The sequence below is a fragment of the Chiloscyllium punctatum genome, chromosome 13 (assembly GCF_047496795.1).
Source record: "Chiloscyllium punctatum isolate Juve2018m chromosome 13, sChiPun1.3, whole genome shotgun sequence".
NCBI classification, from domain to species: domain Eukaryota; kingdom Metazoa; phylum Chordata; class Chondrichthyes; order Orectolobiformes; family Hemiscylliidae; genus Chiloscyllium; species Chiloscyllium punctatum.
In genome coordinates, this window is record NC_092751.1 from 62501515 (window position 1) to 62640820 (window position 139306).

Below are 139306 nucleotides of genomic sequence, written 5' to 3' on the forward strand. Positions count from 1 at the left end.
GTTACTGTCCATCAGAGTCAGGAGTGGACCTTGTACTTGATGACACTGCTGGAGTATTGATGTTGTTGTTATCCACATTAACTGGGCTGGACGTGACTGAACTTACGTTGCCACTTTCTAAACCTCAGGATGTCTCTCTGGGCAGTAAGTCTCCACAAACAGCACTGTGACAATGAGCAGGGATCATCAGTTTTGAGTTAAATTGTGACTGTAGCACGGCTGCTTCACAGCATCAGGTACAAGTTTGGAGTCCAGCCTTGTCCAACGGCCTGTGTGGAGTTCCCACATTCTCTCCATGATAGTGTGGGTCCCCTCCAGGTGCTCTGGTTTCCTCCCATAGTCCAAAGATGTGCAGGTCAGGTGGATCAGTCATGCTAAAATGTCCACAGGATCCAGGATTGTGCAGACTAGGTGGATCAGCCATGGGAAATGCAGTGTTACAGTGATAGAGTGCTCTGGGCGTGATGTTCTTCGGATGGTTGGTGGCGTTTGATGGGCCAATGCTCTCCTCCCACACTGTAGGGATTTTATTCACTGACTGAGGATAAATGCAACAGAGCAGGGTGCCTGAGAGAAGGAGCATGTGGTGTGCATCAATGCTGTCTATGCCTTTAGATAGAGGTGGGCACCGCAGGCGATATAGTGCTTTATCTCCACCGCTGCCCTCTCCGCACAACTCTACTTAGATTTGGTCCCTTCTCACTCTGTCACTTGTAATGGTTTGCTTGACCCGTAATGGGCTTTGTTTGGAAATATTCTATTAGTCACACGAATGGTTTACTGCTGGTGATGATATGAGTAGATTAGAGTGGTGCTGGAAAAGCACAGCAGGTTAAGCAGGATCCGAGGAGCTGGAAAATGAATGTTTTGGCAAAAGTCCTTTTCCAGCACCCCTCTAATCTAGGCTCTGGTTTCCAGCACCTGCGGTCCTCACTTTTGCACTGCTGGTGATTATATGGTAACCAAAAGCAAAATGGCATAATGATGGTTTTGATGGTGGGAAGTTTGCTGTGATAATATTTCTGGGTCAGAGAAAAGGGGAAAAAGAACACTTCACAGCTCACAGAACGAAAACTGAAAAGCAGTTAAATCAAACCAACGGTTCAGACAAGGAGGGAATATTTCCCTGGAGTTTGAGTAGCTGGAAAGTCATGGTGTCTGGGACAGGAATTTGCTTTACAGAGGTTGAAAGCTTTAAAACTGTTATATTCAAACAGTTCAATTTATTTTCTTTAATTTTACTTGCGGTGCAAAAAGTTCTTACAACATTTTAAAACCAACATTTACAAACCTTGTGTTAAAGATAAATGTTAAATAAAATCCATCAAACCATCGCTCACTGAAAACTGTTGTGGAAGTGCAATCTCCTGGAGAATCCCTGTCCCCTTCTTCCTACCCGGGCTCCATGACTATATACATACCTGGGAGATAGCAGCAGGAGGAGACCATTCAGCCTTTCAATCCTGCTCCACCATTCAATGGGAAACAGCTGATCATCCAGCTCAGTCTCCTGTTCCTGCTGTGTTCCAATCCCCTTTCATGACTTTACCTTGAAGAACTATATTTCAGTCCTCCTTTGGCTTCACTGCCTTTTGTTCCAGTGGCGTTGCTGTGTGGATGTAGGCAGGGGTAATGTGATGGTGCTGCCTCCTGGAGGATACACTCAGCATCCCTCATCATCCTGCAGTAACATCAACTGGGTTTCAGGAACTAGAGATAGAAACGGTTTCCAGGATATGGGCATCACTGGCTCAGCCAGCATTTATTCCCCATCTCTCGTTACCCTTGAGAAGATGGTAGTGAGCTGCTGTCTTGTACCATTCACAGTCCATTTGGCGCAGAGAGACCGACAACGCTGGGAGAGAGAGTGTTGCAGGATTTTGGCCCAGTGATTCTCCATCTTTGGTTCATCAAATGTTGTGTAACTTAATCACGATCTGCACGTGATTTTGAGATTTCAGTCTGCAAATCTTCACCATCTAGCACCCTGTATAAAAGGAATATGTACAGATTAGAAATTCAGAAAAGACAATTCTAGTTTCTCTGGAATATCTTTCTCCCCTTTCTTCTCCCAAAGCTGTAACCCTCCAGCCCTCTTACTCTCTCCCACCATTCTGGCTCTGCTCCCCCCTAATGTACACCCTCTACATTCTCATGGTGTTACTGATAAACAGATCCATGCCACCACTTTTCGTCCCTGGTTAGACTCTGCACCCTTTCTGGGTTCACTTCTTTTCCCTTCAGTTGCTGCAAGTCAATATTGAAACAGCAGACTGAAACAAAAGGAAACAGAAAGGGAGGTGGCAGATCCTGGACAGAAGAGGAACCTTCAGACTGGGAGAATGGGTCAGATTCTTCCTTGTTTCCCATTGGTCAATTCCCAGTGTTATTACAAGTTGCGAATGGAACTTGGTCCCATCTAGGCGTAGTGATACTTTGCCCCACCCCCCAACTGATCAATACTATAGGCAGATGCGTCCCTTCTCCAGCCACAGTGTGAAATGCTTTCCGCTAGTTACTCCAAAGAACATGCTCCAAAACCCGCCCACATTCTGTACATGTACAGTGGTGGGTTTCCTCACACACGTGTGGTCCCTGCCTCAGGGCTTGTGGGATTTGTAGTCCCCATGAAGCCTCTGGAGACCTGTCCCTGGAAAGTGAGAGAAAGTGTGGGCTGGAGGGTGTTGTCTATAGGATATCCATTCAGACACACAGGACATGTGGGCTGCCACTGGGATTTACCGAGACATCCGCTTAGACACCCGGACTTCTGACGTAAGGAATATACATTCAGCCAATTGCGGGGTGGGGAGGTTAATAATGGGCAGCAGATTTTAAGCAGAGGTGGCTCAGTGGCTAACACTGCTGCCTCATAGCGTCAGCGACCCGGGTTTGATTCCAGCGTTAGGCAACTGTGTGGAGTTTACACATTCTCCCCACGTCTGTATGGTTTTGTTCGGTGCTCCAGTTTCCTCCCACAGTCCAAAGATGTGCAGGTTAGGTGGATTGGTCATGCCAAACTGCTCACAGGGTCCATGCATGTACTGGTTAGGCAATTAGCCACGGGAAATGCAGGGTTACAGGGAATGGGTGGGTCTGAATGGGATGCTCATCATAGGGTTGGTGTGGACTCGATGGATGAATACCCTGTTTCTGCACTATAGGGACTCTATTCTATTCTCATGAAGAAGAATGTACCTATCTCAATGTGTTGTGAATCTGTGGAATTTCCTATTCAAAATGCGGTGGATGCCAAGACAATGAGCCAATTTAATGAAGAGATACAGATGTTGAATTTGCAATGAGTTGAAGCGTGAGAGAGAGCAGGCAGGAAAATTCAGCTGTGACCGAGGTGAGCTCAATCATCACCGTATTAAATGGTAGAGCTGATTCAAAGGGCTTCATTGCCTTCCCTGTGCCCAGTGCTTTTCTTACAGTAATAACTGGAAAGGTGAATCCAAAACTCACCACCTTCACCAAAGGAGATTTTCAGAAACAGCAGGATAGTCAGGTGGGTTAGCACTCCAAACTTAGGTAGTGAGGAAGTGTGTAGGAGATAATGATTTTGCAATTTTAAATTGAGGGGAGACAGTGATTTATGGTTTTAGACTGTGTAGTACATTCACACCGTCCAGAGTACTCTGTGTGAATATCTATCCTGTACTTTATTACAAAGCCACGGTCACTGACAATGAAACCAAAACACCCAGGAAACATCGCCTCCCCTCGTAATCTGATAAAAGACTTGTGATAAGACTGGTTGAATTTAGAACACAGATGGAAAGCGGGAAGATTAAATCCAATCCCAAGATCCTGTGCTTAAACAAAAGAGACTACAATAGGAGGAGGTAGGAGTTGGCGAATGTAGAATGGAAACAAAGACTTTACTGTGGGACAGTTCTCAGACAGTGGAGGAATATCAAAGAAATTTTTCAAATTTCTCAGCAAAAGTATATATCAGTGAAAAGGAAGGACTGTAGGAAAAGGAGTAATCTGCCATGTCTAAGGCAATAATGGAGTCTATGAAATTGAAGTAGAAGGCATACAAGTTGGCAAAGACCAAGGATAAATTCGGAGATTGGAAAAACTTCAAAGATCAACAGAAAGCATGATGGAATTGGGGATAAAAAGTGATGAGTAGCTCTCCCCAGGGACAGAATAGCAGTTTACCCTGCTCGAGGGGAACCTATTGTGTGGGGAACATATGGCCTCTGTAATTGTTGAAGCACTTAACTGTTACCAGAGAGATAATCCTGATCAAGTTAAAAATCACAGCACACCCCAAAAGCTTGTACTTCCAAATAAACCTGTCGGACTATAACCTGGTGATGTGTGGTTTTTAACTCTGTCCACCCCCAGCTCCACCACATCAGAATCCTGATAGAGACCCCACTGAAACTGAAGCGCCTGTCAGATACTTGAGGGAGCCACGGGGGTTTGCGGGGGAGGGGGGGAAGAAAGGGGGTGTGTGTGGTTTAATCACAAAGTGATGAACTGAACTAGACTTTTGAACTGCCGTTGCCATGGAGATAATATTGAGAGACAGTCTGTATTCAAAGTCACAAACCACAAAAGGTATAAGAAGGGGAGCCATACATCGGACAGGCGGGGAGTTACCTGATGCTGCCTGAAGGCATTTTGTATGTACACTATCCAGGGAGCTGCCGTGTCTCATCAATAAAGACTCAAAGAAGATCTCTCAGAGTTCTGTGCCCAGTTATTCCTATCCAGCAGGGTTCAGGAATATGAGCACACAGCAGTCAGACTTCACAGTGGAGGATACGAAGAACATACCAGTAATTGATAAGGAGACTGAGGAAGGTGAGGACCAAGAAACAACCATTATCACGAAAGAGTTAGAGCTGGGCAAGCTAATGGAGCTAAAGGTAGACAAGTCTCATTGCCCTGATGGAATACATCCCAGGATACCAACAGAGTTAGGGGGAGAAAGAGCAAATGCACTTAGAGTCATAGAATCCTACAGCAGAGACAGGCCCTTTGGCCCAAACTGGCCCATACCAATCAGAATGTCCATCCACACTAACCCCATTTCCCTGCACTTGTCCCATCTGCTTCTGAAACTTGGTAAAAACAATGATTGCAGATGCTGGAAAGCAAATACTGGATTAGTGGTCCTGGAAGAGCACAGCATTTCAGGCAGCATTCAACGAGCAGCGAAATCGATGTTTCGGGCAAAAGCCTTCTGAAACTTTCCTATCCATGTATTTGTCCAAATGTCTTTTGCTTGTTGTTAATATACCCACCTCAACCACTTCCACTGGCAGCTCATTCCATATACATACCACCTTTGTGTAGAACAGTTGCCCCTCAGTTTCCCATGTATTCTTTCTCCTCTAACTTTCACCTGATGCCCTCCAATCCTCGAGACCCTGCGAAAAAGACCGAGTGCATTCACCTTACCCACGCCTCTCATGGTCTTAGACACTTCTATAAAATATTCCCCCGCAGTTTCCTCTGCTCTGAATAAAAAAGTCCTCACTTGTCCAACCTCTCCCTGTAACTCAGACCCCTGAGACCTGGCATCATCCTTGTAAATGTCTTCTTCACCTTTCCAGTTGAATAACTGAAACCTACACTGCACTCATCACATTTCCTGTGTTTCCCCACGGCGCTGGAACCGATGTGACAACGCCAATGTATTACAATCAATGATCGATAATTCACTCCATTACAACAATCCCATTTTCATAGCTTTTTCCATGATGCAGGAATCCATTTGTCTTTCTGGTTTCATGGTTAATTGTCCTCATACAAAACCAGTCTGTGGCTTACCTGTTCCTGGGAAATGTGCCATGATTGTTTAGACTTTCAAAAACCAATGAAATCTCTCTCCACAGTCCCCATGCTAACATGGACTTCGCTGTCTCAGTACTTTTTTCCAGTCACACGGACATTTGAAATATTCGTCCACGGACAGAATGCACACCTTTCTATCCAGATGAAAAGGTCAATGATATTCAGATCGGCACGGATCCAGTAACATGAAGTTCAATTTGAATTTCTCAACTGCAAATCCCCCCTTTCAATACTCTATAACAGAGAAAACAGAAAGTGCTGGAGATCCTCAGCAGGTCTGGCCCCATCTGAAATGGGGACAGATGCAGGAAACATTGCAGCCTTGAAGAAGTGTTGAGATGATCACACCAGGCATGTGTGCTTGATGACCATTATGGATAAGATGGGGACAGGGATCCCTTTCTGGAAGGGCCTTGGTGAGACCACACCTGGAGTATTGTTTACACCTTTGTTCCCCTTTTCCAAGGAAGGCTCTCCTGGTTATTGAGAGAGTGTAAAGGAGGATCACCAGATGAGTCCTGGGATGTGAAGATAGTTAAGGACTGCAGATGCTGGAAGTCAGAGTCTGTACAATGTGGACCTGGGGAGGTGCAGCAGGTCAAGCAGCATCAGAGGAGCAGGAAGGTTGATGTTTTGGGTCGGGACCCTTTGTCAGTCTTGATAAAAAGCCCTGACCCGAAACGTCAACTTTCCAGCCCCATCGTATTCATGCTGGTCATCAAGCACCTATTTATGCTAGTCCCACGTTCTGGCACTCAGCGTGTAATCGATATTGTCCTGCTTGGTGTGATCATCTAAACACTTCTTCAAGGCTGCAATGTTTCCTGCATCTGTCACCATTTCAGATGCTGACAGACTTGCTGAGGATCTCCAGCGCTTTGTTTTTATTGCAGGTTTCCCCCATTTTGCTGAAGCACAGAGTCATAGACATGGACACAGCTCCAGATTTTGTTGAGTCACCTTCCTGGGATGGCAGGACTGATGGATGAAGAGGGACTCAATCTTCGTTTAATCCTCCTTTCCTGTGGCTTTCTGAGCCGCTAACTACATCACTAATATTCTACCTCCCATTCCATGTCCTGAATCTGACCCATCTCAGCCTACACTTTCTTTCCCATCCCCCTGCCAGACTAGTTACAAACTCACCAACAGAACTGGCAAAAGCCCCCACCAGATTTGTATCAGCTCTGCCCAGGGGTAACAGGTCAGGCTGGTACAGGTCCCACCCAGAAACAGTCCCAGTGCCTGAAGAATCATAACCCTTCTGTGGTCCACCATTTCGCCAGCCACACATCCAGCTGATCTACCTTCTCATTCCTGTTCTCATTAGCACATGGCACTGGGAGTAAGTCTGACATTATTACATTTCAGGAGCTACATTTTAATGTATCTCTGCTCTCCCTATGTCCAGCTTTCAGGCCCTCATCCCTCTGGTATCTGTGCGTTGCACCACCACGGGCTGTTTACCCTCCAGCTCCAGAATGTCCTGCAGCCACTCCATGATATCATGGATCTTGGCACCAGGGAGATTACATACCATCCTGGATTCATGTCTGTGGGCACAGAAGTGCCTGCCTGTACCCCTGATTATTGAATCCCCTGTCACTATAGCCCAGACACACTCATTCCTCTTGTTCTGATCAGCAGAGCTCTCTGTGGTGTCATGAACCTGGCTGTTGCTGATTTCCCAAGAAGCCACCCCACCCATTCCCGCCCTTACAGAATCCCAAGCGGTATACAGTATCTGTATGAGAAGGGGTTAACAACAGGGGACTCCTGTACTCACTTCCTGAGCCTTTTACTCAATCTGATGTTCACCCATTCCCTTTCTGCCTGTGTAACCCTCACCTGCAGTGTGACTAACTCACTAAACGTGTCCATAACATTCTCAGTATTGCAGATGCTCCACAGTGAGTCCACTCACAGCTCCAGCTCTGAAAAGCAGTTTCCCAGTAGCTGCAGATGGGAACCCTTCCTGCACAAATAGCCGTCAGGGACATTGGAAGCGGCCCTTATTTCCTGCATTGTGCAAGAGGAGCACACCACGGGTCTGAGGGCTCTTGTCACAACGTCTCTCTACATTCATCTAGTTACTCCCATTAAGAGAATTTAAATGAGTGAGTAACCTTCCTTCACTTCAAACATGTCCATTATAATAACAAAAAAATCTTTACTTAAGCTGATATGTCATACTTTAAAAACTTAAATACTCCACAGGTATCACTGACAAATTGGCTATTCCCATTGGGACTGAATTTCTGAAAGGCCTGAACTAAAACGGAGTTTCAGCTTCACCTTCTCCCTGTCTCACCTCACTATTTACACCCCACTCCAAAACACTCTCATTGAGCCAAGCAGCCCTCACAGTGCAGCCCTGTCATTTTCATTGTCTGCTCACACCTTCACTTCCCTCATCCTCCTGTACTGTTCCAATGTATCTCAATGGGAGCTCAGACCAGCACTGCATCTTTCAATTCAGCCCTTTGTATCCCCAGAGTCAACATGGACCTCAGCAGTTTCTGAATGAACAGACAGTTGTCAGAATCTGGAACGTTCCACCTGAAATGGTGCTGGAATTTGATTCCACAAGGAAATTCAATGAGAAATTTACAGAGAATTGGAAGTAGGGAGTTTACAGATTAACATTGTAAAGTGGATGACTGAGACTAAATCTGACAGTTCCTGCAAAAAGACGAGGTGTAATTTGGATAAATCTGTGCTCTCTCTCAGGCCAATACCTCCTTCCACAGCTACAGGGCTAAGAATTGAACACATACCCCAAGGGTGATCCAACCATGAACTTGAACATCTTTCTGCTTTTGGCTTGACAAAAATATTGAAGATATTTTCCCACAGACAGAACAGACAAACCTTTCTTGTTCCACAGTTAAATCCCAATGATATTCAGATCCTGAGGACTCCGCTGAGTGTAGAAACTTGTTTCTTGAGATCCCAGTCTCATTTATTCTCAATTAATATTCTATAAAATGAATTCACAAAACAAAGCTCAATCAGTGTAAGATGAACAGTGAAGGTAAACACTTCTCTTGTTATGTGTTTGATGTGTAAATGCTCCTCTTCAAATCACCCTGCCCCCACCCAGGAAGAGGACACATTCATGCTCCTTGCTGTACCTTGCCCCAAATAACGATGGCGGCTATAACCCAGGACCTCTCACTGCCTGAGGCCCAAGCCATCTTCCCCTTTGCTGCAAACATGGGACCAAGAGTTTCTAATTCAGACTAACGACCTGCACAGAGTGTAACTAAACCCTCCCAGTCTACACTGATACATTTCATCTGGTTTCTGCTGCCACTCTCCCCTTTCCGCCTCCTACACACACCATGGGTCATCATGGGTCCAGTGACCCTTCCTCAGAACCGATGACAGCTGGGAAAATTAGAATCCCTTCAGGAAACAGGCCCTTTGGCCCAACAATTCCACACCCACCCTCCGAAGTTTATCCCACCCAGACCCATTCTCCTACTCTATTACTCTCCATTTCCCCCGAACTAATGCACATCCCTGAACACTACGGGAACCTTAGCTGGGCCAATTCACCGAACCTACAGATCTTTGGGCTACAGGAGATAGGGGTTAAAGAGAAACTAATAGGTGGGGACAGAGCCCAAAGAGACACAGGAACATTTGGAAAGATAAAGGAGTGGGAAGGTGGAAAGCTGTTAATGGAGGAGACAGAAACCTTCTCGCATCTCAGTGGCGGTGGTGGAAATGGTGGCTGATGATCTACATTGTGCCTGCAAAAAAGACCCTGAGCTTCCAGTTGCCTGCTCTTTAACACACAAGACTGTTCCCTGTCCAACATCTCTGTCTCATGCTTACTGCAGTGTTCCAGTGAAGTTTGATGCAAGCTGGAAGAACATTTCAGAACATACCAAATGGCTTCCTATTTCAAGGACTGCAATATCCCCTCACATGTGGTCAACAATGCCCTCCAGTGTATCTCCTCCACTTCCCACATCACTGTTCTTGAACCCCACCCCTCCAAATGCAACAAAGATGGAATCCCACCATCCTCACCTTCCACCCAGATACAATGCATCATCCTCTGCTCTTTCCACCATCAGATCCAACCACCTGAGATATATTTCCCTCCCCACCCCTTTCAGCATTCCACAGAGACCATACCTTCTGTGACTTCCACGTTAGATCCACACTCCCCACCAACCCACCCTCCACTCCAGGGACCTTCGCTTGCCACTGCAAGAGGTGGAAAACCTGCGCCCACACCTTCCCCTCACCTCCAGCCAAGGCACTACTGGATCCTCCCACATCCAGCAGAGATTTCCCTGCCCACCCAAACACCTCACCTATTGTGTCCCTTGCTCTCGGGACGCCAAATTGTGGAATATTTCATGGAACATTTCTGGGACACATGCACCAACCAACCCCACCGCCCTGTGGCCGACCATTTCGCCTACCCCCAACTCCCTCCGCCACCACGCTGCCAAGGACATGCAAGTCCTCCATCCCCAAATCAGAGCCACCCAACACCTGGAGGAAGAACACCTCATCTTCCACTTTGGGAACTTTCAACCACACGGCATCAAGGTTTCCTCATCTCCCCCTCCCCCAACTTATCTCAGATTCAACCCTCCAACTCGGCACTGGCCTCTTGAACATTCCCACCTGCCCATCTTCCTTCTCAATTATTTATTCCACCCTCTCACCACTCCCCTCCATCTACAACCACCTATTGCCTCCGAGCTCGCTTCCCCCAACCCCAAACACCCCTCCCTATTTATCTCTCAGCCGTATTCCACCACCCACATTTCTGATGAAGTGCTGACATGCCCAATACATCAATTCTCCTGCTCCTTGGATGCTGCCTGACCTGCTGTGCTTTTCCAGAGCCACACTTTAACACAAACTGGAAGAACAACACCTCATCTCCCACTCGGGGACCCTGCAACCCTCTGGCTTCAACATCAAAATCAATAATTTTAGGTCCTGTACTCTCCCATGTCCTAGTGTCTTTGCACCCTACCCCACATACCAGGCCTTGTTGTTACATAGCCTGCCATTACACACGACCTATGGTTAGCCACTAACAGTCCCCATAAACAGCTATTCACTCTCCCCCCGTCCGATCGTTATTCACTCTTTTGTCCAACTTCTCCTATCTCTCTCTTTGGACTCTATCCCCACTTATCATTTACTCCTTAACCTCTACCTTCTGCATAAAAACAGACTTTTTTTTCTCAGTAACATCAGTTCCTCAGGAAGCGTCACTGGATCGAAAATGCGAACTTATTTCTTTTCACAGATGCTGCCAGATCTGCTGAGCTTTACCAGTACCTTCTGGTTGTTGCGTGTGATTTACAGCATCCGAAGTTCTTTTGGTTCTAATTTACCCGGAGTATCTAATTCAGGTCCAGCAGACTGAAACAGTGTTTATCAACCTTCCCAGTCCACACTAACTCCATCTCTCTCCCAGTATCTGCTGTCTCTCCCACTCCTTCATATTCAGTCCCCCCTCACAGTGACACTGCACCTGCAAAGCTGATGGTCATGTGTTGGCCTGATGGACCCACCCCTCATTCATTCCCATTGGCTGGAGGATCATGCCAACTCTCCTATTGGTCTGAAGCTGTGTCAATCAGCCAGGCCCCATTGTGACCTGAGTGGTGGGATCCTCCCAGGTGCATCAGAGGCTGAGGGGTGACCTCATAGAGGTTTATAAAACCATGAGGGGCCTGGGTAGGATAAATAGACAAGGTCATTTCCCTGGGGTCGGGGAGTACAGAATGAGAGGGTGTAGGTTTAAGGTGAGAGGGGAAGAATTTAAAATGGATCTGAGGGGCAATTTCTTTTCCCACTGAGGTTGGTGCATGTATGGAATCTTCTGTCAGGAAGTGGAGGATGTTGGTACAATTAAACCATTTGGCATCTGGATGGGTATATGAATAGGAATGGTGTAGAGTGATATGTGCCAAGTGTTGGAAAATGGGACTAGATTAGGTTGGGATATCTGGTCAGCATGGACCACTTTAACCAAAGGGTTTATTTTCATGCTGTACATCTCTACGGCTCTGCCCTGTGATGAGCTTCATCATTCACAGTGAATGGGTCAGTATCACAGAGCACAGGGGCTGAGGGCTATTCAGCCCATTGGGGCTGTACTCTCTCCCTCTGGAGATGGTGCCAGTCAGTCCCAACTCACCTCCCATTTGGACATAGCCCTCCAAATCCTTCCTTAAAAATGTTAAATTTCAAATTTGTTTTGACAATAACTACTGTATCTGCATCCAGCTGTCTTTTAAACTGTTCCAGATGCTCAGAACTTACTGAGTAAAATAATCTTCACATTTTTCCTCTGCATTATTTGCCAGTTACCTGAAAATAGTTACTAAAAATTGTGACGTTAAAAATTTCTCACTCTGTCTCTCTGGAAATGAAATACCCTGGAAACAAATCAACTCCTGGTCGAAATCACTGCTTAACCTTCTCAGCTCCAAGGAGAATTGTCTGACCTTCTGCTAACTCTCCATAAAAGAGAAACCTATATTAATTTTAATTTATTAGTGCCATAGAGATGTACAGCACAGAAACAGACCCTTCAGTGCAACTTGTCCATGCCGACCAGATATCCTAAATTAATCTCGTCCCATATGCCAGCCCTTGGCCCATAGCCTTGGAAACCTTTCCCAATCACATATCCAATTAGATGCCTTTTCAATGTTGTAACTGTACCAGCCTCCACACTTTCTCTGGCAGCTCATTCCATACACGTGCCACGTTCAGCTTGAAACTTTGCCCCTAATATCCCTTTTCAATCTTTTCCCTCACGCCTGTGCTTTCTAGTTTTGGACTCACCTAAACAGGAATAAAACCCTGGCTGTTTACCCTATCCATGTCCCTCACGATTTTATCAACCTCTATGGTCACTTCTCAGCGTCCAATTCTCCAGTGAAAACAGCCTCAGTCTATTCAGCCTCTCCCTATAGCTCAATCCCTCAACCCTGGCAACATCTTTGCATCTTTTCTGAATCCTTTCAAGTTTCACAATATCATTCCAATAGCAGGGAGACCAGGACTGAGAGCAGGACGAATGTCCTGTCCAGCCGCAAAATGACGTCACAACACCTGTACTCAATGCACAGACCAATAAAGGCAAGTACACCAAACACTTTCTTCACTACCCTGCCTATCTATGGTTCCACTTTCAAGGAATTATGAACCTGCACTCCAAGATCTCTTACTTCAGCAACACTCCCCAGGGCCTTCCCATTAATGTAGAAGTCCTGCCCTGATTTGCTTTTCCAAAATGCAGAACGTCACATTTATCTAAATTAAACTGCTATTCCTCAGCCCATTTGAGAGGAGTCTCATTATACTCTCAGGTAACCTTGCTGTCCACTGCACCTCCAATTTTGGTGTCTATTGTAACCATAGCTCCAGTATTCACATAGAAATCATTTATATAAATGGCAAAAAGCTGTGGACCCAGCACCCAGCCTGACAGCATATTACTCATCACAGGCTTCCAGTCCAAAAAGCACCCTCCACTATGATACTGACTGCTCAGCAAGGTGAGAGCTCATGGCATACAGGGAGATCTAACCATTTGGATACAGAACTGGCTCAAAGGCAGAAGACAGAGGGTGGTGATGGAGGGTTGCTTTTCAGACTGGAGGCCTGTGACTAGTGGAGTGTTACAAGGATCACTGCTGGATCCACTACCTTTCGTCATTTACATCAATGACTTTGATGTGAACATAGGAGGTATAGTTAGTGAGATGACACCAAAACTGGAGGTGTAGTGGACAGTGAAAAAGATGGGTGAATGGGCTGAGGAGTGGTATTTTGGGAAAGCAAATCTTAGCAGGACTTATACACTTAATGGTAAGGTCCAGAGGAGTGTTACTGAACAAAGAGGCCTTGGAGTGCAGGTAGATAGGATAGTGAAGGCAGCATTTGGTATGCTTGCCTTTATCGGACAATGTATTGAGTACAGGAGTTATGAGATCATGTTGCAGCTGTACAGGACATTGGTTAGGCCACTTTTGGAACGTTGCGTACAAATCTGGTCACCCTCCCATTGGAAGGATGTTGTGAAACTTGAAAGGGTTCAGAAAAGATTTACAAGAACGTTGCCAGGGTTGGAGGATTTGAGCTAGGCTGGGGGTTGAATAGAGGTTGAATAGACTGGGGCAGTTTTCCCTGCAGCGTCGGAGGCTGAGAGGTGATCTTATCTATGTATATAAAAACCTGAGGTCCATGGATAGGATAAATAGACAAAGTCTTTTCCCTGGCGTGGAGGATCCCAGCACTAGAGGGCATAGGTTTATGGTATGACGGGAAAGACTTTAAAGAGACTTGAGAGGCAACGTTTTCACACAGAGGGTGGTACGTGTATGGAATGAGCTGTCAGAGGAAGTGGTGGAGGCCATTATGATTGCAACATTTAAAAGGCATCTTCATGTGTATATGAATAGGAAGGATATGGGCCGGGTGCTGCCAGGTGGGACTAGATTGCATTGGGATATCTGATCAGCATGTACTGGTTGGACCGACGGGTCTCTGTTTCTGTGCTGTCCATCTATGACTGTTTGACCTTCCAGCCAATTCCGTATCCAAACAGCTAGTTCTGACAGAATTCTATGGTACTGAACCTGCTAACCAGTGTGTTATGTGAAACCTTGCGTCTTTCTCAAGTCCAAGTTAATGATTTCAATGCACAAAGCCATGCTGACTCTCCCGAATCATTTTTTTGCTTTTCCAATGACATGTAAATCCTGTCCTGGAGAATCCCTTCCAACAACTTCTCTGCCACTGACTTCAGGCTCACCGGTCTATAGTTCCCTGGCTTTTCCTTACCACCTTTCTCAAATAATGGCACCCATCTTCCAGCACCTCACCTGTGGCGATCGATGATACAAATATCGCAGCGAGAGGCCCAGCAAAAGCTTCCCTAATTACCCACAAAGTTCTGGGATACACCTGATCAGATTCCAGGGATTTATCCACCTTTATGCATTTTAAGTCATCCAGTACCTCCTCCTCTGTAATATGTACACTTGCCAAGTTATCACTATTTATTTCTTCAACTTCTCTAACTTCCATATCCCCTTTCAGTAAAAACTGACATGAAATACTTATAGAATCTCTCCCAGATCCTGCTGTTCCATTGACAGTCTTGTTGATCTTTGAGGGTCGCTATTCTCTGCCTAGTTATTCTTTTGTCTTTAGTGTATTTGTAGAATCTCTTTGGATTCTCCTTAAACCTATTTCCCAACGCTATCTCATGTCCCCTTTTTTGCCTCCTGGTTTCCCGCGAGTATACTCCTACTGCCCTTATAGTCCCCTAGGGACTCACTCAAACCCAGTGCTCTGTACCTGTCATATCTTCCCTTCATTTTTTTGACCAGAGCCCCAATTTCTCAGGTCATGCAGCATTCTCGACGCCTCCCAGCCTTGGCCTTAACAGGAACATACTGTCTGTGTATTCTCATTGTCGCAGGCCTATGGAGGCAATGGCAGACGAGGAGAGAGAAACAATCATTATCAGTAAAGAGGTATTGTTGGGAAAGCGAACAACCCATCCTTATCTCTATGATTCCTCTCTAGCCTCAGAACTATCACTATCTCTGGTATCAAAAACATCTCAACCTCTGCAACATCCTCCAATCTCTAATCTCCTCCAGTCTCAACACCCTCCCTCTCTCTAATCTTGTCCACCCTCACAAATCTCTGTGATGTGCCTTTCTTTAATTCCAACCGACAGGATAACCCATTTTTATTTCAGATTCCTGCACCCAGAGCGCCACAATGTCCCGCTTAACCTCTGTCACATTTTCCTCCAAAAAACATTAATTAATCACGTATCATCTATTCTAATATCACCTTCTCTGACCTGGTTTCTATTGTGGCTTGTCATATTCCTATATTACACGTCTGTGGTCTACATGACAGAAAACGGTTTTGTGGTCCATTGGGTTTATGCTGTAAAGAAATCTCCCAGCTAACTATTTTAATCCCATTTTCCAGCACAGAGCCTATAGACCTGCCAGTCCTGGCCTTGCAAGTGTGTTCCTAAATAGATTTTAATTGCCTTCAGGATTTCTGTCTCTCACTCTCTTCCATACAGTGAGGTTTAGTACAACTGTTGCTCTATTCTATGACCCACAGGGTTCACAGCAGCTGGGTCTGTGCGAACCACAGATCGCCCACACCTTGTGAAGGATGGCAGGGTCCCTGAGGGGGGGCACAGGAGATTTACCAGGATGGTTCAAGGAATGGGGGATTTTAGTTGCAGAATTTGTGGGGCTTTTTTAACATTAATTGTTCACGTGACATGTGTTGCTAATACACATCAAGAATAACCATCCGTAATTAATGGACTCTCCTTTTCAATCTCTCCCCTTGCATGTGCTGTGGTAATATTCAGGTTAACCACTACCAGACATCTCTCTCTAATGAGAGAGGAGTCCTATGGTCGGGTAGGACAATGCTGACTTGATCTTTTACACAGTGATGCCACTGTGCCTCGAGGGTGGGGAAAGGGAATGCTGAAGGCGGTGGATGGGAAACCACTCCGGTACTTTATCCTGGAGGATGTTCACTTTCTTTAATATTGTTGGGGGGGGGGGGGGTGTGCACTGATGCAGGCAAGTGGAGAATGTTCCAACACAACCCTGATATGTACCTGAAAGAGCGCAAACAAACATTGGGGAATCAGGGGTTTGGAAAAACTGAGATTGTTCTCCTTGTAGCAAAGGAAATTTGGGGAGCTGTGACAAAGTGGTTTACAAAAGTTACACATTATAATAATAAACCTTATACCCATCAGCTCATTATACAAGGATTCCAGGACACATGTTGAAGATTTGGGAAGATCTATTGAGAGGATGGTTTGATTCAAAGGAGAACTTTTATTCAGCAAATGGTATTGATCTGGGACTTCATGTGACTGAACATGGGACAGAATGTTCCAAGATTCAGTGAGATGTGGAGAGCAGGATTTGCTTCCTTTTCTTTCCTTCCATTCTGCCGCTGTGCTTCATCAATAAGACATGGGGTGTGAAAGGCTCATGCACCTTGATGGGCAAGATGTCTCCATTCTGACCAATGGGCAGCAAGCTCCTCCCAGTCATGAAACAGAGTATCCCTGAAAGATAGCAACTGTGCATGCTTCCCACTGCCCAGTGATCACACTGCATGTTTCGAATAATGAGGGGGGAAATCTCCTAGAAAAGGCATAACAGGAAAGTTCCAAAAGGTTATAAACAGAGAGATATTCACAGGAAACGTGGGTAACAAGTTGGCAAATAGAGTATAACTTGGGATAAACTGTAGAAAGCTGCACCACAAAGGGACTGGGGGAAAATGAGCAGGAAACACAGAAAGCTAGCACACAGTTACAACATGGAATCAGGAAAGGGAATGGAATGCTGTCCCTTATTTCAAAGAGTTTGCAATATAAGAGTTTGGTGCATATACCTTAGGGCAACTAAACAAATGGCGAGTGAGACCACATCTGGAGTAACGTGAACAGACTTGGTCGCTTTAGTTAATGAAATAGAGCAGTTTATTGGAGGCATTTCAGAGAAGATCCATTGGGATGATCCCTGTTTTGAAGGGATTATCCTGTAAGCAAAGGCTGAATAAGTTGGGAATCTACTCACTGGACTTTGGAAGAATGAGAGATGATCTCTTTGAAACATACAGGATGCTGTCGAGGTTTCACAGGGTAAATATGGAGAGGATGTGTCCCGTTATGGGTGAGTCTTGAACCAGATTCTGGATCAGTCGCGGAATCAAGGGTTCTGTTTCAGATTTGTTAAGTTAAAGGCAACACCGACACAGGTTAGGATTTCAGTAGCAATGGAGCTGGGGGAAGAAGGAGACAAGCAGCATTTTAGAGATTGGAATTCCTGGTGTTTGTGATTGTGTAGATGTCTGATCAGAAGGTCACCTTGGGGTCAGATATGAAAGCAATATTGTGAATAATGGAGACACTTCCCAGTGAGAGGGAGGGGCACAGCAGTAAGGGAAATGAATTTGGAATAGCAACTGAAGGCAATGGGTTTAACATTTGCGGTGTTTCATTGGAGTGAATTGCAGCTCATCGAAGGGTGGTAAGCAGTTTGATAACTGAGTAATAGTGGAGAAATGGAGATGAATGATGGGAAGGGAGAGCTGGACATTGTCAGTGTACATGTGAAACCTAACACAGTGCTTTTGGGCGATGTTACCTCCTGGCAGTATGTAGGTGAGAAACAGGACGGACTAAGGATAGATCCTGGAGAGACACCAAATACAATGAATTCAGAAAGGAAAGGGAGAGTGGAGATGGAGCAGGATTTTCCAATGATGGTGAGGTCAAATATTAGGTTTTTAGCAGAATGGGAGAGAAGGACATAACCAGAAAACACAGACAGACAGATCATGGAACAATATCTGAATTGCAAGGCCGGGGGTGAATAAATTGTCACACAGTAATGACACTAGGCCATCACTTCGCCTGCTCACAGTTTGTATATCCCAGTGCAACATGAATCAAAACCCTTTCTTCCTGCACAATTGTTTGACTCAGCACTCAGTACCTCAGTACTGATGTGACTCAGTACCTCTCCATGTGGTATCCCTCACTGTGTGGGTCTAATTGCTGCCTCTGTCAGCGTTTCTCACTTTTGAAGCTACTCCAGACCATGAGCCAACAGAATTCGTCACTCCAGAGAGATGAGGCAGCACAGGTCAGGAATGGAGACTGGGATTTTCCAGATCTCTGTGGGGCTCAGTGCCATTCTATATGTGTAACCCTCAAAGCATTAGTATAATTTCCCATTCTGCCTATTTCTGTGTCTTCTACAGGTACTCATGGAGGTCCTGACTCAATAGACTTGCCAACTGCTGGTTGGGACGATGGTTGGTCAGCCAGAAAGACAAAGTCAGGGAGGTCGGGAGTCTTCAATAAATCCTGCTGCCAGGTAAGATCATTCCAGTGCACAGAGCAGAAAGTAATAAGGGGGATCCAAACATCAGCTAACAATATGTGACATAGAGAAAGTGCTGGAGGGGGAGCACATTACAGACACACCCCAGGCTCAATCACCACGCCTGCTGCAGGTTTTGTTGTAATGAGACAGCATCGGGAGTTCCCAGTTATCAGTCCAGGCCTGTGCTTTCTTAGGGAGCATCACAACAACCGAGGGGAAAGCAGGCCTCCCACGAGAGTGTGGTAATGCTGCCTGGGATCTTTCTGTACCCTATTCCCTCTCCAACACTGTTTCTATGGCTTGTATTGAGGACCAGTGTCTTCAATCATTCTAACTCCTATAACAGTTCCTATCTCTGTCATCTCCTCCCCTCTCACCAATTATTTCATATATTTGAAACCTCCAGTCCAGATGACCATCCGTATCACTGTAACTTGCTTCAGTCTCTACAACATGCCTTGTCTCGATAGTCTCCTCCTCCAACAACTGGAGACATCGGGTCTGTTTCTGTGCGGCATGACTCTTCAGCCGAGGTTTCCTAAATGGAATGAGTCGTGTTTGCCTGTGTTTGGCCCATACCACTTCCAATCTTCTCCTCTCCATGTACCTGCCCGAGTGTCTTTTCCATGTTGTAATTGTACTTGTTTTTACCATTTCCTCTGGCAGTCCATTCCGTCTATGCACCATCCTCTGTGGATAATGTTGCCCCTCAGCTCCCTCTTTAAATCCTTGCTCTCTCACTCCACATTTATGCCTCTAGCTTTGGACTCACCTACCCTTGTCAATTCACCTTACTTAGATCATACATGGTTTCATAAACCTTTATAACGTCGCCCTGTGGCCTCCTCTGCCCAGGAGAAATATTGACGACAGTGTTACCAATATCTCTAACTCATGTACTCAATGCTCTGACCAATGAAGACAAGTGTGCCAATTGCTGCTTTCAACACCCTGTCGCCCTGTGATGCCAGTCCAAGGAACAATGTAACTGCACCCCTTGGTCTCTCTCTGTTCGACAGCACTGCCCAGGGCCCAACTATTATCCGTATGAGTCCTCCCTGGTTTGTCTTAACTAAATCCAACACCTGAATTAAACTCCATCTTTCATTCCTTGGCCCAGTTGATTAACATCCCCTTCGATAACTATATTCCCTGCCCACTCTTCCACTCATCTTGGTATCCATAAACATACGAACAGGGACTCCTGTATTTTCACTCAAATTGTTTATGTAAATGGTGCACAACAGTGGTCCCAGCACCAATCCTTACAGCACACTGCTGGTCAGAGGCCTCCAGTCTGAACAACAACCCTCTCCCACCACCCTCTCCCTCCACCCTCTGTCTCCCACTGTCATCCCATTTTGTATCCAGTTGGTGAGCTCTCCCTGATCCCTTGTGATCTACCCTTACTAACCAATGTATCATGCTACACCCTGAACAAGGGCTTGCAGAAGCCAGAAACAACGTCTGTTGCTCTTGTTTTAGTCTATCTTTTATCTTTTTGGTCACATCTTGAGCAAACTCCAGTCAAGATTGTGGGACATGTTTTCCCATGCACAAAGTCATGCTGGCTGTCCGTAATCAGGCCTTATCTTTCCAAATGCATGTAAGGCCTACCTCTCAGAATGACCTCCAACAACTGACCCACCCTGATGTCTCGCTCATCAGTCTGTAGTTCCCTGGCTTTCTCTTGCAGCCTTTCTTAATTGATGACATAACATTATAATCATAGTCAGAGTCATACCGTACTCTTTGGTTAACGCTAACCATACTCTAAAACTGATCTCATCGCACCTTCCTGTTCCTGGATCACATCCCTTCAAACCTTTCCTATTTCTGTACTAATCCAAATGTCTTTTAAACATTGTTATTGTCCCCATGTTCACCCCTTCCTTGGCAAGTTCATTCCACACACAACCCACCCTCTGTGTAACAATGTGCCTCTCGTGTCTTTTTTAAAAATGTTTCTCCTCTAAACTTATAAATGTAGTGCCTTGTCTTGAAACTCCCCTGTCCATAGGAAAAGACAACTCCCATTAACTCTATCTGTCCCCCTTATGATTTTATAAACTTCTATGAGGTCATCTGTCAACATTCAGGTTTCAGTGAAAAATACCAACCTATTTAGCCTTTCTTTATACTGAAGCCTTTCGTACCCAGCCACATCCCAGTAAATCTCCTCCCAACCCTTTCCAGCTGAATAATATCCTTCCTATAACTGGGCGACCAGAACTGGACACAGTATTCCAGAAGAGGACTCACCAATGGCCTGTATAATCTCAGTGCGACTTCCCAACTCCTATATCCAAAGGACTGAGCAATTAAAGCAAGTGAGGCCAGCACCTTTTTAAAACTATCCTGTCTCTCCATGTTACAAACTTCAAAGAATTATGTAGCTGAACCCTGAGGTCCCTCTGTTCTATAACACTACTGAAGGCCTTGCCATTAATTGTATGAGCCCTGCCCGTGTTTGTTGCACAAAATGCATTACCTTGCATTTATTCAGATTAAACTCCATCTACAGTTTTTCAGCGATTCACACATTTCATCAGGATCCCTTTGTAATCTCAGAAAACCTTCACTGTCCACAATGCCACCCTCCAGTCTATCAGCCTATCACACACAGCTCTCTATGTTACAAATATCTCTGCTAGGGGCCCTACAATTTCTTCACCAGCTTCCCACAATGTCCTGAGATCCATTTGATCAGGTCCTGGGGATTTCTCTACCTTTGTGTTTTAAAACCTCCAGCACCTCCTTTTCTATAATGTGGACTCATTTCAAGACATTGAGTCATAGAGATGTACAGCACGGAAACAGGCCCTTCGGACCAACTCCTGCATGACGTTTCTAGTCACATTTGCCACAATTTTCCCAATATCCCTCTGAACCCTTGCTATTCATACACCCATCCACATGCCTTTTAAATGTATTTCTATCAGCCTCCACTATTTGCTCTGGCAGCTTATTCCATCCACTCTGCGGGAGACCGTTGTCCTTTAGACCCCTTTGAAAAGTTTCCCTTGCCTGGGGAAAAGACCTTGTCTATTGACCCTGTCGATGCCCACCATGATTTTAAACACCTTTTATCGGTTAACTCCTCAGCCTCCCATGTTCAACTGAAAACAGTCCCAGCCTATTCAGGCTTTTCCCTGAATTACAAACCCTCCAACCCTGGCAACAACTTTGGTCATTTCTTCTGAACCCTTTCATGTTCCACAACATCCTTCCGATGGCATTGAGACCAGAATTGCACACAGTATTCCAAAAGTGGTCAGGTCAAACACTGTTTAGTTCCCCGAGCGACCCAGTCTTTATCCACAGTAAGTTCCAAAGTGAAATATTTGTTTTGGATCTTGTAGTTTCACACATTGTTGCCTTCATTGATCATTAAGGAGACCAGGTTTGTCCCGAGCTCTTCTTTTGCTCTTAATACACTTGTAGAGTCTCTTTGGATTCTCCTTAACTTTCTCTGCCAAAGCGATCTCGTGTTCCCTTTTTACATTCCTGATTTCCATCCTAAGTGTATTCCTACAGCCCCGATGCTCCTGAAGGGATTCCCTTGAGTCAGCCAGTTATATCTGACATGTGACCCCTTTTTTCTTGACCACAGCCTCGAAACTCAGCCAGTGTTTCCTAATTCAGTCAGCATTGAGCTGCACACTAACAGGAACACGCTGGCGCTGAACGCTGCTTTTATCTCGGTTTTAAAATATTCCTACTTGCCAGACTTCCCTTTACCTGCCAATAGCCTCCCCAGATCTACTTTAAAAATTCATGTCTAATACTATCTTGCTCCATTGAATAACTTGAACTTGTGGACCAGGCCTGTCCTTTTCCATCGCTATTTTCAAACTAATACAATTGCGATGACTTTCCAAAGTGCTCCCCCACTAACACCTCTGTCCTGTTCCCGACCTTGTTTCCCAAGGGGAGGTCAGGTTTAGCCCCATTCTCCAGTTGGGCCATTTACATAATGACTGGGAGTTTTCAGAACACACTTAATAAATTCCTTCCATCCAAATGCTTAACTTAGTAGCAATCCCAGTCCAGGTTTGGAACGGTTAAGATCCCCTATCATTACAACCCTATTATTCGAAGAGATATCTGAAATCTCCTGACATATTTGCTCCTCCATCTCCCATTGCCTATCGCTGTAGTACGACCATAGAAAACTAATGACCAATTTTTATTTCTCAGTTCCACTAATATCGTTTAACTGGGCGATCCTACATGAATCCTCCCTCGAGGTACTGCTGGGATGTTTTCCCCCAATCAAACCCACCAGCTCTCCTCCTGTTTTCCCTCCTGTTCTATCCTTCCTGTAGTATCTGTCTCCAGAACATTGAGCTGCTGCTGTTGCTCCCTCAGCTGTGTTTCTGTAATATCTATGGGATCCCAATCCCATGTTCCCATCCATGCTCTGGGTTCATCTGCCTTATCTGTCTGGGCCTTTTGTATTGAAATAACTGCAGTTTAATCCACTAGTTTGCCCTAATTGTCTGCTATGTTCTTGCCTGCCTTGTCTACTTATATTAGAACATAGAACATAGAACATAGAAGAATACAGCGCAGTACAGGCCCTTCGGCCCTCGATGTTGCGCCGATCAAAGCCCACCTAACCTACACTAACCCACTATCCTCCATATACCTATCCAATGCCCGCTTAAATACCCATAAAGAGGGAGAGTCCACTAATGCTACTGGCAGGGCATTCCATGAACTTACGACTCGCTGAGTGAAGAACCTACCCCTAACATCAGTCCTATATCTACCCCCCCTTAATTTAAAGCTATGCCCCCTTGTAATAGCTGACTCCATACGTGGAAAAAGGTTCTCACTGTCAACCCTATCTAACCCCCTAATCATCTTGTACACCTCTATCAAATCACCCCTAAACCTTATTTTCTCCAATGAAAACAACCCCAAGTGCCTCAGCCTTTCCTCATAGGATTTTCCTACCATACCAGGCAACATCCTGGTAAACTTCCTCTGCACCCGTTCCAGTGCCTCCACATCCTTCCTATAGTATGGCGACCAAAACTGCACACAATATTCCAGATGCGGCCGCACCAGAGTCTTATACAACTGCAGCATGACCTCAGGACTCCGGAACTCAATTCCTCTACCAATAAAAGCCAGTACGCCATATGCCTTCTTCACTGCACTATTTACCTTCTCTTGAACATTTGTACCAGCCTCAACTTTCTTTCTGGCCTTACGACTCTTTGGGGTCACACAGCCCTGCCAGACGAGTTTAAATCCTCTCGAGCAGCTCCAGCAACATTCCCCACCAGGATGTGGGTCCCCCTCCTGCTCCCAGTTCAGGTGTATTCCCCACCCTGTCTACCTGTGCTGACACCTTTCAGACATCCAGGGACTTAGCCACCAAAGTCCCTGTATTCCTCAGTACTCCAGGAGGACCTACCATTCATAATGTATATCATTTGTTTATTAGACTTCCCACAGTGCATGACCTCACAGTGATCAGAAGTAAACTCTGTCTGTCATTACTCTGCTCAGATTATCATCTGATCGATATCAGACTGCAGCCTGAGACCATCCCCCTCACTGTGGACAGCACCCTCACCTTTCATGTTATCTGCAAACCTACTAATGTTACCTTCTGCTTTGATATCCAAGTTATTAATGTATGTAACAGCCAGCAATGGTTCCAGCACAGATCCCTGTGGTACACCCGTTGGGCAAAGGCTTTCAATCACAAAAACAACCCTCCACCAATTGTGGAGCCAATTTGCCAACTTACCTTAAATCCAATGGGATCTTCCCTTTTGGACTAGCCTTCCCTGTGGGACCTTGACAAAGACCTTAATGAACTCCATATAAACCACATCATCTGCACTGCCCTGATCAATATCAGAGGACAGTCGTCGAGCAAATCCATACAGACAATCCCTAATGAAATTGCGGGGGTATCCGTTTTTGGCGAATACATTGTATAGGTGTTCTTCTTCCTCTTTTTGCAGTTCTGGTGTACTGCAGAGTGTTGTGGTCCTTTTGAACAGTGTCTTGATGCAACTTCTTTTGTGTGTGTTGGGGTGGTTTCTTTCACAATTCAGGACTTGGTCTGTGTGTGTGGCTTTCCTGTATACCTTTGTGGTGAATTTTTCATTCGGTGTTCTCTGTACCGTCCCGTCTAGGAATGGGAGTTGGTTGTCCTTTTCTTTCTCTCTTGTGAATCAGATTCCTGTGAGTGTGGTGTTGATGATCCGGTGTGTGTTCTCTATTTCTGTGTTTTTAACGATTACAAAAGTGTCATCTACATATCTGACCCAGAGTTTGGTTTGAATTTGCAGTTAGACTGTTTGTTCTAACCTTTGCATTACTGCTTGTGCTATGAGTCCAGAGATGGGTGAGCCCATGGGTGTTCCGTTGATTTGTTCATATATTTGGTTGTTGAATGTGAAGTGTGTTGTGAGGCACAAGTCCAGTAGTTTAAGTATGGAGTCTTTGTTGATAGGTTCAACGTCCTGTTGTCTGTTCTGTTTATCCAGCAGGTTGGCCATTGTTTCTCAGGCTAGATTTTTGTCGATAGAGGTGAACAGTGCCATTACATCGAATGAGACCATGGTTTCTTCCTTGTCTTTGTGTATATTTCTGATGATGTCCAAGAATTCCTGTGTTGACTGTATCGAGTGTCTGGATCCGCTGATTAGGTGTTTCAGTTTCTGCTGTAGTTCTTTAGCCAGTTTGTGTGATGGTGTCCCTGGCAGTGATACTATGGGTCTGAGTGGGATGTCTGGTTTGTGCACTTTGGGTAGTCCATAGAATCTGGGGGTGTTGTTGCTTTCAGTTTTCATTCTCTCTAGTTCAAACCTGGTTATCTGTCTGTTTCCTTTTGTAGGTTTCTCAGTGTGTTGTTTGTCCGATTGGTGAGCTGTGGGGTGGGGTCAAACTCCACACAATTTCATCCACAGATGCCTCGGGGAAAGACAACGGAACGAGGACATGCCATGACCCAAAGGACTAGCCACACTACCATACATCAAGAGCATTTTGGAACTGACAGCCAGACTACTGCGATCACTAGGACTCATAACAGCACACAAACCAACAGCCACTCTCAGACAACAACTCACCAGGACAATGGACCTGACACCCAGCATGAGCAAAACTAATGTAGTGTACAAAATCCCATGCAAGGACTGCACAAAACACTACATCGGACAAACAGGAAGACAGCTAACGATCCGTATCCATGAACACCAACTAGCTACGAAACGACACGACCAGCTATCCTTAGTAGCCACACATGCAGATGACAAGCAACGTGAGTTCGACTGGGACAACACTAATATTATAGGACAAGCCAAACAGAGAACATCCAGGGAATTCCTGGAGGCATGGCACTCATCCACAGATTCAATCAATAAACACATCGACCTGGACCCAATATACTGGCCACTGCAGCGGACAGCTGGAACCGACAACCAGAAGCGGCAGAGGCAAATCAGTATAAATGCCGGAGGAAACATCACAGAAGCGCTTTACAGGAGGCTCCCTGAGGATGTCACCTAGACATGGGACGAACCATCTGCAACACAAATTCCCAGCTCGGCGAACAGAACCACAATAACGAGCACCCGAGCTCCAGATCTTCTCCCAAACTTTGAAGCCCTTTCGACTCTACAAAGATCCATCATGAACAATCCACCATCTCTCTATCTCCTTTGCCTTCTTCAGTGTCTCCAACTCTCGCTGTATCTTCCAGTAACGTTCTTTAGTTACTGCAGGTCTGCCTCGCTCCCCAGATAACCTGTTCCATCCCCTACAGCTCCTTCAATCACTGTAACACCCTCTGCTCTGTCTAATCCTCCTCTTCCCCACTGTCTTCCAGGCACAACGGCGATCCTGTAAGAGAGCAGTGCGGAATGGGATGTTATAAATCTCAGCTGAGGCTTGAGGCACACCATTACCTGAGAGTCACAAGGGGAGGGAACCTGAGAGAGAGCAGCACAGAGCGGGAGAATATAAATCAGTAGCGAGGGTCAAGGCCGACTGGGAATTGGATTTGATATAAAGCAGAGCAGGAGGCTCGAAATCAGCACTGAGTCACAGAGGGAGTGACCGTGTGACGGAGCAACTTGGAGCAGGAGCATGAGGCTGACTCGCACCTGGGAGAATATAAATCCGCACTGAGGATCGAGGCCTCGTTGTACCTGGGAGTCACAGAGACGGTGACACTGTGAGGGAGCAGACTGGAGTGAGAGCTGGACGATGATATGTCCGAGGAGACACATCACTGTGTGTGCACGTGTCCCTCCATTGTTCTGTGTATATGTGTCTGTATGCGTGTGTGTGTCCCCTTCCCATGCTGTGTGTGTGTAATTCTCCTCACTGTGTGTGTTTTGTACCTCCCTCGTTGTGTGTGAGCATGTCCCTCCCTCACTATGTGTGTGTGTGTGTGTGTGTGTGTGTATTGTGTGTGTGTGTATCCCCTCTCGCTTTCTGAACACATGTCCCACCCTTGCTCTGTCTGCGTGTCTCAACCTCGCTGTGTGGGTGCGTGTCCCACCCTCGCTGTGTGTGTGTGTGTGTGTGTGTGTGTGTGCATGTCCCTCCCTCGCTGTGTGTGCATGTCCCTCCCTCGCTGTGTGTGCATGTCCCTCCCTCGCTGTGTGCGTGCGTGTCCCTCCCTCGCTGTGTGCGTGTGTCCCCCCCTCGCTGTGTGCGTGTGTCCCCTCCTCGCTGTGTGTGAGCGTGTCCCTCCTTTGCTGTCTGTGAGCATGTCCCTCTTTCGCTGTCTGTGAGCGTGTCCCACCCCCTCGCTGTGTGCGTGTCCCCCCCTCGCCGTGTGCGTGTGTCCCCCCCTCGCTGTGTGCGTGTGTCCCCCCCTCGCTGTGTGCGTGTGTCCCCCCCTCGCTGTGTGCGTGTGTCCCCACCCCTCGCTGTGTGCGTGTGTCCCCACCTCGCTGTGTGCGTGTGTGTGTACCCTCGCTGTGTGCCTGTGTGTCTCTCCCTTGCTGTGTGCGTGTCCCCCCCTCGCTGTGTGTGTGTGTGTCCCCTCGCTGTGCGCGTGTGTGTCCCCCCGCTGTGTGCGTGTCCCCCCCTCGCTGTGTTCGTGTGTACCCCCCTCGCTGTGTGCGTGTGTCCCCCCCCTCACTGTGTGTGAGCGTGTCCCCCCTCGCTGTTTGTGAGCGTGTCCCCCCTCGCTGTGTGCGTGCGTCCCCCTCCCTCACTGTGTGTGAGCATGTCCCTCGTTCGCTGTCTGTGAACATGTCCCCCCCTCGCTGTGTGCGTGTGTCCCCCTCCCTCGCTGTGTGTGAGCGTGTCCCACCTTCGCTGTCTGCGTGTGTCCCCCCCTCGCTGTGTGTGTGTGCGTGTGTGTGTGTGTGTGCGTGTGTGTGTGTGCATGTCCCTCCCTCGCTGTGTGTGCATGTCCCTCCCTCGCTGTGTGCGTGCGTGTCCCTCCCTCGCTGTGTGCGTGCGTGTCCCTCCCTCGCTGTGTGCGTGCGTGTCCCCCCTCGCTGTGTGCGTCTCTGACCCCCCTCGCTGTGTGCGTGCGTGTGTCCCCCCCCTCGCTGTGTGCGTGAGCATGTCCCTCCTTCGCTGTGTGTGCGTGTCCCTCCCTCGCTGTGTGCGTGCGTGTCCCTCCCTCGCTGTGTACGTGCGTGTCCCCCCCTCGCTGTGTGCGTGTGTCCCCCCTTGCTGTGTGCGTGTGTCCCCCCCTCGCTGTGTGCGTGTGTCCCCCCTCGCTGTGTGTGAGCGTGTCCCTCCTTTGCAGTCTGTGAGCGTGTCCCTCTTTCGCTGTCTGTGAGCGTGTCCCACCCCCTCGCTGTGTGCGTGTCCCCCCCCTTGCCGTGTGCCTGTGTCCCCCCCTCGCTGTGTGCGTGTGTTCCCCCCCTCGCTGTGTGCGTGTGTCCCCCCCTCGCTGTGTGCGTGTGTCCCCCCCCTCGCTGTGTGCGTGTGTCCCCCCCTCGCTGTGTGCGTGTGTCCCCCCCTCGCTGTGTGTGTGTGTCCCCCCTCGCTGTGCGCGTGTGTGTCCCCCCGCTGTGTGCGTGTCCCCCCCCTCGCTGTGTTCGTGTGTACCCCCCTCGCTGTGTGCGTGTGTCCCCCCCCTCACTGTGTGTGAGCGTGTCCCCCCTCGCTGTTTGTGAGCATGTCCCCCCTCGCTGTGTGCGTGCGTCCCCCTCCCTCGCTGTGTGTGAGCGTGTCCCTCGTTCGCTGTCTGTGAACATGTCCCCCCCTCGCTGTGTGCGTGTGTCCCCCTCCCTCGCTGTGTGTGAGCGTGTCCCTCCTTCGCTGTCTGCGTGTGTCCCCCCTCGCTGTGTGTGTGTGTCCCCCTCCCTCGCTGTGTGTGAGCGTGTCCCTCTTTCGCTGTTTGTGAGCGTGTGTCCCCCCCTCGCTGTGTGCGTGTGTCCCCACCCCTCGCTGTGTGCGTGTGTCCCTCCCTCGCTGTGTGTGAGTGTGTCCCCCCCTCGCTGTGTGTATGCGTGTCCCTCCCTCGCTGTGTGTGAGTGTGTCCCCCCCTCGCTGTGTGTGCGTGTCCCCCATTCGCTGTGTGCGTGTGTCACCCTCGCTGTGTGCGTGTCCCCCCTGCTGTGTGTGAGTGTGTCCCCCCTCGCTGTCTGTGTGTGTGTGCCTCCCTCGCTGTGTGCGTGCATGTCCCCCCCTCGCTGTGTGCGTGTCCCACCTCGCTGTGTGTGAGTGTGTCCCCCCCTCGCTGTGTGTGCGTGTCCCCCATTCGCTGTGCGTGCGCGTGTCCCTCCCTCGCTGTGTGCCTGTGTGTCCCCCCTCGCTGTGTGCGTGAGTCCCCCCCTCGCTGTGTGCGGGTGTCCCCCCCTCGCTGTGTGCCTGTGTCCCCCCATCGCTGTGTGCGTGTGTACCCCCCTCGCTGTGTGCGTGTGTCCCCCCCCTCGATGTGTGCGTGTTTCCCTGCCCTCAATGTGTGCGTGTTCCCCCGCTCGCTGTGTGCGTGTATCCCCCTTAATGTGTGTGTGTGTGTCCCTCCCTCGCTGTGTGTGTGCGTGTCCCTCCCTCACTGTGTGTGTGTGTGCCCCCTCGCTGTGTTTGTGTGTCCCCCCACTCGCTTGGTGTCGGTGTCCCTCCCTCGCTGTGTGTGAGCGTGTCCTTCCCTCACGGTGTGCGTGAGTCCCCCCCCTCGCTGTGTGCGTGTGTCCCCCCCTCGCTGTGTGTGTGTGTGTGTCCCTCGCTGTGTGCGTGTGTCCCCCCCTCACTGTGTGCGTATGCCTCCCCCTCGCTGTGTGCGTGTGTCCCCCCTCGCTGTGTGTGCGTGTGCCTCCCCCTCGCTGTGTGCGTGTGCCTCCCACTCGCTGTGTGAGCGTGTCCCCCCCTCGCTGTGTGCGGGTATCCCTCCCTCGCTGTGTGTGAGCGTGTCCCTCCCTCGTTGTGTGTGTGCGTGTCCCCACCCCTCGCTGTGTGCGTGTGTCCCCCTCGCTGTGTGCGTGTGTCCCCCTCGCTGTGTGTGTGCGTGTCCCCGCCTTCGCTGTGTGCGTGTGTCCCTCCTTCGCTGTGTGTGAGCGTGTCCCTCCCTCGCTGTGTGCGTGTGTCCCCCCTCACTATGTGTGTGCGTGTGTCCCCCCCTCGCTGTGTGCCTGTGACCCCCCTCGCTGTGTGTGCGTGTTCCCCCCCTTCGCTGTGTGCGTGTGTCCCTCCTTCGCTGTGTGTGAGCGTGTCCCTCCCTCGCTGTGTGCGTGTGTCCCTCCTTCGCTGTGTGCGTGTGTCCCCCCCTCGCTGTGTGCGTGTCCCTCCCTCACTGTGTGCGTGTGTCCCCCCCCTCGCTGTGTGCGTGTGCCCCCCCTCGCTGTGTGCGTGTGCCCCACCCTCGCTGTGTGCGTGTGTCCCCCCCTCGCTGTGTGCGTGTGTCCCCCCCTCGCTGTGTGCGTGTGTCCCCCCCTTGCTGTGTGCGTGTGTCCCCCCCTCGCTGTGTGCGTGTGTCCCCCTCTCACTGTGTACGTGTGTGTCCCCCCTCGCTGTGTGCGTGTGTCCCCCCCTTCACTGTGTTTGTGTGTCCCCCCCCTCGCTTGGTGTGGGTGTCCCCCCCCCCGCTGTGTGCATGTGTCCCCCTCGCTGTGTGCTTGTGTCCCCCCTTACTGTGTGTGTGTTTCCCCCCCCTGTGCTGTGTGCGTGTGTCCCCCTCGCTGTGTGTGCGTGTGTGTCCCCTCGCTGTCTGTGAGCATGTCCCCCCCTCGCTGTCTGTGAGCGTGTCCCTCCTTCGCTGTCTGTGAGTGTGTCCCCCTCCCTCGCTGTGTGTGCGTGTGTCCCCCCTCGCTCTGTGTGAGCGTGTCCCTCCTCGCTGTCTGTGAGCGTGTCCCTCCTTCGCTGTCTGTGAGTGTGTCCCCCTCCCTCGCTGTGTGTGTGCGTGTCCTCCCCCTCGCTGTCTGTGAGCGTGTCCCCCTCCCTCGCTGTGTGTGTGCGTGTTCCCCCCCCTTCGCTGTGTGCGTGTGTCCCTCCTTCACTGTGTGTGAGCGTGTCCCTCCCTCGCTGTGCCGCGTGTCCCCCCTCACTGTATGTGTGCGTGTCCCTCCCTCGCTGTGTGTGAGCATGTCCCCCCCTTCGCTGTGTGCGTGTGTCCCCCCTCACTGTGTGTGTGCGTGTCCCTCCCTCGCTGTGTGCGTGTGTGTCCCCTCGCTGTGTGTGAGCGTGTCCCCCCTCACTGTGTGCGTGTGTCCCCCCTCGCTGTGCGCGTGTGTCCCCCCTCGCTGTGTGCGTGTGTGTCCCCCTCGCTGTGTGCGTGTGTCCCCCATCGCTGTGTGCATGTGTCCCCACCCCTTGCTGTGCGCGTGTTTCCCCCCCTCGCTGTGTGCGTGTGTCCCCCCCTCGCTGTGTGCGTGTGTCCCCCCCCTCACTGTTTGCGTGTGTCCCCCCCTCGCTGTGTGTGTGCGTGTCCCCCCCTCGCTGTGTGAGTGTGTCCCCCCCTCGCTGTGTGCGTGTGTGTCCCCCTCGCTGTGTGTGCGCGTGTCCCCCCCCTCGCTGTGTGTGCGAGTGTCCCCCACCTCACTGTGTGCGTGTGTGTCCCCCTAACTATGTGCGTGTGTCCCCCTCTCGCTGTGTGCGTGTCCCTCCTTCGCTGTGTGCGTGTCCCCACCTTCGCTGTGTGCGTGTCCCCACCTTCGCTGTGTGCGTGTCCCCACCGTCGCTGTGTGCGTGTGTCACCCCCTCGCTGTGTGCATGTGTCCCCCCCTCGCTGTGTGCGTGTACCTCCCTCGCTGTGTGCGTGTGTGTCCCCCTCGCTGTGTGTGATCTTTTCCCTCCCTCGCTGTGTGTGCGTGTGTCCCTCCCTCGCTGTGTGTGCGTGTGTCCCACCCTCGCTGTGAGCGTGTGTGTCCCCCTCGCTGTGTGTGAGTGTGTCCCTCCCTCGCTGTGTGTGCGCGTGTCCCTCCCTTGCTGTGTGTGCGCGTGTCCCTCCCTCGCAGTGTGTGTGTGTGTGTCCCTCCCTCGCTGTGTGTTAGCGTGTCCCTCGCTCGCTGTGTGTGAGCGTGTCCCCCCTCGCTGTGTGTGAGCGTGTCCCTCCTTCGCTGTGTGTGAGCGTGTCCCTCCTTCGCTGTGTGTGTGTGTGTCCCCCTCCCTCGCTGTGTGTGTGCGTGTATTCCCCCTCGCTGTGTGTGTGTCCCTCCCTCGCTGTGTGTGTGTCCCCCTCCCTCACTGTGTGTGTGTGTGTGTGTGTGTGTGTGTGTGTGTATCCCTCCCTCGCTGTGTGTGAGCGTGTCCCTCCCTCGCTGTGTGTGCGTGTGTCCCCCCTCGCTGTGTGCGCGTGTCCCCCCCCTCGCTGTGTGCGCGTGTCCCCCCCCTCGCTGTGTGCGTGTGTGTCCCCCTCTCGCTGTGTGCGGGTGTCCCCCCTCGAAGTGTGCGTGTTTCCCCCCCTCGATGTGTGCGTGTTTACCCCCCTCGATGTGTGCGTGTGTCCCCCCCTCACTGTGTGTATGTGTGTCCCCTCGCTGTGTGTGAGCGTGTCACTCCCTCGCTGTGTGTGTCTGTGTCCCCCTCGCTGTGTGCGTGTGTCCACAACCCTCGCTGTGTGTGTGCGTGTCCCTCCCTCGCTGTGTGCGTGTCCCCCCTCGCTGTGTGTGAGCGTGTCTATCCCTCGCTGTGTGCATGTGTCCCCCCCTCCCTGTGTGCGTGTGTACTCCCCCTCGCTGTGTGCGTGTGTCCCCCCTCGCTGTGTGCGTGTGTCCCCCCTCGCTGTGTGCGTGTGTTCCCCCTTGCTGTGTGTGAGCATGTCCCCCCCTCGCTGTGTGCGGGTGTCCTCCCCTCGCTGTGTGCGTGTTTACTCCCCCTCGATGTGTGCGTGTTTACCCCCCCTCGGTGTGTGCGTGTCCCCCCCTTCGCTGTGTGAGTGTGTTCCCCTCGCTGTGTGTGAGCGTGTCCCTCCCTCGCTGTGTGTGCGCGTGTCCCTCCACTGTCTGTGAGCGTGTCCCTCCCTCGCTGTGTGCGTGTTCCCCCCCGTGCTGTTGCGTGTGTCCCCCCCTTGCTGTGTGCGTGCGTCCCCCTCTCGCTGTGTGCATGTGTACCCCCCGCTGTGTGCGTGTGTCCCCCCCTCGCTGTGTGCGTGTGACGCCCCCTCGCTGTGTGCGTGTGTCCCTACCCCTCGCTGTGTGCGTGTGTCCCCACCCCTCACTGTGTGCGTGTTTTCCCCATTCGCTGTGTGCGTGTGTCCCCCCCCGCTGTGTGCGTGTGTCCCCCCCTCGCTGTGTGCGTGTGTCCCCCCCCTCGCTGTGTGCGCGTGTCCCCCCCTCGCTGTGTGAGCGTGTCCCCCCCCTCGCTGTGTGCGTGTGTACCTCCCCTCGCTGTGTGTGTGTGTGTCCCCCTCGCTGTGTGCATGTGTCCCCCCCTCTCTGTGTGCGGGTGTTCCCCCCTCGAAGTGTTCGTGTTTCCCCCCTCGATGTGTGCGTGTTTACCCCCCTCGATGTGTGCGTGTGTCCCCCCTCACTGTGTGTATGTGTGTCCCCTTGCTGTGTGTGAGCGTGTCACTCCCTCGCTGTGTGTGTCTGTGTCCCCCTCGCTGTGTGCGTGTGTCCCCCCTCGCTGTGTTCGTGTGTCCCCACCCCTCGCTGTGTGCGTGTGTCCCCCCCCTCGCTGTGTGTGTGCGTGTCCCTCCTTCGCTGTGTGCGTGTGTGTCCCCCTCGCTGTGTGTGAGCGTGTCCATCCCTCGCTGTGTGCGTGTGTCCCCCCCTCGCTGTGTGCGTGTGTCCCCCCCTCGCTGTGTGCGTGTGTCCCCACCCCTCGCTGTGTGCGTGTGTCCCCCCCTTGCTGTGTGCGTGTGGCCCCCCCCTCGCTGTGTGCGTGTGTCCCCCCTCGCTGTGTGCGTGTGTTCCCCCTTGCTGTGTGTGAGCATGTCCCCCCCTCGCTGTGTGCGGGTGTCCTCCCCTCGCTGTGTGCGTGTTTACCCCCCTCGATGTGTGCGTGTTTAGCACCCCCTGAATGTGTTCGTGTTCCCCCCTTCGCTGTGTGCGTGTGTCCCCCCCCGCTGTGTGCGTGTGTCCCCCCCTCGCTGTGTGCGTGTGTCCCCCCCTCGCTGTGTGCGCGTGTCCCCCCCTCGCTGTGTGAGCGTGTCCCCCCCCTCGCTGTGTGCGTGTTTACCCCCCCTCGCTGTGTGTGTGTGTCCCCCCCTCGCTGTGTGCGTGTGTCCCCCCCTCTCTGTGTGCGGGTGTTCCCCCCTCGAAGTGTGCGTGTTTCCCCCCCTCGATGTGTGCGTGTTTACCCCCTCGATGTGTGCGTGTGTCCCCCCTCACTGTGTGTATGTGTGTCCCCTTGCTGTGTGTGAGCGTGTCACTCCCTCGCTGTGTGTGTCTGTGTCCCCCTCGCTGTGTGCGTGTGTCCCCCCTCGCTGTGTTCGTGTGTCCCCACCCCTCGCTGTGTGCGTGTGTCCCCCCCCTCGCTGTGTGTGTGCGTGTCCCTCCTTCGCTGTGTGCGTGTGTGTCCCCCTCGCTGTGTGTGAGCGTGTCCATCCCTCGCTGTGTGCGTGTGTCCCCCCCTCGCTGTGTGCGTGTGTCCCCCCCTCGCTGTGTGCGTGTGTCCCCAACCCTCGCTGTGTGCGTGTGTCCCCCCCTTGCTGTGTGCGTGTGGCCCCCCCCTCGCTGTGTGCGTGTGTCCCCTATCGCTGTGTGCGTGTGTTCCCCCTTGCTGTGTGTGAGCATGTCCCCCCCTCGCTGTGTGCGGGTGTCCTCCCCTCGCTGTGTGCGTGTTTACCCCCCCTCGATGTGTGCGTGTTTAGCACCCCCTGAATGTGTTCGTGTTCCCCCCTTCACTGTGTGCGTGTGTTCCCCTCGCTGTGTGCGAGCGTGTCCCTCCCTCGCTGTGTGTGCGCGTGTCCCTCCGCTGTCTGTGAGCGTGTCCCTCCCTCGCTGTGTGCGTGTGTGCCCCCCTCGCTGTGTGCGTGTGTCCCCCTCTCACTGTGTGCGTGTGTCCCCCCCGCTGTGTGCGTGTGTCCCCCCCTCGTTGTGTGCGTGTGTCCCCCCTCGCTGTTTGCGTGTGTCCCACCCCGCTGTGTGCGTGTGTCCCCTTCGCTGTGTGCGTGTGTACCCCCTCGCTGTGTGCGTGTGTGTCCCCTCGCTGTGTGTGAGAGTGTCCCTCCTTCGCTGTGTGTGTGCGTTGTCCCCCCTCGCTGTGTGCGCTTGTGTCCCTCCCTCGATGTCTGTGAGCGTGTCCCTCCTTCGCTGTGTGTGAGCATGTCCCTCCCTCGCTCTGTGTGTGCCTGTGTCCCCCCTCGCTGTGTGCCTGTGTCCCCCCTCGCTGTGTGCATGTGTCCCGCCCTCGCTGTGTGCCTGTGTCCCCCCCTCGCTGTGTGCGTGTGTCCCCCCCTCGCAGTGTGCGTGTGTGTACCCCTTCGCTGTGTGTGAGCATGTCCCTCCCTCGTTCTGTGTGTGCCTGTCCATCCCTCGCTGTGTGTGAGCGTGTCCTTCCCTTGCTGTGTGCGTGTGTGTCCCTCCCTCGCTGTGTGTGAGCCTGTCACTCCCTCGCTGTGTGTGTCTGTGTCCCCCTCGCTGTGTGCGTGTGTCCCCCCTCACTGTGTGCATATGTCCCCACCCCTCGCTGTGTGCGTGTGTCCCCCCCCTCGCTGTGTGTGTGCGTGTCCCTCCCTCGCTGTGTGCGTGTGTGTCTCCCTCGCTGTGTGTGAGCGTGTCCCTCCCTCGCTGTGTGCGTGTGTCCCCCCCTCGCTGTGTGCGTGTGTCCCCCCCTCGCTGTGTGCGTGTGTCCCCACCCCTCGCTGTGTGCGTGTGTCCCCCCCTTGCTGTGTGCGTGTGTCCCCCCCTTGCTGCGTGCGTGTGTCCCCCCCCTCGCTGTGTGCGTGTGTGTCCCCTCGCTGTGTGCGTGTGTTCCCCCCTGCTGTGTGTGAGCATGTCCCCCCCTCGCAGTGTGCGGGTGTCCTCCCCTCGCTGTGTGCATGTTTACCCCCCTCGATGTGTGCGTGTTTACCCCCCATCGATGTGTGCGTGTTCCCCCCCTTCGCTGTGTGTGTGTGTTCCCCTCGCTGTGTGTGAGCGTGTCCCTCCCTCGCTGTGTGTGCGCGTGTCCCTCCGCTGTCTGTGAGCGTGTCCCTCCCTCGCTGTGTGCGTGTTTCCCCCCCGTGCTGTTTGCGTGTGTGCCCCCCTTGCTGTGTGCATGTGTCCCCCTCTCACTGTGCGTGTGTCCCCCCTCGCTGTGTGCGTGTGTGCCCCTCGCTGTGTGCGTGTGTTCCCCCTTGCTGTGTGTGAGCATGTCCCCCCCTCGCAGTGTGCGTGTGTCCCCCCTCGCTGTGTGCGTGTGTACCCCCTCGCTGTGTGTGTGCGTGTCCCTCCCTCGCTGTCTGTGAGCGTGTCCCTCCCTCGCTGTGTGTGTGCATGTCCCTCCCTCGCTGTGTGTGAGCGTGTCCCCCCTCGCTGTGTGCGTGTGTCCCTCCCTCGCTGTGTGTGAGCGTGTCCGCCCTCGCTGTGTGCGTGTGTCCCTCTCTCGCTGTGTGTGAGCGTGTCCCTCCCTCGCAGTGTGCATGTGTCCCCCACCTCGCTGTGTGCGTGTGTCCCCCCCTCGCTGTGTGCGTGTGTCCCCCCCCCCTCGCTGTGTGCGTGTGTCCCCCCCCTCACTGTGTTTGTGTCTCCCCCCCCTCGCTTGGTGTGGGTGTCCCCCCCGGTGCTGTGTGCGTGTGTGTCCCCTCGCTGTGTGCGTGTGTACCCCCTCGCTGTGTGCGTGTGTCCCCCCCTCGCTGTGTGCGAGTGTCCCCCTCGCTGTGTGCGTGCGTCCCCCTCGCTGTGTGCGTGTGTACCCCGTCGCAGTGTGCGTGTGTCCCCCCTCGCTGTGTGCGTGTGTCCCCCTCGCAGTGTGCGTGTGTGTCCCCTCGCTGTGTGAGCGTGTGTCCCCCCTCGCTGTGTGTGAGCGTGTCCACCCTCGCTGTCTGTGAGCGTGTCCCTCCTTCGCTGTCTGTGAGTGTGTCCCCCCTCGCTGTGTGTGAGCGTGTCCCCCTCCCTCGCTGTGTGTGTGCGTGTCCCTCCTTCGCTGTCTGTGAGTGTGTCCCCCCTCGCTGTGTGTGAGCGTGTCTCCCCCTCGCTGTCTGAGAGCGTGTCCCTCCTTCGCTGTCTGTAAATGTGTCCCCCTCCCTCGCGGTGTGTGAGCGTGTTCCCCCCTTCGCTGTGTGCGTGTGTACCTCCTTCACTCTGTGTGAGCGTGTCCGTCCATCGCTGTGTGCGTGTGTCCCCCCTCACTGTATGTGTGCGTGTCCCTCCTTCGCTGTGTGTGAGCGTGTCCCTCCTTCGCTGTCTGTGAGCGTGTCCCCCTCCCTCGCTGTGTGCGTGCGTGTGTCCCGCCCCCGCTGTGTGCCTGTGTCCCCCCTCGCTGTGTGCGTGTGTCCCCCCCTCGCTGTGTGCGTGTCCTCCCCTCGCTGTGTGCGTGTGTCCCCCCTCACTGTATGTGTGCGTATCTCTCCTTCGCTGTGTGTGAGCGTGTCCCTCCTTCGCTGTCTGTGAGCGTGTCCCCCTCCCTCGCTGTGTGCGTGCGTGTGTCCCGCCCTCGCTGTGTGCCTGTGTCCCCCCTCGCTGTGTGCGTGTGTCCCCCCCTCGCTGTGTGCGTGTCCCCCCCTCGCTGTGTGCGTGTGTCCCCCCCTCGCTGTGTGCGTGTGACCCCCCCTCGCTGTGTGCGTGTGTCCCTACCCCTCGCTGTGTGCGTGTGTCCCCACCCCTCACTGTGTGCGTGTTTTCCCCATTCGCTGTGTGCGGGTGTCCCCCCCCGCTGTGTGCGTGTGTCCCCCCTCGCTGTGTGCGTGTGTCCCCCCCCTCGCTGTGTGCGCGTGTCCCCCCCTCGCTGTGTGAGCGTGTCCCCCCCCTCGCTGTGTGCGTGTGTACCCCCCCTCACTGTGTGTGTGTGTGTGTCCCCCTCGCTGTGTGCGTGTGTCCCCCCCTCGCTGTGTGTGTCTGTGTCCCCCTCGCTGTGTGCGTGTGTCCCCCCTCGCTGTGTGCGTGTGTCCCCACCCCTCGCTGTGTGCATGTGTCCCCCCCCTCGCTGTGTGTGTGCGTGTCCCTCCTTCGCTGTGTGCGTGTGTGTCCCCCTCGCTGTGTGTGAGCGTGTCCATCCCTCGCTGTGTGCGTGTGTCCCCCCCTCGCTGTGTGCGTGTCCCCCCCCCTCGCTGTGTGCGTGTGTCCCCACCCCTCGCTGTGTGCGTGTGTCCCCCCCTTGCTGTGTGCGTGTGGCCCCCCCCTCGCTGTGTGCGTGTGTCCCCCCTCGCTGTGTGCGTGTGTTCCCCCTTGCTGTGTGTGAGCATGTCCCCCCCTCGCTGTGTGCGGGTGTCCTCCCCTCGCTGTGTGCGTGTTTACCCCCCCTCGATGTTTGCGTGTTTACCCCCCCTCGATGTGTGCGTGTTCCCCCCTTCGCTGTGTGCGTGTGTTCCCCTCGCTGTGTGTGAGCGTGTCCCTCCCTCGCTGTGTGTGCGCGTGTCCCTCCGCTGTCTGTGAGCGTGTCCCTCCCTCGCTGTGTGCGTGTGTGCCCCCCTTGCTGTGTGCGTGTGTCCCCCTCTCACTGTGTGCGTGTGTCCCCCCCGCTGTGTGTGTGTGTCCCCCCCTCGTTGTGTGCGTGTGTCCCCCCTCGCTGTTTGCGTGTGTCCCACCCCGCTGTGTGCGTGTGTCCCCCTCGCTGTGTGCGTGTGTACCCCCTCGCTGTGTGCGTGTGTGTCCCCTCGCTGTGTGTGAGAGTGTCCCTCCTTCGCTGTGTGTGTGCGTTGTCCCCCCTCGCTGTGTGCGCTTGTGTCCCTCCCTCGATGTCTGTGAGCGTGTCCCTCCTTCGCTGTGTGTGAGCATGTCCCTCCCTCGCTCTGTGTGTGCCTGTCCCTCCCTCGCTGTGTGTGAGCGTGTCCCTCCCTCGCTGTGTGCGTGTGTCCCCCCCTCGCTGTGTGTGTGCGTGTCCCTCCCTCGCTGTGTGCGTGTGTCCACCCCTGGCTGTGTGCGTGTGTCCCCCCCTCGCTGTGTGCATGTGTCCCCCACTCGCAGTGTGCGTGTGTGTACCCCTTCGCTGTGTGTGAGCGTGTCCCTCCCTCGTTCTGTGTGTGCCTGTCCCTCCCTCGCTGTGTGTGAGCGTGTCCCTCCCTCGCTGTGTGTGAGCCTGTCACTCCCTCGCTGTGTGTGTCTGTGTCCCCCTCGCTGTGTGCGTGTGTCCCCCCCTCGCTGTGTGCGTGTGTCCCCACCCCTCGCTGTGTGCGTGTGTCCCCCCCCCTCGCTGTGTGTGTGCGTGTCCCTCCCTCGTTGTGTGCGTGTGTGTCCCCCTCGCTGTGTGTGAGCGTGTCCCTCCCTCGCTGTGCGCGTGTGTCCCCCCCTTGCTGTGTGCGTGTGTCCCCCCCTCGCTGTGTGCGTGTGTCCCCACCCCTCGCTGTGTGCGTGTGTCCCCCCTTGCTGTGTGCATGTCCCCCCCTTGCTGTGTGCGTGTGTCCCCCCCTCGCTGTGTGCGTGTGTCCCCCCTCGCTGTGTGCGTGTGTTCCCCCTTGCTGTGTGTGAGCATGTCCCCCCCTCGCTGTGTGCGGTGTCTTCCCCTCGCTGTGTGCGTGTTTACGCCCCCTCGATGTGTGCGTGTTCCCCCCCTCCGCTGTGTGTGAGCGTGTCCCCCCTCGCTGTCTGTGAGCGTGTCCCTCCTTCGCTGTCTGTGAGTGTGTCCGCCCTCGCTGTGTGTGAGCGTGTCCCCCCCTCGCTGTCTGTGAGCGTGTCCCTCCTTCGCTGTCTGTGAGTGTGTCCCCCCTCGCTGTGTGTGAGCGTGTCCCCCTCCCTCGCTGTGTGCGTGCGTGTCCTCCCCCTCGCTGTCTGTGAGCGTGTCCCTCCTTCGCTGTCTGTGAGTGTGTCCCCCCTCGCTGTGTGTGAGCGTGTCCCCCCCTCGCTGTCTGTGAGGGTGTCCCTCCTTCGCTGTCTGTGAGTGTGTCCCCCTCCCTCGCTGTGTGTGCGCGTGTTCCCCCCTTCGCTGTGTGCGTGTGTCCCTCCTTCGCTCTGTGTGAGCGTGTCCGTCCCTCGCTGTGTGCGTGTGTCCCCCCTCACTGTATATGTGCGTGTCCCTCCCTCGCCGTGTGCGTGTGTCCCTCCTTCCCTGTGTGTGAGCGTGTCCCTCCTTCGCTGTCTGTGAGCGTGTCCCCCTCCCTCGCTGTGTGCGTGCGTGTGTCCCGCCCTCGCTGTGTGCCTGTGTCCCCCCTCGCTGTGTGCGTGTGTCCCCCACTCGCTGTGTGCGTGTGTCCCCCCCTCGCTGTGTGCGTGTGTCCCCCCCTCGCTGTGTGCGTGTCCCCCCCTCGCTCTGGGCGTGTGTCCCCCCCTCGCTGTGTGCGTGTTTTCCCCCTCGCTGTGTGCGTGTGTCCCCACCCCTCGCTGTGTGCCTGTGTCCCCCCTCGCTGTGTGCGTGTGTCCCCCCCTCGCTGTGTGCGTGTGTCCCCCCTCGCTGTGTGCATGTGTCCCCCCCTCGCTGTGTGCGTGTCCCCCCCTCGCTGTGTGCGTGTGTCCCCCCCTCGCTGTGTGCGTGTGTCCCCACCCCTCTCTGTGTGCGTGTGTCCCCCCCTCGCTGTGTGCGTGTGTCCCCCCCTCGCTGTGTGAGCGTGTCCCCCTCCTCGCTGTGTGCGTGTGTACCCCCCCTCGCTGTGTGCGCGTGTCCCCCCCTCGCTGTGTGCGTGTGTCCCCCCCTCTCTGTGTGCGGGTGTTCCCCCCTCGAAGTGTGCGTGTTTCCCCCCCTCGATGTGTGCGTGTTTACCCCCCTCGATGTGTGCGTGTGTCCCCCCCTCGCTGTGTGTATGTGTGTCCCCTCGCTGTGTGTGAGCGTGTCACTCCCTCGCTGTGTGTTTCTATGTCCCCCTCGCTGTGTGCGTGTGTCCCCCCTTGCTGTGTGCGTGTGTCCCCACCCCTCGCTGTGTGCGTGTGTCCCCCCCTCGCTGTGTGTGTGCGTGTCCCTCCTTCGCTGTGTGCGTGTGTGTCCCCCTCGCTGTGTGTGAGCGTGTCCATCCCTCGCTGTGTGCGTGTGTCCCCCCCTCGCTGTGTGCGTGTGTCCCCCCCTCGCTGTGTGCGTGTGTCCCCACCCCTCGCTGTGTGCGTGTGTCCCCCCCTTACTGTGTGCGTGTGGCCGCCCCCTCGCTGTGTGCGTGTGTCCCCCCTCGCTGTGTGCGTGTGTTCCCCCTTGCTGTGTGTGAGCATGTCCCCCCCTCGCTGTGTGCGGGTGTCCTCCCCTCGCTGTGTGCGTGTTTAGCCACCCACGATGTGTGCGTGTTTACCCCCCGTCGATGTGTGCGTGCTCCCCCCTTCGCTGTGTGCGTGTGTTCCCCTCGCTGTGTGTGAGCGTGTCCCTCCCTCGAAGTGTGTGCGCGTGTCCCTCCGCTGTCTGTGAGCGTGTCCCTCCCTCGCTGTGTGCGTGTGTGCCCCCCTTGCTGTGTGCGTGTGTCCCCCTCTCACTGTGTGCGTGTGTCCCCCCCGCTGTGTGCGTGTGTCCCCCCTCCGTTGTGTGCGTGTGTCCCCCCTCGCTGTTTGCGTGTGTCCCACCCCGCTGTGTGCGTGTGTCCCCCTCGCTGTGTGCGTGTGCACCCCCTCGCTGTGTGCGTGTGTGTCCCCTCGCTGTGTGTGAGAGTGTCCCTCCTTCGCTGTGTGTGTGCGTTGTCCCCCCTCGCTGTGTGCGCTTGTGTCCCTCCCTCGATGTCTGTGAGCGTGCCCCTCCTTCGCTGTGTGTGAGCATGTCCCTCCCTCGCTCTGTGTGTGCCTGTCCCTCCCTCGCTGTGTGTGAGCGTGTCCCTCCCTCGCTGTGTGCGTGTGTCCCCCCCTCGCTGTGTGTGTGCGTGTCCCTCCCTTGCTGTGTGCGTGTGTCCACCCCTGGCTGTGTCCGTGTGTCCCGCCCTCGCTGTGTGCATGTGTCCCCCACTCGCAGTGTGCGTGTGTGTACCCCTTCGCTGTGTGTGAGCATGTCCCTCCCTCGTTCTGTGTGTGCCTGTCCCTCCCTCGCTGTGTGTGAGCGTGTCCCTCCCTTGCTGTGTGCGTGTGTCCCTCCCTCGCTGTGTGTGAGCCTGTCACTCCCTCGCTGTGTGTGTCTGTGTCCCCCTCGCTGTGTGCGTGTGTCCCCCCTCGCTGTGTGCGTGTGTCCCCACCCCTCGCTGTGTGCGTGTGTCCCCCCCCTCGCTGTGTGTGTGCGTGTCCCTCCCTCGTTGTGTGCGTGTGTGTCCCCCTCGCTGTGTGTGAGCGTGTCCTTCCCTCGCTGTGCGCGTGTGTCCCCCCCTTGCTGTGTGCGTGTGTCCCCCCCTCGCTGTGTGCGTGTGTCCCCACCCCTCGCTGTGTGCGTGTGTCCCCCATTGCTGTGTGCGTGTGTCCCCCCCTTGCTGTGTGCGTGTGTCCCCCCCTCGCTGTGTGCGTGTGTCCCCCCTCGCTGTGTGCGTGTGTTCCCCCTTGCTGTGTGTGAGCATGTCCCCCCCTCGCTGTGTGCGGGTGTCCTCCCCTCGCTGTGTGCATGTTTACCCCCCCTCGATGTGTGCGTGTTTACCCCCCATCGATGTGTGCGTGTTCCCCCCCTTCGCTGTGTGCGTGTGTTCCCCTCGCTGTGTGTGAGCGTGTCCCTCCCTCGCTGTGTGTGCGCGTGTCCCTCCGCTGTCTGTGAGCATGTCCCTCCCTCGCTGTGTGCGTGTTTCCCCCCCGTGCTGTTTGCGTGTGTGCCCCCCGTGCTGTGTGCGTGTGTCCCCCCCCTCGCTGTGTGCGTGTGTGTCCCCTCGCTGTGTGCGTGTGTTCCCCCTTGCTGTGTGTGAGCATGTCCCCCCCTCGCAGTGTGCGGGTGTCCTCCCCTCGCTGTGTGCATGTTTACCCCCCCTCGATGTGTGCGTGTTTACCCCCATCGATGTGTGCGTGTTCCCCCCCTTCGCTGTGTGCGTGTGTTCCCCTCGCTGTGTGTGAGCGTGTCCCTCCCTCGCTGTGTGTGCGCGTGTCCCTCCGCTGTCTGTGAGCGTGTCCCTCCCTCGCTGTGTGCGTGTTTCCCCCCCGTGCTGTTTGCGTGTGTCCCCCCCCTCGCTGTGTGCGTGTGTGTCCCCTCGCTGTGTGCGTGTGTTCCCCCTTGCTGTGTGTGAGCATGTCCCCCCCTCGCTGTGTGCGGGTGTCCTCCCCTCGCTGTGTGCATGTTTACCCCCCCCGATGTGTGCGTGTTTACCCCCCATCGATGTGTGCGTGTTCCCCCCCTTCGCTGTGTGCGTGTGTTCCCCTCGCTGTGTGTGAGCGTGTCCCTCACTCGCTGTGTGTGCGCGTGTCCCTCCGCTGTCTGTGCGTGTCCCTCCCTCGCTGTGTGCGTGTTGCCCCCCCGTGCAGTGTGCGTGTGTGCCCCCCTTGCGGTGTGCATGTGTCCCCCTCTCACTGTGCGTGTGTCCCCCCTCGCTGTGTGCGTGTGTCCCACCCCGCTGTGTGCTTGTGTCCCCCTCGCTGTGTGCGTGTGTACCCCCTCGCTGTGTGCGTGTGTGTCCCCTCGCTGTGTGTGAGAGTGTCCCTCCTTCGCTGTGTGTGTGCGTTGTCCCCCCTCGCTGTGTGCGCGTGTGTCCCTCCCTCGATGTCTGTGAGCGTGTCCCTCCTTCGCTGTGTGTGAGCATGTCCCTCCCTCGCTCTGTGTGTGCCTGTCCCTCCCTCGCTGTGTGTGAGCGTGTCCGTCCCTCGCTGTGTGCGTGTGTCCCCCCCTCGCTGTGTGTGTGCGTGTCCCTCCCTCGCTGTGTGCGTGTGTCCCCCCCTGGCTGTGTGCGTGTGTCCCCCCCTCGCTGTGTGCATGTCTCCCCCACTCGCAGTGTGCGTGTGTGTACACCTTCGCTGTGTGTGAGCATGTCCCTCCCTCGTTCTGTGTGTGCCTGTCCCTCCCTCGCTGTGTGTGAGCGTGTCCCTCCCTCGCTGTGTGCGTGTGTGTCCCTCCCTCGCTGTGTGTGTGTGTGTCCCTCCCTCGCTGTGTGTGTTCGTGTGTCCCCCCCTCGCTGTGTGCGTGTGTCCCCCCCTCGCTGTGTGCGTGTGTACCCCCTCACTGTGTGCGTGTGTCCGCCCTCGCTGTGTGCGTGTGTCCCCCCCTCGCTGTGTGTGTGCGTGTCCCTCCCTCGCTGTGTGCGCGTGTCCCTCCCTCGCTGTCTGTGAGCGTGTCACTCCCTCGCTCTGTGTGTGCGTGTCCCTCCCTCGCTGTGTGTGTGCGTGTCCCTCCCTCGCTGTGTGTGCGTGTCCCTCCCTCGCTGTGTGTGAGCGTGTCCCTCCCTCGCTGTGTGTGTGCGTGTCCCTCCCTCGCTGTGTGCGCGTGTCCCTCCCTCGCTGTGTGTGTGCGTGTCCCTCCCTCGCTGTGTGTGTGTGCGTGTCCCTCCCTCGCTGTGTGCGCGTGTCCCTCCCTCGCTGTCTGTGAGCGTGTCCCTCCCTCGCTCTGTGTGTGCGTGTCCCTCCCTCGCTGTGTGTGCGCGTGACCCTCCCTCGCTGTGTGTGTGCGTGTCCCTCCCTCGCTGTGTGCGCGTGTCCCTCCCTCGCTGTCTGTGAGCGTGTCCCTCCCTCACTCTGTGTGTGCGTGTCCCTCTCTCGCTGTGTGTGTGCGTGTGTCCCTCCCTCGCTGTGTGTGAGCGTGTCCCTCCCTCGCTGTGTGTTGGGTTTCCCCCCTCGCTGTGTGCATGTGTCCCTCTCTCGCTGTGTGTGCGTGTCCCTCTCTCGCTGTGTGTGAGCGTGTCCCTCCCTCGCTGTGTGTGTGCGTGTCCTCCCCTCGCTGTGTGCGTGTGTCCCCCACCTCGCTGTGTGCGTGTCCCCCCCTCGCTGTGTGCGTGTGTACCCCCCCTCGCTGTGTGTGTGTGTCCCCCCCTCGCTGTGTGCGTTTGTCCCCCCCTCTCTGTGTGCGGGTGTTCCCCCCTCGAAGTGTGCGTGTTTCCCCCCCTCGATGTGTGCGTGTTTACCCCCCTCGATGTGTGCGTGTGTCCCCCCCTCACTGTGTGTATGTGTGTCCCCTCGCTGTGTGTGAGCGTGTCACTCCCTCGCTGTGTGTGTCTGTGTCCCCCTCGCTGTGTGCGTGTGTCCCCCCTCGCTGTGTGCGTGTGTCCCCACCCCTCGCTGTGTGCGTGTGTCCCCCCTTCGCCGTGTGTGTGCGTGTCCCTCCTTCGCTGTGTGCGTGTGTGTCCCCCTCGCTGTGTGCGTGTGTCCCCCCCTCGCTGTGTGCGTGTGTCCCCACCCCTCGCTGTGTGCGTGTGTCCCCCCCTTGCTGTGTGCGTGTGGACCCCCCTCGCTGTGTGCGTGTGTCCCCCCTCGCTGTGTGCGTGTGTCCCCCACCTCGCTGTGTGCGTGTCCCCCCCTCGCTGTGTGCGTGTGTACCCCCCCTCGCTGTGTGTGTGTGTCCCCCCCTCGCTGTGTGCGTTTGTCCCCCCCTCTCTGTGTGCGGGTGTTCCCCCCTCGAAGTGTGCGTGTTTCCCCCCCTCGATGTGTGCGTGTTTACCCCCCTCGATGTGTGCGTGTGTCCCCCCCTCACTGTGTGTATGTGTGTCCCCTCGCTGTGTGTGAGCGTGTCACTCCCTCGCTGTGTGTGTCTGTGTCCCCCTCGCTGTGTGCGTGTGTCCCCCCTCGCTGTGTGCGTGTGTCCCCACCCCTCGCTGTGTGCGTGTGTCCCCCCTTCGCCGTGTGTGTGCGTGTCCCTCCTTCGCTGTGTGCGTGTGTGTCCCCCTCGCTGTGTGCGTGTGTCCCCCCCTCGCTGTGTGCGTGTGTCCCCACCCCTCGCTGTGTGCGTGTGTCCCCCCCTTGCTGTGTGCGTGTGGACCCCCCTCGCTGTGTGCGTGTGTCCCCCCTCGCTGTGTGCGTGTGTTCCCCCTTGCTGTGTGTGAGCATGTCCCCCCCTCGCTGTGTGCGTGTTTACCCCCCCTCGATGTGTGCGTGTTTACCCCCCCTCGATGTGTGCGTGTTCCCCCCCTTCGCTGTGTGCGTGTGTTCCCCTCGCTGTGTGTGAGCGTGTCCCTCCCTCGCTGTGTGTGCGCGTGTCCCTCCGCTGTCTGTGAGCGTGTCCCTCCCTCGCTGTGTGCGTGTGTGCCCCCCTTGCTGTGTGCGTGTGTCCCCCTCTCACTGTGTGCGTGTGTCCCCCCCGCTGTGTGCGTGTGTCCCCCCCTCGTTGTGTGCGTGTGTCCCCCCCGCTGTGTGCGTGTGTCCCCCCTCGCTGTTTGCGTGTGTCCCACCCCGCTGTGTGCGTGTGTCCCCCTCGCTGTGTGCGTGTGTACCCCCTCGCTGTGTGCGTGTGTGTCCCCTCGCTGTGTGTGAGAGTGACCCTCCTTCGCTGTGTGTGTGCGTTGTCCCCCCTCGCTGTGTGCGCTTGTGTCCCTCCCTCGATGTCTGTGAGCGTGTCCCTCCTTCGCTGTGTGTGAGCATGTCCCTCCCTCGCTCTGTGTGTGCCTGTCCCTCCCTCGCTGTGTGTGAGCGTGTCCCTCCCTCGCTGTGTGCGTGTGTCCCCCCCTCGCTGTGTGTGTGCGTGTCCCTCCCTCGCTGTGTGCGTGTGTCCACCCCTGGCTGTGTCCGTGTGTCCCCCCCTCGCTGTGTGCATGTGTCCCCCACTCGCAGTGTGCGTGTGTGTACCCCTTCGCTGTGTGTGAGCATGTCCCTCCCTCGTTCTGTGTGTGCCTGTCCCTCCCTCGCTGTGTGTGAGCGTGTCCCTCCCTTGCTGTGTGCGTGTGTGTCCCTCCCTCGCTGTGTGTGAGCCTGTCACTCCCTCGCTGTGTGTGTCTGTGTCCCCCTCGCTGTGTGCGTGTGTCCTCCCCTCGCTGTGTGCGTGTGTCCCCACCCCTCGCTGTGTGCGTGTGTACCCCCCCTCGCTGTGTGTGTGCGTGTCCCTCCCTCGTTGTGTGCGTGTGTGTCCCCCTCGCTGTGTGTGATGGTGTCCCTCCCTCGCTGTGCGCGTCTGTCCCCCCCTTGCTGTGTGCGTGTGTCCCCCCCGTGCTGTTTGCGTGTGTCCCCCCTCGCTGTGTGCGTGTGTTCCCCCTTGCTGTGTGTGAGCATGTCCCCCCCTCGCATTGTGCGGGTGTCCTCCCCTCGCTGTGTGCATGTTTACCCCCCATCGATGTGTGCGTGTTCCCCCCCTTCGCTGTGTGCGTGTGTTCCCCTCGCTGTGTGTGAGCGTGTCCCTCCCTCGCTGTGTGTGCGCGTGTCCCTCCGCTGTCTGTGCGTGTCCCTCCCTCGCTGTGTGCGTGTTGCCCCCCCGTGCTGTGTGCGTGTGTGCCCCCCTTGCGGTGTGCATGTGTCCCCCTCTCACTGTGCGTGTGTCCCCCCTCGCTGTGTGCGTGTGTCCCACCCCGCTGTGTGCGTGTGTCCCCCTCGCTGTGTGCGTGTGTACCCCCTCGCTGTGTGCGTGTGTGTCCCCTCGCTGTGTGTGAGAGTGTCCCTCCTTCGCTGTGTGTGTGCGTTGTCCCCCCTCGCTGTGTGCGCGTGTGTCCCTCCCTCGATGTCTGTGAGCGTGTCCCTCCTTCGCTGTGTGTGAGCATGTCCCTCCCTCGCTCTGTGTGTGCCTGTCCCTCCCTCGCTGTGTGTGAGCGTGTCCGTCCCTCGCTGTGTGCGTGTGTCCCCCCCTCGCTGTGTGTGTGCGTGTCCCTCCCTCGCTGTGTGCGTGTGTCCCCCCCTGGCTGTGTGCGTGTGTCCCCCCCTCGCTGTGTGCATGTCTCCCCCACTCGCAGTGTGCGTGTGTGTACCCCTTCGCTGTGTGTGAGCATGTCCCTCCCTCGTTCTGTGTGTGCCTGTCCCTCCCTCGCTGTGTGTGAGCGTGTCCCTCCCTCGCTGTGTGCGTGTGTGTCCCTCCCTCGCTGTGTGTGTGTGTGTCCCTCCCTCGCTGTGTGTGTTCGTGTGTCCCCCCCATCGCTGTGTGCGTGTGTCCCCCCCTCGCTGTGTGCGTGTGTACCCCCTCGCTGTGTGCGTGTGTCCGCCCTCGCTGTGTGCGTGTGTCCCCCCCTCGCTGTGTGTGTGCGTGTCCCTCCCTCGCTGTGTGCGCGTGTCCCTCCCTCGCTGTCTGTGAGCGTGTCCCTCCCTCGCTCTGTGTGTGCGTGTCCCTCCCTCGCTGTGTGTGTGCGTGTCCCTCCCTCGCTGTGTGTGTGCGTGTCCCTCCCTCGCTGTGTGTGAGCGTGTCCCTCCCTCGCTGTGTGTGTGCGTGTCCCTCCCTCGCTGTGTGCGCGTGTCCCTCCCTCGCTGTGTGTGTGCGTGTCCCTCCCTCGCTGTGTGTGTGCGTGTCCCTCCCTCGCTGTGTGCGCGTGTCCCTCCCTCGCTGTCTGTGAGCGTGTCCCTCCCTCGCTCTGTGTGTGCGTGTCCCTCCCTCGCTGTGTGTGCGCGTGACCCTCCCTCGCAGTGTGTGTGTCCCCACCCCTCGCTGTGTGCGTGTGTACCCCCCCTCGCTGTGTGTGTGCGTGTCCCTCCCTCGTTGTGTGCGTGTGTGTCCCCCTCGCTGTGTGTGAGCGTGTCCCTCCCTCGCTGTGCGCGTGTGTCCCCCCCTTGCTGTGTGCGTGTGTCCCCCCTCGCTGTGTGCGTGTGTCCCCACCCCTCGCTGTGTGCGTGTTTCCCCCCCTTGCTGTGTGCGTGTGTCCCCCCTTTGCTGTGTGCGTGTGTCCCCCCCCTCGCTGTGTGCGTGTGTCCCCCCTCGCTGTGTGCGTGTGTTCCCCCTTGCTGTGTGTGAGCATGTCCCCCCCTCGCTGTGTGCGGGTGTCTTCCCCTCGCTGTGTGCGTGTTTACGCCCCCTCGATGTGTGCGTGTTCCCCCCCTTCGCTGTGTGCGTGTGTTCCCCTCGCTGTGTGTGAGCGTGTCTCTCCCTCGCTGTGGGTGCGCGTGTCCCTCCCTCGCTGTGTGCGTGTTTCCCCCCCGTGCTGTGTGCGTATGTCCCCCCCTCGCTGTGTGCGTGTGCCCCCCTCTCACCGTGTGCGTGTGTCCCCCCCGCTGTGTGCGTGTGTTCCCCCCTCGCTGTGTGCGTGTGTCCCCCCCTCGCTGTGTGCGTGTTTCCCCCGTTGTGTGCGTGTGTCCCCCCTCGCTGTGTGCTTGTGTCCCCCCACCGATGTGTGCGTGTATCCCCCTCGCTGTGTGTGAGCGTGTCCCTCCCTCGCTGTGTGTGCGCGTGTCCCTCCGCTGTCTGTGAGCGTGTCCCTCCCTCGCTGTGTGCGTGTTTCCCCCCCGTGCTGTTTGCGTGTGTGCCCCCCGTGCTGTGTGCGTGTGTCCCCCCCCTCGCTGTGTGCGTGTGTGTCCCCTCGCTGTGTGCGTGTGTTCCCCCTTGCTGTGTGTGAGCATGTCCCCCCCTCGCAGTGTGCGGGTGTCCTCCCCTCGCTGTGTGCATGTTTACCCCCCCTCGATGTGTGCGTGTTTACCCCCCATCGATGTGTGCGTGTTCCCCGCCTTCGCTGTGTGCGTGTGTTCCCCTCGCTGTGTGTGAGCGTGTCCCTCCCTCGCTGTGTGTGCGCGTGTCCCTCCGCTGTCTGTGAGCGTGTCCCTCCCTCGCTGTGTGCGTGTTTCCCCCCCGTGCTGTTTGCGTGTGTCCCCCCTCGCTGTGTGAGTGTGTCCCCCCTCGCTGTGTGCGTGTGTTCCCCCTTGCTGTGTGTGAGCAAGTCCCCCCTCGCATTGTGCGGGTGTCCTCCCCTCGCTGTGTGCATGTTTACCCCCCCTCGATGTGTGCGTGTTTACCCCCCATCGATGTGTGCGTGTTCCCCCCCTTCGCTGTGTGCGTGTGTTCCCCTCGCTGTGTGTGAGCGTGTCCCTCCCTCGCTGTGTGTGCGCGTGTCCCTCCGCTGTCTGTGAGCGTGTCCCTCCCTCGCTGTGTGCGTGTTGTCCCCCGTGCTGTGTGCGTGTGTGCCCCCCTTGCGGTGTGCATGTGTCCCCCTCTCACTGTGCGTGTGTTCCCCCTCGCTGTGTGCGTGTGTCCCACCCCGCTGTGTGCGTGTGTCCCCCTCGCTGTGTGCGTGTGTACCCCCTCGCTGTGTGCGTGTGTCCCCCTCGCTGTGTGCGTGTGTACCCCCTCGCTGTGTGCGTGTGTGTCCCCTCGCTGTGTGTGAGAGTGACCCTCCTTCGCTGTGTGTGTGCGTTGTCCCCCCTCGCTGTGTGCGCTTGTGTCCCTCCCTCGATGTCTGTGAGCGTGTCCCTCCTTCGCTGTGTGTGAGCATGTCCCTCCCTCGCTGTGTGTGTCTGTGTCCCCCTCGCTGTGTGCGTGTGTCCTCCCCTCGCTGTGTGCGTGTGTCCCCACCCCTCGCTGTGTGCGTGTGTACCCCCCCTCGCTGTGTGTGTGCGTGTCCCTCCCTCGTTGTGTGCGTGTGTGTCCCCCTCGCTGTGTGTGATGGTGTCCCTCCCTCGCTGTGCGCGTCTGTCCCCCCCTTGCTGTGTGCGTGTGTCCCCCCCGTGCTGTTTGCGTGTGTCCCCCCTCGCTGTGTGCGTGTGTTCCCCCTTGCTGTGTGTGAGCATGTCCCCCCCTCGCATTGTGCGGGTGTCCTCCCCTCGCTGTGTGCATGTTTACCCCCCATCGATGTGTGCGTGTTCCCCCCCTTCGCTGTGTGCGTGTGTTCCCCTCGCTGTGTGTGAGCGTGTCCCTCCCTCGCTGTGTGTGCGCGTGTCCCTCCGCTGTCTGTGCGTGTCCCTCCCTCGCTGTGTGCGTGTTGCCCCCCCGTGCTGTGTGCGTGTGTGCCCCCCTTGCGGTGTGCATGTGTCCCCCTCTCACTGTGCGTGTGTCCCCCCTCGCTGTGTGCGTGTGTCCCACCCCGCTGTGTGCGTGTGTCCCCCTCGCTGTGTGCGTGTGTACCCCCTCGCTGTGTGCGTGTGTGTCCCCTCGCTGTGTGTGAGAGTGTCCCTCCTTCGCTGTGTGTGTGCGTTGTCCCCCCTCGCTGTGTGCGCGTGTGTCCCTCCCTCGATGTCTGTGAGCGTGTCCCTCCTTCGCTGTGTGTGAGCATGTCCCTCCCTCGCTCTGTGTGTGCCTGTCCCTCCCTCGCTGTGTGTGAGCGTGTCCGTCCCTCGCTGTGTGCGTGTGTCCCCCCCTCGCTGTGTGTGTGCGTGTCCCTCCCTCGCTGTGTGCGTGTGTCCCCCCCTGGCTGTGTGCGTGTGTCCCCCCCTCGCTGTGTGCATGTCTCCCCCACTCGCAGTGTGCGTGTGTGTACCCCTTCGCTGTGTGTGAGCATGTCCCTCCCTCGTTCTGTGTGTGCCTGTCCCTCCCTCGCTGTGTGTGAGCGTGTCCCTCCCTCGCTGTGTGCGTGTGTGTCCCTCCCTCGCTGTGTGTGTGTGTGTCCCTCCCTCGCTGTGTGTGTTCGTGTGTCCCCCCCATCGCTGTGTGCGTGTGTCCCCCCCTCGCTGTGTGCGTGTGTACCCCCTCGCTGTGTGCGTGTGTCCGCCCTCGCTGTGTGCGTGTGTCCCCCCCTCGCTGTGTGTGTGCGTGTCCCTCCCTCGCTGTGTGCGCGTGTCCCTCCCTCGCTGTCTGTGAGCGTGTCCCTCCCTCGCTCTGTGTGTGCGTGTCCCTCCCTCGCTGTGTGTGTGCGTGTCCCTCCCTCGCTGTGTGTGTGCGTGTCCCTCCCTCGCTGTGTGTGAGCGTGTCCCTCCCTCGCTGTGTGTGTGCGTGTCCCTCCCTCGCTGTGTGCGCGTGTCCCTCCCTCGCTGTGTGTGTGCGTGTCCCTCCCTCGCTGTGTGTGTGCGTGTCCCTCCCTCGCTGTGTGCGCGTGTCCCTCCCTCGCTGTCTGTGAGCGTGTCCCTCCCTCGCTCTGTGTGTGCGTGTCCCTCCCTCGCTGTGTGTGCGCGTGACCCTCCCTCGCAGTGTGTGTGTCCCCACCCCTCGCTGTGTGCGTGTGTACCCCCCCTCGCTGTGTGTGTGCGTGTCCCTCCCTCGTTGTGTGCGTGTGTGTCCCCCTCGCTGTGTGTGAGCGTGTCCCTCCCTCGCTGTGCGCGTGTGTCCCCCCCTTGCTGTGTGCGTGTGTCCCCCCTTTGCTGTGTGCGTGTGTCCCCACCCCTCGCTGTGTGCGTGTTTCCCCCCCTTGCTGTGTGCGTGTGTCCCCCCTTTGCTGTGTGCGTGTGTCCCCCCCCTCGCTGTGTGCGTGTGTCCCCCCTCGCTGTGTGCGTGTGTTCCCCCTTGCTGTGTGTGAGCATGTCCCCCCCTCGCTGTGTGCGGGTGTCTTCCCCTCGCTGTGTGCGTGTTTACGCCCCCTCGATGTGTGCGTGTTCCCCCCCTTCGCTGTGTGCGTGTGTTCCCCTCGCTGTGTGTGAGCGTGTCTCTCCCTCGCTGTGGGTGCGCGTGTCCCTCCCTCGCTGTGTGCGTGTTTCCCCCCCGTGCTGTGTGCGTATGTCCCCCCCTCGCTGTGTGCGTGTGCCCCCCTCTCACCGTGTGCGTGTGTCCCCCCCGCTGTGTGCGTGTGTTCCCCCCTCGCTGTGTGCGTGTGTCCCCCCCTCGCTGTGTGCGTGTTTCCCCCGTTGTGTGCGTGTGTCCCCCCTCGCTGTGTGCTTGTGTCCCCCCACCGATGTGTGCGTGTATCCCCCTCGCTGTGTGTGAGCGTGTCCCTCCCTCGCTGTGTGTGCGCGTGTCCCTCCGCTGTCTGTGAGCGTGTCCCTCCCTCGCTGTGTGCGTGTTTCCCCCCCGTGCTGTTTGCGTGTGTGCCCCCCGTGCTGTGTGCGTGTGTCCCCCCCCTCGCTGTGTGCGTGTGTGTCCCCTCGCTGTGTGCGTGTGTTCCCCCTTGCTGTGTGTGAGCATGTCCCCCCCTCGCAGTGTGCGGGTGTCCTCCCCTCGCTGTGTGCATGTTTACCCCCCCTCGATGTGTGCGTGTTTACCCCCCATCGATGTGTGCGTGTTCCCCGCCTTCGCTGTGTGCGTGTGTTCCCCTCGCTGTGTGTGAGCGTGTCCCTCCCTCGCTGTGTGTGCGCGTGTCCCTCCGCTGTCTGTGAGCGTGTCCCTCCCTCGCTGTGTGCGTGTTTCCCCCCCGTGCTGTTTGCGTGTGTCCCCCCTCGCTGTGTGAGTGTGTCCCCCCTCGCTGTGTGCGTGTGTTCCCCCTTGCTGTGTGTGAGCAAGTCCCCCCTCGCATTGTGCGGGTGTCCTCCCCTCGCTGTGTGCATGTTTACCCCCCCTCGATGTGTGCGTGTTTACCCCCCATCGATGTGTGCGTGTTCCCCCCCTTCGCTGTGTGCGTGTGTTCCCCTCGCTGTGTGTGAGCGTGTCCCTCCCTCGCTGTGTGTGCGCGTGTCCCTCCGCTGTCTGTGAGCGTGTCCCTCCCTCGCTGTGTGCGTGTTGTCCCCCGTGCTGTGTGCGTGTGTGCCCCCCTTGCGGTGTGCATGTGTCCCCCTCTCACTGTGCGTGTGTTCCCCCTCGCTGTGTGCGTGTGTCCCACCCCGCTGTGTGCGTGTGTCCCCCTCGCTGTGTGCGTGTGTACCCCCTCGCTGTGTGCGTGTGTCCCACTCGCTGTGTGCGTGTGTACCCCCTCGCTGTGTGCGTGTGTGTCCCCTCGCTGTGTGTGAGAGTGACCCTCCTTCGCTGTGTGTGTGCGTTGTCCCCCCTCGCTGTGTGCGCTTGTGTCCCTCCCTCGATGTCTGTGAGCGTGTCCCTCCTTCGCTGTGTGTGAGCATGTCCCTCCCTCGCTGTGTGTGTCTGTGTCCCCCTCGCTGTGTGCGTGTGTCCTCCCCTCGCTGTGTGCGTGTGTCCCCACCCCTCGCTGTGTGCGTGTGTACCCCCCCTCGCTGTGTGTGTGCGTGTCCCTCCCTCGTTGTGTGCGTGTGTGTCCCCCTCGCTGTGTGTGATGGTGTCCCTCCCTCGCTGTGCGCGTCTGTCCCCCCCTTGCTGTGTGCGTGTGTCCCCCCCGTGCTGTTTGCGTGTGTCCCCCCTCGCTGTGTGCGTGTGTTCCCCCTTGCTGTGTGTGAGCATGTCCCCCCCTCGCATTGTGCGGGTGTCCTCCCCTCGCTGTGTGCATGTTTACCCCCCATCGATGTGTGCGTGTTCCCCCCCTTCGCTGTGTGCGTGTGTTCCCCTCGCTGTGTGTGAGCGTGTCCCTCCCTCGCTGTGTGTGCGCGTGTCCCTCCGCTGTCTGTGCGTGTCCCTCCCTCGCTGTGTGCGTGTTGCCCCCCCGTGCTGTGTGCGTGTGTGCCCCCCTTGCGGTGTGCATGTGTCCCCCTCTCACTGTGCGTGTGTCCCCCCTCGCTGTGTGCGTGTGTCCCACCCCGCTGTGTGCGTGTGTCCCCCTCGCTGTGTGCGTGTGTACCCCCTCGCTGTGTGCGTGTGTGTCCCCTCGCTGTGTGTGAGAGTGTCCCTCCTTCGCTGTGTGTGTGCGTTGTCCCCCCTCGCTGTGTGCGCGTGTGTCCCTCCCTCGATGTCTGTGAGCGTGTCCCTCCTTCGCTGTGTGTGAGCATGTCCCTCCCTCGCTCTGTGTGTGCCTGTCCCTCCCTCGCTGTGTGTGAGCGTGTCCGTCCCTCGCTGTGTGCGTGTGTCCCCCCCTCGCTGTGTGTGTGCGTGTCCCTCCCTCGCTGTGTGCGTGTGTCCCCCCCTGGCTGTGTGCGTGTGTCCCCCCCTCGCTGTGTGCATGTCTCCCCCACTCGCAGTGTGCGTGTGTGTACCCCTTCGCTGTGTGTGAGCATGTCCCTCCCTCGTTCTGTGTGTGCCTGTCCCTCCCTCGCTGTGTGTGAGCGTGTCCCTCCCTCGCTGTGTGCGTGTGTGTCCCTCCCTCGCTGTGTGTGTGTGTGTCCCTCCCTCGCTGTGTGTGTTCGTGTGTCCCCCCCATCGCTGTGTGCGTGTGTCCCCCCCTCGCTGTGTGCGTGTGTACCCCCTCGCTGTGTGCGTGTGTCCGCCCTCGCTGTGTGCGTGTGTCCCCCCCTCGCTGTGTGTGTGCGTGTCCCTCCCTCGCTGTGTGCGCGTGTCCCTCCCTCGCTGTCTGTGAGCGTGTCCCTCCCTCGCTCTGTGTGTGCGTGTCCCTCCCTCGCTGTGTGTGTGCGTGTCCCTCCCTCGCTGTGTGTGTGCGTGTCCCTCCCTCGCTGTGTGTGAGCGTGTCCCTCCCTCGCTGTGTGTGTGCGTGTCCCTCCCTCGCTGTGTGCGCGTGTCCCTCCCTCGCTGTGTGTGTGCGTGTCCCTCCCTCGCTGTGTGTGTGCGTGTCCCTCCCTCGCTGTGTGCGCGTGTCCCTCCCTCGCTGTCTGTGAGCGTGTCCCTCCCTCGCTCTGTGTGTGCGTGTCCCTCCCTCGCTGTGTGTGCGCGTGACCCTCCCTCGCAGTGTGTGTGTCCCCACCCCTCGCTGTGTGCGTGTGTACCCCCCCTCGCTGTGTGTGTGCGTGTCCCTCCCTCGTTGTGTGCGTGTGTGTCCCCCTCGCTGTGTGTGAGCGTGTCCCTCCCTCGCTGTGCGCGTGTGTCCCCCCCTTGCTGTGTGCGTGTGTCCCCCCTTTGCTGTGTGCGTGTGTCCCCACCCCTCGCTGTGTGCGTGTTTCCCCCCCTTGCTGTGTGCGTGTGTCCCCCCTTTGCTGTGTGCGTGTGTCCCCCCCCTCGCTGTGTGCGTGTGTCCCCCCTCGCTGTGTGCGTGTGTTCCCCCTTGCTGTGTGTGAGCATGTCCCCCCCTCGCTGTGTGCGGGTGTCTTCCCCTTGCTGTGTGCGTGTTTACGCCCCCTCGATGTGTGCGTGTTCCCCCCCTTCGCTGTGTGCGTGTGTTCCCCTCGCTGTGTGTGAGCGTGTCTCTCCCTCGCTGTGGGTGCGCGTGTCCCTCCCTCGCTGTGTGCGTGTTTCCCCCCCGTGCTGTGTGCGTATGTCCCCCCCTCGCTGTGTGCGTGTGCCCCCCTCTCACCGTGTGCGTGTGTCCCCCCCGCTGTGTGCGTGTGTTCCCCCCTCGCTGTGTGCGTGTGTCCCCCCCTCGCTGTGTGCGTGTTTCCCCCGTTGTGTGCGTGTGTCCCCCCTCGCTGTGTGCTTGTGTCCCCCCACCGATGTGTGCGTGTATCCCCCTCGCTGTGTGTGAGCGTGTCCCTCCCTCGCTGTGTGTGCGCGTGTCCCTCCGCTGTCTGTGAGCGTGTCCCTCCCTCGCTGTGTGCGTGTTTCCCCCCCGTGCTGTTTGCGTGTGTGCCCCCCGTGCTGTGTGCGTGTGTCCCCCCCCTCGCTGTGTGCGTGTGTGTCCCCTCGCTGTGTGCGTGTGTTCCCCCTTGCTGTGTGTGAGCATGTCCCCCCCTCGCAGTGTGCGGGTGTCCTCCCCTCGCTGTGTGCATGTTTACCCCCCCTCGATGTGTGCGTGTTTACCCCCCATCGATGTGTGCGTGTTCCCCGCCTTCGCTGTGTGCGTGTGTTCCCCTCGCTGTGTGTGAGCGTGTCCCTCCCTCGCTGTGTGTGCGCGTGTCCCTCCGCTGTCTGTGAGCGTGTCCCTCCCTCGCTGTGTGCGTGTTTCCCCCCCGTGCTGTTTGCGTGTGTCCCCCCTCGCTGTGTGAGTGTGTCCCCCCTCGCTGTGTGCGTGTGTTCCCCCTTGCTGTGTGTGAGCAAGTCCCCCCCTCGCATTGTGCGGGTGTCCTCCCCTCGCTGTGTGCATGTTTACCCCCCCTCGATGTGTGCGTGTTTACCCCCCATCGATGTGTGCGTGTTCCCCCCCTTCGCTGTGTGCGTGTGTTCCCCTCGCTGTGTGTGAGCGTGTCCCTCCCTCGCTGTGTGTGCGCGTGTCCCTCCGCTGTCTGTGAGCGTGTCCCTCCCTCGCTGTGTGCGTGTTGTCCCCCGTGCTGTGTGCGTGTGTGCCCCCCTTGCGGTGTGCATGTGTCCCCCTCTCACTGTGCGTGTGTTCCCCCTCGCTGTGTGCGTGTGTCCCACCCCGCTGTGTGCGTGTGTCCCCCTCGCTGTGTGCGTGTGTACCCCCTCGCTGTGTGCGTGTGTCCCCCTCGCTGTGTGCGTGTGTACCCCCTCGCTGTGTGCGTGTGTGTCCCCTCGCTGTGTGTGAGAGTGACCCTCCTTCGCTGTGTGTGTGCGTTGTCCCCCCTCGCTGTGTGCGCTTGTGTCCCTCCCTCGATGTCTGTGAGCGTGTCCCTCCTTCGCTGTGTGTGAGCATGTCCCTCCCTCGCTCTGTGTGTGCCTGTCCCTCCCTCGCTGTGTGTGAGCGTGTCCCTCCCTCGCTGTGTGCGTGTGTCCCCCCCTCGCTGTGTGTGTGCGTGTCCCTCCCTCGCTGTGTGCGTGTGTCCACCCCTGGCTGTGTCCGTGTGTCCCCCCCTCGCTGTGTGCATGTGTCCCCCACTCGCAGTGTGCGTGTGTGTACCCCTTCGCTGTGTGTGAGCATGTCCCTCCCTCGTTCTGTGTGTGCCTGTCCCTCCCTCGCTGTGTGTGAGCGTGTCCCTCCCTTGCTGTGTGCGTGTGTGTCCCTCCCTCGCTGTGTGTGAGCCTGTCACTCCCTCGCTGTGTGTGTCTGTGTCCCCCTCGCTGTGTGCGTGTGTCCTCCCCTCGCTGTGTGCGTGTGTCCCCACCCCTCGCTGTGTGCGTGTGTACCCCCCCTCGCTGTGTGTGTGCGTGTCCCTCCCTCGTTGTGTGCGTGTGTGTCCCCCTCGCTGTGTGTGATGGTGTCCCTCCCTCGCTGTGCGCGTCTGTCCCCCCCTTGCTGTGTGCGTGTGTCCCCCCCGTGCTGTTTGCGTGTGTCCCCCCTCGCTGTGTGCGTGTGTTCCCCCTTGCTGTGTGTGAGCATGTCCCCCCCTCGCATTGTGCGGGTGTCCTCCCCTCGCTGTGTGCATGTTTACCCCCCATCGATGTGTGCGTGTTCCTCCCCTTCGCTGTGTGCGTGTGTTCCCCTCGCTGTGTGTGAGCGTGTCCCTCCCTCGCTGTGTGTGCGCGTGTCCCTCCGCTGTCTGTGCGTGTCCCTCCCTCGCTGTGTGCGTGTTGCCCCCCCGTGCTGTGTGCGTGTGTGCCCCCCTTGCGGTGTGCATGTGTCCCCCTCTCACTGTGCGTGTGTCCCCCCTCGCTGTGTGCGTGTGTCCCACCCCGCTGTGTGCGTGTGTCCCCCTCGCTGTGTGCGTGTGTACCCCCTCGCTGTGTGCGTGTGTGTCCCCTCGCTGTGTGTGAGAGTGTCCCTCCTTCGCTGTGTGTGTGCGTTGTCCCCCCTCGCTGTGTGCGCGTGTGTCCCTCCCTCGATGTCTGTGAGCGTGTCCCTCCTTCGCTGTGTGTGAGCATGTCCCTCCCTCGCTCTGTGTGTGCCTGTCCCTCCCTCGCTGTGTGTGAGCGTGTCCGTCCCTCGCTGTGTGCGTGTGTCCCCCCCTCGCTGTGTGTGTGCGTGTCCCTCCCTCGCTGTGTGCGTGTGTCCCCCCCTGGCTGTGTGCGTGTGTCCCCCCCTCGCTGTGTGCATGTCTCCCCCACTCGCAGTGTGCGTGTGTGTACCCCTTCGCTGTGTGTGAGCATGTCCCTCCCTCGTTCTGTGTGTGCCTGTCCCTCCCTCGCTGTGTGTGAGCGTGTCCCTCCCTCGCTGTGTGCGTGTGTGTCCCTCCCTCGCTGTGTGTGTGTGTGTCCCTCCCTCGCTGTGTGTGTTCGTGTGTCCCCCCCATCGCTGTGTGCGTGTGTCCCCCCCTCGCTGTGTGCGTGTGTACCCCCTCGCTGTGTGCGTGTGTCCGCCCTCGCTGTGTGCGTGTGTCCCCCCCTCGCTGTGTGTGTGCGTGTCCCTCCCTCGCTGTGTGCGCGTGTCCCTCCCTCGCTGTCTGTGAGCGTGTCCCTCCCTCGCTCTGTGTGTGCGTGTCCCTCCCTCGCTGTGTGTGTGCGTGTCCCTCCCTCGCTGTGTGTGTGCGTGTCCCTCCCTCGCTGTGTGTGAGCGTGTCCCTCCCTCGCTGTGTGTGTGCGTGTCCCTCCCTCGCTGTGTGCGCGTGTCCCTCCCTCGCTGTGTGTGTGCGTGTCCCTCCCTCGCTGTGTGTGTGCGTGTCCCTCCCTTGCTGTGTGCGCGTGTCCCTCCCTCGCTGTCTGTGAGCGTGTCCCTCCCTCGCTCTGTGTGTGCGTGTCCCTCCCTCGCTGTGTGTGCGCGTGACCCTCCCTCGCAGTGTGTGTGTCCCCACCCCTCGCTGTGTGCGTGTGTACCCCCCCTCGCTGTGTGTGTGCGTGTCCCTCCCTCGTTGTGTGCGTGTGTGTCCCCCTCGCTGTGTGTGAGCGTGTCCCTCCCTCGCTGTGCGCGTGTGTCCCCCCCTTGCTGTGTGCGTGTGTCCCCCCCTCGCTGTGTGCGTGTGTCCCCACCCCTCGCTGTGTGCGTGTTTCCCCCCCTTGCTGTGTGCGTGTGTCCCCCCTTTGCTGTGTGCGTGTGTCCCCCCCCTCGCTGTGTGCGTGTGTCCCCCCTCGCTGTGTGCGTGTGTTCCCCCTTGCTGTGTGTGAGCATGTCCCCCCCTCGCTGTGTGCGGGTGTCTTCCCCTCGCTGTGTGCGTGTTTACGCCCCCTCGATGTGTGCGTGTTCCCCCCCTTCGCTGTGTGCGTGTGTTCCCCTCGCTGTGTGTGAGCGTGTCTCTCCCTCGCTGTGGGTGCGCGTGTCCCTCCCTCGCTGTGTGCGTGTTTCCCCCCCGTGCTGTGTGCGTATGTCCCCCCCTCGCTGTGTGCGTGTGCCCCCCTCTCACCGTGTGCGTGTGTCCCCCCCGCTGTGTGCGTGTGTTCCCCCCTCGCTGTGTGCGTGTGTCCCCCCCTCGCTGTGTGCGTGTTTCCCCCGTTGTGTGCGTGTGTCCCCCCTCGCTGTGTGCGTGTGTCCACCCACCGATGTGTGCGTGTATTCCCCTCGCTGTGTGTGAGCGTGTCCCTCCCTCGCTGTGTGTGCGCGTGTCCCTCCGCTGTCTGTGAGCGTGTCCCTCCCTCGCTGTGTGCGTGTTTCCCCCCCGTGCTGTTTGCGTGTGTGCCCCCCGTGCTGTGTGCGTGTGTCCCCCCCCTCGCTGTGTGCGTGTGTGTCCCCTCGCTGTGTGCGTGTGTTCCCCCTTGCTGTGTGTGAGCATGTCCCCCCCTCGCAGTGTGCGGGTGTCCTCCCCTCGCTGTGTGCATGTTTACCCCCCCTCGATGTGTGCGTGTTTACCCCCCATCGATGTGTGCGTGTTCCCCGCCTTCGCTGTGTGCGTGTGTTCCCCTCGCTGTGTGTGAGCGTGTCCCTCCCTCGCTGTGTGTGCGCGTGTCCCTCCGCTGTCTGTGAGCGTGTCCCTCCCTCGCTGTGTGCGTGTTTCCCCCCCGTGCTGTTTGCGTGTGTCCCCCCTCGCTGTGTGAGTGTGTCCCCCCTCGCTGTGTGCGTGTGTTCCCCCTTGCTGTGTGTGAGCAAGTCCCCCCCTCGCATTGTGCGGGTGTCCTCCCCTCGCTGTGTGCATGTTTACCCCCCCTCGATGTGTGCGTGTTTACCCCCCATCGATGTGTGCGTGTTCCCCCCCTTCGCTGTGTGCGTGTGTTCCCCTCGCTGTGTGTGAGCGTGTCCCTCCCTCGCTGTGTGTGCGCGTGTCCCTCCGCTGTCTGTGAGCGTGTCCCTCCCTCGCTGTGTGCGTGTTGTCCCCCGTGCTGTGTGCGTGTGTGCCCCCCTTGCGGTGTGCATGTGTCCCCCTCTCACTGTGCGTGTGTTCCCCCTCGCTGTGTGCGTGTGTCCCACCCCGCTGTGTGCGTGTGTCCCCCTCGCTGTGTGCGTGTGTACCCCCTCGCTGTGTGCGTGTGTGTCCCCTCGCTGTGTGTGAGAGTGTCCCTCCTTCGCTGTGTGTGTGCGTTGTCCCCCCTCGCTGTGTGCGCGTGTGTCCCTCCCTCGATGTCTGTGAGCGTGTCCCTCCTTCGCTGTGTGTGAGCATGTCCCTCCCTCGCTCTGTGTGTGCCTGTCCCTCCCTCGCTGTGTGTGAGCGTGTCCGTCCCTCGCTGTGTGCGTGTGTCCCCCCCTCGCTGTGTGTGTGCGTGTCCCTCCCTCGCTGTGTGCGTGTGTCCCCCCCGGCTGTGTGCGTGTGTCCCCCCCTCGCTGTGTGCATGTCTCCCCCACTCGCAGTGTGCGTGTGTGTACCCCTTCGCTGTGTGTGAGCATGTCCCTCCCTCGTTCTGTGTGTGCCTGTCCCTCCCTCGCTGTGTGTGAGCGTGTCCCTCCCTCGCTGTGTGCGTGTGTGTCCCTCCCTCGCTGTGTGTGTGTGTGTCCCTCCCTCGCTGTGTGTGTTCGTGTGTCCCCCCCTCGCTGTGTGCGTGTGTCCCCCCCTAACTGTGTGCGTGTGTACCCCCTCGCTGTGTGTGTGCATGTCCCTCCCTCGCTGTGTGCGCGTGTCCCTCCCTCGCTGTCTGTGAGCGTGTCCCTCCCTCGCTCTGTGTGTGCGTGTCCCTCCCTCGCTGTGTGTGTGCGTGTCCCTCCCTCGCTGTGTGTGTGCGTGTCCCTCCCTCGCTGTGTGTGAGCGTGTCCCTCCCTCGCTGTGTGTGTGCGTGTCCCTCCCTCGCTGTGTGCGCGTGTCCCTCCCTCGCTGTGTGTGTGCGTGTCCCTCCCTCGCTGTGTGTGTGCGTGTCCCTCCCTCGCTGTGTGCGCGTGTCCCTCCCTCGCTGTCTGTGAGCGTGTCCCTCCCTCGCTCTGTGTGTGCGTGTCCCTCCCTCGCTGTGTGTGCGCGTAACCCTCCCTCGCTGTGTGTGTGCATGTCCCTCCCTCGCTGTGTGCGCGTGTCCCTCCCTCGCTGTCTGTGAGCGTGTCCCTCCCTCACTCTGTGTGTGCGTGTCGCTCCCTCGCTGTGTGTGTGCGTGTGTCCCTCCCTCGCTGTGTGTGAGCGTGTCCCTCCCTCGCTGTGTGTTGGGTGTCCCCCCTCGCTGTGTGCATGTGTCCCCCTCTCGCTGTGTGTGCGTGTCCCTCTCTCGCTGTGTGTGAGCGTGTCCCTCCCTCGCTGTGTGTGTGCGTGTCCCCCCCTCGCTGTGTGCGTGTGTCCCCCACCTCGCTGTGTGCGTGTCCCCCCCTCGCTGTGTGCGTGTATTCCCCCTCGCTGTGTGCGTGTGTCCCCCCCCCTCGCTGTGTGCGCGTGTCCCCCCCTCGCTGTGTGAGCGTGTCCCCCCCTCGCTGTGTGCGTGTGTACCCCCCCTCGCTGTGTGTGTGTGTCCCCCCCTCGCTGTGTGCGTGTGTCCCCCCCTCTCTGTGTGCGGGTGTTCCCCCCTCGAAGTGTGCGTGTTTCCCCCCCTCGATGTGTGCGTGTTTACCCCCCTCGATGTGTGCGTGTGTCCCCCCCTCACTGTGTGTATGTGTGTCCCCTCGCTGTGTGTGAGCGTGTCACTCCCTCGCTGTGGGTGTCTGTGTCCCCCTCGCTGTGTGCGTGTGTCCCCCCTCGCTGTGTGCGTGTGTCCCCACCCCTCGCTGTGTGCGTGTGCCCCCCTTCGCTGTGTGTGTGCGTGTCCCTCCCTCGCTGTGTGTGTGCGTGTCCCTCCCTCGCTGTGTGCGTGTGTCCCCACCCCTCGCTGTGAGCGTGTGTCCCCCCCTTGCTGTGTGCGTGTGGACCCCCCTCGCTGTGTGCGTGTGTCCCCCCTCGCTGTGTGCGTGTGTTCCCCCTTTCTGTGTGTGCGCATGTCCCCCCCTCGCTGTGTGCGTGTGTCCCCCTCGCTGTGTGTGAGCGTGTCCATCCCTCGCTGTGTGCGTGTGTCCCCCCCTCGCTGTGTGCGTGTGTCCCCCCCTCGCTGTGTGCGTGTGTCCCCACCCCTCGCTGTGTGCGTGTGTCCCCCCCTTGCTGTGTGCGTGTGGACCCCCCCCGCTGTGTGCGTGTGTCCCCCCTCGCTGTGTGCGTGTGTTCCCCCTTGCTGTGTGTGAGCATGTCCCCCCCTCGCTGTGTGCGGGTGTCCTCCCCTCGCTGTGTGCGTGTTTACACCCCTCGATGTGTGCGTGTTTACCCCCCCTCGATGTGTGCGTGTTCCCCCCCTTCGCTGTGTGCGTGTGTTCCCCTCGCTGTGTGTGAGCGTGTCCCTCCCTCGCTGTGTGTGCGCGTGTCCCTCCGCTGTCTGTGAGCGTGTCCCTCCCTCGCTGTGTGCGTGTGTGCCCCCCTTGCTGTGTGCGTGTGTCCCCCTCTCACTGTGAGCGTGTGTCCCCCCCGCTGTGTGCGTGTGTCCCCCCCTCGTTGTGTGCGTGTGTCCCCCCCGCTGTGTGCTTGTGTCCCCCCTCGCTGTTTGCGTGTGTCCCACCCCGCTGTGTGCGTGTGTCCCCCTCGCTGTGTGCGCGTGTACCCCCTCGCTGTGTGCGTGTGTGTCCCCTCGCTGTGTGTGAGAGTGTCCCTCCTTCGCTGTGTGTGTGCGTTGTCCCCCCTCGCTGTGTGCGCTTGTGTCCCTCCCTCGATGTCTGTGAGCGTGTCCCTCCTTCGCTGTGTGTGAGCATGTCCCTCCCTCGCTCTGTGTGTGCCTGTCCCTCCCTCGCTGTGTGTGAGCGTGTCCCTCCCTCGCTGTGTGCGTGTGTCCCCCCCTCGCTGTGTGTGTGCGTGTCCCTCCCTCGCTGTGTGCGTGTGTCCACCCCTGGCTGTGTCCGTGTGTCCCCCCCTCGCTGTGTGCATGTGTCCCCCACTCGCAGTGTGCGTGTGTGTACCCCTTCGCTGTGTGTGAGCGTGTCCCTCCCTTGCTGTGTGCGTGTGTCCCCACCCCTCGCTGTGTGCGTGTGTACCCCCCCTCGCTGTGTGTGTGCGTGTCCCTCCCTCGTTGTGTGCGTGTGTGTCCCCCTCGCTGTGTGTGAGCGTGTCCCTCCCTCGCTGTGCGCGTGTGTCCCCCCCTTGCTGTGTGCGTGTGTCCCCCCCTCGCTGTGTGCGTGTGTCCCCCCTCGCTGTGTGCCTGTGTCCCCACCCCTCGCTGTGTGTGTGCGTGTCCCTCCCTCGTTGTGTGCGTGTGTGTCCCCCTCGCTGTGTGTGAGCGTGTCCCTCCCTCGCTGTGCGCGTGTGTCCCCCCCTTGCTGTGTGCGTGTGTCACCCCCTCGCTGTGTGCGTGTGTCCCCACCCCTCGCTGTGTGCGTGTGTCCCCCCCTTGCTGTTTGCGTGTGTCCCCCCTTTGCTGTGTGCGTGTGTCCCCCCCCTCGCTGTGTGCGTGTGTCCCCCCTCGCTGTGTGCGTGTGTTCCCCCTTGCTGTGTGTGAGCATGTCCCCCCCTCGCTGTGTGCGGGTGTCTTCCCCTCGCTGTGTGCGTGTTTACGCCCCCTCGATGTGTGCGTGTTCCCCCCCTTCGCTGTGTGCGTGTGTTCCCCTCGCTGTGTGTGAGCGTGTCTCTCCCTCGCTGTGTGTGCGCGTGTCCCTCCCTCGCTGTGTGCGTGTTTCCCCCCCGTGCTGTGTGCGTATGTCCCCCCCTTGCTGTGTGCGTGTGCCCCCCTCTCACCGTGTGCGTGTGTCCCCCCCGCTGTGTGCGTGTGTTCCCCCCTCGCTGTGTGCGTGTGTCCCCCCCTTGCTGTGTGCGTGTTTCGCCCCCGTTGTGTGCGTGTGTCCCCCCTCGCTGTGTGCGTGTGTCCCCCCCCCGCTGTGTGCGTGTGTCCCCCTCGCTGTGTGCGTGTGTCCCCCTCGCTGTGTGCGTGTGTACCCCCTCGCTTTGGGCGTGTGTGCCCCCCTCGCTGTGTGCGTGTGTCCCCCTCGCCGTGTGCGTGTGTGTCCCCTCGCTGTGTGTGCGTGTGTCCCCCCTCGCTGTGTGTGAGCGTGTGCCCCCTCGCTGTCTGTGAGCGTGTCCCTCCTTCGCTGTCTGTGAGTGTGTCCCCCCTCGCTGTGTGTGAGCGTGTCCCCCTCCCTCGCTGTGTGCGTGCGTGTCCTCCCCATCGCTGTCTGTGAGCGTGTCCCTCCTTCGCTGTCTGTGAGTGTGTCCCCCTCCCTCGCTGTGTGTGCGCGTGTTCCCCCCTTCGCTGTGTGCGTGTGTCCCTCCTTCGTTCTGTGTGAGCGTGTCCGTCCCTCGCTGTGTGCGTGTGTGTCCCCTCACTGTATATCTGCGTGTCCCTCCCTCGCCGTGTGCGTGTGTCCCTCCTTCCCTGTGTGTGAGCGTGTCCCTCCTTCGCTGTCTGTGAGCGTGTCCCCCTCCCTCGCTGTGTGCGTGCGTGTGTCCCGCCCTCGCTGTGTGCCTGTGTCCCCCCTCGCTGTGTGCTTGTGTCCCCCCCTCGCTGGGTGCGTGTGTCCCCCCTCGCTGTGTGCGTGTCCCCCCCTCGCTCTGGGCGTGTGTCCCCCCCTCGCTGTGTGCGTGTTTTCCCCCTCGCTGTGTGCGTGTGTCCCCACCCCTCGCTGTGTGCCTGTGTCCCCACTCGCTGTGTGCGTGTGTCCCCCCCTCGCTGTGTGCGTGTGTCCCCCCCTCGCTGTGTGCGTGTGTCCCCCCCTCGCTGTGTGCGTGTGTCCCCCTCGCTCTGGGCGTGTGTCCCCCCCTCGCTGTGTGCGTGTTTTCCCCCTCGCTGTGTGCGTGTGTCCCCACCCCTCACTGTGTGCGTGTGTCCCCCCTCGCTGTGTGCGCGTGTCCCCCCCTCGCTGTGTGTGTGTGTGTCCCCCTCGCTGTGTGCGTGTGTCCCACCCTCTCTGTGTGCGGGTGTTCCCCCCTCAAAGTGTGCGTGTTTCCCCCCCTCGATGTGTGCGTGTTTACCCCCCTCGATGTGTGCGTGTGTCCCCCCTCACTGTGTGTATGTGTGTCCCCTTGCTGTGTGTGAGCGTGTCACTCCCTCGCTGTGTGTGTCTGTGTCCCCCTCGCTGTGTGCGTGTGTCCCCCCTCGCTGTGTGCGTATGTCCCCACCCCTCGCTGTGTGCGTGTGTCCCCCCCCTCGCTGTGTGTGAGCGTGTCCCTCCCTCGCTGTGTGCGTGTGTCCCCCCCTCGCTGTGTGCATGTGTCCCCCCCTCGCTGTGTGCGTGTGTCCCCACCCCTCGCTGTGTGCGTGTGTCCCCCCCTCGCTGTGTGCGTGTGTCCCCCTCGCTCTAGGCGTGTGTCCCCCCCTCGCTGTGTGCGTGTTTTCCCCCTCGCTGTGTGCGTGTGTCCCCACCCCTCACTGTGTGCGTGTGTCCCCCCTCGCTGTGTGCGCGTGTCCCCCCCTCGCTGTGTGTGTGTGTGTCCCCCTCGCTGTGTGCGTGTGTCCCACCCTCTCTGTGTGCGGGTGTTCCCCCCTCAAAGTGTGCGTGTTTCCCCCCCTCGATGTGTGCGTGTTTACCCCCCTCGATGTGTGCGTGTGTCCCCCCTCACTGTGTGTATGTGTGTCCCCTTGCTGTGTGTGAGCGTGTCACTCCCTCGCTGTGTGTGTCTGTGTCCCCCTCGCTGTGTGCGTGTGTCCCCCCTCGCTGTGTGCGTATGTCCCCACCCCTCGCTGTGTGAGTGTGTCCCCCCCCTCGCTGTGTGTGAGCGTGTCCCTCCCTCGCTGTGTGCGTGTGTCCTCCCCTCACTGTGTGCATGTGTCCCCCCCTCGCTGTGTGCGTGTGTCCCCACCCCTCGCTGTGTGCGTGTGTCCCCCCCTTGCTGTGTGCGTGTGTCCCCCCCTTGCTGTGTGCGTGTGTCCCCCCCCTCGCTGTGTGCGTGTGTCCCCCCTCGCTGTGTGCGTGTGTTCCCCCTTGCTGTGTGTGAGCATTTCCCCCCCTCGCAGTGTGCGGGTGTCCTCCGCTCGCTGTGTGCATGTTTACCCCCCTCGATGTGTGCGTGTTTACCCCCCATCGATGTGTGCGTGTTCCCCCCCTTCGCTGTGTGCGTGTGTTCCCCTCGCTGTGTGTGAGCGTGTCCCTCCCTCGCTGTGTGTGCGCGTGTCCCTCCGCTGTCTGTGAGCGTGTCCCTCCCTCGCTGTGTGCGTGTTTCCCCCCCGTGCTGTGTGCGTGTGTGCCCCCCTTGCTGTGTGCATGTGTCCCCCTCTCACTGTGCGTGTGTCCCCCCTCGCTGTGTGCGTGTGTCCCACCCCGCTGTGTGCGTGTGTCCCCCTCGCTGTGTGCGTGTGTACCCCCTCGCTGTGTGCGTGTGTGTCCCCTCGCTGTGTGTGAGAGTGTCCCTCCTTCGCTGTGTGTGTGCGTTGTCCCCCCTCGCTGTGTGCGCGTGTGTCCCTCCCTCGATGTCTGTGAGCGTGTCCCTCCTTCGCTGTGTGTGAGCATGTCCCTCCCTCGCTCTGTGTGTGCCTGTCCCTCCCTCGCTGTGTGTGAGCGTGTCCGTCCCTCGCTGTGTGCGTGTGTCCCCCCCTCGCTGTGTATGTGCGTGTCCCTCCCTCGCTGTGTGCGTGTGTCCCCCCCTGGCTGTGTGCGTGTGTTCCCCCCTCGCTGTGTGCATGTCTCCCCCACTCGCAGTGTGCGTGTGTGTACCCCTTCGCTGTGTGTGAGCATGTCCCTCCCTCGTTCTGTGTGTGCCTGTCCCTCCCTCGCTGTGTGTGAGCGTGTCCCTCCCTCGCTGTGTGCGTGTGTGTCCCTCCCTCGCTGTGTGTGTGTGTGTCCCTCCCTCGCTGTGTGTGTTCGTGTGTACCCCCCTCGCTGTGTGCGTGTGTCCCCCCCTCGCTGTGTGCGTGTGTACCCCCTCGCTGTGTGCGTGTGTCTGCCCTCGCTGTGTGCGTGTGTCCCCCCCTCGCTGTGTGTGTGCATGTCCCTCCCTCGCTGTGTGTGCGCGTGTCCCTCCCTCGCTGTGTGTGTGCGTGTTCCTCCCTCGGTGTGTGTTGGTGTCCCTCCCTCGCTGTGTGCGCGTGTCCCTCCCTCACTGTGTGTGTGCGTGTCCCTCCCTCGCTGTGTGCGCGTGTCCCTCCCTCGCTGTGTGTGTGCGTGTCCCTCCCTCGCTGTGTGTGTGCGTGTCCCTCCCTCGCTGTGTGTGAGCGTGTCCCTCCCTCGCTGTGTGTGTGCGTGTCCCTCCCTCGCTGTGTGCGCGTGTCCCTCCCTCGCTGTGTGTGTGCGTGTCCCTCCCTCGCTGTGTGTGTGCGTGTCCCTCCCTCGCTGTGTGCGCGTGTCCCTCCCTCGCTGTCTGTGAGCGTGTCCCTCCCTCGCTCTGTGTGTGCGTGTCCCTCCCTCGCTGTGTGTGCGCGTGTCCCTCCCTCGCTGTGTGTGTGCGTGTCCCTCCCTCGCTGTGTGCGCGTGTCCCTCCCTCACTGTCTGTGAGCGTGTCCCTCCCTCGCTCTGTGTGTGCGTGTCCCTCCCTCGCTGTGTGTGTGCGTGTGTCCCTCCCTCGCTGTGTGTGAGCGTGTCCCTCCCTCGCTGTGTGTTGGGTGTCCCACCCCGCTGTGTGCGTGTATCCCCCTCGCTGTGTGCGTGTGCACCCCCTCGCTGTGTGCGTGTGTGTCCCCTCGCTGTGTGTGAGAGTGTCCCTCCTTCGCTGTGTGTGTGCGTTGTCCCCCCTCGCTGTGTGCGCATGTGTCCCTCCCTCGATGTCTGTGAGCGTGTCCCTCCTTCGCTGTGTGTGAGCATGTCCCTCCCTCGCTCTGTGTGTGCCTGTCCCTCCCTCGCTGTGTGTGAGCGTGTCCGTCCCTCGCTGTGTGCGTGTGTCCCCCCCTCGCTGTGTGTGTGCGTGTCCCTCCCTCGCTGTGTGCGTGTGTCCCCCCCTGGCTGTGTGCGTGTGTTCCCCCCTCGCTGTGTGCATGTCTCCCCCACTCGCAGTGTGCGTGTGTGTACCCCTTCGCTGTGTGTGAGCATGTCCCTCCCTCGTTCTGTGTGTGCCTGTCCCTCCCTCGCTGTGTGTGAGCGTGTCCCTCCCTCGCTGTGTGCGTGTGTGTCCCTCCCTCGCTGTGTGTGTGTGTGTCCCTCCCTCGCTGTGTGTGTTCGTGTGTACCCCCCTCGCTGTGTGCGTGTGTCCCCCCCTCGCTGTGTGCGTGTGTACCCCCTCGCTGTGTGCGTGTGTCCGCCCTCGCTGTGTGCGTGTGTCCCCCCCTCGCTGTGTGCGTGCATGTCCCTTCCTCGCTGTGTGTGCGCGTGTCCCTCCCTCGCTGTGTGTGTGCGTGTCCCTCCCTCGCTGTGTGTTGGTGTCCCTCCCTCGCTGTGTGCGCGTGTCCCTCCCTCACTGTGTGTGTGCCTGTCCCTCCCTCGCTGTGTGCACGTGTCCCTCCCTCGCTGTGTGTGTGCGTGTCCCTCCCTCGCTGTGTGTGTGCGTGTCCCTCCCTCGCTGTGTGTGAGCGTGTCCCTCCCTCGCTGTGTGTGTGCGTGTCCCTCCCTCGCTGTGTGCGCGTGTCCCTCCCTCGCTGTGTGTGTGCGTGTCCCTCCCTCGCTGTGTGTGTGCGTGTCCCTCCCTCGCTGTGTGCGCGTGTCCCTCCCTCGCTGTCTGTGAGCGTGTCCCTCCCTCGCTCTGTGTGTGCGTGTCCCTCCCTCGCTGTGAGTGCGCGTGTCCCTCCCTCGCTGTGTGTGTGCATGTCCCTCCCTCGCTGTGTGCGCGTGTCCCTCCCTCGCTGTCTGTGAGCGTGTCCCTCCCCCGCTCTGTGTGTGCGTGTCCCTCCCTCGCTGTGTGTGTGCGTGTGTCCCTCCCTCGCTGTGTGTGAGCGTGTCCCTCCCTCGCTGTGTGTTGGGTGTCCCCCCTCGCTGTGTTCATGTGTCCCTCTCTCGCTGTGTGTGCGTGTCCCTCTCTCGCTGTGTGTGAGCGTGTCCCTCCCTCGCTGTGTGTGTGCGTGTCCCCCCCTCGCTGTGTGCGTGTGTCCCCCACCTCGCTGTGTGCGTGTCCCCCCCTCGCTGTGTGCGTGTATTCCCCGTCGCTGTGTGCGTGTGTCCCCCCCTCGCTGTGTGTGAGCGTGTCCCTCCCTCGCTGTTTGTGAGCGTGTCCCCCCCTCGCTGTGTGTGTGCGTGACCCCCCCTCGCTGTGTGCGTGTGTCCCCCCAATCGCTGTGTGCGTGTGTCCCCCCTCGCTGTGTGTGCGAGTGTCCCCCACCTCACTGTGTGCGCGCGTGACCCCCCTAAAAATGTGCGTGTGTTCCCCTCTCGCTGCGTGCGTGTCCCCACCTTCGCTGTGTGTGTGTCCCCACCTTCGCTGTGTGCGTGTGTCCGCCCCTTGCTCTGTGCGTGTGTCACCCCCTCGCTGTGTGCGTGTGTCCCCCCCTCGCTGTGTGCGTGTGTCACCCCTCGCTGTGTGCGTGTGTCCCCCCTTGCTGTGTGTGAGCGTTTCCCTCCCTCGCTGTGTGCGTGTGTCCCTCCCTCGCTGTGTGTGCGTGTGTCCCTCCCTCGCTGTGTGTGCGTGTGTCCCTCCCTCGCTGTGTGCGTGTGTGTCCCTCCCTCGCTGTGTGTGTGTGTGTCCCTCCCTCGCTGTGTGTGTTCGTGTGTACCCCCCTCGCTGTGTGCGTGTGTCCCCCCTCGCTGTGTGCGTGTGTACCCCCTCGCTGTGTGCGTGTGTCCGCCCTCGCTGTGTGCGTGTGTCCCCCCCTCGCTGTGTGTGTGCATGTCCCTTCCTCGCTGTGTGTGCGCGTGTCCCTCCCTCGCTGTGTGTGTGCGTGTCCCTCCCTCGGTGTGTGTTGGTGTCCCTCCCTCGCTGTGTGCGCGTGTCCCTCCCTCACTGTGTGTGTGCCTGTCCCTCCCTCGCTGTGTGCACGTGTCCCTCCCTCGCTGTGTGTGTGCGTGTCCCTCCCTCGCTGTGTGTGTGCGTGTCCCTCCCTCGCTGTGTGTGAGCGTGTCCCTCCCTCGCTGTGTGTGTGCGTGTCCCTCCCTCGCTGTGTGCGCGTGTCCCTCCCTCGCTGTGTGTGTGCGTATCCCTCCCTCGCTGTGTGTGTGCGTGTCCCTCCCTCGCTGTGTGCGCGTGTCCCTCCCTCGCTGTCTGTGAGCGTGTCCCTCCCTCGCTCTGTGTGTGCGTGTCCCTCCCTCGCTGTGTGTGCGCGTGTCCCTCCCTCGCTGTGTGTGTGCGTGTCCCTCCCTCGCTGTGTGCGCGTGTCCCTCCCTCGCTGTCTGTGAGCGTGTCCCTCCCCCGCTCTGTGTGTGCGTGTCCCTCCCTCGCTGTGTGTGTGCGTGTGTCCCTCCCTCGCTGTGTGTGAGCGTGTCCCTCCCTCGCTGTGTGTTGGGTGTCCCCCCTCGCTGTGTTCATGTGTCCCTCTCTCGCTGTGTGTGCGTGTCCCTCTCTCGCTGTGTGTGAGCGTGTCCCTCCCTCGCTGTGTGTGTGCGTGTCCCCCCCTCGCTGTGTGCGTGTGTCCCCCACCTCGCTGTGTGCGTGTCCCCCCCTCGCTGTGTGCGTGTATTCCCCGTCGCTGTGTGCGTGTGTCCCCCCCTCGCTGTGTGTGAGCGTGTCCCTCCCTCGCTGTTTGTGAGCGTGTCCCCCCCTCGCTGTGTGTGTGCGTGACCCCCCCTCGCTGTGTGCGTGTGTCCCCCCAATCGCTGTGTGCGTGTGTCCCCCCTCGCTGTGTGTGCGAGTGTCCCCCACCTCACTGTGTGCGCGCGTGACCCCCCTAAAAATGTGCGTGTGTTCCCCTCTCGCTGTGTGCGTGTCCCCACCTTCGCTGTGTGTGTGTCCCCACCTTCGCTGTGTGCGTGTGTCCGCCCCTTGCTCTGTGCGTGTGTCACCCCCTCGCTGTGTGCGTGTGTCCCCCCCTCGCTGTGTGCGTGTGTCACCCCTCGCTGTGTGCGTGTGTCCCCCCTTGCTGTGTGTGAGCGTTTCCCTCCCTCGCTGTGTGCGTGTGTCCCTCCCTCGCTGTGTGTGCGTGTGTCCCTCCCTCACTGTGTGTGCGTGTGTCCCCCCCTCGCTGTGTGTGCGCGTGTCCCTCCCTCGCTGTGTGTGCGTGTGTCACTCCCTCGCTGTGTGTGAGCGTGTCCCTCCCTCGCTTTGTGTGAGTGTGTCCCTCCCTCGCTGTGTGCGCGTGTTGCCCCCCCTCGCTGTGTGCGTGTGTACCCCCCCTCGCTGTGTGTGTGTGTGTCCCCCTCGCTGTTTGCGTGTGTCCCCCCTCTCTGTGTGTGGGTGTCCCCCCCTCGAAGTGTGCGTGTTTCCCCCCCTCGATGTGTGCGTGTTTACCCCCCTCGATGTGTGCGTGTGTCCCCCCCTCGCTGTGTGCGTGTGTCCCCCCCCTCGCTGTGTGTGTGCATGTCCTCCCTCGCTGTGTGCGTGTGTCTCCCCCTCGCTGTGTGTGAGCGTGTCCCTCCCTCGCTGTTTGCGTGTGTCCCCCCCTCGCTGTGTGCGTGTGTCCCCCCCTCGTTGTGTGCGTGTGTCCCCACCCCTCGCTGTGTGCGTGTGTCCCCCCCTTGCTGTGTGCGTGTGTCCCCCCCCTTGCTGTGTGCGTGTGTGTCCCCGCTCGCTGTGTGCGTGTGTCCCCCCTCGCTGTGTGCGTGTGTTCCCCCTTGCTGTGTGTGAGCATGTCCCCCCCTCGCTGTGTGCGGGTGTCCTCCCCCTCGCTTTGTGCGTGTTTACCCCCCCTCGATGTGTGCGTGTTTACCCCCCTCGATGTGTGCGCGTTCCCCCCCTTCGCTGTGTGCGTGTGTTCCCCTCGCTGTGTGTGAGCGTGTCCCTCCCTCGCTGTGTGTGCGCGTGTCCCTCCGCTGTCTGTGAGCGTGTCCCTCCCTCGCTGTGTGCGTGTTTCGCCCCCGTGCTGTGTGCGTGTGTGCCCCCCTTGCTGTGTGCGAGTGTCCCCCCCGCTGTGTGCGTGTGTCCCCCCCCGCTGTGTGCATGTGTCCCCCCCTCGTTGTGTGCGTGTGTCCCCCCCGCTGTGTGCGTGTGTCCCCCTCGCTGTGTGCGTGTGTACCCCCTCGCTGTGTGTGTGCGTTGTCCCTCCTCGCTGTGTGCGCGTGTGTCCCTCTCTCGATGTCTGTGAGCGTGTCCCTCCTTCGCTGTGTGTGAGCATGTCCCTCCCTCGCTCTGTGTGTGCCTGTCCCTCCCTCGCTGTGTGCGTGTGTGTCCCCCTCGCTGTGTGTGTGCGTGTCCCTCCCTCGCTGTGTGCGTGTGTCCCCCCCTGGCTGTGTGCGTGTGTCCCCCCCTCGCTGTGTGCATGTCTCCCCCCCTCGCTGTGTGTGTGTGTGTCCCTCTCGCTGTTTGCGTGTGTCCCCCCTCTCTGTGTGTGGGTCCCCCCCCCTCGAAGTGTGCGTGTTTCCCCCCCCTCGATGTGTGCGTGTTTACCCCCCTCGATGTGTGCGTGTGTCCCCCCCTCACTGTGTGTATGTGTGTCCCCTCGCTGTGTGTGAGCGTGTCACTCCCTCGCTGTGTGTGTCTGTGTCCCCCTCGCTGTGTGCGTGTGTCCCCCCTCGCTGTGCGCGTATGTCCCCACCCCTCGCTGTGTGCGTGTGTCCCCCCTCGCTGTGTGTTTGCGTGTCCTCCCTCGCTGTGTGCGTGTGTCTCCCCCTCGCTGTGTGTGAGCGTGTCCCTCCCTTGCTGTGTGCGTGTGTCCCCCCTCGCTGTGTGCGTGTGTCCCCCCCTCGCTGTGTGCGTGTGTCCCCACCCCTCGCTGTGTGCGTGTGTGTCCCCCTTGCTGTGTGCGTGTGTGTCCCCCTTGCTGTGTGCGTGTGTCCCCCCGCTCGCTGTGTGCGTGTGTCCCCCCTCGCTGTGTGCGTGTGTTCCCCCTTGCTGTGTGTGAGCATGTCCCCCCTCGCTGTGTGCGGGTGTCCTCCCCCTCGCTTTGTGCGTGTTGACCCCCCCTCGATGTGTGCGTGTTTACCCCCCCTCGATGTGTGCGTGTTCCCCCCCTTCGCTGTGTGCGTGTGTTCCCCTCGCTGTGTGTGAGCGTGTCCCTCCCTCGCTGTGTGTGCGCGTGTCCCTATGCTGTCTGTGAGCGTGTCCCTCCCTCGCTGTATGCGTGTTTCCCCCCGTGCTGTGTGCGTGTGTGCCCCCCTTGCTGTGTGCGAGTGTCCCCCCGCTGTGTGCTTGTGTCCCCCCCTCGCTGTGTGCATGTGTCCCCCCCCTCGTTGTGTGCGTGTGTCCCCACCGCTGTGTGCGTGTGTCCCACCCCGCTGTGTGCGTGTGTCCCCCTCGCTGTGTGCGTGTGTACCCCCTCGCTGTGTGTGTGCGTTGTCCCCCCTCGCTGTGTGCGCGTGTGTCCCTCTCTCTATGTCTGTGAGCGTGTCCCTCCTTCGCTGTGTGTGAGCATGTCCCTCCCTCGCTCTGTGTGTGCCTGTCCCTCCCTCGCTGTGTGTGAGCGTGTCCCTCCCTCGCTGTGTGCGTGTGTCCCCCCCTCGCTGTGTGTGTGCGTGTCCCTCCCTCGCTGTGTGCGTGTGTCCCCCCCTGGCTGTGTGCGTGTGTCCCCCCCTCGCTGTGTGCATGTCTCCCCCACTCGCAGTGTGCGTGTGTGTACCCCTTCGCTGTGTGTGAGCATGTCCCTCCCTCGTTCTGTGTGTGCCTGTCCCTCCCTCGCTGTGTGTGAGCGTGTCCCTCCCTCGCTGTGTGCGTGTGTGTCCCTCCCTCGCTGTGTGCGTGTGTGTCCCTCCCTCGCTGTGTGAGTTCGTGTGCCCCCCCCTCGCTGTGTGCATGTGTCCCCCCCTCGCTGTGTGCGTGTGTACCCCCTCGCCGTGTGCGTGTGTCCGCCCTCGCTGTGTGTTTGCGTGTCCCTCCCTCGCTGTGTGTGTGCGTGTCCCTCCCTCGCTGTGTGTGCGCGTGTCCCTCCCTCGCTGTGTGTGTGCGTGTCCCTCCCTCGCTGTCTGTGAGCGTGTCCCTCCCTCGCTGTGTGTGTGCGTGTCCCTCCCTCGCTGTGTGCGCGTGTCCCTCCCTCGCTGTGTGTGTGCGTGTCCCTCCCTCGCTGTGTGTGAGCATGTCCCTCCCTCGCTCTGTGTGTGCGTGTCCCTCCCTCGCTGTGTGTGCGCGTGTCCCTCCCTCGCTGTGTGTGTGCGTGTCCCTCCCTCGCTGTGTGCGCATGTCCCTCCCTCGCTGTCTGTGAGCGGGTCCCTCCTCGCTCTGTGTGTGCATGTCCCTCCCTCGCTGTGTGTGAGCGTGTCCCTCCCTCGCTGTGTGTGAGCATGTCCCCCCTCGCTGTGTGCATGTGTCCCTCTCTCGCTGTGTGTGCGTGTCCCTCCCTCGCTGTGTGTGAGCGTGTCCCTCCCTCGCTGTGTGTGTGCGTGTCTCCCCACCGCTGTGTGCGTGTGTCCCCCACCTCGCTGTGTGCGTGTGTTCCCCCCTCGCTCTGTGCGTGTATCCCCCCCCGCTGTGTGCGTGTGTCCCTCCCTCGCTGTGTGTGAGCGTGTCCATCCCTCGCTGTGTGCGTGTCCCTCCCTCGCTGTGTGCGTGTCCCTCCCTCGCTGTGTGCGTGTCCCTCCCTCGCTGTGTGCGCGTGACCCTCCCTCGCTGTGTGTGAGCGTGTCCCTCCCTCGCTGCGTGCGCGTGTCCCTCCCTCGCTGTCTGTGAGCGTGTCCCTCCCTCGCTCTGTGTGTGCGTGTCCCTCCCTCGCTGTGTGTGCGCGTGTCCCTCCCTCGCTGTGTGTGCGTGTCCCTCCCTCGCTGTGTGCGCGTGTCCCTCCCTCGCTGTCTGTGAGCGTGTCCCTCCCTCGCTCTGTGTGTGCGTGTCCCTCCCTCGCTGTGTGTGTGCGTGTGTCCCTCCCTCGCTGTGTGTGAGCGTGTCCCTCCCTCGCTGTGTGTAGGGTGTCCCCCCTCGCTGTGTGCATGTGTCCCTCTCTCGCTGTGTGTGCGTGTCCCTCTCTCGCTGTGTGTGAGCGTGTCCCTCCCTCGCTGTGTTTGTGCGTGTCCCCCCCTCGCTGTGTGTGTGTGTCCCCCACCTTACTGTGTGCGTGTCCCCCCCTCGCTGTGTGCGTGTATTCCCCCTCGCTGTGTGCGTGTGTCCCCCCCTCGCTGTGTGTGAGCGTGTCCCTCCCTCGCTGTGTGTGTGCGTGACCCCCCCTCGCTGTGTGCGTGTGTCCCCCCCCCTCGCTGTGTGCGTGTGTGTCCCCCTCGCTGTGTGTGCGAGTGTCCCCCATCTCACTGTGTGCGCGCGTGTCACCCCCTAAAAATGTGCGTGTGTTCCCCTCTCGCTGTGTGCGTGTCCCCACCTTCGCTGTGTGTGTGTCCCCACCTTCGCTGTGTGCGTGTGTCCGCCCCTTGCTCTGTGCGTGTGTCACCCCCTCGCTGTGTGCGTGTGTCCCCCCCTCGCTGTGTGCGTGTGTCGCCCCTCGCTGTGTGCGTGTGTCCCCCCTTGCTGTGTGTGCGCGTGTCCCTCCCTCGCTGTGTGTGCGTGTGTCACTCCCTCGCTGTGTGTGAGCGTGTCCCTCCCTCGCTGTGTGCGTGTGTCCCCCTCTCGCTGTGTGTGCGCGTGTCCCTCCCTCGCTGTGTGTGCGTGTGTCACTCCCTCGCTGTGTGTGAGCGTGTCCCTCCCTCGCTGTGTGCGTGTGTACCCCCCCTCGCTGTGTGTGTGTGTGTCCCCCTCGCTGTTTGCGTGTGTCCCCCCCTCTCTGTCTGTGGGTATTCCCCCCTCGAAGTGTGCGTGTTTCCCCCCCTCGATGTGTGCGTGTTTACCCCCCTCGCTGTGTGCGTGTGTCCCCCCTCGCTGTGTGTGTGCGTGTCCTCCCTCGCTGTGTGCGTGTGTCTCCCCCTCGCTGTGTGTGAGCGTGTCCCTCCCTTGCTGTGTGCGTGTGTCCCCCCCTCGCTGTGTGCGTGTGTCCCCCCCTCGCTGTGTGCGTGTGTCCCCACCCCTCGCTGTGTGCGTGTGTGTCCCCCTTGCTGTGTGCGTGTCCCCCCCCCTTGCTGTGTGCGTGTGTCCCCCCGCTCGCTGTGTGCGTGTGTCCCCCCTCGCTGTGTGCGTGTGTTCCCCCTTGCTGTGTGTGAGCATGTCCCCCCTCGCTGTGTGCGGGTGTCCTCCCCCTCGCTTTGTGCGTGTTGACCCCCCCTCGATGTGTGCGTGTTTACCCCCCCTCGATGTGTGCGTGTTCCCCCCCTTCGCTGTGTGCGTGTGTTCCTCTCGCTGTGTGTGAGCGTGTCCCTCCCTCGCTGTGTGTGCGCGTGTCCCTATGCTGTCTGTGAGCGTGTCCCTCCCTCGCTGTATGCGTGTTTCCCCCCGTGCTGTGTGCGTGTGTGCCGCCCTTGCTGTGTGCGAGTGTCCCCCCGCTGTGTGCTTGTGTCCCTCCCTCGCTGTGTGCATGTGTCCCCCCCCTCGTTGTGTGCGTGTGTCCCCACCGCTGTGTGCGTGTGTCCCACCCCGCTGTGTGCGTGTGTCCCCCTCGCTGTGTGCGTGTGAACCCCCTCGCTGTGTGTGTGCGTTGTCCCCCCTCGCTGTGTGCGCGTGTGTCCCTCTCTCTATGTCTGTGAGCGTGTCCCTCCTTCGCTGTGTGTGAGCATGTCCCTCCCTCGCTCTGTGTGTGCCTGTCCCTCCCTCGCTGTGTGTGAGCGTGTCCCTCCCTCGCTGTGTGCGTGTGTCCCCCCCTCGCTGTGTGTGTGCGTGTCCCTCCCTCGCCGTGTGCGTGTGTCCCCCCCTGGCTGTGTGCGTGTGTCCCCCCCTCGCTGTGTGCATGTCTCCCCCACTCGCAGTGTGCGTGTGTGTACCCCTTCGCTGTGTGTGAGCATGTCCCTCCCTCGTTCTGTGTGTGCCTGTCCCTCCCTCGCTGTGTGTGAGCGTGTCCCTCCCTCGCTGTGTGCGTGTGTGTCCCTCCCTCGCTGTGTGCGTGTGTGTCCCTCCCTCGCTGTGTGAGTTCGTGTGCCCCCCCCTCACTGTGTGCATGTGTCCCCCCCTCGCTGTGTGCGTGTGTACCCCCTCGCCGTGTGCGTGTGTCCGCCCTCGCTGTGTGTTTGCGTGTCCCTCCCTCGCTGTGTGTGTGCGTGTCCCTCCCTCGCTGTGTGTGCGCGTGTCCCTCCCTCGCTGTGTGTGTTTGCGTGTCCCTCCCTCGCTGTCTGTGAGCGTGTCCCTCCCTCGCTGTGTGTGTGCGTGTCCCTCCCTCGCTGTGTGCGCGTGTCCCTCCCTCGCTGTGTGTGTGCGTGTCCCTCCCTCGCTGTGTGTGAGCATGTCCCTCCCTCGCTCTGTGTGTGCGTGTCCCTCCCTCGCTGTGTGTGCGCGTGTCCCTCCCTCGCTGTGTGTGTGCGTGTCCCTCCCTCGCTGTGTGCGCGTGTCCCTCCCTCGCTGTCTGTGAGCGGGTCCCTCCCTCGCTCTGTGTGTGCATGTCCCTCCCTCGCTGTGTGTGAGCGTGTCCCTCCCTCGCTGTGTGTGAGCATGTCCCCCCTCGCTGTGTGCATGTGTCCCTCTCTCGCTGTGTGTGCGTGTCCCTCCCTCGCTGTGTGTGAGCGTGTCCCTCCCTCGCTGTGTGTGTGCGTGTCTCCCCATCGCTGTGTGCGTGTGTCCCCCACCTCGCTGTGTGCGTGTGTTCCCCCCTCGCTCTGTGCGTGTATCCCCCCCCGCTGTGTGCGTGTGTCCCTCCCTCGCTGTGTGTGAGCGTGTCCATCCCTCGCTGTGTGCGTGTCCCTCCCTCGCTGTGTGCGTGTCCCTCCCTCGCTGTGTGCGTGTCCCTCCCTCGATGTGTGCGCGTGTCCCTCCCTCGCTGTGTGTGAGCGTGTCCCTCCCTCGCTGCGTGCGCGTGTCCCTCCCTCGCTGTCTGTGAGCGTGTCCCTCCCTCGCTCTGTGTGTGCGTGTCCCTCCCTCGCTGTGTGTGCGCGTGTCCCTCCCACGCTGTGTGTGCGTGTCCCTCCCTCGCTGTGTGCGCGTGTCCCTCCCTCGCTGTCTGTGAGCGTGTCCCTCCCTCGCTCTGTGTGTGCGTGTCCCTCCCTCGCTGTGTGTGTGCGTGTGTCCCTCCCTCGCTGTGTGTGAGCGTGTCCCTCCCTCGCTGTGTGTAGGGTGTCCCCCCTCGCTGTGTGCATGTGTCCCTCTCTCGCTGTGTGTGCGTGTCCCTCTCTCGCTGTGTGTGAGCGTGTCCCTCCCTCGCTGTGTTTGTGAGTGTCCCCCCCTCGCTGTGTGTGTGTGTCCCCCACCTTACTGTGTGCGTGTCCCCCCCTCGCTGTGTGCGTGTATTCCCCCTCGCTGAGTGCGTGTGTCCCCCCCTCGCTGTGTGTGAGCGTGTCCCTCCCTCGCTGTGTGTGTGCGTGACCCCCCCTCGCTGTGTGCGTGTGTCCCCCCCCTCGCTGTGTGCGTGTGTGTCCCCCTCGCTGTGTGTGCGAGTGTCCCCCACCTCACTGTGTGCGCGCGTGTCACCCCCTAAAAATGTGCGTGTGTTCCCCTCTCGCTGTGTGCGTGTCCCCACCTTCGCTGTGTGTGTGTCCCCACCTTCGCTGTGTGCGTGTGTCCGCCCCTTGCTCTGTGCGTGTGTCACCCCCTCGCTGTGTGCGTGTGTCCCCCCCTCGCTGTGTGCGTGTGTCGCCCCTCGCTGTGTGCGTGTGTCCCCCCTTGCTGTGTGTGCGTGTGTCCCCCTCTCGCTGTGTGTGCGCGTGTCCCTCCCTCGCTGTGTGTGCGTGTGTCACTCCCTCGCTGTGTGTGAGCGTGTCCCTCCCTCGCTGTGTGCGTGTGTACCCCCCCTTGCTGTGTGTGTGTGTGTCCCCCTCGCTGTTTGCGTGTGTCCCCCCCTCTCTGTCTGTGGGTATTCCCCCCTCGAAGTGTGCGTGTTTCCCCCCCTCGATGTGTGCGTGTTTACCCCCCTCGATGTGTGCGTGTGTCCCCCCCTCACTGTGTGTATGTGTGTCCCCTCGCTGTGTGTGAGCGTGTCACTCCCTCGCTGTGTGTGTCTGTGTCCCCCTCGCTGTGTGCGTGTGTCCCCCTCGCTGTGTGCGTGTGTCCCCACCCCTCGCTGTGTGCGTGTGTCCCCCCCCTCGCTGTGTGTGGGCGTGTCCTCCCTCGCTGTGTGCATGTGTCTCCCCCTCGCTGTGTGTGAGCGTGTCCCTCCCTCGCTGTGTGCGTGTGTCCCCCCTCGCTGTGTGCGTGTGTCCCCCCCGCTGTGTGCGTGTGTCCCCACCCCTCGCTGTGTGCGTGTGTCCCCCCCTTGCTGTGTGCGTGTCCCCCCCCCCTTGCTGTGTGCGTGTGTGTCCCCGCTCGCTGTGTGCGTGTGTCCCCCCTCGCTGTGTGCGTGTGTTCCCCCTTGCTGTGTGTGAGCATGTCCCCCCCTCGCTGTGTGCGGGTGTCCTCCACCTCGCTTTGTGCATGTTTACCCCCCCTCGATGTGTGCGTGTTTACCCCCCCTCGATGTGTGCGTGTTCCCCCCCTTCGCTGTGTGCGTGTGTTCCCCTCGCTGTGTGTGAGCGTGTCCCTCCCTCGCTGTGTGTGCGCGTGTCCCTCCACTGTCTGTGAGCGTGTCCCTCCCTCGCTGTGTGCGTGTTTCCCCCCCGTGCTGTGTGCGTGTGTGCCCCCCTTGCTGTGTGCGAGTGTCCCCCCCGCTGTGTGCGTGTGTCCCCCCCTCGCTGTGTGCGTGTGTCCCCCCCCTCGTTGTGTGCGTGTGTCCCCCCGCTGTGTGCGTGTGTCCCCCCTCGCTGTGTGCGTGTGTCCCACCCCGCTGTGTGCGTGTGTCCCCCTCGCTGTGTGCGTGTGTACCCCCTCGCTGTGTGTGTGCGTTGTCCCCCCTCGCTGTGTGCGCGTGTGTCCCTCTCTCGATGTCTGTGAGCGTGTCCCTCCTTCGCTGTGTGTGAGCATGTCCCTCCCTCGCTCTGTGTGTGCCTGTCCCTCCCTCGCTGTGTGTGAGCGTGTCCCTCCCTCGCTGTGTGCGTGTGTCCCCCCCTCGCTGTGTGCATGTCTCCCCCACTCGCAGTGTGCGTGTGTGAACCCATTCGCTGTGTGTGAGCATGTCCCTCCCTCGTTCTGTGTGTGCCTGTCCCTCCCTCGCTGTGTGTGAGTGTGTCCCTCCCTCGCTGTGTGCGTGTGTGTCCCTCCCTCGCTGTGTGCGTGTGTGTCCCTCCCTCGCTGTGTGTGTTCGTGTGTCCCCCCCTCGCTGTGTGCATGTGTCCCCCCCTCGCTGTGTGCGTGTGTACCCCCTCGCCGTGTGCGTGTGTCCGCCCTCGCTGTGTGCATGTGTCCCCCCTCGCTGTGTGTGCGCGTGTCCCTCCCTCGCTGTGTGCGTGTGTCCCTCCCTCGCTGTGTGTGTGCGTGTCCCTCCCTCGCTGTGTGTGCGTGTCCCTCCCTCGCTCTGTGTGTGCGTGTCCCTCCCTCGCTGTGTGTGAGCGTGTCCCTCCCTCGCTGTGTGTGAGCGTGTGTGTCCCCATCGCGGTCTGTGAGCGTGTCCCTCCCTCGCTGTCTGTGAGCGTGTCCCTCCCGCGCTCTGTGTGTGCATGTCCCTCCCACGCTGTGTGTGAGCGTGTCCCTCCCTCGCTGTGTGTGTGCGTGTCCCTCCCTCGCTGTGTGCGTGTGTCCCCCCCTCGCTGTGTGCGTGTGTCCCCACCCCTCGCTGTGTGCGTGTGTCCCCCCTTGCTGTGTGCGTGTGTGTCCCCGCTCGCTGTGTGCGTGTGTCCCCCCTCGCTGTGTGCGTGTGTTCCCCCTTGCTGTGTGTGAGCATGTCCCCCCCTCGCTGTGTGCGGGTGTCCTCCCCTCGCTGTGTGCGTGTTTGCCCCCCCTCGATGTGTGCGTGTTTACCCCCCCTTGATGTGTGCGTGTTCCCACCTTCGCTGTGTGCGTGTGTTCCCCTCACTGTGTGTGAGCGTGTCCCTCCCTCGCTGTGTGTGCGCTTGTCCCTCCGCTGTCTGTGAGCGTGTCCCTCCCTCGCTGTGTGCGTGTTTCCCCCCCGTGCTGTGTGCGTGTGTGCCCCCCTTGCTGTGTGCGAGTGTCCCCCCCGCTGTGTGCGTGTGTCCCCCCCCGCTGTGTGCGTGTGTCCCCCCCTCGCTGTGTGTGAGCGTGTCCTTCCCTCGCTGTGTGTGAGCGTGTCCCTCCCTCGCGGTGTGTGTGCGTGTCTCCCCATCGCTGTGTGCGTGTGTCCCCCACCTCGCTGTGTGCGTGTGTTCCCCCCTCACTCTGTGCGTGTATCCCCCCTCGCTGTGTGCGTGTGTCCCTCCCTCGCTGTGTGTGAGCGTGTCCCTCCCTCGCTGTGCGTGAGCGTGTCCCTCCCTCGCTGTGTGCGTGTCCCTCCCTCGCTGTGTGCGCGTGTCCCTCCCTCGCTGCGTGCGTGTCACTCCCTCGCTGTGTGAGCGTGTCCCTCCCTCGCTCTGTGTGTGCGTGTCACTCCCTCGCTCTGTGTGTGCGTGTCCCTCCCTCGCTGTGTGTGTGAGCGTGTCCCCCCTCGCTGTGTGCATATGTCCCTCTCTCGCTGTGTGTGCGTGTCCCTTCCTCGCTGTGTGTGAGCGTGTCCCTCCCTCGCTGTGTGTGTGCGTGTCCCCCCATCGCTGTGTGCGTGTGTCCCCCACCTCGCTGTGTGTGTGTGTCCCCCCCTCGCTCTGTGCGTGTATCCCACCTCGCTGTGTGCGTGTGTCCCCCCCTCGCTGTGTGTGAGCGTGGCCCTCCCTCGCTGTGTGTGAGCGTGTCCCTCCCTCGCTGTGTGTGTGCGTGTCCCCCCCTCGCTGTGTGTGTGCGTGTCCCCCATCGCTGTGTGTGCGAGTGTCACCCACCTCGCTGTGTGTGTGGGGCCCCCCCCTAACTATGTGCGTGTGTCCCCCCCTAACTATGTGCGTGTGTTCCCCTCTCGCTGTGTGCGTGTCCCCACCTTCGCTGTGTGCGTGTCCCCACCTTCGCTGTGTGCGTGTGTCCGCCCCTTGCTCTGTGTGTGTGTCCCCCCACGCTGTGTGTGAGCGTTTCCCTCCCTCGCTGTGTGCGTGTGTCCCCCCCCGCTGTGTGCGTGTGTCCCCACCTTCGCTGTGTGCGTGTCCCCACCTTCGCTGTGTGCGTGTGTCCGCCCCTTGCTCTGTGTGTGTGTCCCCCCACGCTGTGTGTGAGCGTTTCCCTCCCTCGCTGTGTGCGTGTGTCCCCCCCCGCTGTGTGCGTGTGTCCCCTCCTCGCTGTGTGCGTGTGTCCCACCCCGCTGTGTGCGTGTGTCCCCCTCGCTGTGTGCGTGTGTACCCCCTCGCTGTGTGTGTGCGTTGTCCCCCCTCGCTGTATGCGCGTGTGTCCCTCCCTCGATGTCTGTGAGCGTGTCCCTCCTTCGCTGTGTGTGAGCATGTCCCTCCCTCGCTCTGTGCGCACCTGTCCCTCCCTCGCTGTGTGTGTGCGTGTCCCTCCCTCGCTGTGTGCGTGTGTCCCCCCCTCGCTGTGTGTGTGCGTGTCCCTCCCTCGCTGTGTGCGTGTGTTCCCCCCTGGCTGTGTGCATGTGTCCCCCCCTCGCTGTGTGCATGTGTCCCCCACTCGCAGTGTGCGTGTGTGTACCCCTTCGCTGTGTGTGAGCATGTCCCTCCCTCGTTCTGTGTGTGCCTGTCCCTCCCTCGCTGTGTGTGAGCGTGTCCCTCCCTTGCTGTGTGCGTGTGTGTCCCTCCCTCTCTGTGTGTGTTCGTGTGTCCCCCCCCTCGCTGTGTGCATGTGTACCCCCATCGCTGTGTGCGTGTGTCCCCCCCTCGCTGTGTTTGCGTGTGTGTCCCCCTCGCTGTGTGTGCGCGTGTCCCCCCCTCGCTGTGTGTGCGAGTGTCCCCCACCTCACTGTGCGTGTGTCCCCCCCTAACAATGTGCGTGTCTTCCCCTCTAGCTGTGTGCGTGTCCCCACCTTCGCTGTGTGCGTGTCCCCACCTTCGCTGTGTGCGTGTGTCCGCCCCTTGCTCTGTGCGTGTGTCCCCACCTTCGCTGTGTGCGTGTCCCCACCTTCGCTGTGTGCGTGTGTCCGCCCCTTGCTCTGTGCGTGTGTCACCCCCTCGCTGTGTGCGTGTGACCCCCCTCGCTGTGTGCGTGTGTCCCCCCTCGCTGTGTGCGTGTGTGTCCCCTCGCTGTGTGTGAGCGTTTCCCTCCCTCGCTGTGTGCGTGTCCCTCCCTCGCTGTGTGTGCGTGTGTCCCTCCCTCACTGTGTGTGCGCGTGTCCCTCCCTCGCTGTGTGTGCGCGTGTTCCTCCCTCGCTGTGTGTGAGCGTGTCCCTACCTCGCTGTGCGTGAGCGTGTCCCTCCCTCGCTGTGTGCGTGTCCCTCCCTCGCTGTGTGCGCGTGTCCCTCCCTCGCTGTGTGCGTGTCCCTCCCTCGCTGTGTGCGCGTGTCCCTCCCTCGCTGTCTGTGAGCGTGTCCCTCCCTCGCTCTGTGTGTGCGTGTCCCTCCCTCGCTGTGTGTGTGCATGTCCCTCCCACGCTGTCTGTGAGCGTGTCCCTCCCTCGCTGTGTGTGTGCGTGTCCCTCCCTCGCTGTGTGCGCGTGTCCCTCCCTCGCTGTGTGTGTGCGTGTCCCTCCCTCGCTGTGTGCGCGTGTCCCTCCCTCGCTGTCTGTGAGCGTGTCCCTCCCTCGCTCTGTGTGTGCGTGTCCCTCCCTCGCTGTGTGTGTGCATGTCCCTCCCTCGCTGTGTGTGAGTGTGTCCCTCCCTCGCTGTGTGTGAGCGTTTCCCCCCTCGCTGTGTGCATGTGTCCCTCTCTCGCTGTGTGTGCGTGTCCCTCCCTCGCTGTGTGTGAGCGTGTCCCTCCCTCGCTGTGTGTGTGCATGTACCCCCATCGCTGTGTGCGTGTGTCCCCCACCTCGCTGTGTGCGTGTGTCCCCCCCTCGCTCTGTGCGTGTATCCCCCCTCGCTGTGTGCGTGTGTCCCTCCCTCGCCGTGTGTGAGCGTGTCCCTCCCTCGCCGTGCGTGAGCGTGTCCCTCCCTCGCTGTGTGCGTGTCCCTCCCTCGCTGTGTGCGCGTGTCCCTCCCTCGCTGTGTGCGTGTCACTCCCTCGCTGTGTGAGCATGTCCCTCCCTCGCTCTGTGTGTGCGTGTCCCTCCCTCGCTCTGTGTGTGCGTGTCCCTCCCTCGCTGTGTGTGTGCATGTCCCTCCCTCGCTGTGTGTGAGCGTGTCCCTCCCTCGCTGTGTGTGTGCGTGTCCCCCATCGCTGTGTGCGTGTGTCCCCCACCTCGCTGTGTGCGTGTGTGTCCCCCTCGCTGTGTGTGCGTGTGTGTCCCCCTCGCTGTGTGTGCGCGTGTCCCCCCTCGCTGTGTGTGCGAGTGTCCCCCACCTCACTGTGCGTGTGCCCCCCCCTAACAATGTGCGTGTGTTCCCCTCTCGCTGTGTGCGTGTCCCCACCTTCGCTGTGTGCGTGTCCCCACCTTCGCTGTGTGCGTGTGTCCGCCCCTTGCTCTGTGCGTGTGTCACCCCCTCGCTGTGTGCGTGTGACCCCCCTCGCTGTGTGCGTGTGTCCCCCCTCACTGTGTGCGTGTGTGTCCCCTCGCTGTGTGTGAGCGATTCCCTCCCTCGCTGTGTGCGTGTGTCCCTCCCTCGCTGTGTGTGCGTGTGTCCCTCCCTCACTGTGTGTGCGTGTGTCCCTCCCTCGCTGTGTGTGCGCGTGTCCCTCCCTCGCTGTGTGTGTGTGTGTTCCTCCCTCGCTGTGTGTGAGCGTGTCCCTCCCTCGCTCTGCGTGAGCGTGTCCCTCCCTCGCTGTGTGCGTGTCCCTCCCTCGCTGTGTGCGCGTGTCCCTCCCTCGCTGTCTGTGAGCGTGTCCCTCCCTCGCTCTGTGTGTGCATGTCCCTCCCTCGCTGTGTGTGTGCGTGTCCCTCCCTCGATGTGTGCGCGTGTCCCTCCCTCGCTGTGTGTGTGCGTGTCCCTCCCTCGCTGTGTGCGCGTGTCCCTCCCTCGCTGTCTGTGAGCGTGTCCCTCCCTCGCTCTGTGTGTGCGTGTCCCTCCCTCGCTGTGTGTGTGCATGTCCCTCCCTCGCTGTGTGTGAGTGTGTCCCTCCCTCGCTGTGTGTGAGCGTTTCCCCCCTCGCTGTGTGCATGTGTCCCTCTCTCGCTGTGTGTGCGTGTCCCTCCCTCGCTGTGTGTGAGCGTGTCCCTCCCTCGCTGTGTGTGTGCGTGTCCCCCCATCGCTGTGCGCGTGTGTCCCCCACCTCGCTGTGTGCGTGTGTCCCCCCCTCGCTCTGTGCGTGTATCCCCCCTCGCTGTGTGCGTGTGTCCCTCCCTCGCTGTGTGTGAGCATGTCCCTCCCTCGCTGTGCGTGAGCGTGTCCCTCCCTCGCTGTGTGCGTGTCCCTCCCTCGCTGTGTGCGCGTGTCCCTCCCTCGCTGTGTGCGTGTCACTCCCTCGCTGTGTGAGCGTGTCCCTCCCTCGCTCTGTGTGTGCGTGTCCCTCCCTTGCTCTGTGTGTGCGTGTCCCTCCCTCGCTGTGTGTGTGCATGTCCCTCCCTCGCTGTGTGTGAGCGTGTCCCTCCCTCGCTGTGTGTGAGCGTGTCCCCCCTCGCTGTGCGCATATGTCCCTCTCTCGCTGTGTGTGCGTGTCCCTCCCTCGCTGTGTGTGAGCGTGTCCCTCCCTCGCTGTGTGTGTGCGTGTCCCCCCATCGCTGTGTGCGTGTGTCCCCCACCTCGCTGTGTGCGTGTGTCCCCGCCTCGCTCTGTGCGTGTATCCCCCCTCGCTGTGTGCGTGTGTCCCCCCCTCGCTGTGTGTGAGCGTGTCCCTCCCTCGCTGTGTGTGAGCGTGTCCCTCCCTCGCTGTGTGTGTGCGTGTCCCCCCCTCGCTGTGTGTGCGAGTGTCACCCACCTCGCTGTGTGCGTGTGTCCCCCCCTAACTATGTGCGTGTGTCCCCCCCGAACTATGTGCGTGTGTTCCCCTCTCGCTGTGTGCGTGTCCCCACCTTCGCTGTGTGCGTGTCCCCACCTTCGCTGTGTGCGTGTGTCCGCCCCTTGCTCTGTGTGTGTGTCCCCCCACGCTGTGTGTGAGCGTTTCCCTCCCTCGCTGTGTGCGTGTGTCCCTCCCTCGCTGTGTGTGCGTGTGTCCCTCCCTCACTGTGTGTGCGTGTGTCCCTCCCTCGCTGTGTGTGCGCGTGTCCCTCCCTCGCTGTGTGTGCGTGTGTCCCTCCCTCGCTATGTTTGTGTGTGTCCCCCTCCCTCGCTGTGTGTGAGCGTGTCCCTCCCTTGCTGTGTGCGAGCGTGTCCCCCCTCGCTGTGTGTGAGCGTGTCCCCCCTCGCTGTGTGCGTGTGTCCCTCCCTCGCTGTGTGTGCGTGTGTCCCTCCCTCGCTGTGTGTGAGCGTTTCCCTCCTTCGCTGTGTGTGTGTGTGTGTCCCCCTCCCTCGCTGTGTGTGAGCGTTTCCCCCCTCGCTGTGTGCATGTGTCCCTCTCTCGCTGTGTGTGCGTGTCCCTCCCTCGCTGTGTGTGAGCGTGTCCCTCCCTCGCTGTGTGTGTGCGTGTCCCCCCATCGCTGTGCGCGTGTGTCCCCCACCTCGCTGTGTGCGTGTGTCCCCCCCTCGCTCTGTGCGTGTATCCCCCCTCGCTGTGTGCGTGTGTCCCTCCCTCGCTGTGTGTGAGCATGTCCCTCCCTCGCTGTGCGTGAGCGTGTCCCTCCCTCGCTGTGTGCGTGTCCCTCCCTCGCTGTGTGCGCGTGTCCCTCCCTCGCTGTGTGCGTGTCACTCCCTCGCTGTGTGAGCGTGTCCCTCCCTCGCTCTGTGTGTGCGTGTCCCTCCCTTGCTCTGTGTGTGCGTGTCCCTCCCTCGCTGTGTGTGTGCATGTCCCTCCCTCGCTGTGTGTGAGCGTGTCCCTCCCTCGCTGTGTGTGAGCGTGTCCCCCCTCGCTGTGCGCATATGTCCCTCTCTCGCTGTGTGTGCGTGTCCCTCCCTCGCTGTGTGTGAGCGTGTCCCTCCCTCGCTGTGTGTGTGCGTGTCCCCCCATCGCTGTGTGCGTGTGTCCCCCACCTCGCTGTGTGCGTGTGTCCCCGCCTCGCTCTGTGCGTGTATCCCCCCTCGCTGTGTGCGTGTGTCCCCCCCTCGCTGTGTGTGAGCGTGTCCCTCCCTCGCTGTGTGTGAGCGTGTCCCTCCCTCGCTGTGTGTGTGCGTGTCCCCCCCTCGCTGTGTGTGCGAGTGTCACCCACCTCGCTGTGTGCGTGTGTCCCCCCCTAACTATGTGCGTGTGTCCCCCCCGAACTATGTGCGTGTGTTCCCCTCTCGCTGTGTGCGTGTCCCCACCTTCGCTGTGTGCGTGTCCCCACCTTCGCTGTGTGCGTGTGTCCGCCCCTTGCTCTGTGTGTGTGTCCCCCCACGCTGTGTGTGAGCGTTTCCCTCCCTCGCTGTGTGCGTGTGTCCCTCCCTCGCTGTGTGTGCGTGTGTCCCTCCCTCACTGTGTGTGCGTGTGTCCCTCCCTCGCTGTGTGTGCGCGTGTCCCTCCCTCGCTGTGTGTGCGTGTGTCCCTCCCTCGCTATGTTTGTGTGTGTCCCCCTCCCTCGCTGTGTGTGAGCGTGTCCCTCCCTTGCTGTGTGCGAGCGTGTCCCCCCTCGCTGTGTGTGAGCGTGTCCCCCCTCGCTGTGTGCGTGTGTCCCTCCCTCGCTGTGTGTGCGTGTGTCCCTCCCTCGCTGTGTGTGAGCGTGTCCCCCCTCGCTGTGTGCGTGTGTCCCTCCCTCGCTGTGTGTGCGTGTGTCCCTCCCTCGCTGTGTGTGAGCGTTTCCCTCCTTCGCTGTGTGTGTGTGTCCCCCCTCGCTGTGTGCGTGTGTCCCCCACCTCGCTGTGTGCGTGTCCCCCCCTCGCTGTGTGCGTGTGTCCCCCCCTCGCTGTGTGTGAGCGTGTCCCTCCCTCGCTGTGTGTGAGCGTGTCCCTCCTTCGCTGTGTGCGTGTGTCCCCCCCTCGCTGTGTGTGAGCGTGTCCCTCCCTCGCTGTGTGTGAGCGTGTCCCTCCTTTGCTGTGTGCGTGTGTCTTCCCCTCGCTGTCTGTGAGCGTGTCACTCCTTCGCTGTGTTCATGTCCCCCTCCCTCGCTATGTGTTTGCGTGTCCCCTACCTCGCTGTGTGTGAGCGTGTCCCTCCCTCGCTGTGTGTGAGAGTGTCCCTCCCTCGCTGTGTGTGAGCGTGTCACTCCCTCGCTGTGTGCGTGTCCCCCCCCTCAATGTGTGCATGTGTGTACCCCACCTCGCTGTGTGTGTGCGTGTCCCTCCCTCGCTGTGTCCGCGTGTCCCTCCATCGCTGTCTGTGAGCGTGTCCCTCCCTTGCTCTGTGTTTGCGTGTCCCCTACCTCGCTGTGTGTGAGCGTGTCCCTCCCTCGCTGTGTGTGAGCGTGTCCCTCCCTCGCTGTGTGTGAGCGTGTCACTCCCTCGCTGTGTGCGTGTCCCCTCCCTCGATGTGTGAATGTGTGTACCCCACCTCGCTGTGTGTGCCTGTGTCCCCCCCTCGCTGTGTGCGTGTGTCCCCCCCTCACTGTGTGCGTGTGTCCCCCCCTCGCTGTGTGCGTATGTCCCCCCCTCGCTGTGTGTGAGCGTGTCCCCCCTCGCTGTGTGTGAGCGTGTCCCTCCTTCGCTGTCTGTGAATGTGTCCCTTCGTCGCTGTGTGTGTGTGTGTCCCTCCCTCGCTATGTGTGAGCGTGTCCCTCCTTCGCTGTGTGCGTGTCTCCCTCCCTCGCTGTGTGTTTGCGTGTCCCCCACCTCGCTGTGTGTGAGCGTGTCACTCCCTCGCTGTGTGTGTGCGCGTGTATTCCCCCTCGCTGTGTGTGTGTGTCCCTCCCTCGCTGTGTGTGTGTCCCCCTCCCTCACTGTGTGTGTGTGTGTGTGTGAGTGTGTGTGTGTGTGTATCCCTCCCTCGCTGTGTGTGAGTGTGTCCCTCCCTCGCTGTGTGTGCGTGTGTCCCCCCTCGCTGTGTGCGTGTGTCCACCCGCTCGCTGTGTGCGCGTGTCCCCCCCTCGCTGTGTGCGTGTGTGTCCCCCTCGCTGTGTGCGTGTGTACCCCCCCTCGCTGTGTGTGTGTGTGTCCCCCTCGCTGTGTGCGTGTGTCCCCCTCTCGCTGTGTGCGGGTGTCCCCCCCTCGCTGTGTGCGTGTGTGTCCCCCCCGCTGTGTGCATGTGTACCCCCCCTCGCTGGTGTGCGTGTTTACCCCCCCTCGATGTGTGCATGTGTTCCCCCTCACTGTGTGTATGTGTGTCCCCTCGCTGTGTGTGAGCGTGTCACTCCCTCGCTGTGTGTGTCTGTGTCCCCCTCGCTGTGTGCGTGTGCGTGTGTCCCCCCCTCGCTGTGTGTGTGCGTGTCCCTCCGTCGCTGTGTGCCTGTGTCCCCCCCTCGCTGTGTGTGAGCGAGTCCCTCCCTCGCTGTGTGCGTGTGTCCCCCCCTCGCTGTGTGCGTGTGTCCCTCCCTCGCTGTGTGCGTGTGTCCCCACCCCTTGCTGTGTGCATGTGTCCCCCCCTTGCTGTGTGCGTGTGTCCCCCCCTTGCTGTGTGCGTGTGTCCCCCCCCTCGCTGTGTGCGTGTGTCCCCCCTCGCTGTGTGCGTGTTTTCCCCCTTGCTGTGTGTGAGCATATCCCCCACTCGCTGTGTGCGGGTGTCCTCCCCTCGCTGTGTGTGTACGTGTCCCTCCCTCGCTGTGTGCCTGTGTCCCCCCCTCGCTGTGTGTGAGCGTGTCCCTCCCTCGCTGTGTGCGTGTGTCCCCCCCTCGCTGTGTGCGTGTGTCCCCCCCTCGCTGTGTGTGTGTGTCCCCACCCCTTGCTGTGTGCATGTGTCCCCCCCTTGCTGTGTGCGTGTGTCCCCCCCTTGCTGTGTGCGTGTGTCCCCCCCCTCGCTGTGTGCGTGTGTCCCCCCTCGCTGTGTGCGTGTTTTCCCCCTCGCTGTGTGTGAGCATATCCCCCACTCGCTGTGTGCGGGTGTCCTCCCCTCGCTGTGTGTGTGTTTACCCCCCCTCGATGTGTGCGTGTTTACCCCCCCCTCGATGTGTGCGTGTTCCCCCACTTCGCTGTGTGCGTGTGTTCCCCTCGCTGTGTGTGAGCGTGTCCCTCCCTCGCTGTGTGTGCGCGTGTCCCTCCTTCGCTGTGTGCGTGTGTCCCCCCCTCGCTGTGTGTGAGCGTGTCCCTCCCTCGCTGTGTGTGAGCGTGTCCCTCCCTCGCTGTGTGTGAGCGTGTCCCTCCTTCGCTGTCTGTGAATGTGTCCCTTCGTCGCTGTGTGTGTGCGTGTCCCTCCCTCGCTATGTGTGAGCGTGTCCCTCCTTCGCTGTGTGCGTGTCCCCCTCCCTCGCTGTGTGTTTGCGTGTCCCCCACCTCGCTGTGTGTGAGCGTGTCACTCCCTCGCTGTGTGTGTGCGCGTGTATTCCCCCTCGCTGTGTGTGTGTGTCCCTCCCTCGCTGTGTGTGTGTCCCCCTCCCTCACTGTGTGTGTGTGTGTGTGTGAGTGTGTGTGTGTGTGTATCCCTCCCTCGCTGTGTGAGAGTGTGTCCCTCCCTCGCTGTGTGTGCGTGTGTCCCCCCTCGCTGTGTGCGTGTGTCCCCCCTCTCGCTGTGTGCGCGTGTCCCCCCCTCGCTGTGTGCGTGTGTGTCCCCCTCGCTGTGTGCGTGTGTACCCCCCCTCGCTGTGTGTGTGTGTGTCACCCTCGCTGTGTGCGTGTGTCCCCCTCTCGCTGTGTGCGGGTGTCCCCCCCTCGCTGTGTGCGTGTGTGTCCCCCCCGCTGTGTGCGTGTGTACCCCCCCTCGGTGTGTTTGTGTGTCCCCCTCGCTGTGTGCGGGTGTCCCCCCCTCGATGTGTGCGTGTTTACCCCCCCTCGATGTGTGCGTGTGTCCCCCCCTCACTGTGTGTATGTGTGTCCCCTCGCTGTGTGTGAGCGTGTCACTCCCTCGCTGTGTGTGTCTGTGTCCCCCTCGCTGTGTGCGTGTGTCCCCACCCCTCGCTGTGTGCGTGTGTCCCCCCCTCGCTGTGTGTGTGCGTGTCCCTCCCTCGCTGTGTGCCTGTGTCCCCCCCTCGCTGTGTGTGAGCGTGTCCCTCCCTCGCTGTGTGCGTGTGTCCCCCCCTCGCTGTGTGCGTGTGTCCCCCCCTCGCTGTGTGCGTGTGTCCCCACCCCTTGCTGTGTGCATGTGTCCCCCCCTTGCTGTGTGCGTGTGTCCCCCCCTTGCTGTGTGCGTGTGTCCCCCCCCCTCGCTGTGTGCGTGTGTCCCTCCTCGCTGTGTGCGTGTTTTCCCCCTTGCTGTGTGTGAGCATATCCCCCACTCGCTGTGTGCGGGTGTCCTCCCCTCGCTGTGTGTGTGTTTACCCCCCCTCGATGTGTGCGTGTTTACCCCCCCCTCGATGTGTGCGTGTTCCCCCACTTCGCTGTGTGCGTGTGTTCCCCTCGCTGTGTGTGAGCGTGTCCCTCCCTCGCTGTGTGTGCGCGTGTCCCTCCGCTGTCTGTGAGCGTGTCCCTCCTTCGCTGTGTGCGCGTGTCCCTCCGCTGTCTGTGAGCGTGTCCCTCCTTCGCTGTGTGCGTGTTTCCCCCCCGTGCTCTGTGCGGTGTCCCCCCCTTGCTGTGTGCGTGTGTCCCCCTCTCGCTGTGTGCGTGTGTCCCCCCCGCTGTGTGCATGTGTCCCCCCCTCGCTGTGTGCGTCTGTCCCCCCTCGCTGTGTGCGTGTGGCCCCCCCGCTGTGTGCGTGTGTACCCCCTCGCTGTGTGCGTGTGTGTCCCCTCGCTGTGTGTGAGAGTGTCCCTCCTTCACTGTGTGTGTGCGTTGTCCCCCCTCGCTGTGTGCGTGTGTGTCCCTCCCTCGATGTCTGTGAGCGTGTCCCTCCTTCGCTGTGTGTGAGCATGTCCCTCTCTCGCTCTGTGTGCGTGTGTCCCCACCTCGCTGTGTGTGAGCGTGTCCCTCCCTCGCTGTGTGCGTGTGTCCCCCCCTCGCTGTGTGTGTGCGTGTCCCCCCCTCACTGTGTGCGTGTGTGTTCCTCCCTCGCTGTGTGCGTGTGTGTCCCTCCCTCGGTGTGTGTTCGTGTGTCCCCCCCTCGCTGTGTGCGTGTGTCCCCCCCTCGCTGTGTGCGTGTGTACCCCCTCGCTGTGTGCGTGTGTCCCTCCTCGCTGTGTGCGTGTGTACCCCCTCGCTGTGTGTGCGCGTGGCTCTCCCTCGCTGTGTGTGTGCGTGTCCCTCCCTCGCTGTGTGTGCGCGTGTCCCTCCCTTGCTGCGTGTGCGTGTGTCCCCCCCTCGCTGTGTGTGTGTGTCCCCACCCCTTGCTGTGTGCATGTGTCCCCCCCTTGCTGTGTGCGTGTGTCCCCCCCTTGCTGTGTGCGTGTGTCCCCCCCTCGCTGTGTGCGTGTGTCCCCCCTCGCTGTGTGCGTGTTTTCCCCCTCGCTGTGTGTGAGCATATCCCCCACTCGCTGTGTGCGGGTGTCCTCCCCTCGCTGTGTGTGTGTTTACCCCCCCTCGATGTGTGCGTGTTTACCCCCCCCTCGATGTGTGCGTGTTCCCCCACTTCGCTGTGTGCGTGTGTTCCCCTCGCTGTGTGTGAGCGTGTCCCTCCCTCGCTGTGTGTGCGCGTGTCCCTCCTTCGCTGTGTGCGTGTGTCCCCCCCTCGCTGTGTGTGAGCGTGTCCCTCCCTCGCTGTGTGTGAGCGTGTCCCTCCCTCGCTGTGTGTGAGCGTGTCCCTCCTTCGCTGTCTGTGAATGTGTCCCTTCGTCGCTGTGTGTGTGCGTGTCCCTCCCTCGCTATGTGTGAGCGTGTCCCTCCTTCGCTGTGTGCGTGTCCCCCTCCCTCGCTGTGTGTTTGCGTGTCCCCCACCTCGCTGTGTGTGAGCGTGTCACTCCCTCGCTGTGTGTGTGCGCGTGTATTCCCCCTCGCTGTGTGTGTGTGTCCCTCCCTCGCTGTGTGTGTGTCCCCCTCCCTCACTGTGTGTGTGTGTGTGTGTGAGTGTGTGTGTGTGTGTATCCCTCCCTCGCTGTGTGAGAGTGTGTCCCTCCCTCGCTGTGTGTGCGTGTGTCCCCCCTCGCTGTGTGCGTGTGTCCCCCCTCTCGCTGTGTGCGCGTGTCCCCCCCTCGCTGTGTGCGTGTGTGTCCCCCTCGCTGTGTGCGTGTGTACCCCCCCTCGCTGTGTGTGTGTGTGTCACCCTCGCTGTGTGCGTGTGTCCCCCTCTCGCTGTGTGCGGGTGTCCCCCCCTCGCTGTGTGCGTGTGTGTCCCCCCCGCTGTGTGCGTGTGTACCCCCCCTCGGTGTGTTTGTGTGTCCCCCTCGCTGTGTGCGGGTGTCCCCCCCTCGATGTGTGCGTGTTTACCCCCCCTCGATGTGTGCGTGTGTCCCCCCCTCACTGTGTGTATGTGTGTCCCCTCGCTGTGTGTGAGCGTGTCACTCCCTCGCTGTGTGTGTCTGTGTCCCCCTCGCTGTGTGCGTGTGTCCCCACCCCTCGCTGTGTGCGTGTGTCCCCCCCTCGCTGTGTGTGTGCGTGTCCCTCCCTCGCTGTGTGCCTGTGTCCCCCCCTCGCTGTGTGTGAGCGTGTCCCTCCCTCGCTGTGTGCGTGTGTCCCCCCCTCGCTGTGTGCGTGTGTCCCCCCCTCGCTGTGTGCGTGTGTCCCCACCCCTTGCTGTGTGCATGTGTCCCCCCCTTGCTGTGTGCGTGTGTCCCCCCCTTGCTGTGTGCGTGTGTCCCCCCCCCTCGCTGTGTGCGTGTGTCCCTCCTCGCTGTGTGCGTGTTTTCCCCCTTGCTGTGTGTGAGCATATCCCCCACTCGCTGTGTGCGGGTGTCCTCCCCTCGCTGTGTGTGTGTTTACCCCCCCTCGATGTGTGCGTGTTTACCCCCCCCTCGATGTGTGCGTGTTCCCCCACTTCGCTGTGTGCGTGTGTTCCCCTCGCTGTGTGTGAGCGTGTCCCTCCCTCGCTGTGTGTGCGCGTGTCCCTCCGCTGTCTGTGAGCGTGTCCCTCCTTCGCTGTGTGCGCGTGTCCCTCCGCTGTCTGTGAGCGTGTCCCTCCTTCGCTGTGTGCGTGTTTCCCCCCCGTGCTCTGTGCGGTGTCCCCCCCTTGCTGTGTGCGTGTGTCCCCCTCTCGCTGTGTGCGTGTGTCCCCCCCGCTGTGTGCATGTGTCCCCCCCTCGCTGTGTGCGTCTGTCCCCCCTCGCTGTGTGCGTGTGGCCCCCCCGCTGTGTGCGTGTGTACCCCCTCGCTGTGTGCGTGTGTGTCCCCTCGCTGTGTGTGAGAGTGTCCCTCCTTCACTGTGTGTGTGCGTTGTCCCCCCTCGCTGTGTGCGTGTGTGTCCCTCCCTCGATGTCTGTGAGCGTGTCCCTCCTTCGCTGTGTGTGAGCATGTCCCTCTCTCGCTCTGTGTGCGTGTGTCCCCACCTCGCTGTGTGTGAGCGTGTCCCTCCCTCGCTGTGTGCGTGTGTCCCCCCCTCGCTGTGTGTGTGCGTGTCCCCCCCTCACTGTGTGCGTGTGTGTTCCTCCCTCGCTGTGTGCGTGTGTGTCCCTCCCTCGGTGTGTGTTCGTGTGTCCCCCCCTCGCTGTGTGCGTGTGTCCCCCCCTCGCTGTGTGCGTGTGTACCCCCTCGCTGTGTGCGTGTGTCCCTCCTCGCTGTGTGCGTGTGTACCCCCTCGCTGTGTGTGCGCGTGGCTCTCCCTCGCTGTGTGTGTGCGTGTCCCTCCCTCGCTGTGTGTGCGCGTGTCCCTCCCTTGCTGCGTGTGCACGTGTCCCACCCTCGCTGTGTGTGCGCGTGTCCCTCCCTCGCTGTGTGTGTGTGCGTGTCCCTACCTCGCTTTGTGCGCGTGTCCCTCCCTCGCTGTGTGTGTGCGTGTCCCTCCCTCGCTGTGTGCGTGTGTCCCTCAAAAATGATTGTGTGATCCTGAAGTCTTCCAGCACTCCAGTGATATCACTTAGTCTCTCTCCATGTGGTATCCCTCACTGTGTGGGTCTAATTGCTGCCTCTGTCAGCGTCTCTCACTCTTGCAGCTACTCTAGATCCTGAGCTAACAGAATTCTCCACTCCAGAGAGACGCAACAGCACCGGCCTGGGATGGAGTTTGGGATTTTCCAGATATCTGTGGGGCTCATTTCCATTCTCCTTGTGTAACCCTCACTGCATCAGTCTAATTTCCCATTCTGTCTATCTCTCTGTCTCCTGTAGGTACTCAAGAAGTTACTGACTCAGTAGACTTCCCAACTGCTGTGTGTCTCATCCATCACCTCATTGAAGATGGTTGGTCAGCCAGAGAGACAAAGGGAAGGGAGATCTGGAGCCTTCAATAAATCCTGCAGTGAGGTAAGATCACTCATAGTGCACAGAGCAGACAGCAATGAGAGGGCTCCAAACATCACTTACAAGACATGACATAGATGCAGTGCTGGAGGGGGAGCACAGTACAGTACAGTTACACCCCATGTTCAATCACCATGTCTACTTTAACTTATGTTGCACTGAGACAGCATCGGGAGTTCATAGTTATCAATTCAGTCCTGTGCTGTCTTAGTGAGCATCAGTACAACAGACGGGAGAGTAGTTCTGCGACGAGAGTTTGTGAATGCTGCCTGGGATCTTTCTGTTCTGCGTTCTCCCTCCAACACTGTACTAAGACTCATTACTCTGCAACACTGTATCTGTGGCATGGCTTGTGCACCAGTGTCTTCAGTCATTTTTAACTCCTATAACAGTAGTTATCCCTGTAACCTCTCCCTTCCCAATAGTCCCTCCACATATTTGAAATGTACTGCATTCCAGACTACCATCCCCATCGCTGTAACTTGCTTCAGTGTCTACAACATGCCTTATTATGGTACACTAATCCTCTTTAACTGGATACAGAGTGATACAGCACGGAAACAGAACCTGTGGTCCAACTCCTCAATGCTGCCCATGTTACCTAAACTGAACGAGTCTCATTTGCCTGCCTTTGGCCCTTAGCTCTTCAAAACTTCTCCTCTCCATGTACCTGCTCAAATGCTGTAATTGTTCTTGTTTCTCCCATGTGCCTGAGGCAGTCTGTTCCGTCTATGCACCATCCTCTGTGGATAATGTTCCCCCCTCAGCTCCCTCTTTAAATCCTTGCTCTCTCACCTCCCATTTATACCCTCTAGTTTTAGACTCACCTACCCTTGGTTATTCACCATTCTTAGGGTCACCCCGTGGCCTCCTCTGCCCAAGTGAAATATTTAGGACAATGTTACAAATATCTCCAACGTATGTAACAAAGTGCTGGCCAATGTCGGTAAATGTGCCAAATGTCGCTTTCCCCACCCTGTCCACCTGTGATGCCATTTCCGAGGAACAATGTAACTGGCAGCCCCTGGTCTTTCTCTCTCTCTCTCTCTCTCTCTCTCTCTCTCTCTCTCTCTCTCTCTCTCTCTCTCTCTCTCTCTCTCTCTCTCTCTCTCTCTTTCTCTCTCTGGTCAACAACCCTGGCCAGAGCCCTTCCATTATCTGTATTAGTCCTCCCTGGTTTGTCTTAACAAAATCCAACAGCTGAATTAAACTCCATCTTTCATTCCTTGGTCCACTGGCCCAGTTGGTCAGTATCCCCTTTGATAACCGTATTTACTGCCCACGACACCATTCAATTGATCATCAACAAACTTTCGCACAATCACTCCGATATTTTCAACCAAATTGTTTATGTCGATGATGCACATCAGTGGACCCAGCCCTGATCCTTTCTTCAATAATGGAATCAAACCATATTCTTGTCATAACGCCACACAGCATGGAAACTGACCCTTCAGTTGATACTCACCATAATCTAAAACTAAACTCTTCCCAGCTGCTTTTGCTGGCCCATATCACCCCAACCCTTCCCTATTCACCTGTTTATCCAAATATCTTTTAAACGTTGTAATTGTACCCACATCAACCCTTTTCTCAGGAAGTTCATTCCACACTCAAACCACCCTCTGTGTAGCAAATTGCCCCATATCTGTTTTTTTGAACACCTCTCCCCTCTCACCTTAAAAATGTGGCCCCTCCTCTTGAGACTCCCCCATCCTGAGGAAAAGGCAACTACCATTAAATTGATCTATATACCTCATTTTTTTTTCATAAACCTTTATAGCATCATGTCTCAACCTCCAGGCTCCAGTGAAAAAAGACTCAGCCTATCCAGCTATTTTTCAGAACTCAGGCCTTCCATACCCAGCAATATCCTGGTAAATCTCTTCTGAATGCCCTGCAGCTTAATAATATCCTCCCTATAACTGGGGCGACCAGAGCTGGACAGAGTATTGCAGAACAGGCCTCACAAATGTCTGTGCAATCTCAACATGACATCCCAAATCCTCCACTCAATGGACTGAGCAATAGTCAGGCATGCCAAGCACTGTCTTATCCATCCTGTGATGCAAACTTCAAGGATTATCTACCTGAACCCGGAGGTCCCTCTGCACTAAAACACTAACTGAAGCCTTAACATTAATTGTATAAGCTCTACCCTTGTGATGCATTTAATCGGGTTCTGGAACTTGCCATAGCTTTGTGTTTTAAAACCTCCAGCACCACCTCTTTTATAACATGCACTCTTTTCAAGTCATAGAGATATACAGCATAGAAACAGACCCTTCAGTCCCCAACTCGTCCAGGCTTACCAGAAGATCTGAATAAATCCATTCCCTTTTCCAGCATTTGGCCCATATACGTCTACACCCTCACAATTCAGATGCCCATCCAGATACCTTTTAAATGTTGTAATTGTGTCAGTCTCCATTACTTTCTCTTTCAGCTCATTCCATACACCCATCACCATGTGTGTGAAGAAGCTGTCCCTTCAGTCCCTCTGTAAACCATTCACCTCTAACCTTAAACTTATGCCCTCTAGTTTTGGACTCCCCAACTTCTGGGAAAAGGCCTTGAATGCTTACCCTATCCATGGCCCCCATGTTTATTAAACCTCTGTAAGGTCACCCCTCAGTCTCCGATTCTCCAGTGACAGTAACCCCAGATTATTCACCAACAACCCGGGCAATACCTTGTTAATCTTTTCTGAGCCCTTTCAAGTTTGACAACATCCTTCCTGGAGCAGAGAGACTGGAATTGCAGAGAACTCCAATTGTGGTCTCATGTATTACTCCTGTTCCCTGAGTTCCCCAGTCTTTCTCCACAGTAAGTTCTGGAATGAAAAAAATGTTTAGGATCTTAGCAAATATCCTGCAGTTCCACACATCGATGGCCTCATTGATTTTTATTGGACACTATTTTGTCCTGAGTTACTTATACACTCTTAATATACTGATACAATCACTTTTGGATTCCCCTTCCCTTCTCTGCTGAGGCTATTTCATTTAGCCTTTCTCCATTCCTGTTTTCTACCCAAAGTGTATTCCTGCAGCCCCTGTATATCCTCAGGGATCCCCTTGATCCAGCTGGCTATGCCTGACATATTGCTCCCTTTTCCTTGACCAGACCCTCAATATACAGCCAGTGTTTTCGAATGCTGTCAGCATTGACCTCCACACAAACAGGAAAATACTGGTGCTGATCGATCAGTTTATCTCACTTTTAAAATATTCTCACTTGCCAAACTTCCCTTTCCCTGTAAATAATTCCCTTCCCCAGTCACATTTTGAAAGTTCCTGGCTATTACGATCAAGATTGGTCAGGCTCCATTTTATACCTTGCACTTGTGGACCAGGCCTGTCCTTTTCCAAAGCTGTTTTCAAACTACTAGAACTGTGGTCACTTTGGCAAAATGCTTTCCCACTCACACCTTAGTCCCTCTCCCTACCTTAATTCCCAAGGGGAGGTCAGGTTTTGCCCCTTTCTCTTTTCAGGCTATTTACATATTGATTGGGAGTTTTCTGGAACACAATTACCAAATTCCTCCCTTAAACACTGAACACTGGCAGTCCCAGTCTAGGTTTGGAAAGTTCAAAAACCGCGCCATAACAGCCCTATTATGATGGTTGATATTTAAGATTTTCCGACATATTTGTTCCACAGTCTGCCACAGATTTTCGGGGTCAGCAGTCCAATCGTTTCAGAATGATGACCCGTTCTTATTTCTCTGTTCCACTAACATAGTTTCACTGGACGATCCCACAGGTATATCCTCTCTAAGTACTGCTGTGATGAATCATGCAATCAAAACCCACCACCACACGTCCTTTCTTGCCTCCCCTTCCTGTTGCATCTCTACCTTGAAACAATGAACTGCCAGTCTTGCCCCTCCCTCAGCTGTGTTTCTGTAATAACTATAATATCCCAGTCCCATGTTCCAATCCTTGCTTTTGAGTTCATCTTCCTTAGCTGTCTGACCCCTTACATTGAAATAAATGCAGTTTAGTCATCAGTTTCCCCCCATTCCCTGCTATGTTCTTGCCTGCCTTGTCTACTGAAATTGCTGTCTTTAACTCGTGCACCAGCCTCAATCTTCTTTCTGGCCTTACGTTTATTTAAGGTCCAACACCCTGCCAGAACAAGGTTATACCCTCTCAAGCAGCTCGAGCAATTCACCCCACCAGGATAAGGATCCATCTCCTGCTCCCAGTTGAGGTGCCTTTCCCACCCTGTCTCCCTGTGCTGACACCTTTAGGGGTCTATGGACTTGTCCATCAAGGTCCCTGTATTCCTCAGTACTCCGCAATGACCTACCGTTCATTATGTCTGTTCTTCTCTTATCGTACCTCGCACAGAGTATTACCTCACTTCAATCAGAACTAAACTCTGCTTAGATTATCATCCGATTGACATCGGACTGCAGACAGAGACCATCCTCCTCCCTGTGAACAACGCCCTCACCTTTCATGTCATCTGCAAACCGACTAATGATACCTTCTGTTTTAACATCCAAGTTATTAATGTTCAATGGTTCCTGCACAGATCTCTGTGGTACACCCGGTGAAAGTATTCTATCCACCAATTTTGCATCCAATTTGCCAACTTGCCTTGGAACCCAGTCCTTTTGGACCAGCCTTCCATGTTGGATCTTGTTTAAACCACATCATCTGCACTGCCCTCATCAATATACGTAAGCACCACTTCAAAAAAAAACTGAACTGAATTCCTCAGACAGTATCTTCCTCTGCCAAATCCATGATGACTAAAACGAGTTGATCCTTACCTTTCCAAGTGTTGATTCATCCTCACAATTGTTTCCAATAATTTCCCTCCCCCTGCTGTCAGACTATCTGCTCTGTAATTACCTGGCCTATCCCCGCTGCACTTCTTGAACAAAGGAACCACATTAGTGATCCTCCAGTCATTCAGCACTTCACCTGTGGCCAGCAAAGTATTATATTTATCCACCAGGGCCCCAACAATCTCTGGGTAATTAGCATGGGGTCAAAGAATCCTTGTGCAGGCAGTGACACCCACATCCCATGAATGAATAAATAAAAATACATATGTCCCTCCCTACCTCTGCAAACCCCTCCAGCTGCAGCAATCCGTACTGGCTTTGTAACACCGTTCAGGCCCTGACCGCTCTCTGTAACACTCTCACCACCTCCAGCACCTTCACCTCTCCATGTTCCTATCGTGTCAATAAACCTTGACAATGATTCCCCTTCCCATTACCCTCCTCCTGCGAGCAGACCCATTGCAATCCCTTTAAAACGTACTCCTAAAACTCTCTCTCACTTCAGGATTTTAAGTACTTTGTGGTGATCTTCTCAGACTCATAATCTAATATGATCCATTTTGTCCTGAGTGAGGGACCGGTGGGGATTTCTTGCTGAGTTTTTGTCTGTTTCAGTGGAATGACCTTTTGTTGAGTATTTTTCACTGTTCCTTCAAATATTTTCCACTGTTCATTTACAGGCACATATTTCAGTCTGTTTAGCCTGTTTATCTTGGTCAGTTCTCCTCTCCAACTCATGTAATTGGCTATTTTTGTTTCTAGTTGTAGCTTGTTTTTTTCTGTGTTTCACTTTAAAACTTTACATTTCTTTAAACTGCACTTTATCACAATTTCCCAGAGGATCTCTCCAGGTGACATAACTCATTCACTATGTTTTATCACACAACAGTCTCTCTAAGACAGTTACGTCCCTTGCCAGTTGCACAATGTGTTATTCTAAGAAACACTGAAAAAAATTCTCTGAATTCCCCTTCCAATATCACTGTTGTCAGTGTGATTGTCCCAGACTTTGCGAATATTGACGTTTCACTAAATGTTCACCGTGCCTGTATTAAACATTCCAATGAATTCCTCTTTATTGCAGTGATGAGCCATGAAATGCTGTTCGGTGGGTGGTCTAAAACTGTTCTGCTGCTTGTGTCCTTGGCAAGTAGTAGCCAGAATTTACAGTCAGACTGATTCTACTTCATGATCTGAGACCAAATGCTTTCTCTGTAATGCCTTTGTTATCCATTATTGTTAGTGTCGTCCATTTTGCCTGAATTTGCACAAGGTTGTGAACCATTGAATATTTACGTTCCACCTTTTGTTCGCCCTGTAACCACATCTCTCTGGTGTCTGAATCCCTTTTACCTCTGTGTCACAAATCCATCTACCTTGTTGCAGAGACTTTGTCCATTAATAAAAAACATAATTTACTCGTTCCCACAATGTCCTGTCACAAATGGATTTGCTGATCTACAGTTTTAGTTAAACTCTGTCCCATCCAGTTCCTTTCTGTTGTCTTCGGTCACATTCCCATGCTGCTCTGATGCTTCACCTTTTCTCTTTGGATTTGGAAAGCTCCTTTCACCTGAAGCCTGTCCCTGCATCCTCTCTGTCAGTTTAAAGCCCGGTCCATAAACCTACCAACGTGATTGGCCAGGACATTGTTCCACTGGAACTGTGCTGGGACCAATCTGAATGGATCATATTTAAAAATCAGGTATGGGATGTGGGTGTCTCTGGCTGACTAGTCTTCATTGCCCATCCCTTGCTGCCCTTGAGCTAAGCAGCTGGCTCGCCCATTTCACAGGGTCATTGAGAGGCAAACACTTTGCTGTGGGTATGTCGTGCAGACCACATGAGAGTGAACTGTTGTCTTTCTCTGAAGGTCAAGTGTTTGGATTTTTATCAATACTTATTTATGGATTGTTAATTCCAATTTTTAAAACATATATTTATTTTAAATTCCACATGGTTAGAAGTTAGAAAGAAGAAGGGGGTGGTCACTTTGTTGGGACTGTTTTGTAGACTGTTGTAGACCCAACAAATACCAGAGGAGCAGATGTGTAGAGAGATTGCAGATAACTATAGGAATAATAGAGGAGTGCAGGCTGGAGATTTTAATATTCCCTGTATTGACTGGGCCACCTCGAGTATAAAAATAACTGGACGGAGGGCAATTTTTCAAATGTGTCCAAGGAAGGTTCCTAAATCAATATGCAGAGGGCCCTACTCTACTCAGGCAGGTGGAACACTGGACCTCCCCTCAGAAAACGAGGTCGGGCAGGTGGCTGAAGTGTCATTCAGAGAGCACTTTGGGTCCAGTGCCCACAACTGTCTTCGTTTTAACATAGTTATGGAAAAAGATCAGCAGGTCCACAGATTGAAGAGGAAAACTGGAACAGGGCCAGGTTTGGGTCCATTCTGCAGGATCTGGCCAGCGTCAATGCCGTGAATTTAAAATTGCACAATGCCCAGTTATAATCCAACTCGCTTTGGAAGCGCTGGCGATCACTGTAACAGATGAAAGGCTTAAACTAAATTTGTTTGATATTGTATTCCATGACACTGCTATCCTGTTGCTATAAATTCTGTACCTTAGGATTGTGCTCCACAAACACCTGATGAAGAAGCAGTGCTCTGAAAGCTAGTGCTTTCAAATAAACCGGTTGGACTAGAACCGAGTGTCGGGTGATTTTTAACTTAGTACACCCCCAGTCCGACACCGGCACCTCCATATTATGATTCTAATCGACTGGGCGAGCCTGTTTGAAGGAAAAGGAACAACTGGCAAATGGGAGGCTTTTCAAAGTGTGATCTCAAGAATGAAGGACCCATATGCCCCATTGGGATAAAGGGAAAAGCTGGTAGGGTTAGGGATCCTTGGCTGATGAGGGATAATAAGGCTCTGGTCTTGAAATGAAGGCTGCATGCATTGGGTTGAAGATTTCCATATCTACATATTCTTAAAGACACGATCAATCTGTGGAGACCCTACAATCCTCTCAGTCCCTGTAACACTCCCAATCTGCAGAAGTCATTCCAATGCCTGTGACTCTTTCAATACAGTTCCTACAAGACCCTCTATCTATGTGATAGCTTTTCATTGCCAGCACCCACCCTGTCAATGTAAGCTCCTCCAGTGTCTCCATCCATCTAGTCCAATCTCTGCAGTGCTCTGTATAAGCAGCCTCACTGTGCCTGGAACCTGGCTTCAATTCCAGCCTTGGCCGACTGTCTGTGTGGACTTTGCATGTTCTCGCTCCGACTGTGTGGGTTTCTTCCGGGTGCTCGTGTTTCCTGCCACAGTTCAACATTTGCACGATACGTGATTGGCCATCATAAATTGCCTGTAGTATTCAGGCAAGTGTGGTTTAGGTGAGTTCACCATGAGGAATGCAGGGTTTATTGGACAGGGAGAGGGATGGGTCTGGTTAGATTGCTCTTTAGAGGGTTGGTGTGGACTTGTTGGGCCGAATGGCCTGTTTCCACACTGGAGATTCTATTCAGGTTATTGTCCAGTCCTGTCAACCATCCCTGTCTATTGAACCTTGCCTCATCCCCAATACTCCCCATATATGTGTAATCTCCAACACACTCCTTGGCGATGTAAACTTCTCTAGTCTTTACAAAGATCGATATGACTGTCACCGCTTCCTGCTTTTAGAACCCTCTCTATAACTGTTGCCATTCATTACATCACTCCCAATCACTGTTCCATCCTGAAACCCCCAAAAACATTTATATCTCTGTAAATTCATCTGGACTATCTATACTTCCTTTTGACAATCCCGTTCTGAGACTTTCTCTATATCAAAAAAAGTCATTAAATGTAGGTAACCCTTATTATTGCAACCTCCCTCCAGCCTTACAGCACTGAGGATCTATAGAACCTTTTTTCAAACAGACAGCCATCTCTGTGTCTGTAATCTCCTCCACTCCCCATAATACATTCTCTCTGAGCTCCTTTGTAGTCCATTAAACAATCTTTAACACTGTCTGTGTCAGTGTAACCTTCATCAAAAACACAACCTTCTCTATCTGTGTAAATCCCTACACCAGTCCCTATCCCTCTCAGCTCCGTCTAACAATACAACCCTCCATGTCTGTGTATTCACCTTCAGTCCCTCCTCACCTCCCTATCTGTGTAACCTTCTCCATGCATTTTTGCTTCAGTCTCTTCAACTGTCCCTGTCGGTGTAATATTTTCCAATGCCGAAAACTCCCCTCTCTTTAACTTTCTCAGGCCACACATCCCTCACTATCTGTGACCTACTCCTGTCGGAGAACCCTCCCTCTGTGAACTGCACCAAATCTTCAACTCTCCATAAGCTCCTGCAGCTCTCACAGTCCTCCTTGTGGACGGAACCTCTTCCAGTCCCTAAAACACCATCAGTCTGTGGAGACCCTACCGCCATCCCTATCTGTGTTATCCTCTCAGGTCCCTGCAACACTCCCGATCTGTAGATCCCACTCCAATGCCTGTGCCTCTCCCGATCGTGATCCTACAAGACTCATTTACAATGTAACATCCTCCCGTCACTATCACCCACCCTGTCAATGTAAGCTCCTCCTGTATCTCCAAACATTTACTCATCTCCATAACCTTCTCCAGCTCTTACCCCCATCTGTGTAAACGTCACTCTCCACTTTAACCCTCCCTACCGCAGGAACTTCCTCCTGTTTGTGCTATGCTCCCTTATCTGTGAAACTGTCTCCAACCAAACTTGCTACCCAATCTCTGAAAAAATAATCCAGATTCCACAGCCTCCATGTCTAAATAACCCCCAGAACCCATGCCTTCCTATATCTATAAACATCTTCAGTCACGATGACCCTCCATATCTCTGTTTGTTCCGCCAGGTGATACAAACCTCTTTATCTCTGTATTCTGCTCAGCTCCCTAAAACAGTCCCTGTCTGTGTAATCCAGCCCTGGCCTACAAACATCCTTATCCCTGTAAACTTCTCTATCCCTCCCAATATTCCCAACTCCATGAACCCCTGTCAGCCCTACAGCGCTCCACATTTCTGTAACCTCCTGTGGGTCTATGGTCCTCCTTCCCTGTGAAATCACCACCAGTCCCCACATCCCTCCCAATCTGGGTCCTCTGCTCCAGATCAGACCATTGCTTTCTCTGTAAACACCTTCGCTCCTGACAACTCTTCCCATTTGTGTAACCTCGTTCAGACCCCATACTCTCAAGCTTCCTGCATTGCAACCAAAACCACATGTTTATGTAATATCCACTATTGCTTAAACCTCCCCGACTCAGTAACTACTTGCAGTCTGAACAAAGCACCTAAACTGTGAAACCTCTCATTTCCCTACAATCCCACCTCCCTCCTCAAATGCCTTCATCACCATGAATCCTCACAATGACTGAAGCCTCCTTTTGGCATTGCAACCCTCCTAATGTCTGCAAAGTCCTCCTGTCCTGATATCCCTCCCTGACTCTGTAATCCCCACCACCCTCCAGTGCCCTTCGGGGGAACATGGCAGAGGAGAGAAGATTTGTAGCGTCTGGACCATATTACGGAGGTAGAATTCTGGAAATTACAGATTTGGTCTAATGTCTGTGGTGTGCAGATTATTGGCGAGGACTCTAAAGAAAGGATTTATGACTACTTGGAAAGCCATAGTTAAATTAGAGACAGCATGGGTTTGTGAGGGGCAGGTCATGCCTCACAAACCTTATTGAATTCTTTGAGGATATGACAGAATATTTTGATGGCTCATTCAGAAAAGAAGGAAAATTGGGATACAGGGAAATCTGTCTGTCTGGATACAGGATTGGATGGCCCAGAGAAGACAGAGGGTGGCAGCAGATGGACAGTATTGAGCCTGGAGCTCAGTGACCAGTGGGGTTCTGTAACAATCAGCTCTGGGACTCTGCTCTCTGTGATTTTTGTAAATGAATTGGATGTGGATGTTGGAGAGTGGGTTAGTAAGTTTGCCAATAACATGAAGGTTGGTGGAGTGGTGGGGAATGTGGAGGGCTGTTGGAGGTTGCAATGGGACATTGACAGGACACAGAGCTGGGCTGGAAGTGGCAGATGGAGTCCAATCCGGAAAAGTGTGAAGTGATTCATTCTGGAAGGTCGAACCAGAATATAGAATACAGGGTGAAAGGCAAAATACTTGGCATTGTGGAGGAACAGAGAGATCATGGCGTCCATGTCCATAGATCCCTCAAAGTTGTCACGCACATTGATAGGGTTGATTAAAAAGGCATATGTTGTGTTGGCTTTTCTTAGCAAGGGGATCGATTTCAAGAGTCGTGAGGTTTTACTGCATCTTTCTAGCGACCTGGTGAGACCACACTTGGAATATTGTGTTCAGTTCTCAGCCCATCTTTACAGGAAGGATGTGCAAGTTTTAGAGAGCGTACACAGGAGATTTACTGGGATGCTGCCTGGAATGGAGGGCAGTTCTTATGAAAAAAAATTGAGGGAGCTAAGGCTTTTCTCATTGGAGTGAAGAAGGGGGTGGGGTGACTTGGTAGAGGTGAACAAGATGATGAGAGGCACAGAGAGAGTGAATAGTCAGAGACTTTTTCTCCTATGGCATAAATGGCTGTTACATGGCGGCATAATTTTAAGGTCATTGGAGGATGGATAAAAGGATAGAGATGGCAGGTGGTCGGATGGACTGCCAATGGTGGTAGTAAAATTAGACACATTCGGGACATCTAATAGACTCTTGGACAGACATTTGGATAGAGTAATATGAAGGGTATGTAGGCTAGTTTGATTTTACAGTCGGATAAAATGTTAGCAGAGCAGCATGGCCGAAGGGTCTTGGGCTGAACTGTTCTGTGTTCTATGTTCTGTCTGGTAAACTGGGTAAAAAGCTCAGATCAATGTAAAAGGATATGGCATTCAGGAGGAGCTAGTGAACTGGATACAAAAATTTGCTTGATGGTTGTAGACAGAGGGTGATGGGAGACATGTTGTTTTTCTGACAGGAGGCATGTGACCAGCGGTGGAGTGGGTCCCCTGTTGTTTGTCATTTGGATAAATGGTTTGGATGGGAGTATTGGTTTCCTGGTAAGTCATTGTTTTGGGTGACACTGAAATTGGTGGTAAAGTGGTCAGTGGAGAAGGTTATCTGTGATACAACAGGATGAACAGTCCTGCTGGGATAGTGGGCTGAAGAATAGCAGATGGAGTTTAATTAGATAAAGGTGAGGTGTTCCATTTTGGTGAAACAAACCAGGGTGGGACCTGTATAGTTAATGTTCGGGCCCTGGGGAGTGTTGTCTGTCAGAGACCCAGGGATGCAGGTACACAGTTCTTTGAATGTGGTGTCCCAGGTAGACAGGCTGGTGAAGCAGGCGTTTGGGATGGTTACCTTCACTGGGGAGAGCATTAAGAGTAAGAGTTGGGATGCCATGTTGTATCTGTAAAAGACATTGGTGGGGCCACCATTAAAACATTGTTGATCAGGAGGAAGAACTCATCTGGTTCACTAACCTCCTTTAGGGAAGGACATCAAATATTCTAACCTGGTCTGGCCGACATGTGACTCCAGACCCACAGCAATATGGCTGACTCTGAGCTACCCTCTGGGTAATTAGCAGTTGGGTCAAAGAATGTTAGTCCAGGTAGTGACAACCACATCTCATGACTGAATAAATAAAAATACATATGTCCCTTCCTACCTCTGCAAACACTTCCAGCTACAGCAATCTGTACTGGCTTTGTAACACCGTTCAGACCCTGACCACTCTCTGTAACACTCTCACCACCTCGAGCACCTTCACCTCCCCCTGTTTCTATTGTGTCAATAAACCCTGACCATGGTTCCCCTTCCCACTGCCCTCCTCCTGCTAGTATACCCTTTGCAATCTATTTAAAATTTACTCCGAAAACACTCTCTCACTTCAGGATTTTACGTACTTTTTGGTGATCCTCTCAGCCTCATCATCTAGTATGATCCCTTTTGTCCTGTGTGCGGGACCAGTGGGGATTTCTTGCTGAGGTTTATACTGTTTCAATGGAATGTCCTTCTGTTGAGTGTTTTACACTGTTCCTTCAAATGTTTTCTGCTGTCCATTTACAGACACATGTCTCAGTCTGTTTAGCCTGTTTACCTTGGTCATTTGCCCTCTCACACACATGTAATTGGCTTTTTTGTTTCTAGTTGCAGCTTGTCCTCTGTGAATCCCTTTAAAACTTTATATTTCTTTAAACTGCACTTTATCACAATTTCCCGAAGGATCTCTGCAGGTGACATGACTCATTCACTAAGTTTCATTACAAGGTCGCTCTGTGATAGTTATGTCCCTTAACAGTTGCACAATTCGTTTTTCAAAGAAGCACTGAAAGAACATATAACCGAAGTCCTATTCCAAAAACAATGTTGAACGTGTGTTGTCCCAGATTATACGAATATTGACGTTTTCCAAAATTATCACAATGCCTTTGTTAAAAAATTCCAACGAGTCCCTGTGTAATGCAATGATGACCAATAGTATACTGTTCAGTGGCTAAAACTGTTCTGCTGCTTGTGTCCTTGGCAAGTAGTAATTTACATTCAGACTGACTCTACTTCATGATCTGCAGCCAAATGCTTTCTCTGTAATGCCTTTGGTATCCATTATTTTTAGTGTTACCCAATTTTTCCTGAGTTTCCGCAAGATTGTGAACCATTGAAAATTTTTGTTCACCCTGTATCCATGTCTCCCTGGTGTCTAAATCTTTTATCTCTGTGTCACAAATCCATCTACCTTATTACAGTGACGTTGTCCATTTAAAAAAAAAATAACTTACTCTTTCCCACAGTTTTCTGTCACAAATCTTTTCGCTGATGTACAATTTTAGTTAAAATCTGCCCCTTCCTGTTCCTTTCTGCTTATCTTCAGCCACATCCCCATGCTGTTCCATTGCTTCACCATTTCTCTTTGGATTTGGAAAGTTCCTTTCACCTGAACCCTGTCCCAGCATCCTCTCTGTCAGTTTAAAGCCCTGTCCATAAACCTACTGACATGATTGGCCAGGACCCTGGTCCCAGCACGGTTCCAGTGGGACCATCCTAATGGATTATTTATTAAATCAGGTATGAGATGTGGGTGTCTCTGGCTGACCAGCCTTTCTTGCCCAGTCCTAGCTGCCCTTGAACTGAGTAACTTGCTTGGCCTTTGAAGAGGGTAATTGGGAGGCAAATACTTTGCTGTGGCCAAGTCGTGCAGTAAACGTGAGGGTGGACAGATGTCCTTTTCTGAATGACATAGCAGCCTGGGATACATTTCCCTGGGCACTGTGGATTTCTCCACCTTTATGCCTGTGAAAACATTTAATACCTCCTCCTTATTGATCTTAACATATTCTGGAACCTCAGCATCCCAACTGAAATCCCCGGCGACAGTGTCTTTCACCTGTGTGAACACAGATGGGAAGTATTCATTGAAGACCTCACCTGCTTCCTCTGTCTCCATGCACAGATTGTCCCTTTGGTTTCTCACAGGCCTCCCTCTTTCGTTGGGAATCCTCTGACTCTCACGATGCTGATAAAATACTTATGGCTTTTCTGCAAACGTATCTGCCAAATATATTTCATGACCATTGTTTGTCCCTCATTTTCCACAATCCCCTTGCACTCTCTATACTTGTGAAGGGCTTCACCTGATTTTATTGCACTGTATTTCCTTTATCAAACTCACGACATCACTTGATCAGTATTCCCTGGACTTGCTGCCTTTATAATTCACTCTTCAAGGAGCACACTGGCCCTGCGTTCTCAATGCATCACTTTAAAATACTCCACTTTCCTAACATGGACCCAACTGCAGGGAGTTCCTCCCAGTCTATGTTAGCCAGATCCTCTGTAATGATTGTGATACTGATAGGAGGCACAGTTGTGAGGGGGACAGACAGGAGACTGTGTGGATCCAGAAGAGACCCCAGGATGGTGTGCTGCCTCCCAGGTACCAGGGTCAAGGATGTCTCTGTGTCATTATTGAACATTATGAAGTGGGAGGGTGAACATCCAGAGGTCATTGTGCACATCGGTCCACATGACAGAGGTAGACAAAGGGATGGGGTCCTGTGAAATGAGTACAGGGAGTCAGGTGAGAAGTTAAAAAAGCAGGATATTGACTTTAATGATCTCCAGATTACTTCCAGTGCCAAGTGCCAGTGAGGATAGAAATAGAAAGGTAGGCCGGATGGATGTGTGGCTGAGGAGCTGGTATAGTGGGCAGTGTTTTCAGTTCATAGGTCATTGGGATCTCTTCTGGGGTAGAGGGGACCGGTACAAAGGGGATGGTTTGCATTTGAAGCAAAGGGGCACAAGTATCCCAGGGAGGAGATTAGCTCGTGTTACCCAGGAGGATTTAAACTAGTTTGAGACTCTGAGTGAGAGAGGGACCATCGAAAACTCAGGGGAAATACATCAGCCATCAAGAGCAAGTTACCTATTCAGGATATCCAGGGGCACAGTTGAGGGAGGGAAAGATATCTGGTTTAAAGGGCATTTATTTCAACACACGAGGCCTGACTGGTAAGGCAGACGAGCTCAGAGCATGGATTAGCTCTGGGGACTGGGATATTATAGCCATAATAGAAACATGGCTGAGAGAAGGGCAGGACTGGCAGCTCAGTGTTCCAGGATAAAGAAACTACAGGCGTGACAGAAGGGCAAGTAAGTGAGGAGGGGGAGATGTCCTTTTGATTCGGAAGGACATGATACCTGTGCATCGAGACAATTCTTGTTAAGCAGTCATCAAATGAGGCCATAAATTTAAAAGTTAGAAACAAAGAGCAGGCGGTCAGTCTGCTGGGATCGTGTTCTAGACCCTCAAATAACCAGCAGGTACGAGAGGAGCAAATGTGTAGTGAGTTTGCAGGCACCTATGAAAATAATAGAGTAGTATTGGATGGAGATTTTAACTTCCCCTGGATTGGCTGGGTCACCCAGAGTGTAAAAGGCCCACACTGGGTGGAATTTGTAAAATGTGACCAAGAAAGTTTCCTCAATCAAGACGTAGAGGGCGCTATGCTACTCAGGCAGGTGCAACACTGGCCCTCTCCTCAGAAAATGGTGGGCGGCATGGTGGCACAGTGGTTAGCACTGCTGCCTCACAGTGCCAGATGACCCAGGTTCAATTCCCACCTCAGGCGACTGATTGTGTGGAGTTTGCACATTCTCCCTGTGTCTGCGTGGGTTTCCTCTGGGTGCTCCAGTTTCCTCCCACAGTCCAAAGATGTGCAGGTCAGGTTAATTGGCCATGCTAAATTGCCCTTAGTGTTCGGTGTAGGGGAATGGGTCTGAGTGGGTTGCTCTTCGGAGGGTCGGTGTGGACTTGTTGGGCCGAAGGGCCTGTTTCCACACTGTAAGTAATCTAATCTAAAATGAGGTCAGGCAATTGAGTGAAGCGTCAGTCGGAGAGCACATTGCGTCCAGTCACCACAACTGTCTTTGTTTTAACATCGTTGTGGAAAAAGATCAGACAGGTTGACAGATTTAGGTCTTAAACTGGAACTGGGCCAATATTGGGGCCATTGAGCAGCGGTTGATTGGGTGAAGGTAAAACTCACACAACACGAGGGTATAGTCCAGATGGTTTACAGTGGAACCTCGATTATCTGAACGAGATGGGCGGGCACTATTTCGTTCAGATAATTGATTATTCGGTTAATCGATTCAATACCTTTCCTCTGGGGCTCGGAGTTTTCAGTCCAGTCTGCTCCCTGTTCAGGTGACTAGGCAGCAGCAAGCCATGAACGAGCCCCCACACCCTGTCAGACACCCAAAAACACACCCCGCTCACCTCCAAACCCATCCAACACCGCCCCCATCCGCCTCTCAACGTCACCCCCCCAAACCCGTCCCAACAGCGAATTCTGCCCCCAAAACCGTCTGACACCACTCTCCACCTGCCGCCTGCCCCCAACTCCCAGACACATCCTACATCACCCTCAGCCCGTCCCCAAACCCGTTCAACACCGCCCCCCCCGCCCACCACACGCATCGTCAATCCATGTCCACACCCATGCCCCACAAGTGTTACCTAGGTAAGCGGAGAGTGAAGAAGGTGTTTGGTATGCTTGCCTTTATTGGTCAGAGCATTGATTATAGGAGTTTGGAGGTCATGTTGCAGCTGTAGAGCTCACTGGTTCGGGCACTTTTGGAATATTTCAAGCAGTTCTGGTCTTATTCCTATTGGAAGGATGTTGTGAAACTTGAAAGTGTTTAGAAAAGTTTTACAAGGATGTTGCCAGGATTGGAGGATTTGTGCTATTGGGAGAGGCTGAAACGTCTGAGACTGTTTTTCCTGGAGCGTCAGAGGCTAAGGGGTGACATTCTTGAGGTTTATAAAATCATGAGGGGCATGGATAGGATAAACAGGCAAGGTCTTTTCCCTGGGGTAGTGGAGACCAGAAATGGAGGGCGTAGGTTTAGGGTGAGAGATGAAAGATTTAAAAGGGACCTAAGGGGCAACCTTTTCACGCAGAGTGTGGTTATGTATGGAATGTACTGCCAGAGGAAGTGGTGGAGTCTGGTACAATTGCAGCATTCAAAAAGCATCTGGATTGGTATATGAATAAAACCGGTTTATTGGGATATGGGCCAAGTGCTGGCAGATGGGACGAGATTAGGAAAGGACATCTGGTCGGCGTGGCCGAGTTGGACCGAAGGGTCCGTTTATGTGCTGTACGTCTCTAGGTCTCTCTGGCTCTAAATGTGTTCCACTGTTCATTTACAGCCTGACATTTCAGTCTGTTCCCCCTGTTTACCTTGGTCAGTTCTCTCTCAAACTCATATAATGGGCTTTGTTAGTGATGCTCGGGTGTGCTTTATGGTCACTTTAAAATGTCATAATCTCTTTGAATTCTGGTATAATTTCTTGGAGGATCTCGATGTGATATTACTCATTCACTCAGCTTCATCACCCAACGGTCGATCTGAGATAATTACATCCCTAGCTATTTGCAGAATGTGTTATTCAAAGAAACATTGACAAAATCATTCAAGGAGGATCTCGGATAATATCAGTCTTGCCAATGTGTCTGTCCCAGATTATACAAAGATTGAAGTCTCCAAAAAGTATCACACCACCTTTGCTACAATTTGTAATGAATTCCTGTTTCATGCAGGGATGAGCAAAGAAATACTGCAAGGCAGCATAAAAACTGTTCTCCTGCTTGTGTTTTTGACACATAGCAATCAGAATTTGTATTCGGGCTGATTCAGCTGCATAATCTGAGGCCAAATGCTTTCTCTGTAATGCCTTTGTTATCCATTAGTGTCAGGGTTCCCATCTTGCTTTTCCATTCTGCCTGAGATCCTGTCAGGTTGTTTACTGTTGAATATTTATGTTCCACCTTTTGTTCACCCTGTAATCACGTCTGTCTTGTGACTAAGTCTCATTTATCTCTGTGTCCCAAGTCTATTACTTTATTGTGGTTACTTTGTCCATTCCAAATCAAAACAACATTATAATTTCCTCTTCCCCACAATGTCCTGTCACAAACCGATTCATTAATGTACAGTTTTAGTTAAACTCTGTCCCTTCCTGTTCTTTTCTGCATGTCTTCAGCCACATTCCCATGCTTTTCCGAGGCTTCACATTTTCTCTTTGGATTTGGAAAGCTCCTTTCACCTGAACCCTGTCCCTGCACCCTCCATGTCAGTTTAAAGCCCTGTCCATAAACTTACCAACATGATTGGCTAGGACACTGCTCCCAGCAGTGTTGATTTTAAATCACTCATGGGATGTTGCTGTCTCTGGCTGGCCAGCATCGCATGCCCACCCTGACCAGCCTTAGAACTGAGTGGCTTCCCAGATCATTACAGTGGGCATTTGAGCGTCAATCCCATTGCGCTGGGTCTGGATTCATATGTAGGCCAGACAGGCAGCCTAGAACAGATTTGCTTACTGAAACGTTATTATTAAGTGGTTAGATGGGTATCCCTGACTCTGGCATTAAATTAGGAAAGGATATCTGGTCGGCGTTAAATTCTGGATGAACAGTCTAGTGAGAGTAAAGGAGGTCATTGCCTGGTCTACTGATAGCTCCCTCATCCCTGAGTACTGCTCCCAGAGCACCTTCTTCCAGACCGTGGTTTGATCCTGATGCCTTCCTGCACTCTGGTGATATCACACAGTCTCTCTCCATGTGGTATCTGTCACTGTGAGGGTCTAATTGATCCCGGTAACTGCACCTTTTGCAGCTACTCCAGATCCTGAGCCAACAGAATTCTCCACTCCAGGGAGATGAGGCAACTCAGACCAGGGATGGAGACTGGGGTTTTCCAAATCTCTGTGGGACTCAGTGCCATTCTCCAAGTGTAACCCTCACTACATCAGTCGAATTTCCCATTCTGTCTGTTTCTCTGTCTCCTGTAGATACTCAGGATGCTCTTGACTCAACAGAGTTCCCAATTCCTGTCTCGTCCATCACCACATTGAAGACAGTTGGTCAGCCAGAGAGATGGAGAGTGAGATCTGGAGCCTTCAGTAAATCCTGCAGCGAGGTAAGATCACTCACAGTGAACAGAGCAGAGTGTATTTAAGGGATCAAACTTTGGTCCAGAAGATATGACATCGATACAGTGTTGAAGCATGAACACAGAGCATGATGGTCCCAGGCTCAATCCCCACCTCTTGTTAATTTTCATCTCTGCTGTACTGAGCGTTCCTATGTCAATACAGTAAGTTGACAGTTATCAATCCAGGCCTGTGCTGTCTTAGTGAGGATCCTTACAACAGAGTGGAAAGCAGGCCTCCCTCAAGGAGATGGTATTGAAATTTGGGATCTTTCTGTTCTATATTCCCTCCTCACGCTATCTCTTGTCATGCGATAGAGTCATACAGCAAGGAAACATGCCTTTCGGTCTAACTTGTTTGTGCCAATGTCTTGTAATTCCCAGAAATTTTCCTATTTCTGTTACCTCCACCCCTCCCAAATTCCCGCTGTATATTTGAAACCTACTCCGATGCTGACGACTCTCCCTTTATGTAAATTGCTCCAATGTCTATAACATGCCCAAGCTCAGTAATCTCATCCTGCACTCAGTACAATAATTCCCATTTCTGTAGTTTTGCACGATACTTACAGTGCACCCATCTCTGTAAAATCCTCCAGCCTGGAGCAAAATACGCACCTGTGTACCTTCCTCAAGCCCCAAGAAAACATGATATCACTGTAACCTTCTGCAGTTCCGATCACACTCCTGCCTCCTGGCCTATAGTACCACACGACCACAGTAAACGTCTCCCAACCCTACCCACCTCCTTATTGATATGAGCACCTCCAGAACCTTTTCAAGCCACAGCAGCACTCCACATCTCTGTTTGCTCGTCCTCTCCCTACGGTCCTCCCAGCACCTCAAACACTCTCCCTTTCTGTAACTCTGCAATTTTGGCAGCACGGTGGCTCAGTGGTGAGCGATGGTGCCTCACAGTGCCAGGGACCCAGGTTCGATTCCAGCGTTAGGTGACTGTCTGTCTGTGTGGAGTTTGCACCTTCTCCCTGTGTCTGCGTGGGTTTCCTCCAGATGTTCCAGTTTCCTCCCACAGTCCAAAGATGTGCAGGACAGTTGAATTGGCCATGCTAAATTTCCCATAGTGTTAGTTGCATTGTCGGAGAGAAGTGGGTCTGGGTGGATTACTCTTTGGAGAGTTGGTGTGGACTTGTTGGGCCGAAGTACCTGTTCTCATGCTGTAGGGAACCTAATCTAAATTCTCCCTTTGCGTTCCATATTACTGTACCTAAATATATCCCTCTATCCATAATCAGCCCCAACCCCTTCAAACCTCCGAGTCTCTGTGAACTCCCACAGCTCCAACATCCCTCCTTAACTGTGTAAACTTTTCCATTCCTGAAACACTCTGAAAATGTGGACATCCTACAAACCTCCCAATTTGCGTAATTCTCTCAGGACCCTGTAAAATCCCCGATCTGTGGAACCAGCTCCAATTCTTGTGACTCTCCTGACCAGTTTCTACAAGACTTCCTATCTATGAAACATTCTCCCGTCGCTATCACCCGCCCTGTCAATGTAAGCTCCTCCGGTCTCCCCACCAATCTAATCATCTCCATAATCTTCTCCAGCTCTTAGACCCCTATCTGTCTAAACGTTACACTCCCCTACAACCATCCCTAAAGCTGAAACCTCCTCCAGTGTCTGCAATACTCCCTATCTGTGTTTGTGTCTCCAGGATCTATTGCTGTTCCTGTCTCTGTAAGCTCTGACAGATTGTACAGCTTGCCGGTCCATATTCTTTCCAGAACCTCAGCATCTGACATCAACAAAAGTCTTCATTAACTACAGCCTTCCATATCTCTGTTCTTTCCTCAATTCTATACAACTCTCTTAATCTCTGTAAGTAACACAATTCCATAAAATACCCCCTGCCTGTGTAAACTGACCCAATCCGACAGTGAGAAGCCTCACTGTCCTTTTGATCACCTGTAGTCTCTTCAGATCACCCTGTATCTTCCCTGACTCCGTTGAATACAGCCCATCTCATGTTATAACTCCTCTAACTCATATGTTCCTCCCCATCTCTGTGATATTCTTCAGTTACTGCAATTCTCATTCTTTATCTCCAGAGTTTCCAATCCCCCTGATCGATGTAAGGTTATTGATCCCTTACAGCATGTTTAACACCTGTAGCAGCCGTCAACTCCTCAACGCACCCTGTCCCTGAAACCTCCTCAAATATTACAGCTCACTGTCTTTGTAGTATCTTCCAGTATCTGCAACCCAGTTGATTTCTGTAACCTCCTCCAGAACAGCACTCCACATCTCTGTGTAACTGATGGTAATGCTGTAAACCTGCCTTCACAGTCCTCAGCAACTCTTTGAACTTATGCAGCCCGACAACCCTCAGTATCTCTGGCTCCTCCAATCCCTACACTTCTCCCTGGCTGTGTGAACTGATCCAGCCCCTTCAGCCCTCCCTATCTCACTCACTCCTGCAGCTCCAACTCTTGTCCATGTCAGTATATTTCCCAGCACCAACAATCCTCCCGGTCTCTATAAACTCCTGCAGCTCCAACTACCACCCCTACCTGTGTACTCTCCAGTCCCTCCAATCCTCCCTTTCTCTCTAAACTCCTGTAGCTCCAATACCACCCCATCTGTCTTCTCTCCAGTGCCTATAATACTCCCTTTCTCTAAAAACTTCTGTAGCTCCAACTACTACTGTGTAATCTCTAGTCCCTATATTCCTCCCGGTCTTTGTAAATCCTTCAAAACTGATAATCCTGTAACTCTACTTGACATCTTTCAGCCCGACCACCATCTGATCTCTGACCACCGAACTCTGTAACATCCTCCAGTCTCTACAGCCCAGCTTTTCTCTCTTAGCTTGTCTGGTAACTGTATTCCCCTTCATCTCCGGTTACAGATTCTTGCTCAGTGAAACAATGTCTCAGTACCGAATCTGTCAGAACACAAAAATCTTTGGTGTATCAATAAATTTGCCTCATTTTCTAAATTTTAACGATGGCAAGTTCAACCTCTCCACCTCTTCTCATCAATATCCCTCCATTTTGAAGACCAGCCTGGTGAACCTTCTCTGGGCTGCCTCCAATGCAAGGACATTTTCCCTCCAGATAGGGGACCAAACCTGTTCACAGTATTCTCAGTGCGGGCTGACTGGAGTCCTCTATATTTAGTACAAGCCTTCCCTATTTTTTATTCTCCATTCTCTTTGAAATCAATGCCAGCATTCCATTTACCTTCTCTATGTCCTGCTGGCCCTGTATGCAACCTTTCTGAGATTTATACACCAGGATTCCCACGTTGTACCATAGCGTAGCTTTCTGCAGTCGATCTGAAACCAAGAGCTGACAGCAATAATCACAAAAGTGCTGGGATGTATGTTAAACGAGATGCCAGAAATACTAACTGCACACTTAGAAACTTACGGAATAAGCGCAGTCCATAAGACCATCATGTATAGGGGTAGAATTAGACCATTTAATCCATCAGGTCTATTCCACTATTCCATTGTGTATGAATTGTTTCTCAACCCCACTCTCCCACTCCCTGTAACCCTTGATCTCCTTATTCATCCAGAACCTGCTTATCTCTGAGTAAGATACACTGAATCACTTAGCATCCACAGCCCCATGAGACAGTGAGTTCCACAGATCCATCACCCTCTGGCTGAATAAATTCCTCCACATCTCTGTTCTAAAGGGCCGTCCCTTCACTCTGAAGCTGTGCCCTTGGCCCCTAGTCTCTCCTGCTCATGGAAACATCTTGCCCCCGTCCACTCCATCCAGGCCCCTCAGTATTCTGTAAGTTTGAATGAGATTCTGCCGCCGCCTCTGAAACTTCATCAAGTGCAGACCCAGAGACTTCACCTGCTCCTCATATTACACGAATGTCATCCCTGAAATCTTTCTTGGAAACCCATTTCTCGTACCCCTTCACATCCTTTGTTCAGACTCTGAATGAATAACGTGTAGAGTGTAGTCCCAACACTGATTCTGCGGAGCTCCCCCATCACCAGTTCCCATCGTGAAAAAGACCCCTTTCTTCACACTCTCTGCCTTGTGCCAATCAGACAAATCCTCTATCCATGCTCAGCATGTTGTTCTGAAACGGAAATTTCATTTCACACCCACTGCTGGATTTATTTTTCTGTCTGACTGTAAACAGCAGAGTTTCACCATTACCTTCCCATCTGTAATTCCCTGGAGAAGGTGGTGGGGAGCTGCCTTCCTGACCCATTGCAGTCCTTAGGGTGTAGGGACAGACACAGTGCTGGGAGAATGGAGCGGAGCTTATAGGGCACCTTGGAAATGCTGGTGTTCCCGTGCACCCGGAGCTCCTGTCCTTCCAGGGTATAGTGGTTCCGGGTTTGTGAAGTGCTTTTGAAAGACCCTTCCTGAGTGACCTCAGTGCTACTTGTAGATCTTTTATTCCTTCATTCATTGGTGAACATGAGCTTTGTTGGCTGAGCCAGCATTTATTGTTGAGTTTGAGTTGTCCCTGAGAAGGTGGTGGTGAGCTGCCTTCCTGAGCCACTGCTGTTGTTGTCTGTGTACCCTCCAGCAGGCGCTACCACACTCCTCATGTCTGTAACTGCATCGAGAGAATGCTGCTCTCCCTTTCATATCTGACATCCTCCCTGCCATATAAATCTGACAGTTCCTCACAATATCTCACCTCCTCCTTTCCCATCTGTGCTAGAGATCACTGAAATTTCTTTATTCTTGTTTAAACTTCTGATCACCCAAAATCTCTCCCTTTTTAAATTTGTAACTCCTTCAGTTTCTGTTACTCTCCATATAACTGTAATCAATAATAGAACAGGTTCCCTTCCTTAAATCTCGATAATTACAATGGTTGGATGTGTTAAATTGGCACTTTTCTTCCTCCTTCTCCATCTCAGGACTTCCAGCCCCTACAATCCCACTATTTGGAATGCTCCCATTCTCTGCACCTCCTCGTGTTCTGAGGGTCCTTGAAAACCACCAGTGCCCTAAAGGTTTATATTTCCCCCAGTTACTGCAAGTCTTCTCACTCTGTCACATCCAAGTCTGTCACATCCATGTCTCCATCCAAGTTTCCAGGACCAAACAACACTTGCTGGATGTCAATTTCCTTTTATTGAAGTCTACACATCACCGTAACCAGTTCAGAAAAAGCCCTTTAGACTCTACATAGCTCTGTCATGAACAAGCCACAAGGTCTCTGTTTCCTTTGCCTTCTCCAGTGTCTGAAACTCTCACTGTATCTTCCAGTAAACGTCTTTAGTTACTACAGGTCTTCCTAGCTCCCCAGATAACCCGTTCCATCCCATATAGCTCGCTCAATCACTGTAACACCCTCTGCTCTGTCTAATTTTCCTCTTTTCCACTGTTTTCCAGGCACAACGGTGATTCTGTAAGGCAGCAGTGCAGAATGGGATGTTATAAATCTCAGCTGAGGCTTGAGGCCTACCATTACCTGGGAGTCCCAAGGACAGAGAACCTGAGAGAGATCAGCACAGAGCGGGTGAATATAAATCAGCAGCGAGGATCGAGGCCGACTGGGACTTGAAGTTGGAGAAGCAGCAGAGCAGGAGGCTCGAAATCAGCACTGAGTCACAGAGGGAGTGACCGTGTGATGGAGCAACTTGGAGCAGAAGCATGAGGATCACTCACACCTGGGAGTTACAGAGGCAGCAAAGTGGGAGGATAGAAATCAGCACTGAAGATCATGGCCTTATCGTGCCTGGGAGTCACAGAGACAGTGACCCTGTGAGGGAATGGAATGGAGGTGGAGCTGGAGGATTACACGTACCTGGGAGTCAGAGAGACGGTGACCCTGTGAGGGAATAGAGTGGAGTTGGACCTGGAGGAGGACATGTACCTGGAAGTCGCAGAGACGGTGACCCTGTGAGGGAGCAGAGTGGAGTGGAGCTGGAGGATTACACGTACCTGGGAGTCACAGAGACAGTGACCCTGTGAGGGTGCTAAGGGAATGGGAGCTGGAGGATTATACGTACCTGGGAGTCAGAGAGATAACTTTCTGCTGCTGGGACCTGCCTGCACCGAGTTTGAAAGAAATGCAAGAGCCATCACAGAAAAGGCTGTAAAGTCACTGGCTGATAAATACACTGTTATTAGTGACTGTTAGTAATTGTTGTAAGTCAGCAAATTTATTTTTTTCAACTTCTGAAATAAGGGTTGAACACAGAAATAAGAGTGAAATTGTGAGCCAATATAATAAATTACCCTCAGTAAGCCACAGTTGAATAAGGGACTTCACCCTATTGCTATTTCCCGAACGTTAACTTCATTCTAAGTAATTAATTAAGTTTTTCCAGACATGTTGTATTTTAAGACATGGTAAGACATACTTGTCAGATGGAAAATGTGTTCTGCTACATTGGGAAGTCATAGCCCCCTGCTCGTGTCCTAGATGGACACTGGGTCAGGGAGCTCAGACAGTGACTAGAGACTCTATGGGAGACCTGTGATGCTGAGAGTTAGGTGGATAGCACACACGCAGAGCAGATCACCCTGCAGACAGGACGGTCTGGAAAAAGGAAGGGTCTGGGGAACTAATCAATCGGAGAGAAACAGTCAGGGAATACAAGAATATCCTAGTGTCTCCCTCCCAATTCAGTTTCCCAGTTTGGAAGCTGATGAAGGTATAGACTGCTCAAGGGAGGGAGTCAGAGCCATGTCTGTGACCTCACAAGCAACATGACTGTACAGGAGGGAAGGGATAAGGAAGGAGGAGCAATCGTCACGGGAGACAGGAAAGTGAAGAAGGTGTGAGCGTCTCTGTAATTCCAGGATAGTGGGGTTAAGAATGTCACGGTGGCTGGAAGATATTCGTCTGGGGGAAGGTGAGCAGTCAAAGGTCATGTCCGTGTTGGTTGGAATGACCTGTGTAGGAAGGGTGATGTGGTCTGGGAGTCAGAATTTTGGGAGCTCGGTGGATGGTTAGCAAGCTGGTCTGAAAATGCAGCAATCCCTGGAATACTCCCATTTCCATGTCCAAGTGAGAACAGGACTCGGAGTTTTAGGTAGATGAGAGTGTGACTGAAACGATAGTGCAGCAGGACGGGCTTCAGATTCCAGGGACATTGAGACTGGTTCTGGGGAAGGCAGCAACTGTACAAGCTGGATGGGCTAACGTGACGGAGCTGGGTCTGATTTTCTTACGGGGTGTTTGGGAGGGATTGAACATAACTTGGTGTGTGGTTAGGATACAAAATGGAATAGTAGAGGAGGCTAACATGATTCTCAAAATAATGGGCGATGCAGTTGGTATTAATTTACAACAACACGTTTATCAGTGGAAGATGGAGTAAGAAAGAAAGCCTTAATCTGAGGTACTCTACATAGACATGAGTACTCGGAGTGTGGGGAGTTCGAGATGCATTTTGGTGTGTGGAAATCTGATGGACTGATCACCGAGAGCTGGCTCAAGGAATGGCAGGACTGTGTGTTTAAATATTGCTGAGTGAAAAGGATTCCAAACTGATAGAAGACAAGGGAAAGGATGAAGGTAGAAGTATTGGTTTAGATTAGCATTAGTTAAGGAGTCCAAGAGAAAGAGGATCCGTCAAAGGACAGAATGAATTTGGCTGGAGCTACAAAACAAGTATACAATTACACTTTCAGGTACAGTCTGTCAGCCAGCAACCAAAGAAATGATGGAGAATAAATATGCAGGATCATTTGAGAGCGATGACAATACAACAAATTTGTTATGCTGAGAAACCTAATGTTTCCAGATACAGAAGAGATACTGGTGGTGAAGGTTCACGAGGGTCACGTGTTCCTGGATTACATGGAGGAGAGCTCACTGCAGGAGTATGTATCCAACCCAAGAGAGCATGTACTATTGGATCTGGTCCTTGGGAAAGAGGTGGGGCACGTGGATCCAGTGTCAGTAGGGGATGGTTTTGGGGCGCAGCGATCATTTTATTGTAAAGTTCAGGATGATGGTAGAGAATGATATGCAATAATTGAGAGTGAGAAACAATTAGTTGACTGACAGCAGCCTTCAGTGGGGCAAGAATGAAGCTGGGAAAGTTTCAACAAGGCCAGTGAAATGGTAGCGTTAAATAGTGTGAACCAGGTCAGATTGAGCTGGGATTATGGAGATGTGGCTGCAGTGTGACCACGGCAGACCTGGATAATCAAAGATTTCCCCCATTTCTACAGGAAGGATAAACAGGCCAACACAGTGAAATAGCATTGTGTATAAAGGATGGGATCAGTATTATTGTGATGGTCATCAATTTACACACTGCTTCTCCCTGCCCTCACCCCTCATCCCTGCGTATTAATCCTATCATATATTGGTAACATTTGAAAACTTCAGAAAATAGCACAGTATAGAGGAGATGACTCTGTCTACTCTCTGCCTCGGACAAGATGTAACGGTTTTTTTTAAAGCCCTAGTTCTCTCTTCCCGGAAAGTGTAGGGCTTCAGGTGCCGATCCCGGCACTTTGTAAAACTGGTTTGAAAGTTTCTGCCTCTACTCCACTTCCAAGCGTGACTCCCAGATCCCAACCCTAAACTGCGTGAAATATCTTTCCTCATCACTTCTCTAATATTTCAACCAATTACATTAAATATTTGCCACTGGTAACTGAGGTCTCCAATTGGAACAAAGTATTCTCTCCCTTTCTACCCAGGCTCCTGACAATATGTGCACCCCAATCAAATCTCCTCTCAGTATCCTCCCTTCCAATCTTTCCCCATAACTACACTTCCACTGTCACAGGGTGAAGAATCTCCTCTGTACTCTCTCCAGGCTAATTCCATCCTTCCATGTGATGGGGTGACCAGAACTGCACACAGTCCCCAAGCCGCAACTGAACTCATTCTTTATACAGTTCCAGCATAAACTTCCTGCTCTGAAATTCTGCCCTTTGGCTGACAGAGGAAATAATGCCATTTGCTACATTAACGAGATTATTGATGTTTCCAGCTACCTTCATTTACCTGCCCACACTGACCATATTCTCATTTATTGTCCATTCCTCCCTGTTGTTGATGTCTCCAAATGCCTTGCCTTGCACTTCTCTGGGTTGTTTGCTCCATTCACCTGGACCCCATAGTTTCTGTTTTTAAGCAGTCTGCCATGGGATCTCTTGTCAAATCCGAGTAATTCACATGCAGTTACAAGTTACTGCCTCAAACCGACAGTCAGATTAATTACACGCGATCTTCCTTGAACAAATCCTGACTGATTGTCCTGGAGTCTCTGGGACATCCTCAGTGACCGTTTATCACTGTCTCAGAATTCCAGCCTCGACCTATTCAGTCATTCCCGTGCTTCACATTAAACAAAGTTGCAGTATTAGCTGTTCTCCAGGCCTCCGGCACCATCCCTGCATCTAGTGAGGATTGGAGATTTTCCCCCGGCTCCTTTGAACAGTCTGGAACATTGTATTACCCGGTTTTAAGGATTTGAATCTCCTGTATAATTCTCCGCTCCAAGTTTGTTGCTCCCAATAGTTCATCCCTATTTTGATTCAGACAGACAGACAGAGGCCGAACCCATCTTATGATTTGTCATTTTATTCAGGTTTCATGGAGGGTTACTCTCCACAAGGTGAATTGCATTTTCTCATGATACCATCTCCAATCTGTCTCATTAACTACTCTCCCTGCCCGCGTGGTCTTCCTCTCATCTGACACTAACACGATGATTTTCCCCTTTTTCATAACAACTGCCCTCTGCCTGGATATCCCAGAATGCACCGGCCTCCCTGTTTCCAGGAGCCATCTTTAAAAAGTCATTTTACTCTTGGATTGTGAATCTAAATCTGGCCTGGACATGGCAGAGGGGGTAAAATTGGGGCCCCACTTTGTGCCCCAGCCCCTGGTCCTGGTGTATGACATGGTGCATGAGAGTGTCATTATCTTCCTCCAGGGCTGGCAGGGGAAGCTATGACACCAGATCCTTCCAGATTGGTCTGAGGCTGACCCCTGGGTCAGTGTGGTGCTAGCCTTCTGGGTGAATGCCCAGCAGTGTAGGAAGGAGGTCAGTGATCTTCTCCATACCACCAGGGAAGTGGCACCATCTGCACTTTAGTGACCTCTCCCTCACTCTATCTCTGTTACTGCACCCACCTCGCAACAAGGCTCATGTTCTCCCACCCTCAGTGAATGCAGCACCTTCTCTCAGTCTCTATGTAATCTCTTCTCTGCCCCTCTGCCCAACTCTGCCTGGTGACTATGCTGCCCACTCACTCACGCAGCACACCTCGAAACCTTTCCCCCAGCTGTCTGTCCCTTGTGTGTGTGTTTGTCCCTCCCTCGCTGTGTGTGCGCGTCTCTCCCTTGCTCTGTGTTTTGTGTGTGTGCGCACGTGCGTGCGCGTGTCCCTCCTTCGCTTTGCGTGTGTGTCCCCGTCCCTCGCAGTGTCTGTGTGTCCCTCCCTCGCCGTGTGTCTGTGTGTATCCCTCTCACTGTGTGTGACCGTGTCGCTCCCTCGCTGTGTGTGTGTGTGTGTGTGTGTGTCTCCCACGCTGTGTGCGTCCATGCTCCCTCCCTCGCTGCGTGTTTCAGCGTGTCCCTCCCTCGCTCTGTGTGTGTCCCTCCCTCACTGAGTGTATCCCTCGCTCTCTGTGTATGTGCGCGTGCATGTCCTTCCCTCACTGTGTGTGCATGTCCTTCCCTCGCTGTGTCTGTGTGTGTGTGTGTGTCTCCTTCTTGAAAATTCTCACATTGCGGAAGGAACCATCCCACACTAGGGCACAAAGAGTGAAGAGAGATATGGGGCAGCCTAACATTCATCTCCTCACCCCCTCACAGGGGAAGGACCCTGACCCTAACAACCACGAGAGGCTGACTGACCGTGTCCAAGCTCGCTGACTGGGATCTGAGACTCATCCTGATTCACTGTGCTGGGCACCGTGACTGACCGTGTCCAAGCTCCTGGACTGGGATATGAGACTCCCCCCTGGCTCACTGTGCTGGGCACCGTGACTGACTGTGGACAATGATATCAAGCTTCCTGGGCTTGTGTCTCTGCTAAACACCAAGACAATACAGCAGACAGGTGAGCCTGGTATCTCTAGCTGAGGGGAAACTCTGCTAAAGACAGAGTAAGGCAAGGCTATAATTCTGTGAGCGTTTAAGTCAGGTCAAAGTGAGTGTGTACAAACACGGAGTGAGCAGCCCAGAGAGACAGCCCATGAGCTGGGTGTGTGCCCCTGAGCATAGGGTCCTTGCAGTAGCATTGAGTGTGTACAAGCACGAAGTGAGCAGCCCAGAGGGACCGTCCATGAGCTGGGTGTGTGTCCCTGAGCACAGTGTCCTTGCAGCAGCATTGCATTGAGAGCTGTCAGTGCACCCTGAGCTGCAGCATTGAAGTACAGAAGCGTACTGTCAGTGGGTCAGAGATGTGCTGGGATGGCATGGTGAGGCTGGCATGTGACATGTGCCAGCATTGGTGGGTGTGGAGTACATGCAGCATCTGTCTGTGCAGTGTCCCCTGAGACGTTGGTGTCCAAGATAGAAGGCTGCAGGAGCGAGGGGCAAGATGGAGTTACCAGGGACCAGCTCTGACATTCATGTCAAATTCTCAATATTGAGTTTGCCCACAGTGGGGATGGATATGAAGCTGCAAGTCGATGAGGGGTGGGATCCACAATAATATGGCTGTTGGTAATCAGTAATCATTCAGTGAGCATCTTGCCACTCCCGCGCTCAAATCTTGTCTTAAAGAACAGTACGGTACCGGAAATGGTCCTTCAGCCCAGGAAGCCCACACTGACACATGATGCCCTTCTAAAGTTAAAACAAAAGTTTTTACTCCGATACTTTCTATGTCATTCTATTCCCTACTTACTCATACTTGTGTCAAGATCCCTCTGAAACCTTGCTATATTGGCTCCTTCTCCTCTATCAGTGCATTCCAGGCACTTTCACATTCTGTCTGGAACAGCAAAAAAACCTTACCTATCACATCTCCTGAACTTTCCCCCTTTTACCTAAAATCTACGGTCCTGAGTAATTGATATTTCTACTCTGGGAAAAAGCCTCTAACTGTCCTTCTATCTATGCCTCTGATAATTTTGTAAATATCTATCAGGGAGCCCCATAGCCAATGATGGCCAGGTGCAAACAAACCATGTTTGTTCAATTTCTCCTTCTGGCTAATACCCTCCAAACCAGACAACATCCTGGTAAAACTTTTCCGTACCCTCTCCAACACTTTCACATCGTGTGGCAACCAGTACTGTACACGATATTCTAAAGGTACCACGAACTAAGTTTCTCTACAGCTGCAATATGACCTGCTAATGTTCATACTGCATGCTCCGATGCCTGTCTGCAAGTTTGCTGTCAGTCTTCTTGATCGCCGTATCCACCCGTGTTACCACTTTCAGGGAACTGTGGAGCTGTACACCAAGATCCCTTCGGATGTTGATGCGGCCAGTAGTTTTTCTATCCACTGTATACTGCTCTCCTGCATTAGACCTTCCAAAATGAATCATGTCACAACTGTCCAAATAAAGTTACATCTGTGTTTTCTCTGTCCAAGTCAGCAGCTGACCTATATCCTGCTGTATTCTCTGGCAATCATCCTCACAATCTGCAACTCTGCCAATCTATTTACAGATCTCCAGTCACAAAAACACTGTTCCACCACTACTTTGTCTTCTATGGCCAAACAGGTCTCTATCCATCTTCCTAACTGACCGCTGATCCCACTTCTCTTCACCTTCTGTATGAACCTGCCATAAGAAACCATATCAAAGGCCTTGCCAAGGTCCAGACGGCCAGCTTCCAGCCCCGCGCCCTCATCAATCAATTTTGTCACTTCCTCAAAACATTCAATCAAGTTTATGAGACATGATCCTCCCCACGCAACTGTGTTGCCTGTTGCTAGTAAGTCCATACTAGAGTCCTTTTGGAGCTGCACTCATTCAGACAAGTGATTATTCAATCATATTCCTGACATGAACAGAGGAAAATAGATTAGAGTACTTACAGAGTGGCAACAGGGCCTTCGGCCTAACCTGTCCACATCACTGCTCCGAAGAGTAACCCACCCACACCCGTTTCCCTCTGACTAAGACACTTAACAATTGAGTATGGCCAATTCACTTGGATCCTGCACATCTTTGGATTGTGGGAGAAAACCCATGCAGACACGGTGTGAATGGGCAAACTCCACACAGTTATCTCCCAAGGCCGCAATTGAACCCAGGACCTTAGCGCTGTGAGAAGCAGTACTAAACACTGAGCCACCATGCCGCTCTTGATTGCGCTTGTAAAGTGGAAAGTATGTTGGGCCGAGCCTGTTACTGTACAGTGGGAGGTATGTCGGGGTGTGATGGTTACTGTACAGTGGGAGGTGTGTCGGGTTATGATGGTTACTGTACAGTGGGAGGTATGTCGGGGTGTGACGGTTACTGTACAGTGGGAGGTATGTCGGGGTGTGATGGTTACTGTACAGTGGGAGGTATGTCTTGGTGTGATGGTTACTGTACAGTGGGAGGTATGTCGGGGTGTGATGGCTACTGTACATTGGGAGGTATGTCGGGGTGTGATGGTTACTGTACAGTGGGAGGTATGTTGGGCCGCGATGGTTACTGTACAGTGGGAGGTATGTCGGGGTGTGATGGTTACTGTACAGTGGGAGGTATGTCGGACCGTGATGGTTACTGTACAGTGGGAGGTATGTCAGGCCGTGATGGTTACTGTACAGTGGGAGGTATGTCGGGCTGTGATGGTTACTGTATAGTGGGAGGTATGTCGAGCCATGACGGTTACTGTACAGTGGGAGGTATGTCGGGCTGTGATGGTTATTGTGCAGTGGGGGTTATGTTGGACTGTGAGGTTGCAGAGTGTATGAGTTGTACACAGTATGATTCTGATCCTGACTGTGGCCCACTCACCTCATGGATTCATCATCATTAATTTCTCAATCTGTTTAAAGCCCAGGGGGCTACATATCATGGTGAGGGGAGTCTGTAAAATGTGATGGTAGCCCCTTTTCCCCATAAGGACTGTGCAGTGACCATTCTTACCGATATATGAAATGGAGAGGTGTATCTGCAGCAGGCAATTCGGTGATGATGTGGTCAATTATATGTTTCCCTTTTATTGATTCCCCCATAACCTGCCGCAGAGCGTCCAGCAGCCACAGGGTGCAGCATCAATGCTGGGCACGATACTGACCATATACCACGGAGCTGCCCCCCACTGCCTGGCTCTGTCCTGTCAGTGTGACATACCCTAACAGAGAGGGTGGTGATGTTGCCTAGTATTAGTCCTATTCACAGACTCCTGCTTTACAGATAATATGTAACTATTGCTGATTAGTCTGTGGGATATATGCAACCGGTCACTTTTACATTTTGTATAATGAAGAGTTAATATCACTTTGTTTCTTTCATCTTTTAAAATAAACCAAACATCATTTTTTTTTTAGTTGATAACCATTGCAGTGAACAATAATTTAATTACCAGAGCACACAGCTAACTATTACACAGTTCAGTGACTGTAGTAAACAGCCGATTCATGTTCAGATCAGTGAACACACCATCTCGCAGGCAGCAAAGCTGTTGGAAATGACTTTGCGGAAAAGCCTGAATTCAGACATAGTGTTACAGGCCCGCACCATGACCTCCAAAACACTGACCATCTCCAAAATCTGTCCAGTTAGTTTCCAAACTGGAGCTGGGCAGTTACTGACATAATCCCTCACAATAGACAAGTTAGTGACATACCTGAACAACGGAGAGATGTGAGTGGGGAAAACTGGTCAATGGACTAGCACATGGCACTGATCCAGACACAGTTCAACATTTGTAACAATGACCTGTAAACAGCCATGTCCTGCAAGTATATCTCTTCTGTTATGGCACCTAAACTCTAATTTTGCACCTTGGACCTGATCCTGAATGAAGGTGTTATAAAGGTGATGGGCTCCTGCAGCACATGGCATCTTACATTGAATCCCTCATGAACCATATCCAGTGTATGTTAGCCCCACAATGTCAGTATCTAAACAGAATTGTGCAGCTCCATTGATGGTCAGCATCATCCCAGCCCAATGATCTTGTGTGTGAATTGAGTTTGAAATCTCTGTGTAAATGATTGCAGCATTGTTCTAACCGTTAACAGCAAAATGTCTTTATTGAAGTTTCGATAGCCTTTCATAACACCAATTTATAGATTGTCCAATAAGCACAAAATTCCTTGTACTTATTAATAATTTGGTCTTGGGTGTGGGAATGAGATTTATCATTTCAATGCTCCTTACTGAGTTGTGCACTGTTTTCAACATAATGTTGTTATGAAAGTGAACGGAATAAATGGGTATATTTTAGATTAGATTACATTCCCACAATGTAATGTAATGTAATCTAAAATCCACTCATTTATTCCGTTCACTTTATAACAACATTATGATGAAAACAGTGCACAACTCACAGTAGGGAGCATTGAAATGATAAATCTCACTCCCACACCCAAGACCAAATTATTATTAAGTACAAGGACTTTGAAGATATACAATTATTTTCTCTTGTATTAATATTTTGAACTAATAGTCGACCCTCTTGCTCCTCAGATGCTGCCTGAATGGCTGTGCTTTTTTCAGAACCACATTTTTTGACTCTGATCTCCAGCATCTGCAGTCCTCACTTACCCCTGCTAATATTCACTCATAATCATTTTTGTGGCAACAATATCACTGTGGGATTAAACATGTCAGTCAGATATAAGTATGTTTTCATGCCTCTGTCTGTCTCAGAGCTCAGTAATGTGTGATGTGACTGTCAGTGTCTGTGTGATGCTCGGTATGTAGGCCATACCTCTGACAGACTGTCCGATTGTTTCAAACAGCATATTCCTTCAGCTGTTTACATCAAATAGGTTACTGCCTGGATCCAACCAGCCAGAGCTCACAAAACCCAAAGTACAGTGTCCAGAATTGGGCAGGACTGGACAATATTTTTCATGCTAATTTATTCATGGAATATGATAAGGCCAGTATTTATTGGCTGTCCCTTGTTGCCCTTGAGAAGGTGGGGGTGAGCTGTCACATTGACCGGTTCCGCAGCCCATGTGCTGTAGGTAGACTTACAATACCATTAGGGAGGAAGTTGAAACAGTGACACTGAAAGAACGGCAACATGCTTCCCAATCAGCTCGGTAAATGGCTTGGGTTGGAACGCGAACATGGTAGTCCGACGTATCTGCTTCCCTTGTCCTTCTTGATGGTCGGGGGTTCAGAGGTACGTTGTAAGGAGCCTTGGCAAATTTCTGCAGAGCACCTTGTAGATGGCAGACATTACTGCTTCTGAGTGTCAGTGGATGAGGGGTGAAGCTGCACTCACATGGCAAATGGAGGTATTTTATCACACACACATTCAACATGATTTTTTTGATGGGAGACAGGCTTTCCGAAATTTTGAGGTAAGTCATTCCTGTAGGATTTCTTGCCCCTGACTTATTCTTGTAGCCAATGAACTAATATGTGTCAAAGTTTGGCACTGGAAAAGCACAACAGGTCATTCAGCACCTGAGGTACAGGAGAGTCAACGTTTTAGCATAAGCCCTTCACAGGACTGGGTAATGAAATTATATGGTCTGTCCAGTTCTGGTTAACGGTAATCCCCGGGATATTGCTAAGTGGGTGTTCAGTAATGGTGGTGGCATTGAACATTAAATGATATGGTACACTTTTCTATTGTCAGAGGTAATCGTTGTCTGGCATGTGTGTAATGGGAATGGTACTTGTCATTGTTAAGCACACACCTGCGGAGTTCCAGGATTTGTTGCATTTGGACAAGGACTGCTCCAGTATCTGAGTAAATCAGGAATGGTGTTGAACATTGTCCAATCATTGGAAAACATCCCCAGTTACGACTTTACTTGAGTAGGGGGTGGTCATTTATGAAGCAGCTGAAATTATTGGGCCGAGGGCAGAGAGAACTCTTACAGCTCACTGATGCTGTCCCTCTCTCGGAGCTAGGAAGCTTGCTTCTATTTCCACCTGCTCCAAAGGTGTCTAACAACATATCTGAACAGAATAACGTTGCAGTATCTTCCCCAAGGAGCTGAGCGAGGACTTGGTTAGCTCAATCAGTTGGATGGCTAGTTTGTAATGCAGATTAATGCCAACAGTGTGGGTTCAGTTCCTACACTGAATGAGGTGCCTGAAAAGGGCTGTCTTACACAGCCTCTCCCTTGCTTGAGACATGATGACTGTTCAGTTAAACTGCTGCTAGTCGCACCAATCTAACAAGAGAACAATCCAATCATCCTGTTGGTGTATGGTGCCCTGCCTGGTCTACAGGTTTACTCGGAAACCCCTCCCCAGGGGACCTGCGGCGGAGCTGAGATGGCTGCTACCCAGCCACCTTCCTCTGTACCAGGTATAACTTCAGCCAGTGCAGACGATTCCTATTTGCTCCAATTTTGCTGTTAATCCTGGATATGACACTTGGTCAAATGCAGTTATGATGATGTTACGTGCAGTCACTGTCACCTCAACTCGAGAATTCAACTGTGTGTTCTCTTGTTGTACATCGTTAAACCAAGGCTTCAATGTGCCCAAGGGATAAGAGCCAAAACTGAGCTTCAGCGAGCAGGTTGGTGTTGAGGCAGTGCTGCTTGATCTCACTGTGAATGACATCTTCCATCACTTTATTAATGTTGCGAGCTAGAGCAATGGGGCAGTCATTGATTGTCTGATGTTTTGTCTGTGTGTGTACAGGACACACCCTGATAGTTTCCCACATTGTCAGGTAGGTGCCAGTGCTGTATCCCAGCAGGAAAAGCTTGAATGGAACGTTCTCCGGGCCCACAGCCTTTGCATTCCCCATGCCTTCAGCCGTTTGGAGTTACCACACACAGTGAATAGACTTAGCTGATGACTGCCATCTGGAGAAGACTAACATAGATCATCCCATCGACACTTTGATCTGAACATTTTTGTGAATATTTCAGCCTTATCTTTTCTATTGTTGTACTGGGCCCTTTCATCGTTGAGGAGGGTGATATTTGTGGATCCTACTCCTCCAGTGAGTTGTTTGATTGACCGCACAATTCACCCTGATTGCATGCGTCAGGATTGCAGAAATTAGGTCTGATTTGTTGGTTAGATCTGTCTGTTACTGGCTGTTTACACTATTTGGTAAATAAGTGATCCTGTTTGGTAACGTCTCTACATTGTGAGGTATACCTGGTGCTGCTCTTGACCGGTCCCCCTGTGTTCCTCATTGAACAAGGGTTTAACCCCTGGCCTGATGGTCAGGGTAAAGTGGAGCATATGCCAGGCAGTGACAGGGAAAATTGTGCTAGAGTACAATTCTGCTGCTGTTGGTAATGACCAGAATCACCTCACACAGGACAGTGCTGTGTTCTAGGTTTCTTTGAAATCTTTACCATTTAGCATGGTGATTGTATTTCTCACATGTGCGCTCATGCATGTGTGTACACATACACGCACACACACTATTGACAATGTAAAAGTGGGACTTTCTCTGTAGAAATACTGTATGCCCTGTCACCATTCCCAATATGGTCCTCGATCAATGTGTCTGCAGCCGGTAGTTTGGTACGGATGAGGTCAAGTATGTTTCTTCCTGTCAGTCGGTCCCTCCCGATTCGGTGCAGCCCGAGTCCAGCAGCTATGTCCTTTTGGACCCAACCATCTCGATCAGCAATGCTGCTGCTGAGCCCCTCTTGGTGGTGAGGTTTGAAATGGCCCACCCAGTACACATTCCCCAGCTCATTCACTCTGTCAGTGCGTCCTCCAAGTGTTGTTCAATGTCGAGGGACACTGATCCACCAGCTCAGGCAGGGGAGTCATCAGGAGGTTTCCATTTCAGTGTTTGATCTGATACCATGAGGTTTCGTTATGTCACATTGTTGCGTGAGGAGTCTGTTGAATGCCTCTCCCACATCTCGCCCTCGTCCCCAGACATTAGGAAGGAGGGATTTCCAGTGTCTACAGTGCTTTTAACTTTTGTCACTATCAATCGAATGGCCACTTCTTTACTGTATGACACTCACTCTATGACACTTGTGATTGGACAGTCCAGGTCTTACTCCTTCAGTTCTTCCCAGTGCCTTGTCTATTCCACAGATTTCTACAATATTTTCTCTATTAAGACATTGCATAATTCCGTTTTTAAACTAACTACGTGCATCTCTGTATCTTTCCCTGTCATCTCCTCCAGCCGCTAGATCCATTTGTATCTCTGTCACCCTCCGTATCTCCACAATCTTTATCTCATACTCCAGCCCCACCTCTCACTGTAAATTCCGTCAGCCCCTGCACCACTCCCTATCTCTCTAATATCCAGCTGCTACACCTCTCCCCATATCCTGTGAATGAATCATAAAATATCTCAATAACATGTTCTAGCATGCACAGGCCACGCGACCTCTCGACCACCTCCAGCCTTGCTTTCGCACCTCTGTAACATCTCCAGCCTTGCTTTCCTCTGTCCCTGTAACGTCTCCAGCCTTGCTTTCACATCTCTGTAACATCTCCCACCTTGCTTTCCTATCGCTGTAACATCTCCAGCCTTGCTTTCCTCTCTCTGTAACATCTCCAACATTGTTTTCCTCTCTCTCTGTGACATCTCCAGCCTTACTTTCCTCTCTATCTATAACGTCTCCACCCTTGTTTTCCTATCTCTGTAAAATCTCCAGCCTTGCTATCCTCTCTCTTTAACACGTCCTGCCTTGTTTTCCTCTCGCTGTAACATCTCCAGCCTTCGCTCTGTATCATCTCCAACATAGTTTTCCTATCTCTCTGTAACATCTCTGGCCTTGCTATCCTCTGTCTCTGTAACATCACCAGCCTTGCTTTCCTATTCTCTGTAATATCTCCAGTCTTACTTTCCTCTCTCCCTGTAACATCTCAAACATTGCTTTCCTCTCTCTCTGTAACATCTCCAGCTTTGCTTTCCTATCTCTCTGTAACACCTCCTGCCTTGTTTTCCTCTCTCTGTAGCATCTCCAGCCTTGCATTCCTCTCTCGCTGTAACATCTCCAGCTTTGCTTTCCTATCTCTGTAACATCTCCAGCCTGGTTTCCTTCAGACCTCAGTGAATTGGTTTTTACCCACTTCAGTGAATTGGTTATATATTTGCTCCTGCATTTTCATCTTTCTGGGGCTCTACAAAATATCCCCAGCAGTGTGCCTGTCATCGTTTGGGCCCTCACCTCGACCCATAAAACCTCATTTGAAGACACGTCCAAGATATCGGTCCTTCTTACTGCAGTAACTGTTCTTTAATTAAGAATGCAACACCGCTTCCTCTTTACCACCCTCTCCTGTCGTGCCTATAGTTCCAGTCCAACAGAATACTGAGTTGTTAGCCCTGACCTCCCTCAAACACGTCTCTGTGATGGCAAAAATATTCCACCTCTACATGTCGACTCATGTCATTGTCACAACAGTCTGTCTGATAATACTCCCAACATTAATGTAAGCTGGAATATAACACCTGGAATACTCTGTGCCCCGGCGTTCCTCAATCATTCCCTATTTGTTATCAGGCTGCCCAAACCATGAAACAAAATTGTGACTCTGCGACTGAATCAATATTTGTTGAATTGTAATTTCATTTTTAAAAAACAATATATTCATCAAGTGCATCTTTCCAGAACTGAGCAGTCAGCTCCACATACAATGAGTTTCTGATGGTTAATTCCCCCCATCAGTGTGCAGAGGGGACAGCCCTCAGTAATGGTGAAAGTGAGGACTGCAGTTGATAGAGATCAGAGTTGAAAAGTGTGGTATTGGAAAACCACAGCAGGTCAGGCAGCATCCGAGAGGCAGGAGATTCGATGGTTCGAGCATGAGCTCTTTATCAGGAAGGCATTGGTGCATTCCTTTTTTTGATTCCGTGATTTGCAGGATGTTGGGTACCATAATTGCTCAGCAAGGCAGTACTGTATATAGCACTGAAAAGGAAAGCGGTCAATCAATTGGTTGAACAGGGTGTAGACAGGTTGAGGGGAAATACAGACTGATTGAAGTACAGACATAAGGATGGATAAATCCCCTGGGCCAGATGGGATATACACAAGGTTACTCCTTGTGGAAGAGATTGGTGGGACTTTAGTAATAATATATGGGTCTTCACTGTTCATTGGAGTATTGCCAGATGTTTGGGGGTGGCAAATGTTATTCCCTTGTTCAGGGAAGGGAATAGGGATAACCCTGGGAATGATAGAACAGACAGTCTTACACCAGTGGAGGGCAAGGTACTGGAGACGATTCTGAGAGACAGGATTTACAATTACTTAAAAAAAACCATAGTATGATCAGGGGTATTCGGCATGGCTTTTTGAAGAGCAGGTCATGCCTCACAAACTTTATTGAATTCTTTGAAGATGTGAAAAACATGTTGATGAAGATAGACCAGTAGATGTGGTGAACACGAATTTTATAAGGCATTTGATAAGGTTCCCCATTGTAGGCTCATTCAGAAGGTAAGGAGGCATGGGACGCAGGGAAATTTGGCTTGCTGGATACGGGTGTGGCTGGCCCATAGAAGACAGAGGGTGGTAGCAGATGGAAAGTATTCAGCCTGGAGCGCAGTGAGCAGTGGCGTTCCACAGGGATCGGTTCTGGGGCCTGTGATCTTTGTGATTTTTATACATGACTTTGATGAGGAAGAGGAATGGTGAGTTAGAAAGTTTGCCAATGACATGAAGGTTGATGGAGTTCTGGATAGTGTGGAGGGCTGCTGTAGTTTGCAACAGGACATTGACAGGATACAGAGCTGGGATGATAATTGGCAGATAGAGTTTAACTGTTAAAAGTGTGAATTGATTTCATTTGGAAAGGTTGCATTTGGCATACAGGATACAGGGTTAAAGGCATAATTCTTGGCAGTGTGGAGCAACAGAGGGATCTTGGGGTCCATGTCCATAGTTTCCTCAGTGCTGTCACCGACGTTGATAAGGTTGCTAAGGAGTTGTATGGTGTGTTGGCCTTCATTATGGGGGTTTGTGTTTAAGAGCAGCAGGGTTAATGCTTAGGTGAATAAAGCTGAGGTTAAACCACACTAGGAGTATTGTGTTCAGTTCTGGTTGCCTCAGAATAGGAAACATGTGAATGCCTCAGTCAGTGTGTAGAGGAGATTTACCAGGATGCTACCAGGACTGGAGGACATGTCTAAGGGAGAAAGTTTGAGGGAGCTGGGGCTTTCCTCCCTGGAGCGAAGAAGGATGAGAGGTGACTTGGTAGAGGCGTACAAGATGTTAAGAGACACAGATAGATTGGATAGCCAAAGTCTTTTCCCATGGTAGAAGTGGCTATCAACAAGGGGCATAATTTTAAGGTGATTGGAGAAAGGTTTCGGGGGCTGTCAGAGATAGGTTATTTACACAGAAAGTGGTGGAGGCGGAATGCACTGCCAGTGGTGGTAGTAGAGTCAGATATATTAGAGATATTTAAGAAGACTCTTGGATAGGCACATGGAAGTTAGTACATTGAAGGTTATGTAGGTTAGTCTGATCTTAAAGTAAGATAAAAGGCTGCCAAAACATTGAGAGTGAAGTGCCTGCACTGTGCTGTACTGTTCTATGTTGCAAGTTTCACTCAGTTTGTGGATTCTCGTCGGTTGGTGAATGTGGGAGGAAGTGAGGTGGGTGAGGGAGTAAGGCAGGTGAGGGAGTGACGTGTGTGAGGTCAGGAATCTGGGGTGGGGCATGAGACCAAGACTGTTTTGATGTGCTTTGTTACATTCACCTGAAAGTCAGCACAATATGTGAGGTTACCTAGACCAGACAAAATCCAACAAGTTCAGATATTAAAGCGATTCTTGGTTGCCATTAGCTCCTGCTTTCTTCAGATACATTCTGTTGGATGGCCTATAATTAGGATCTGAGCATCCACAGGCATGTACAATTTTATTTTGATCCTGGTTAATGGGAAGGTACCTTTAGTGGATATAGTTTCAGAGGGTTCACTATGAGACACAAGATGCTGCAATAGACTGTCAAATGTGACCTTTTTCACCCAGTATCTAGTCCAGGGGGCAGATGTATTGAATCTGGAGGTCATAACAGATGTCATCACCATAAGTGATGTGATTATGACTCTCCATGTCCATGCATCTGCTCCCTGGGCCAGGCTCTGACTAATGATGAATTTATAAGGCATGGTTCCTGGTCAGTCATTGGTACCTAATTTAGACAGCATTTGCACCTACACTGAGAGCAGTGATCGCCTGTTGGCTAGTTTCCTCCTGCTCAAGGTGGATCCCAAATGAATCTCTGCCAGAGAATGTTTGAATGACTGCCCTGACCCAGGTTGGAAACTCTCTGGTCAGATTCAGGAGCAGGCCAGTGTCCCACTCAGTGCCGCAGGCAGCTGTGAGGTCCAGTAACACAGTACCCGAATTCAGGCCTTTTGGAATCCACTTTTAATGTTAGTCATGATGCAAAGTCATGGGTTTACTGATCTGAACAATGATCAGGAGCTTGCCATGTTTGTGAATTGGGCAATAATAAGATATGAGCTACAATTATTCAACTGAACAATAACTGCATCATCTCTGAAAACAATTAAGTTGATTCTATTTTGATGGAATTAAAATATAAACACAAAAAACCTTTTATTATACAAAAGTAAGGAATCACATTTTGTTTTGTATCGAAAACGAACATGTCTGGCTATTTTGGTGATCACAATTACACATTGAATCTCAGTATTCAAATACATACATTGTCGCTCTATCCTTTACAAAGTGACCTCTAACTGATTACATATTCAGATTGAACAAATGATTGAAAAATCAAATCGACTTGCAACTCTTACACATTTAAATATAATCAATCGATTTAATTGCTCACCTGAAATATGTGAGCTTCAGCTATTTGCCAACAATTCTATTACTTTTAAAATAATGATGGAAAAGGATAGAGTAGATGTAAATGTTAATGTTCTAAATTGGAGAACGGACAATTTTGATTGTATTAAACTTTCCAAAGCTGATGGCAGCAGATTTTCGCAGGGAAAGGGATAGCTGAAAAATTGAAAGCCTTCAGAAATGAGATAACGAGAGTCCAGAGACACTATATTCCTGTTAGGATGAAAGGAAAGGCTGGTAGGTATAGAGAATGCTGAATGTCTAATGAAATTGAGGGTCTGGTTAAGAAAAAAAGAGGAAGCATATGACAGGTACAGGCAGGATAGGTCAAGTGAATCCTTAGAAGAGTATAAAGGCAAGAGGAGTATACTCGAGAGGGAAGTCAGGAAATCAAAAAGGGGACATGAGATAGTTTTGGCAAATAGATTTAGGGAGAATCCAAAAGGAATTTACAAATTGAAATACAAAAGGATAAATAGGGAGAGAATAGAGCTCTCAAAGTTCAGCAAGACAGCTTTTGTGTGCATCTGCAGGAGTTAGGAGAGATATTAAATGAGTATTGTGTATCAGTGTTTACTCAGGAGAAGGACATGGCGATGTAGATATACAGAGAAATAGATGGTGACATCTTTAAAA

At 55.2% G+C, this 139306-nt stretch overlaps 1 long non-coding RNA gene across 1 annotated transcript; it reads left to right on the plus strand.

Moving 5' to 3' along the window:
• The first annotated feature begins 18675 nt into the window (after positions 1-18675).
• LOC140484507 (uncharacterized) lies at positions 18676-120640 on the plus strand. The gene is made up of 4 exons (XR_011962218.1): positions 18676-18770; positions 95464-95598; positions 114735-114862; positions 120220-120640. It is a non-coding gene; the product is annotated as an uncharacterized lncRNA (long non-coding RNA).
• The last annotated feature ends 18666 nt before the right edge of the window (positions 120641-139306 follow it).